The sequence below is a fragment of the Mytilus edulis genome, chromosome 2 (assembly GCF_963676685.1).
Source record: "Mytilus edulis chromosome 2, xbMytEdul2.2, whole genome shotgun sequence".
Classification (NCBI taxonomy): Eukaryota; Metazoa; Mollusca; class Bivalvia; order Mytilida; family Mytilidae; genus Mytilus; species Mytilus edulis.
The window spans coordinates 99,907,458-100,042,400 of record NC_092345.1 but is presented as its reverse complement, the minus strand read 5'-3'; the positions used below and the strand labels follow the sequence as shown (position 1 = coordinate 100,042,400).

Here is a 134,943-nt window from a genome sequence, read left to right as displayed (position 1 = left end):
GTGATGCTCGAATTTAAAAAAGTTAAAAAGGCCAAATATAATATAATATATCTTTTTAAAGTTAAAAAAGGCAAAACAATATATAATATATCTGTTCTTGGTTGATATAATATTTCTTTTTTTAAATATATCCCTAACATCACTGAAGAAAACCGGATATGGTGTACTAATTTATTAACTAAAAAATGTATAGAGATAAATTTTTAAAGTTGGGAAATAATCCAATTATCTTCGAGAACTTATTTAAGAGTAATCTGATTTACAAAAATGATATCTTAGATACAAAACAGAAAAGTTTTCATATGGGCAGAATTTATGAGAAAAAAACATGTGTATAAAGATTTGAATTTTTATATAAGGAAATCATTTTCTGAGTGTAATGCAGAACATTTGTGTATTATTAAAGAATATGTTGATACTTCATTTGTCGATACTATTATGTATAAGATGTTCTGTAAATATCTTGAACAATTGAAATGCAATTTACAGATAGAGACAGGTTTATCTGGTAAAGGTGAAAAAAAACTTCGAACGTATAATTTATTTGAAGACAGTTTTGAAACAGAACACTTGTTTTACAATTCCAATTTCACAAAGAAATCATTTTCCCAAATTTCGATGTGGATTAGCACCAATAAGACTCGAAACGGGGAGATTTGAAAAAAAATACTTTTATAGGATCGAGTCTGTGATAGATGTACGGATTTGTTAGAAGATGAAGCCCGTGTCCTTTATTGAGAGAGAGATAACAAAGCAGCCGCGTAAAATTTGCTCTGCCGAAAATTAGTATTAAAACTGATAAACGAAGATTCAGGAAAGAGCCAGAAGGAATTTAAAGTAAGCATTTACCAATTTGATTGTTTTTTGTGACATTTTTTACCTATTTCTATTGAGGTATTAAAAGTATTTTTTAAGCCGACAACGTCGCCATTTTTTTTATTGTTCTATAATGCTTTCTTAGAAACGTAAGACAATCTGATTTAATTTTGCAAAAATCCCGAAATATTGTTATAACGTTAGAATAAAATGATGGAGTTCAATGCTGGTAATCAAAATATGGAAGAAGATATCGTTGAGCTACTTAATAAACTTGATTAACGATTAAGTGTAATTGAAGAAAGGACGGATAAAAAAGAAGGCATTGAAAAAAAATTGATAATGAAACCCGAACATTATGTATCAAGTGATCACAACGACTTTGACGATATTTCACCGAATCAAGAATATAGTCTGCACATACCTGACAATTTTAAATGCCCTGCTTCTAGTGAAAATATTGATAAAACAAAAAATAATTACGGCAGTTTACTCCTAGATTTATGTAGATACACTGGTGTATACATGTACATTGTTAACGAAAGAATATATTATAACATTACCAGTAAAATCACAAGCCAAAATGCGGCTACGGTTGACAATTTTAAGCAACACTTGACCTCCTTAATATTATTTCAAACTCTGATGTGCTAAATTTTAGTAAGTTATTTCCTGACGCCCACTGCACTTTGGACGTTTCTATAAACATTAACACTACATGTACCTAAATAGCATGTCACCCTCGAACGGATAAACAACCAAAAGAACAGATTAAGAAATGGAATTTAGCTAAAACGGCTGAATTTAATGAAAACTTAGATCTTGCTAAAATTGAAACTATTGCTAATGCTTTGGATCTACTAACAGATTACCATGTTAACCTGAATAACATCAATGATACTGTAAAGGATATATTTGTCAATGCCGCAAAACATACGTTTATAACTTACAATCCAAAAAATTCTGATAAAAGATCCGACAATTCGCATTAAAGGGAAATCGAATAAACCATGGTATGGGCTTTGCTCATTGTTAAATGCCGTACGGTGACCTATAGTTGTAAATATCTGTGTCATTTTGGTCTCATGTGGAGAGTTGTCTCATTGGCAATAATACCACATCTTCTTTTATATATTTGACAACGAATGCAGATAAAAAAAAGACAAGAGGCACTCAAAGATTATACAGACTATATAAATCAAAAGAAAAGAAAAGAATTAAAAACCAAAGCGAAAACAAATATAAAACAACCTTAAACAAATGTATTAAAAAATATAGGATCGAAATGAGAAATAAAATGAAAAATATGTAAACGAAAAACCAAAAGGAGTATTGGAAATTACTGAACGGTGGACATAAACAAAAACAGCTGAATATACCTATACAAATTTTAAATGATTTCTTAAAGGAATTAAACGAAACAACTAGCATCGATGAAAATGGAAACACACAACATAATGATCATGATGAAACTAATGTACATAACGAGTCGAACGATATTATTAATGATATTATTACAGCAGAAGAGATTTTGAAATGTATAAAAAATCTTAAAAACTATAAAGCTAGTGATGATGACCGTATTATTAATGAATACATGAAATCATCTGCTGACAAAATAATAAATGTATATGTGAAATTTTTCAATTTACTTTTATAATACTGGGATTATACCGGAAAGTTGCCTACTTGGAAATATAAATCCTATGTATAAAACATTGGAGATGTGGAGGACCCGAATAACTTAAGACCAATAACGGTCTTGTGCTGTTTTTGGGAAATTATTCACGTTTGCCTTAAATGAAATATTATCCACTTTTATTGAATCTTTTATTCACCTTCGTCTTAAAAGAAATATTATCCACTTTTATTGAATCTTTTTCTATTCTTCATAATAACCAGAGCGGATTTAGGAAAAATTACTCCACCACTGACAATTTGTTCATATACCACACTGTCTTTTTGAAATGATGGAAAACCGGAGGTTGGGGGGGGGGGGGGGGGGAGCGTGTTATGCGATTTCAACGACTTCGCGAAGGCATTCGATAAACTCGGGAAACGGACTCGGGTATAAAATGAACCTGAATGACATCAATGGTAAAATGTATATTGTAAATACGTACAATGGTATCAAATCACGGATAACATATAACAATGAATCTATCGCCATTTTTATTTTCTTTATATATAAATGATCTAATGGTTTATTTCAAATAGCAAAAATATCAATGGCTTATCTTCAATATCCGAATCTTTGAAAAATTATCTGAATGTGTACTTACGATTGTGTTTACTACTTTATGCCGATGATACCGTCATTATGTTAGAGAATAAAGGCGATCTTCAAAACCAACTAGATTTACTAAGTGATACAGTCATATTTGAAAATTAAAAGTTAATGTGACATCATCATTAAATGCATGACTATTTCGTTCTGGTGCAAACTATGCTCAGACGAAAACAAACTGTCGTCATTAATTTTCAAGATCGCATACTATCAACACAGTGTGAAAAATGAAAGCATCAAATGGATCAAATATGTTCAAGATATTCTAAACATGTGGTGATTTTCAAATATTGTTCAACTACAAAATGGACGTTTCTCAAAGTGTCTTAATCAGAACATAAAAAAAGAGGCTACAAATGTAATTGGCCAATACAAACAGACATGGTACTCGTCAATAAAAAAACTAACCAAAATGCATAAACTATAGACTGTTAAAAAAGAGGGACGAAAGATACCAGTGGGACAGTCAAACTCAAAAATCGAAAATAAACTGACAACGCCTGGCTAAAAATAAAAGAAGACAAACAGACAAACAGACAAAGAATACAACACATGACACAACATAGAAAACTATTGGTGATCTCAGGTGCTCCGGAACGGTAAGCAGATCCTGCTCCACATGTGAAACCCGTCGTGTTGCTTATGTTATAACACATCCGGTAAATAGTCTAATTCGGTAGGTCACATTCATGAAAGGGAAGGGGTTTGTATTTACGACGTAAGGAACATATCCGATATAATTTGTGAGACGGTTATTCCATAACGGTCAACCAACTCGTGATGGCGTCCGTAAAATTTACGAAGGGATGATTTCAACTTCACCATTTGAAACTCTTGGTTTAATAGCATCCTTGTGAGCAGCAACCCTCTATCAAGAAAGTCATGGGAATATCGTATCAATTGGGGGATAACAAATATGTTGTCAATAAAAAAATCAAGCATCTTGATAATTTCAGTTTTAGAGCAATTTTTGTTTGAATCAGAGTGAGGATTTATCCCTCCCTAAGACAAGATACTTGTATCTACGTTGGCCATTCTTTTTATCAAACAAAGCAATTACAACTCTTTCAATTTGTCTTTTAGTCTGGAATGTGGAATACTTGTGTAAAGTGTAGAAAAGTCAATTTTTAATACTATTGCAAGATGAAAGAGAGCTAGATTGTTTATACTAGTACTCTAAAAGATCTTTGGAATTTTTTAGTATCCTCATTTGATTCACGCCACCTCTAGAATAGGAAGTTTTAGAATAACTTTGAAGCCCGGCTTTGATTGTTGATAAATTAGATGTTTTAAATTCATTTAGAAAGAGATTTCGTGGAACACTTGGAAGACCCAGCAATATACCGTTGTTTGTAAGGATACTTATGTAGTTTAGGAATCCGATACAGTGATGGAAGATCCAGTTCTTCATCTTTGGTTGAAATTCAAAAGGAACATAGAACAGACCTGTGATTATCCATGATTTCCAATTCAATTTTCAATTCAATTCAATTCAAAGTTTTATTTAGAGTCGATATTCAATAAACTACATAACACAAGCTCTAGTGAGCCTTTCAAATGGATTTAATAACAAAATACAATACACACACACACAATACAATACACACATACAAAAGTCATGAAAACAACACAATTTTAAACATATAATGCATAGTATGATACCATAATGACATATATAAGTTAAAAGCATATAGTACACTTAAAACATAGCACAAGTTAATAATAAGATTGCACAAATCAAATAGTCACACAGAAAATAAAAGTAAAATAAAACAGGCATAAACACTATATGCATGCACTGCACTGGCATGAGCTGTTACTTGGATCCCATGTTTGTACCAATTTTTTGAATTGGTCGAAAGATGTTTCCACTCGACAATGGTTCGGTAGCTCATTCAAGATTTGTGCAGCATTATAGCGAAATGATCTTAAGCCATATTTAGTAGTTCGAACTCTTGGGAGTACTGCTGTTTCCTGTAATCTTAAATCATACTTGTTAATTTTTATATCAATCAAATCATGAAGGTAGCTCGGACTATTTTGGTGAATTATTTTAAATGTTTCTATTGCAATTGTTTTTATTCTTCTTATTTTTAAAGATGGTAATTTAGATTTTTCTAGCAATTTTTCGTAAGGAATATCATAATCTTCATAAATGAATCTTAGAGCTCTTTCTTGAATTTTTTTCATTTTAAAAGATTTTTTTCACTACAGTAGTGCCAAATTACTGGACAATAGTTAAAGTTCGAAAGTATGAATGAGTAGTATGCTGTTAACCTACCTAGCCTGTTTAAATATTTACCCATACGTTTTAGAATATTTAATTGTCTTGATGCCTTTTTACATATTTCAGAAATATGATTGTTAAAATTTAAGTCCGAATCTATAGTTATTCCAAGAAGTTTAACATTTTCTTCACAAGAAATTTGATTTCCATTTAAATTAAATATCAAATTATGTTTATTTGTTTTTTTCCCAATGGCTATAGCCTGGAATTTGTCAGGATTAGCCTTCATTAAATTTATAGAAAACCAGTTTATTAGATTTAAACTATCAGTTTCTAAACTTTCAACAACTTTATCTAAATTATGATCACTGTATGATACAGTGTTGTCAACAGCATAATTATAAATGGTGCTTTTTTGTACAAAATGAAATATGTCATTTATGAAGACATTGAAAAGAACTGGACCAAGAATTGACCCTTGTGGTACGCCTTTAAACATACGATCCCATTCGCTGTAAGATCTTCCAATTTTAATTCGTTGTTTTCTGTTTTCTAAATAACTTTTTAATAATTTTAGAGAATTTTTAGACAGACCGTATGCTTCTAATTTAAGTAAAAGTAAATCATGAGATAAACAATCAAATGCTTTAGATAGATCCATCAAAATTGCAGCAATAAATTTGTTCTCGTCCAGAGCTTTTTTCCAGTCTTCTATTATTTTAATAAGTGCAGTTTGGCAACCAAAACCTGACTGACCTAAATGCCGAAAGAAGAGGATGAAAATGTTTATTTAAAAATTCCATTAGTTGGTCATGAATAGCTCTTTCATAAATTTTAGAAATACATGGCAACACACTTACAGGTCTATAATTTTCTTTATCAAGAGAGTTATTCTTTTTAAAAAGTGGGGAAACCTATGCAGCATTAAGATTATCAGGAAAAATTGAGCTTTCAATTGATTTATTAACTAAAATTTTAATAGGATTTGCTATTACTGGCTGTGCCAATTTTAAAATTTTTGGTGAAATATTGTCATATCCAGTGGCTTTTCTTATATTTAACCTATTTATTTGTTTACGCACAAACTCTTCTGTTACAGGTTTAAAATTCAACTCATTATAATCCTTTTTATTCTCTTCAATTTTTATTATACTTGGATGATTTCTGTCTATTTTAATGTTTTTATCTCCTATATCTTAAGCCACATTTATGAAAAATTTATTGAAAATTTCTGATACCTCTTTAGGAACACTGAGAATTTTATCATTTTCATATAAAATTATGTTATTGTTTGATTTAATATTTTTATTTGATAGAAATGGTTTAATAGTGGAATAAAATGTTGTTGACTTTGGACCACCAGCAGTTCTTTCATAAAAATATGTTTTAATTGAGCTCTTTTTTATTTTTGTCACAGCATTTCTCTGTTTTCTGTACAACTCCCAGTTGGCATCACTTTTATTTTTAAGAAATCTATTATGGTACATTCTTTTTTTGTAGATTGCACTTCTTAGATCTTTATTCATAAAGGGTGCAGGTGCTACTATTGATCTTCTTTTTTTCATTGGTATATGCTTGTCAATGATGTTAACAAATTCAGATTTCCTCTTTCATAAGTGTCATGAGAGTATATTTGTAATGAAGGTAGGATAAGTGTTTTGCAACATTTGGTTCTTTAGAGATTGACGTCGCATGGGCATTGATAAACCCATTCAATTTCTGAATTCTGATTTGTATCAACGACTTCACAGCCTTAATACATTCAGAAAGATCGCTATGTCTGCCTTCTTGCGCTTAGCCTATTGCCTGGCATAATTCTCGACTGAATCCATCAAAATTTTGAACTTGTATTTCCAATTGATAAATTTAGGCTCACGATATTTCGGACATTTCGATAACACATTTCGGAGGGAAGTGTTATTGACAATGTTGAGGTCACCGGTAATAACGTGGCCAGCCGGATTATATGTGAATTTAGAACTAGCACAAGTACAATCATGAGGTTTAGACTTAAAGTCGTCAATATTGAGATCTTGCAACACGTGTTTGTAATTGATAACAAATGCAATCCACATTTAAAAATACATATTTCCCATTACAGAACTCAGTGTCAACCATATTCGTATTACAGATTTATAAATCAACAAACTTCAAATGAAAATTATTTCGGTCATTTGTAGATAAAACTACATTTTATGAATTCTAATTTACATAGAACTATATCTGAAACCATATTTTTAATAATGTCACCATGATTAAAAAAAAATCAATGGAATACATGCAGCGTATATTGCGATTGTATATAACATAGTTTACTTACCATGCTTTCGGTATCGGTACGCAGACATCATGAATGTAACCATCTTCCTTCACAGGGACTCGGTTAGCAGATTAAATTTTTGTGATCAATATTTTTCAGATCTTTTTCTGTATTTCCTGTTTATTTGTTTTACATTATTAATAACGTTTTTAACGTTGGCATCAGCATTTCTTCGTTTTCTAGCAATGTGCAGTTTTCTATCCATATCCGTATACTGCAAAATCCTTGGTTATAAGATTATATATTTTTCCAATCCTTTTTCGTATTTCCTGTTTATTTATTTTTTTACATTATTAATAACGTTTGTAACTTTTGATGTTAAACAGAAAATTCGTGATTTTATTTACAGATATCAATATGATTCGTAGTTATGTCAAAGCCTGTTACCTGAATTTAAATAGACGTAGACAATTTTATATGGAATCATGTTCTTATAAAATGTTTTATAAATAAAGGCAACAGTAGTATACCGTTGTTCAAACTCATAAATCCATGGACAAAAAACAAAATCGGGGTAACAAACTAAAACTGAAGGAAACGCATAAATATAAGAGGAGAACAACGACACAACACTACAATGTAATTAACACACACAGAAACGGACCAAGCATCAGACAAAATCCCACGAGAATAACAAATATAACATCAAAACCAAATACATGAATTTGGGATAGACAAGTACCGTGACACGTCTTATCGCAATGTCAATTTACACTCAAAAATAAGAGAAAACAAACGACACAACGTTAAATTGTAACACACACAGAAACGAACTATAATATAACAATGGCCATATTCCTGACTTGGTACAGGACATTTTTAAAAGAAAAAATGGGGGGTTGAACCTGGTTTTGTGGCATGCCAAACCTCGCACTTTAATGGCAATGTTAAATATAACATAGAAATGACAACATAATATTACAGGACTACAATACAAATGAATAGGAAAACGTATTAGACAAAGAAACACATGATTAATGAATAACAAAAAGCATCAGGTTTAAAATTTAATACGCCAAAAACGCGCCTCGTCCACACAAGACTCACTAGTGACGCCCAGATATAAAAGATCGAAAGCGAAAAAAAGGACAAAGTTGTACAGCACTGAAGATCAAAAGTTGAAAAAGGTTGTGTCAAATACGGCTAAGTTTGTATGCTTGGGATGAGAACATCCTAATTATTTAGAACAATTAATGCTATTGCAAACAGTAAATTTTATCAAATGAATATAACATATACATAATGAAACTGAAGTATTATCTCATTACATAAAACAAACACGAATACATAATGAATGACCAACACAGAATAGACACACCCGACTCAGTCCAGGCCTCAACGCAGTAAATTATGAAAATGACGTCACAAACGACGGTGAAAAGGCATTAAAAATTACGTCACATACGATGGTGAAAAGGCATTTAAAATTTGAACATATGAAATTTCTGAAACAGCAGAAAAATTACGTCACATATGAAAAACTATATCTCAAAAGTAAGATAGAATTAGGATTGATTAACGATTAAAATAGAACTAAATACTGATATTGCATTTAAACACAATGCATATTGCAATACTTATTAATAGCAATGAACTATAATAATTATGTATATGTGCAGTTTGTTATGAATCCAACTTCAAACTTAAATTATCGTACAGATTATGTTGACCCAAATTAAATCTAATTAATAACGGTGGTGATTAATTTTTGTTTCCATAACGCATAAATACAATAGAAAAGACGTCAACACATTTGACAAAATCCGATGAGAATTTAATAGACATATTCTCTATAATTTATTTAATGTTAGAGTCTCTTATAGTTCTGTACAGAATGTCACTCTTTTTATATTTATATATGTTTATTCTAAATATATATTATTGAGACATGAGACTTAAGTCATATGAAACTTCAAATTAAAAAAAAATTATGCATATGTTTTTTTTATAACTAAATGTCTAGTTGTTATTATAAAACTTATGTACATATACTTTTTTCTCAAGAAAATTCTATCATTTATCCAAATTTAGAAGAAACTTACTTTTATTCAATTGCTTGCTTCCAGCAAACAATTCGCCGACATGTTTTCCGTATGCAGCGTGACCTTCTCGTAAAAATCCGGTGATCGCAATACGCAAGTGCGAATGGAAAACCGAACGTTAACATCGTTCCATCATCAAACTAAACTATATCTTATTGTACCTGTTATACACGTTTCAAGTTAGATTCAAAACAAACCGAACATAGCTTTATAATATAGTTAATTGCTACATTAGTTTGCTATTAATAAGTATTAAAATGTGCATTGTTATTAAATGCAATATCAGTATTTAGTTCAAATATAATCTTAAATCAATCCTAATTCTATCTTATTCATTCAAATGTGACGTCATTTTTCATTTTTTAATGATCTGTTTTACAAATTCAAATGACGTCATTTTTTTGTCATTTTTTACAATTTCAAATATGACGTCACTTGGCGTTGAGGCTTAAACTTATTCGAATGTGTCTATATTTTGTGTTGCAAATATCTAGATATGTAATGTATTTCAGTTGTTTCCTGTAATTAGTTAATACTTCAGTTTCATTATGTAAATCTTTATAGATTTTGCGTACTGACGTTGTTTATCATCTTAATTACGTGTTATATTATTCTTTTATTTGTCTTTATTAATATTACTTTTACTGTTGTCTGTTTTTTTAGATATCCTTTTGACGTAACTCTGTGCTTATGTATCCCATCATACTTTGAACGACAAAATTATTTTATGATATGATGTGTTTGTGTGTACCTATGTATCTTGTCATACTTTGAATGACAAAATTATTTTATGATGTGACTCTGTACCTATGTATCTTGTCATACTTTGAATGACAAAATTATTTTATTCATTAATATTACTATTACTGTTAACCAACTTTTTTTGTGATATACATTTTACGTGACTCTGTACTTATGTATCACGTCATACTTTGAACCACACTATTATTTTATTTATTATTATTACTTTAACTGCTAAGTCAGTGTTTGTTATATCTATTTTGCGTGACTGTATTTATGCATCCCGTCATACTTTGAACGACAAAATTATTTCATGTCTACCTGTGCGAATTTCAAACGCGCAATTTTACACCAGTACCCATACCCTCCTTCCTTGATGGGTGCATTTTACATAGACAAATATAATCGTATAATATAATCAAAATGAGGATGTTAATTTGATGTATGCCTTTTTGTGCTTCTTCGTTACATTTGTTGTTTTTATAGTGATTAAGATGATAACACAATGTTGACTGCTGTACCCCTATTTTTGACATTTTTACCTATTATGTCTGTTTGTTTTGTTCACGCATCGGTGACTATATAATGGAATTTGATGCGACTGTCATACAAGTGAGAGGTTTAGCTAGCTATAAAACCAGGTTCAATCCACCATTTTCTACATTTGAAAATGCCTGTACCAAGTCAGGAATATGACAGTTCTTGTCCATTCGTTTTTGATGCGTTTTGTTATTTGATTTTGCCATGTGATTATGGACTTTCCGAATTGATTTTCCTCTGAGTTCAGTATTTTTGTGATTTTACTTTTTTGTATAGTAATTTTATAAATTTACTGTTTGCAAAAGTATAAATTATTCTAAATAATAGGGATGCTCTGGTAACTAACAGAAAACCCTGGCCTTTTTTGGCACAACCTTTTTTTATCTTTTAGTCCTCGATGATGTTCGACTTCGTGCTTGTTTCGGCTTTCAAACTTTTGTATCTGGGCGTCACTATTAGGTCTTGTGTGGACAAAACGCACTTCTGGCGTATAAATTTTTTTAACTTGTTGCCTTTTGTTGGCTGTTGTTCGTGTGTTTCTTTGTCAATTGTGTTCTCCAATTTATTTATATTGTAGTCCTGTGGTGTTGAGTTGTCATTTTAATGTTATATTTCACATGTCTATATAAGGGGAGGTTTGGCATGCCACAAAACCAGGTTCAACCCACCATTTTATCCTTTAAAAATATCCTGTACCAAGTCAGGAATATGGCCATTGTTATATTATAGTTCCTTTCTGTGTGTGTTACAATTTAACGTTGCGTCGTTTGTTTTGTCTTATTTTTGAGTGTAAATTGACATTACGATAAGACGTGTCACGGTACTTGTCTATCCCAAATTCATGTATTTGGTTTTGATGTTATACTTGTTATTCTCGTGGGATTTTGTCTGATGCTTGGTCCGGTTCTGTGTGTGTTACATTGTAGTGTTGTGTCGTTGTTCTCCTCTTATATTTAATGCGCTTCCCTCAGTTCTAGTTTGTTACCCCGATTTTGTTTTTTGTCCATGGATTTATGAGTTTGAACAGCGGTATACTACTGTTGCCTTTGCTTATATGAATATCCATGATTCTTTGTTGATTCTTTACAAACGGATGACAACCGTTAAACTTCAACTTTAAAACACGATCATAAATTAGCTGCCATATTTTCACAACAACACTGACCGATTGAAATATTTTTTGAGGATTATACGAATTTATGCGAAAAAAATTATAAAATCATGCACAGAAGATTAAGTTGATGATATATAGTCCAGTCAATTTAGCATACATTTCACCCTTACCTGAGGTAATTGCTACAGAAGATTTTAAAGTTTTAATCTTTAGCATTATACCCCAAATATACACAGAAAAAAACCCATAATATCTTACTTGAGGAAAACTCACAAAAAAAATCACAATTTAAAATTCCTATGGAGATTTGCATTGAAAATGGGAACTCTACAAAAAAGGCAGAAATATCAATAAGAATTGATGCAAAATTATAACTTTACCGCTTCTATTCAACGGAATGTCTTGATTCTTGATGTTTTAGCCATCTTTAGAGTGTAACAAACAACTCTAAAGATATTTTCATATCTTTTATCAGGCTACAATATAGATTTCGCAATTTATTAGTTGACCATTTATTGAGTTTTCAACATGTCAAGGTAAAGAATCTCAAATTTAATAAAAAAAAATTAAGCATATATTCTTCTTTTTGTGGTTTAAAGTTTCTTAAAGAAGGTAGATGCTGAACAAATATAATATACAGATATAAACAATACCAAATTTTTACATTATTTTTTCAAAATGGTCACAAAGCCACAAATTTGCAATTTCTTTGATGAAAAATGCACAAAAATTAAAAATACCCATAAAAACTCGGCTTTGTACATTTCATGAGCAGGAGATTATATAAAATAGTAAAATACGAATTTTAAAACCCATCAAAATATCATACTTGAAATAAATTTAAAGAAAATTAACAAAAACTGACACAAAAAAGATTTATTTTTGCGGCGTTATCTCCCCTTCCAATGTTAATTTCCATAGGAAATTAAAAATGCTGATATTTTAGTTTTCCTCAAGTTAAATTTATGGGACTTTTTCTGTGTATATTTAGGGATTGATGCTATAGTTTAAAACTAACATATTATCTATTGCAATTAGTTTAAGGTTAAAACTTAGTTTGACTGGACTAATATGTATGCATTTGTTCAAGAATTGGATTAACATTATTTTTCCTTGTACTTATTAATTTTGAAATATCTGTTGGAAAATGAATGAGAAATATTTAAATTATTGCAGTGTATAGTAATCAGTATATTGGTCCAACAAAAATGCTTTTAGTGCAGTGGGAAAAAACTAATACTGATAATTGTAATTTTTGTTTAGCACATTTAATGTACAACATCTTGTACTTGGATATAAAATCACAGATAGTAAATATTATTTGTTGGATTATCTAATCACGATACTTGGTTTTCTCAAGTTATAATGTGTTTTCGAACAGAAAACACAATGTTGTAGTCTAAAGTATTTTTGAAAACGAATTTAGTAAGAGAGTAGACACAAAGAGATATGCATGAAAACAGAAAAAGGCTGGTACAAAAACAAAAAGAGTAAAAGGAAATAGACGTAGACACAAAAGTTAAAAGAAACAGTCTATTGTTCAGTAAAAGTGGAATTAAATATGTGGAAGTGTCAACACCAAAAGTAAAAGTATGTGCAATGCTAACAAGTCTAAATTTGGTCTATTTCAACAAACTAATTCCAATGAATTCATGACAATGGTCACACGTATTGTGTCACCACAACATATTCAGAAATTCGTGAAGCTGCCCGGCAAATAATTTAGGGCCCAGTATCACCGTGCATATACAACACATTTGTATATAGATCTACGGACACATACACGATGGGTACGATGACGACAGAGACTACGGAATAAAATCAGGAATACTTGACTATCTAAAAGAAATAGATTCATCTAATATTACTATTACATCCTCATGTACACCGCCATCTGGTACAGCAAAGATAGGTTCAAGTGAAAAACAATATCATCTTGGAGGGAGTAAAGTCGGTTCTCCGCAAAATGTAGAAATTAAACTTTATACTAATAAACTGTTGTCCGAACTCATTTGAAAAAAAAAACATGTAGTAAAGCATGCTGAATGCTATTTTTTCTTCTTTCATGTTTACAATTTGTTAGATATTATATATTTAGTTTCATGTATTCTCTTTTCAAAGTCTATATATTAACAATTTTCAAAGTATCTAAAGAGTTTCCATTCTCAATTTAATTTAAATACTATATATTAATTTCACAACTACCTATAAAGTACTAGAGATTTATAAATCAACGAACTTCAAATGAAAATGATATAATCTGTCATTTGTAGATAAAACTACAACTCATGAAATCTAAATGTACATAGAACTATATCCGATACTATATTTTGATTGATGTAACCATAATTCAAAAAATACATGCAGCGTATATTGTGATTTTATATCGCATAATTTACTTACGCAGACATCATGAATGTAACCATGTTCCTTCACATTGACTCGGTTAGCAGATTAAAATTTTGTTTATCAATATTTTTGAGGACTCTCAGGAAGATTAGTTTTAACTAATGGGATCATCCTCTTGAAAAAAAGAATATTTATTTATTTATTTATTTATTCAAATCCTTTTGCGTAGTTCCTGTTTATTTGTTTTACTTTATCAAAAACGTTGTTTTTAACGTTGGCATCAATATTTCTTCGTTTTCTATCAATGTGCAGTTTTCTATCCATATCCGTATACTGGTAAAATTCTAAACGGATCAAAGTCACCATTTTTAATTGCCTTCCCTACTTTGAATAAAAAATAAAAAAAAAATATTTTTAAATAACTAACTCATGTTCTTCCTAATTAATTCTTCTATCAGATGCATGCAGTGATTTTCCGATCATTGAACATCAAACATCTTACTCGGCTAGCGTTTTATTCAAAAGATTCAAATTTCCCGGCGAAAGCAACGTAACTGGCAAATGTGTCGTTTTTTCTTCTTCAGTAAACGGATGTGGATAGAAAACGAAGAAATATTGATATCAACGTTTAAAACGTTTATAATATTATTGTAATAAACAAAAATAATTGAAAAACATTTTTTTTATCTGCTAACCGAGTCCCTGTCTTGCTTGTGAATTACTATAATCCCGGGAAAGAAAATAAATCATCATTTTTCTTTGTTGACACTATATTTACATAAATTGCACATACACACGTGAGAATAAACATCTGGTGTTCTATCAAATGAATCCTCCTCATTTTTTTTTTGGAAAGTACAACTTAAGTACAACTTTTTCTCCAGCAAATGTTGGTGATAAAAAATGTATTTGTATACCCATTCATTAACAATTATAATTTTGTACGTTTTGATCCCATTGTACATCTATAGAAATCCAACCTGATATGCAAAGAACTATCTATTTATAAATCTGCACTTTAATTGAAAATAGATATTTGCCTTATATAACTGTGACCAATATATGAACATCGACAAGAAAAGGTCCACGAAATGTAAAGTGTACAAGTGTAAGGTCAGATACTAGTAGTTCATTTACGTCTCACCATTGATAGTACAAAACATATCAAAATACACGCATACATGAAATAATATAAATTATTAATGCCATTCTAAAAAGATAACGAGAGACTGGATTAACAAAAATAAAAAATAGACAATAATGAATATCAGTACAGCTAGATTTTAAAATATATACAGTTAAGACAAAAGGTTTAATGATGTAAAGAATACGCTTCGCCGGGCGCAGCTGGATACAACCGCAGAGGTCAAACCCTGAACAGTTGGGGCAAAAATGGACGCAATATTCGCACTTGATACAGGTCTGAATTCAGATTGTTATTAAATATATGACACATAATAGGTTTCTGACACAGAAAAACTGTAGTCAAAGAACTGGTAATTAGATATATGATTTGAATCCATTTTAAATTTTATGCTTTTGTGCAATACACTATGCTGTTGCGAAATGCGTATAAAAATCTAACAATCACGGCCCCTTGATCAATTCCGCTATTTATTTGTTTTGCTGTAGAGTAAGAAACTTGTTACAGGCAGAAAAGCAATTTGAAGTAGGGAAAGCCCATTTAAGAGTTGCAGACAATAATGAACAGGTGGTAAGAGAGTCGGAGTCTCATGATAGATTGTCGGATAAAAAAGAGGGCATGTCAGCAGCATTCAATGATCAAATGGCAAATATGCGTAAAGAGTTAGATGAAGTTGATAGGTCGTAATTTCTTTACTATAATTGTTGTTTACCCGGCCACATTGCTAGAAATTGTAATGCTACTAAAAATTGGATACAGAATAACCATGTATCGCCTGGACCTTCGGTTAGGCGTACGGGTAACCGTAGTGGTAAACGGAAACTTAAATATTTGTAACTCAACTCAAATACACTTAACAATGATGCCTCTATGTAGAGTTATTTATAAATGAAATCCCTGCCAAGTTTCTTATTGATACAGGAGCTACAGTTAGTTAGGTGTCGGGTACTCTTTTTGAGAAATTTAAGTCCCGTGATAGGCCAAATGTTCGGCAGGTCACTCAGGAAATAAGAGCAGCTAATTGGGAGTCTTTAAAATCATCGGTAAGGCACTGTTTTCTGTTAAGCTTGCTAGTTTTCACACTGTCATTGAAGGTGTAATAGCAGGTTTGTCAAGGGAATGTATTCTTGGACTAGATTTTCTTCAAACAAACGGTTGTAAAGTTGATTTAGGCAATAAAGAAAAAGGGAAATGAATAATCAACAGATGCCTTTGTTACTACAGGGAAAGTTATGCGTTTATCGGGTGGCAGTCAAAGATAAAGTTAGCATAGCCCCAAGGTCCGAGGTATTAATTCAAGGTGAAGTATTGAACTATGATTCATCTGTGAAGGTTACTGGCATTATTGAACTAAGTGAAGAATGTCTTGATCGAAGAAAGGTTCTTGAAGGGAAGTCTATTGTAACGTTTGATAAAACAGTTCCTGGTAGGCTGTTGAATATAAGTGATAGTGTCCAAGTATTACATGTCGGTATTATGGTCGAAAATCTCATCGGAGCTGAAGTGGTTAGTCAGGAAGACAATGACAATGTTAATGCTCTTAATAATGAATGAGAAAAGTTATTAGATAGATCTAGTGAGAATCTTGGACATGGACAAATGGACAAGGTCACAGAGTTGTTATTGGAATTTAAGCTTCTTTTTGCCACTTCGGATTTGGATCTTGGACAAACAAATATTGTGAAACACAAGATTGACACTGGTGCTACACGGCCAATAAAGCACCCACCACGGCGCACCCCAATTATTATCAGGTATTAGTGAAGAGGTAGGTCATCATATTTACGATATGTTGGAAAGAAACATTATTGAGCCTTCGGAAGGACCATGGTCCTCCGGGATAGTTTGGATAAGAAAGAAAGATCATGACAATCGGACAGCTGGTCATTTGGGCATTACGAAAACTTTGGCTAGGATTAAGGATTTTTTTTATTTGCCGGGTGTTAGATGTGATACTAGTACTTGGAGTTACATTACTGGTTTTCAATATGTAATAAGAGAAAGCCAAGCAAACCTCTGTCAGTGTTTGATTCGACCAAGAAGAGGCAGTTGATGAAACGCCTGGCACATAGTGTGATACCAATTACAATACTGAAGACTACTGCCTACTGTTCCTGCCAGGAAGACGATTGAAACACAAACCCCTGGGGTGATTGCTAATCACCATATTAAAAGAACTGTTAGAACATGGTATGAAAAAAGTGTAAAGGTGATGGAGACCACAGAAGACAATTTAGACGATTGATTAAACACCGTGTGTACATACATTCTACATGAAAGCCAAGGAGACTGTATGTCAGTACTTCGTGTCAGAATATGTGGACGATGTCAGTTATCAGTTTAGAACGATTGAATACTTAGTTATAAGATGAGACTGTGAGAAGACACATTATAGGATATCAAGTGTACTATTATATGGTAAAAGATATCCTATATTATTATTGTGTTTTAGTTTTAATTTTATATTATGAACATTCAGATCTAGTCTGAGGTTAAAATTTTTCAGTTATCATTAGTTTTGTCATACTTCATGAAATTTTATGAATTTTGAGAGAGCAATATTTCATTCAATCTTCATTGATCTGCTATTTACTAATACATGGTCTGAGTGGTTTGTTTACAGTTAAAAAGTATATGCAGTATAGTACGTTTTTCAAACTATCACAGAGTGTTATTAAACTTTGGAAGAAGATTTTTGATGATTAATAATAGATAATGTCTGAAGCAAACTTTTCAAAAAGTGTTTTAATTTGATTAGGATTGTCAGTTTTCCTACCAAAGATCGGTTTTTACTGGGCACTCCGGCTTCCTCCACCAATAAAAAGTTACCGCCACGAAATAGCCAACATGCGATGCTTAAAAGTGGCGGTAAAACACAAAACAATCACATTCAAATCAAAATGGGTTTTTTTTCATTTTTAGTATTTTTCGAATAGATGGACTTTTTTACAATTATATTTAGAAACAGTCTGGGATTTTATTTGTTTGACATGATAAAAGTGGGACGAAAGATACCAGAGGGACAGTCAAACTCATAAATCGAAAATAAACTTACAACGCCTGGCTAAAAATGAAAGAAGACAAACAAACAAACAATAGAACACATGACACAACATAGAAAACTAAAGAATAAGCAACACGAACCCCACTAAAAACTAGGGGTGATATCGTGTGCTCCGGAAGGGTAAGCAGATCCTGCTCCACATATGGCACTCGTCGTGTTGCATATGTTATAACAAACCCGGGAAATAGTCCAATTCGGTAGGTCACATTCAAGGGAAGGAGACTGTAGTTACGACGGAAGGAACATATCCGATATCATTTGTGAAACAGTTATTACATAACGGTCAACCTACTCATAATTTGTAGACATTCATGGATTGTTACGTAACTTGAACAGAATGTAATCTTCAAAACCAAGAAAAAGAATCTAAATACAAAGGATTTTTTTTAAATCTGTACTCTACTGATAAATAAGACGATTTTATATTTGCTACTAATTTCGTTTACAGTTTAACACATGTCAACAGTGATATACATGATATGATTGACAATTTATATAGCATTTGTACAACTGGCTAATGAAAGCGGTCAATGATTATAAATAATATAACATTCACCTGTAATTTACCTGTAAAAAAATCGGCGCAAATGAAAAGAAAAACCGACACGTGCAAAAACATTGTGCAGTTACTCGTTTATTTGTGGTTATTTCTCTATAACATTTGGAATTTATGCATCAAATATCAATCTGTACCATTATATAAAAACATGTTTATGTAACAGCACCCTTCTGATCATTAGTGACATATATAACTCTGTAGTACACTAAGGGGTCCTCAGCAGTCTTTATGCGTACTGGTTATAGAATAACATGTATTTGCATGTTTCATAATGTACTGAAACCTTCCTGATGTCTTAATAACTATCTATACACTTCCTAGTCAGTCTACACATACACAAGGTAAGAACATACGTAACTCGATAATTTTATCTCAACTTGATTTTCATTGATTTAACAGTTTTTATTCATTAGTCTACAAAGGGATATTTGGAACTCATTAACCAGAACGTAAATCGCCAATGTCACCGAATTTTAAGAATTTGAATATGACTCCAACATCACTGTGTCTAAACCACACCGGCAAACTTTGTTCGGACTCGATGGTATCTAACATCCGGCACAATGACGGAACATTAATAGACAGAAGAAAGCTAGGTTTCTCCTTATTTTCTTATTTTTTTAATGATATCGAAGAATATATATACATAAACAACTATTTTCTATTGTGATATGCAATATTTTCTACAACCGTTCTATATTAACGGAGAAATAAGTCAAAATGCATGTCAAAATGACGAATTGAGTGAACCTTGCCTCGAAATTGTTTAATTTCTCTTTAAATTGTTCACATTGTACGGAAAGAAAGGTACGGGAAGATAGATACTGACACAGAGATTGCAAAACTAGTCATTATGAGCATCTCAATACTTGTATTTATGTGTATGGAACGAAAGAAATAGGTCATGTCAAATAAAAATACACCGGTTTCGTCATTGTTGTTTACTACACAACACCTGGTTTCGTCTATATATATTACCCGGTTTTTTATATTTTTTTAAAACCAACAATTAATGAAAAGCAACGTTAACACGGATCTGAACATTGTCTTTCGAAAGAAATTAAATATATATGTATTATAAAGTAAACTTGGCGTGTTTACATTTATTTACATAGGTAATTATAGTACTACACATTTTCCTAATGAAAGTCGTATCCGTTATTTCACTGATCTTCAAACTAATTTTAAAGTTAAGATTTATATTACTAAGAAGTGTGTAAAGTTTGATGCAATAATGATAAATCATTTTGAGATATGGCGCGACATGTTAACAAAAAACACACTCCTGTTTTACTTACAAAGTTCTGTAACTCAAAAAGATTTAATTTGATTTTCACTAAAAGGTTTACATATCGTTTGACCATTTCAAGAAATAACTTTGTTAAGTTTCATGAAAACTAGATAAGCTCAAGTTACGGTGCGACATGTTTACGCTGGACATAAAGATAGACGGATAGCTAGACGGACGGACCGAATGACTGATAGATGGAGGAACGGACGGATGGAAGGACGGACGGACAGACGGGTGTATACAATAATACGTCCTGTCAAAATTGGGACGGGCGTGTAAAAACGCAAAGAAATGAAAAAAAAATCGTAATTAAAGGTCAATAAGTTTTATTAGGATATCGGCCAAGTCGATTTATTTGTATATTTGTCTGCCTTATCATTTTCCTATATAACTTTTATATATATTTGAGAAAAATGTATAGAAATCGATAAAAAGAACTTGATATTCGGCATTTATTATAATAAACATAATCCAACTCACATAATCCGATTTCCCGGGTGTTCCTGTTTTCTCATTTCTTACAATATTTTAATTCGGTATACACTTTATAAGATAAGTGGCGAATCTAGATGACGTATAGGTTGCACGCCCCGACCGCACCTTCGGTTGCCAAAACTATATTGATTCCTGTATTTAACGATTTTGTAAAGCAAAAAATAATCAAAATATTGTTCGACTCGCTACGCTCGGCGGTATGTAAAGGTTGTTCGAAATACGCCCACTTTGAAATAAACTGAATCCGTCTGTCCGTATATATTGTCAAAATATATTGACCAACGTCAGTGTACGATCATCATAACACAATGGCGACAGTACAGACTCGGGTTTTTTAATAATGTTAACAAAATAATTATTATTGAATTTTATCGATGACCTGAGACTATTATACTAATTTGTACATAGCAGTATAGTTACAATTAGTGATAAATAAATTTTATTTTAATGCATGGTAGTTGTAATCCTACATTCATTTTCTATGTCGATTATGCATGCATATACATTTGTCTTATTATCAACGTTTATCCTTAAGAAGATTTATTTTTAACGATGGTAGAAAAGTTTACATACATGGAATGATTAGATTACTTATAAAGGTGTCCATTCTTTTGTGCGAGAAAATCACATATCAATTGTGTGTTTCGATTTTTAAGACCGTAAACTTTAATTTCAAGTTTAAACATGTTCAACATATTTTCCCATAACTCATATAGAAAACGCATATTTAGAGAGCTTTAATCTCAATATGCTGTTAAAAAAGTTCGGAATGCAAAGTAAAATTAAAAATATTTGTGTTCTATAAGAGTAGGAATTTGCTTATTATTTATTTGAATCTGAGACTCATATAAATAATAAGCCGCTGTCCGGTGAACGAACTTGTTTTCGAACGACCCACAAAACTCATTTTGAACGCTGAAGTTAAATAATCAATTATAATGTAATGCGATTATGATTTTTTTTATTTGACCAAACCGGGTTATGCATTTTGAAATCTACGACGAAACCGGGTTGTATACATTGACGAAACCGGCCAGTTCCATTTTGACATGACCCATTTCTTTCGTTCCATACACAGAGTTACAATTATTGAGATGCTCATAATAACTAAATTTGCAATCTCCGTGTCAATATCTATCTTCCCGTACCTTTCTTTCCGTACAATGTGAACAATTTAAAGAGAAATTAAACAATTTCGAGGCAAGGTTCACTCAATTCGTCATTTTGACGTGCATTTTTACTTATTTTTCCATTAATATAGAACGGTTGTAGAAAATATTGCATATCACAATAGAAAATAGTTGTATGTGTATTTATATTCTTCGATATCATAAAAAAAATAAGAAAATAAGGAGAAACCTAGCTTTCTTCTGTCTATTAATGTTCCGTCATTGTGCCGGATGTTAGATACCATCGAGTCCGAACAAATTTTGCCGGTGTGGTTTAGACACAGTGAACATGTTGAATTCGTAACTATATTATTTTCCTAAATTAACGTGTTTTAATGTATCTAATGCTTAGGATGATAGAAGAATAAAAATAATAAAATTGATGGTAATTTGCGTAATCATGATCATGGTTCCATTGTAATTAAAATAGGTATACACTGTATAACGTTTTTTACTAGCTCCCGGTATGTATAGTGTCCGGCTTGGATCGTGGTTTTTGGAAAATGACGCAGTCATTGTTCCATAACTGCCGACCTGATTTCTCTGCCTACCGCGCTTGGTTTCGTATTTACTAATTTCAATACAAACTGGAATGTGCTTGTGTTATCATTATGCATGAGCAATGTGTAGTAATCAGCCAGGAACCAGTTTACAAACTAACTGGTTTCTGTTTGTATTCCACTACAGTCGAACAAAGTGTTGTAGTTTGACAGGAACCAGTCCAGAATTTTGTAAACTACAAAACGTAATCGGTTATTATCATTCCGTTTTGGTGTTTCATACCGACTTATATGGTTTGAATAAGCTTAAGACCCTTCAAACATTAATGTGATAGGTATATTAAAGACTGTTTTACAAAAGGATGAAACTGTTTTGCTTTAAAAGTCGTACTATAGTGATATATGTTATGTACGGATTTCCACTCTCACCGGTTAATTTCTTCTTTTACACGTGCTTTTGAAACTTCCTGTTTAAACATCGCAAGTTTTAAAATTGTTTTTTGAGTGAATTAAACTTATTTTAACAATCACGAAGCGTTCGGGAATCATTTCAAGCAGTTTCGTCTTCTCTTTGATGATGGAAAATAGGTTTTCTCAAGAAAATACCGCAAACGATCGCAGAGGAATTGAAACGTACAAGTCAAGTCGGCACCTGGTTAAATTGGCATCTAGTCAAATCGGCACCTATTTGACGTCAATTCGGCTTCCAATAATATTTATTATAATATTTTCTATTCAATTAATTAATAACTGTTACCAAGTACATAGTGAATATTAGGTAAACAACGAAACCAAAGTGAATATGTTGTGTATAAAAGTAAACAACAAAGCTATTGTTTTAACCATTAGACAATTATTAAAATTAAATGGAAAACTATGAGTCCCTTTCAATAAATCAAACTTTCATGCCAAATAATTAGCAAATTTAAGGTGGTTTTTTTTCAGTAATGTTTAAACAGCATTAAACAAACAATCCTGTAAAAGACTCAACTGGTTAAATAATGTCTTTTTATAAAAATATCCAATATCTCATGTACATTTATTAGTCCAAATAATAATGACGTCTGACAAGGCTATTTTATTTTTTTCTGGGACGCCTTCCTAAGACGTTCGTAGGAAGGCTTCCTAAGAAGGCGTCCCAGAAAAAAATTAACATAGCCTTGTGGTCATAGGAAGGTATCTCAGAATAAAATTTAAAAAGCCTTGCCAGACGTAATAATTATTTGGACTACTCATATATATCATTAAAAATACACCAAAAAATCATGTAGTTGAGAAAAATAAATACATACAAAATGTACATGAACATCCAAAAAAGTGAAAGTTAGTATTAACTCTTTTTGCTTTAAAAATTTACAACTGCATTTAAGTATTGAATGCTTTTTTTTTGTAAATTCATTGAGGTGTAAAAGCGTTGACCGAAGTACTTTTTGTATGAAGCGCGTAAGCGTAAGCGCTTCATTCTATAAATGTGCACACAGTCAACGCTTTTGCAACCCTATGAGGTTACAAAAAGAAACTTTCAATAATTACTTTTTTTAGCTAGGATCATGAAAACACGAATTTTATAACTTTTTTATTCAATTCATCTGTGCACTTTATTGTGGGACCACGTGTTATCATGAATGAAAAGTTTTATTGAGTGATGCAATTGCTTGAGGAATAACATGTGATGTGCAGTTAGCCAATCAGAATAAAGTATTATAATGAAACATATATCAAATGTAATTATAACAAAATACATTACGTTGTAAGAGTTATCTCCCCAAACACTGTTTTTCTTGTGGCCACCTCTCCTTCGTAACCGTAAAAGATTTTATTTTACCAAATTGCTCGTTACATATTTAGGATAAGAATATTCGTTTGAACCATAGCTCTATGGGGACTCCATATGAGAGTTATTCCCCTTTTTTCATTTGATTCAAGCGATATGCATTTTCAACTGGTAAACCATAACTGATAGAGACCTAGGGTCTTCATGAGGTCATTGGTACTAAAAATGAAAATGAGGTCAATGTCAAAGGTCAAGGTCATATTATAAATTTTGATTTTGGCTTATTTTCACTTCTTTTCAAATACTGTATGACATTTTGACAAATAATTTTTCATAAATTATTAGTTGCGACATGTCCTTACTTGTATATTTTGGTTGAAAGGCTGCGCATACAATAAAAGGGAGTTTTTGTCCATCTTACATTTAAAATTACGCGTCAAGTGGTAGTACTCATTAACCAAACATATTAAAGACCTAGGATATTTTGATTCAAGGTCCATGGTTTGTGACCTTGAAATTGAGGTCAAGGTCATAGGTTAATAGGACGTCATAAAGCCATAGGAACTAACATTTTAAACTGATTTTTCATATTTCAATATAAAAATAGATCTTTTCTAGTGGAAAGACTTCAATTGTTCTCTGAACAATTTGTTTTTAATTTACTTCATATTTTGTGGGAGAAGGGGGTTCAGACTATGTGGTATCAGGTCTGTTTGCGCCCAATACACTTTCGCACCTCGCACGTTCACACCCAAGGTCCGTTCGCACTCTACTCATTCGCGCCCAATTTTAATTCAAATTCAAGTTGAATAATTGGAAAATCATGATTGTTGTTTTAAATTGCTTTGGTGTAAATACTGAATGTATTTATAGCTTGGTATGAGTAAAACATTGAAGATTTTAAAGGAAAAACACAAAAGATAATTGTTTTTAAGCCCTTTGATCTGAAACAACGAAACAATAAAATATAGGAACCAAAATATAGCAATCCACTATTATAACCAAAACATGATAAAATTTATTCAACACACAGAAAAATAAATAGTCAGAATCTCACTTCATTATGAAAGAGGTCAATGAAACAAAGTATAGCAATACACTAACCAAAACATGATTAAGAGTTATTCAACGCTAAATAAAACCACTTTATTTAGAAAGGATTATTATTATCTTTAACAATACGCTATCCAAAACATGATTAAGATTTATTCAACACAAAAAAAAATGCTGTCTCACTTTATTTTGAGACAATGACAACAATTATACTTATAAGAAAACACTTGCTTACAGAGTTATTAAACACAAAACCAATTAAGATTAGTTGCGAACATGTAGGGTGTGAAAGTGAAAGGGGGCGAACATGAGTTGGCACAAACGTGAATGGGCGCGAACGGACCCGGATTCAGCCTATGTACCAGTGAGAAATGTAGAAGCCTTTCTACGGTATTTATTTGTACAATTCAGGTAGTCTTGACCTATTCATTTGTCTTAAAAAAAAACAGCCAGTTGGCACCTTCACTTCACACACACACATATACAAATATCAATTATATGCTTACGAGACATGTTGCATTGTTAAACTAATTACGGTATGTGAAAATCAAGACTTGCATAAAAACTATCCCAATATTAGAGACAGGGGCGTCATTTTTCTTCAGAGCTTTCAGCTCTTTGATTCGAATGATTTGATCGTTTTTCTTCGAGTGTGACCACTATTGAATGAATGAATGATTTATTATAGTGCAACCTGTATATATACAATAGTTACATATCAATACAATATTACATTACAGCCAGCCAGATAGGATTACGATGCACTGACAAATTAAAGTTCAGAATTTTGAAAAATAGATAACACATAGTTTTGGACGAATGTCTATTATTCGAGTAAATAGGATCAAAAATGTAAAACAAACAGGCTTCTTTTCTGACAAGACGTGATATAGAAGCTTGAGTTTAATAAACAAGGATATACAAGGTGTGTTTGTATTTGAGATCAAAAGATATCATCAATCCGTCGTTATTTTTCGTTAAAAAACTTGAATTTAGCCTAACAGTGCTTTTATTTAAAAAAAAATAAAATAATGATAATTTTTATACACATACCAATGCAAATGTCGATGGAAATGCATACAGTGAATCCATATATCCTTATATATACAGACATTTAACAAAAATTCTTATTATCGCATTGAAAACGACATTTTGAGACTGAACTAATTTATTATCAATTTCCCCCACCTTAGTAGCAATATACCAACTCTGAGACTACTATAACACAGAGATTGGTCACTACCGATTTATCGTGTAGTGTGAGTCTCCACCTTTTCAGCTACGTTAATATAACGTAGTTTCGTATTTAACCGTAGTTTCGTATTTATCAGTAGCAGACGACATAATTATATATCTCCACCTAATCACCGAGACTACTAATTATATATTTCAGTATCGGATATAATTAAAAAAAAATATATAAAAAATTGAATTAGAGGGAAAAGGAAAATAATTTATTAAGATCTTTGTTATCACCATTCATATCTAGATATTTTTTTTTAATATAGTTCGATACATTGTAATTATGCGGCGAAAATGCAAATGTGATTAATCTCATCCATCTTAAAGTTAGGTACATTGTTTTGCTACAGGTCCGTTAATTGTATCTTATATACAAATATTTTACCTGTAAAGACAGGTAGTCTCAATAGCATGGGAGATGCATTTGTTTCACAGCTGGGTGCCCTCAAGATACACGAGGCTCCGTTTATTGCAATAAACGTGTATACTTGTACAAGGTATTTTTACAGCTGACTACGAGTACCCAAGTTACATCGATTTATTGGGCGATATCTTTTTGCGCCAAAAAGTAACTCATTTGCGCCACAACTTAATTGCGCCAATACCTCTTTTGCCCCACCTAATTTTCAAAACTATAGGTATCATTTGCGCCAATAAAATAATCATCTAATTGCGCCAATTTTATATTTTTTTATTTATATATAACAACTAAATGATTGACTAGGTACCAACAGCAAAAAATTCCTCTGACATTGTACACTGAAATTTCAAATTAGCCTCGCATCCTAATAAAATTATACCGCTTGCTGGATCGTTACACAATACAAACTCATCATCTTTGTTAGTAACAATACCAATATCATCCAATATTCTGTGAAATTCTGCTCGATTTTTAGATTAAGCCGGACGCAGTTTTCTTCTCTCTCTATACACAGACTGACACACATATTTTAAATCTTTCTTTTCTAAATTCTCTTCTTCAATTTTGAAGATCTCTGAATTTATTATTTTTGAAGGTGGCTCTGACAACACATTGGTTGCTTTTCTTTTACACGCAGTTCTGAAAAATTGACGTTCTAATTTCTGGACACTCAGTGATAATGAAAAAATTATATTTCTTTTTAAAAATGAAAATATGGTATTTTATACTGCCAAAATCTGCTATGAAATTTTAATAAAGCGAAAATGTATTTTATACTCGTGACAGTTGACTTGTATTTGCATTATAATTTTAAGAAAAATTGTTTTATAGTCTCTCAAAACTCTTTATAGAGTGGCTCTTGTTAACTTGTATTTTAAAAAGCTGTATATTTTATATGTAACAAGTGGCGAGACTTTAATAAAGTATTTGCCTTGTCTTGTTTTGATTTAGGTAAAACATATTAACAGGTAAATGTGGCGCAATTCCATTTCATTTATTGGCGCAATTAATACCATCAAAATAAAAGAGAGTGGCGCAATTAATACCTTTTCAAAACTGCAATTGGCGCAAATTGATTCTGCCCGATTTATTGCAGTAAACCTTGTCAATTACCATCGTTGCACTGGGGTATGATTCAGGAGGGTATAAATGGGGTTTTTCAATAGTCAAAAACATGTAGAGAATGGAGAAAAATGGACCGTCAAATAAAGAATAGAGACTAGAAACTAATTCGGTGTTACAATTTAAAGAATATAGAATAATAACACAGAAATAATCAAATCAAATATTTTATTATAGTAAATAAAGAAACCCCACCAAGAACCTCATTCAGATTATCCTACGTAAATTTTATTTTCGGTTTCAACCCCCTTTCTCTTATGTCTTTGTTTTTAATTTTCAGTTTGATAATTAGGTGGTGCGGTTTATTTCTGATCACATATAGTCAGTGCTTTCTATTAAAGATTCAGTTAATAAGGATGCCTTGGGTAATAGATCAGAATAGAGGTTATAATTTCACATAAGCTAAACTGGACCCCTGCTGTTGTTTTAATCTTCAATCATGTCGAAGTATCAATCAGCATGTGGCCAGTTGACACATAAGCCATACAAATTAATTATATATTTATGAATAAATTTTCCCCAAAAATCGCCATCATTTTTATTTTCAATTTAACAATGATTTTTTTTTTATCTTGGGATGAAAGTGATCTCAATTCTTGGTCTTTAACGGAGTGATTATACTGCATCAGATATTGAATCTGACGATGACTACGTCTCTGCTGCAAATTTAAAGACTGCAAAAAACTACAAAGGAAGCAGCAACCGCAGGTGCTTGTCAATCGAAACGTCAAGCTATATATCAGCGGCCAGAGTGTGACAATACTTAATGTTGAAGGCCGTACGGTGACCTATAGTTGTATATGTCTGTGTCATTTTGGTCTCTTGTGGACAGTTGTCTCATTGGCAATTATACCACATCTTCTTTTTTATATTATTCTTCCGTTTCTGGTTTCCATGGCCATTTAAGAAAAAGATCATTCTAATCAAGATAAAAAGTAAGTAATAAGACTCTCCTCAGAGACCAAACAACACAGAATAAAATTGAGAATGGAAATGGGGAATGTGTCAAAGAGACAACAACCCGACCATAGAAAAAAAAACAACAGCAGAAGGTCACCAACAGGCCTTCAATTTAGCGAGAAATTCCCGCACCCGGAGGCGTCTTTCAACTGACCCCTAAACAAATATATACTAATTCAGTGATAATGAAGATAATGAACGCCATACTAATTTCCAAATTGTACACAAGAAACTAAAATTAAAATAATACAAAGTAAACTTGAGGAATTCCGAAATCGAACTGCCTAGAACAATGACCAAAACCCATACCATAGTGAACTATATAAATAGATGAAATAGTATATTTTTGTTTCAAAATCTTATGTTTAATGGCAACATTTACAACGACATGCTTTATATTAACAGGAATTGTCTAGAACAAAAACAATTTTGAATTAATAATGAAAATCCTTTTTTTCAATTTGATCAATGAAAAGTATGGTGAAGAATTGTCATATTTCAATTTCTAAGCTACATGAGAGCATCAGTGGCAAATATTTCTCGAATATGAGGTTCGTTGCGTTTTAACAAAATCTTTACGATATCTTATGACGTACATTATAATTGTTTGTACCCTAGTGATTGAGGTTGTATTAAGTATTTAGAACTCAAGTTTATTTGTAATATCACATTGTTTTCGTTGACAATTTCCAAATATTACCACGCCTCAACTGAAGAAGTATTTTTGGTGAAGTGTATTTCTTGGTGTAACAAATCTAGTTATATACCATTAAATGTGTACTGCAGTTCCAGGTTTAATGACACAAGATGTTCTATATGAAGAAAGCTTCCAGGTTGCATTACTAAATTATCAAAATATCATACAAATTATGTGTGTGTAAACAACGGGATTTTTTCAACACGAGAAATATGGACCCTCTTTCGTTAACCCAAACAAGGAGGAATCTGCTGACAGTTTTCCATGTTAAAATTCTGAGAAGCAAAAATATTGCAGAATGTATAAAGATGTAGCAAGGTCAGATCTAAACAAGAATATAAAATATGATAATATATGATGATGTCAATCTTTCTGTCAATTCAAATTCAATTCACAACTCAGCTGTCAATGATGAATATTTCATGTACAGTCAGTCTGATGATCCCGAAATGAAACATTTTACAACTTGTTTAAAGTTAGTTCTGATTGTGTTGTTTCACCTATGTCTCAAGTCAGCATACTGTATTTCAGTGGTATTTCAGTGGTTGGGTGTGGTTCATGTCTGTCATATCGGATTTTTTGTAAATTGCTTTGTTAGTGTAGACTATTCGTTTTCTCTACTGTAATATACCAACATCTCCTCTTTTAATATAAGTATTGCTTAAAGTGGCTTTCCCTTTAATATATCAAGATGTGTGGTTATGTAACAAAACATATGTTCCGGCGTGACATTTGTTCCGCTGGAACAAATTTCATAGGAAATATGTACCGCCGGAACTTATATCACAGAAAATATGTTCCAGCACTGTAAAATTTGTTCCGGAACTAATTTTTTGACCAAATATGAAATAAGTTCCGGAACAAATATCATAGCTCCATGAATTTTGTTCCAGTTAATATTAAAAGTTTTAAATAAGTTCCTGTGATATTAGTTTAAGACCAATATGTACATATTTCAAAGAAACCAATGAATAAGTTCTTTTCAAACCTATTTTCACTGAAATAAGAACATGTACCTTTGCAACATATTGCACAGCGAAACATTTTCTTGTTACACTTAAATTATAAAGCAAGCTAAATGCTGTACTGAGTGTGCTGGCATGATGTGCAATTTTAGGCATGACTGTAAAGTTCTACAGGATAAAGTGGTGGTAATTTATCATAATTTGTATCTATGTTTTATGTGGTATTCCGTCTTGGTTCTTGTTAACTGTCATGGCCCTGTTTCTAGTCATACATGTACTTGTCATGGAACAGTTTCAAAAGAGTGTGTCTTTTGTTTCTTCATGTCTTTTACAATCATTAATTAGTTATTTCGTCCTTTCCAAATTAGTTCATATGTTCATGTTCTTTGACTTTAATTTTTTCTAAAAGATTTTTCTTATCCTACTCTTTTCTGCTTAAAGTGGGACTGTCATTTTGATATTTTTTACGTTTATAATTAAACATTTGCTATAGTCCTTAAGATTCTTATTGGATGAATTACATTTCTCATTTATTATATTATCAATATATTATACTTATTTTTATAATGCCCTTGAATGATAACTTTAAATTCATTGATGACAAATGTTCAGTATATAAGATAACCTGTTTAACCAGTGGAACATATTTCACAGACTAGGAACTTATTTTACCAGGTGAGGAACAAATTTCACAAACCCAGAACTTATTTCACCAGGTAAGGAACAAATCTCATAAACCTGGAACCTATTTCACTAGGTAAGGAACAAATATCACCAACCCGGTACTTATTTCACCAGGTAAAGTGTGGAACTTATTTCATAGAGATGGAACAAATTGTATTGAAATTATCTATGAAAAAAGTTCTCCCAGAACATATTTCCTGTGATATTAGTTCCACTGGAACTTTTTTCACAGGACCAAATTTTGGCTCACAGTTACTTGTGTGTTTTTTAATTGACCTGTCATTCAGACTGAGCATGTTTGTAAATTTCTGCAATCCAGTCTTAGAAATCATCGACATATAAATTAACATGTATATCAAAATACATAAATATTTATTTCTCAATATACTGAGACAAGCATAACAATATGACAATGAAATTCTAAAAGATAATTATTTTTTTCACTTTGTCCAGTAGACTTCAACGTTCTTCCAAATTCAATGCATGATTTCTTTCTGGGATAATCCTACAATAAAGAATATATTATCAATGAAAATGTATAGAACCTTTATCATTATAAGATCTCATAATATAAAAAGAAGATGTGGTATGGTTGTTAATGAGACAACTGTCCACAAGAGACCAAAATGACACAGACATTAACAACTATAGGTCACCATACGGTCTTCAACAATGAGCAAAGCCTATACCGCAAAGTCAAAAATAAATGTCTGAATTTCTTAATGAATCTATCATTCATTATCAGAACTCATGTTGTGTATGGACCTTGTCACGTGTGATTCAGAATTTCTCAGTTCTGCATCGATCATTCATGATCGCCACAAAAACACAGAAAAAATGGTATTCCATAAAATTACAAATTTTACATACTTACAACGTTTTATTACAAAGGCTTGCATTGCAATTATCCAAAAACCGATTGTTCATCTGAAATAAAAGTTTTAGCGAAGTTGCTCATTGACCCGGTCCTACGGACCGGTAAAAATTCGAGGTTACTTTTAACTTACATTCCAGTTTAGACAGTAAATTCAAGTCTATAACTGCACTTTTTTTACTCAAAGTGTAAATAAACAAACATGAATGATTATTACAAATCTTATATTCACACTTACCGAAACTTAAACCTCTCTAAACAGCCACATTTGCTTATTAAATAATTCTCTTCAGCAGTCAAAGATGGCGGATCTTGTTCACCTTGTCAATCACCTCAGATCACGTGACTCGGATGTTATCGATGACCACAAAATAATTACGTTTTGACTGGTCAGTACATGAAGGGACCAATCTCTGTGTTATAGTAGTCTCAGACCAACTTCACCTGCATATGGAATATACATTTCCCAACTTATTCGGTATTCAAGAGCTTGCAGGTCCTACTCAGACTTTGTAAAACGTCACCAGTGTCTGAGCAGAAAGTTGATGAACCAGGGGTATGTCAAAGAACGTACTAAAAAAAGTTCATCGGAAGGTACCAAGAACTTGTTGATAAATATTCCGTATCAACATCACAAATAATACAAGATGGTATTGAAGTATAGATTTTGCGTACTGACGTTGTTTATCGTCTTAATAACGTGTTATAGTATTCTTTTATTTGTCTTTATTAATAATACTTTTACTGTTAAGTCAGCTTGTAGATATATTCATTTGACGTGACTCTGTGCTTATGCATACTATCATACTTTGAACGACAAAATTATTTTATTTATTAATATTACTTTTACTTATGTATCTTGTCATACTTTGAATGACAAAACTGTTTTATTTATTAATACTACTTTTTCTGTTAAGTCTGTTTTTTGTGATATACATTTGACGTGACTCTGTACTTATTTATCACGTCATACATTGAACCAAACAATTATTCTATTTCTTATTATTACTTTTACTGTTAAGTCTGTTTTTTTGTTATATCTACTTTACGTGACTCTGCATTTATGTATGCCGTCATACTTTGAACGACAAAATTATTTTATGTCTACCTGTTCGAATTTCAAACGCGCACTTTTACACGAATACTGAAAACCTCCCATTCTTTATGGGTAGATTTTACATAGATAAATAAAATCGTATAATGTAAGCAAAATGAGGATGTTAAATTTGATGTATGCCTTTTTGTGTTTCTTCGTTACATTTGTTGTTTTATAGCGATTAAGACCCCGTTCACACTAGGACATTTTTATCGATTTAAACTAGACCGGTTCACTTTAGATCGATTTAAGGGCTAATGTGAACGCATTGGATCGATCTTCAATCGGTCTACACTAAAACACCAAAAGAGGTAGTTTAGTTTGAATCGATCTAAAAAGTAAACCGATCTTACTTTAGATGTGAACGCAGAGATTGGTTTAAACTAGTACGATTGAATCGAAAATAACGTATGCGCATGTATAGCGGCAAAACTATCTCAGAGGTTCGTTGTTTAACCCATATTTCTCTGTTAAAAGACCTTTAAAACAAACTATAAACATGTTGTCTTCGCCATTGCATAGATTTGCGAAATCTGTGTCTTCTTTTCGTATGTTGATTTTCTTTCTTTGCAGTAACCGCAGTATTTCCGGCGTCGTGTTGTAACTTCGTTGCTACAGTTATTTTTTTCAAAATTAAAGAAAACTGCAATAACACCAGTATCAAAATTTTAAATTGTGATTCAAGAGAAACAATAACTTTATCCAATTTTTTTTCCCAAGTGTGTGTATCAGTGTATCAGCACATGAATTTGATAAATCAGTTCTATTTATACACAGTGTTTACAGTTTTACGGGCAAAAAGGTTAGATCGATTGCGTTTTAAATTGTAGTGTGAACGCAGTGGTTCACATTAGACCGATACAGATCGTTATGATTAAAGATTGTGAACGCTAACTGGTTTTATTTAGATCGAATCAAATTAGATCGATAAAAAAATGCTAGTGTGAACAGGGTCTTAGATGATAACACAATGTTGACTGCTGTACCCCTATTTTTGACATTTGTGTCTGTTTGTTTTATTCCCACATCGTTGACAATGTAATGGAATTTGATGCGACTGTCATACAAGTGAGAAGTTTAGCTAGCTATAAAACCAGGTTCAATCCACCATTTTCTACATAATAAGAAAATGCCTGTACCAAGTCAGGAATATGACAGTGGTTATCCATTCGTTTGATATGTTTGTACCATTGATTTGCCATTTGATTTGGGACTTTCCGTTTTGAATTTTCCTCGGAGTTCAGTATTTTTGTGTTTTTACTTTTTTCTACGTATTCGGGTAAAGCTTTTTTTAAAGCTTAAACTACACAAAATCTGAGTAAAAGTTTAACATATTTATTGATATATGTATACATTTTTGTACAAAATAAAATGACTGAATAATAGCCACTGATAAATCTTACGGCGCGGTGGACCGTATAATTATGATACAGTACACTACAAAATATAATATATAACAAGTCTAAAAGGGTACAACATCACCAAAAAATAATAATAAAATGAACAAATGTTAAATTTTTCGGATAACAGATATCCTTTATCAGTATGATTATTATGTAAAATTAATCATATCAATCTGTTCTAATTAAATCTTGAAATTTATACAATAAAAAGTTAAAACCGAACACAAATAGATTTCAAAAATGACATAGGTTATATATAGCGACTGCAAATTAATGATTTAAATAAAAATAGTAATGTGCGTTATGACCTGGTACAGCTCTTAAATTTCAAAGGTGACGACAGTTAAGATGTTACAACAACGACTGCGTGGAAATACATCCCTAATAAACAGGACTGACCGATCGAAGCCGTTATAATATTTCAAATTTGACAACAGGAAAGTTATGTAAACAGAGGCTGCGTATTTAAACACCCCGAATAACTAGCAGTTCGATAATAATTCTAAAAAAAATAATAAATTTTAACTAAGGTTAAATAGTGGAACGTGACTGCGTACTTGTACATCCCTCCCAAATAAATAGTAAACTGGTATAGTTCAACAATTTCTTAAAACTGTAAGAGTCCAGTACGGAAGCCTGATTTACTGGGAAAAAAAGTGATTATAGGAAAATTAGTGACTTGTTCTATGTTTTTCATGTATGCCCTCTGGGGAAACTGTCCTTAGCTTTTTTTTTTATCCAAAACTTTTCCAGAGCAAGTCGGTCGGTCCTTCGTTGTGGTCTATGATTGTGATGACAAGATTTTTGAATTCAGCTTGGTCGTGCCCAGGTGATTTTAAATGACGACTTACGGGGAGGTCGGGCTTTCAGATGTAGTTACTACGATGACAATTCATGCATTTGTTGAATGGCTGTTCTGTCTCGCCAACATACTGCATGCCACATCGATACTGAAGAAGGTATACACCATACTGGGTTTTGCAAGTTACATTGCAAAATAAATGTACACATACCCAGTGAAGTGGCAAGTAAATGTTTGAGTATTAAGTATTTGTTGGCAAGTCAGACATCGTCTGTTACCACACGACTTTCACCATTCTGCAGTTAGAAATCGTTTATTCGATAATTTTGGGTGGTTGGCAATAAATTGCCGATTGGCACGGATCAAACTGAAAGGTTCAAGCTTCTGTACTGAACTCTCAAAGTTTTAAGGAATTTTTGAATTATATCAGTTTAAATTACGGTTTCTATTCATTTGGGAGGGATGTAAAAGTACGTAGTCGCGTTCAACTATTTGTGATATTGTTCACTTTTAGACTTGTTATATATATATATATTTGTGTTTAGTTATCAACTTATCTCTAAGAGACTGGACGTAGGTATCTGAAACATTTAGATTGATGTTGATATAAAGATGTAGATCGATTTGTTAATCAGTGTTATAGAAGTTTTGCCACAATTTAAAAAAGTCGTTATGTATATTTCACTGCAAGTCTTTATTTTTTTATCAAGACTATGCAGTATACAATCTATCATTTATCTATTTGGTCCAGCCAAGTACAAAATCTAACGACTCCCTTATTCAATAAGCATGTTATAACAAACCTATACAAACATATGTGAATAACAGACTTTTTACCTGTTGTCTTTTCTACTATAAAATGATTTTTTTTTATAAAATATTTTACGTTATTGTTACTAATTATATAGACAAAGAACATCCATGTTAATGGACCTATTATATTTTCAGATGACGTGATATCGTATCAGCAATTCATCGCCTGGTAAATTAAACAAGTATGTATTTTATAATGAAATTTAGAAAAAGAGTGAACATTTGTTTTTAGTCAACATACTTTTCAATTAGGAAAAGCACAAACCAGTCCAAACAACAATGGTTATATTGAAAATGATGATAATTTTACTATAAAAATAAAACTGAAATAGTTTAATTTGAAATGCGTAACAAATCATTTTACTCAGCATGCGTCAATCAGGAATGACAGGTTACACTTGTCATTAAAAATGTGATAATTGGCATTAAATCATAAGAGAGAGGGGAGAGTTACCAAACTGGATATATAAACCTATTAATAAAAACAACAACGGCATTGAATAGCACATATGACAAACATCAAAACTAAAATCTGCTCAAAACGAACAAAATTGGTTTCCACAAAATTTTCGAATTAATGCTTTCTACGTCACCATTCAGAATTATTGGTTTAATATCTTCCTCATGTTCCTTGTTAGCAACAACCCTATATCAAGGTACTCCTGTTATAAAGTGCAAGCTCTGGAATAGTGTATCCGAAGCACGCCTCCGGGTGAGGGAGTTTCTCGCTGCATTGAAGACCCATTAGTGGCCTTCGGCTGTTGTCTGCTCTTTGGTCGGATTGTTGTCTCTTTGACACATTCACTATTTCCATTCTCAGTTTTATTAACTAGGAAATAAATGCTTCATATGTAATCTCTGCTGCAATACGACGAGATAGAAATCGAAAGTTGGCAATTGGTAATCTCGAATATTTACAGCAATTGAATAACTGATCACACTGGATGAAAACACCATCGATACGCCACTAAATAAAAACAGTGACACTAAATGGTTGAGCAAAATTGAATTCGTTATTCTAATAGTTTAATGTCGTTTATTTCTAATGAGTGACTTAAGATACGAAAAATGTAAAATAGCAATAATACCGAACTCCAATGAAAATTTAAATTGGAAAGTCCTTTATCAACGTATAATCACTTGTTCCTCCTGATAAAAGTAAAATCACAAAAATACTGAACTCCGAGGAAAATTCAATCGGAAAGTCCCTAATCACATGGTAAAATCAAATGACAAAACACATCAAAAACGAATGGACAACACTTGTCATATTCCTGATGGATTGAACCTGGTTTTATAATGCTTAACATCGCACTTGTACGACAGTCTCATCAAATTCCGTTGTAAACAACTGCAATGTAAATTGAACTAGTTTTGTTGTGTATGATGTACAAATACGCAACTAGGGAAGACAAAATGTAATGTATAGGATGAGGGTCACGATTACTCCACGATAAATACTCCTTGAACAAACTTTTTCTGTAATCCTTTCGTTGTCCGTTGCAGGGCAAGGTGTCTGTCTCTACCATACGAGCCTCTATTCCAGTGATAGTTTTAAAGTTAACCCTTCATCTCTCGTTGATATACAAATAAAAGTTAAAATGTGGTATGATTGCATAGGAGAAAACTAACCACCAGAGATCTATTGACGTGGAGGTTAGCAACTATAGGTAACCGTCGAACTTCAACAATAACCAAAACATTTATCATTGAAAAACTTACCTATAGTATTTGTAGATCACGTGTTCTCGCTTTATTTGCCATTGAATCTACACAAATATCTAGTACAAAATTGATAGTTTCTTAATCATGATTCCTAACACGGAATTTAAACATTTAAAATTATTTAGAATACAATTGATTAATGTCTTAGTGTCAACTTTGATATACAAATTCCTGAAGAATGGCGTCTTCAAGGAAATTATTGAAACAAGTTCTCGTAACGGTTACAAACCATGTCAGACTTCAGAAAGTGTATCGGTTGCTATTATTATTGGGTAACCGTAATGTCATATCTGTACCATAGACAGCTTACCACGTTTGTATTTCAAAAGGCATTGCTACAACCAATCCTCTCTAACTCAATTATAAAGCCACAGAATACGATGTATTGTCGAAATTGTTTTATTTTTTTTTTTTTTTTTTGAGGAATTGTATGATATTTCCGTAGTTTCTCTTACCGATGATGTTATACACATGTATCAAAAAAAATAAGGAGATGTGTTACGATTGCCAATTAGACAAATATCCACCAGAGTTTTATTGACGTGGATACAAGCATATAGGTCACAATATGAGCTTTAACAATGAGAAAAATGCATACCGTATAGTCAGCTTAGATTTCGAGTGTTGTGTTTCTTTTCGACTTATTGTTGCATATTGATTATCTTAATATTATGTACCAGAAGAAAGCATGATTTATTGAAAGACTTCATATCATTAACTGGATATTTTATTATTTTTACTATATGTATTGATTGTTTCACACCAGAAATGTGAATATTGTTTAGAGTTTTCTAATAATTCTAAGTATTATACTATACTTTAAAATCTACTAAGATATAATTATCTTTAACAACTAAACGTCCTGTTCGTACGGGTTAATATACTTTGACGTACCATTCCATGAAAACAATCATTCCACAGTTTGATATAAAACATTGAATCTGATAAAGCTATCAATCTTGCATTTTTAGTGTTTGGAGAAACAAAGGCGTCCAGAGGTACGTTTGTATTTGGCATCCTCTGCGGTTTTGGGATATCATTCTTGTTACTAGTAACTTGTTTCACGTCTTTGAGCACATTCAGGAAGACAAATACACCAAAAACATTAAGATCGTTTCTAGATATTCGTTCGAGGATGCAAGTGATGACAATCCAAAAGGATATGCATGATATAATGGACAGAAATTTAAGACCTATAAAGCCAGTATTAGTCGATGATAGCCATTTTCATCACGGTAAGTTAATTTATTATGATTGACAATAACAGAGTTTTAATCACCACCTTCTTACTAAATAATGACTTGTAAGCAACGTCATTCAGATGTTTGTTTCTCGTCAGATATATCAAAATATTAGAATGTTAGATTTAGATAATGAGATTTATTTATTCCCTACGCAAGTTGCCGATTGTATAATGTTTTTGACCCATCCCTCAGTCCTGATCTTGTCATTACAAATCCTCTTAAACTGCACAATAGAGTTTCATGAAATATTGTAGATAATAAGGACATTCTATGTATTTGTGCATATCGACAGGAAATACGATTCAATTTTTTTCTAGAAGTTACGCGTCTTTGAACTGATTTGCAAACAATATACTACTGCAACAGTTTGTCATCGCAACTCCTCTGAAACCACACAACAGAATTTATAAAACTTTTTAAGTGATAAGATAAGGACATACAATGTCGATGTGCATATTGACAGGAAATTATGAATCATTTTTTTTCTAGGAGTTACACCACTCTGAATATATTTGCCGTAATATATTACTGCAACAGTTTGTCATCGCAACTCCTCTGAAACCACTCAACAGAATTTCACGAAACGTTGTAGATAATAAGGACATACTATGCAGATGTGCATATCGACAGAAAATTATGATTAAATTTTTATTCTAGGACTCATATATTCATTCCACTTCAAACGTATAATATTGGCCTAAATATACTACTACAACAGTTTGTGATTGCAACTCTTCTGAAACCACACAACATAATTTTATGAAACTTTGTAGTTAATGAGAAAATAATATGTTTTGTTCGGTGTGAGCCAAGGCTCCGTGTTGAAGGCCGTACCTGGACCTATAATGGTTTACTTTTATAAATTGTTATTTTGATGGTGAGATGTCTCGTCGGCACTCATATTACATCTTCATATATCTATTATGTGCATATTCACAAGAAAATTTTAATCTGTTGACAATTTTAGAGTTATGAGTCTTTTGACTTATGAACCTGGTGAAATGTGTTTGTCCAGTGACAATGTGGGGGCGTGGGGTATGTAAGGTTTTTTAATGCAATATTTTTTCAACTTGATTGACAACCAATTTTGACGTCAGGATTATGGTTGAACATGTAATTTACAGTATTGTAAATTCTTAACAAATATAAAGTTTAATTGGATAATGATCAATTGATAAGTTTTGCTCGAAATAACTGTTTTAAGCAAAATAATATCTGTATATTTCTATTTTTATTTTAAAGCATTATGTTTGCTGCCTCAACCAAGTTTTGGAAATTCTTAAATCTAATCATTTGAACCAGTAGTAACAACCAATTATTGAGAAAAGAAGATTCAAGCTGTGTAGATGAACTGACCAAATTATTGCTTTCGGTCACTATACGAAGCTGCTTTTAGTTTGAGTCATAACAATTAAACTATAATATACATGAATAGGTATCAAAGATACAAGGATTATTATAACTAAATACACCAGACGCGCGTTTCGTCTACGACTCATCAGTGACGCTCATGTTCAAAATAGTTATAAAGCCAAACAAGTACAAAGTTGAAGGGCATTCCTCGTTCCCATTACTTATTTCGTCCCGATGACAAGATATAAATATAAATGATGGATAAATTCCTTTTTAGAGTCTAATAAAATACCTACTAATAATAATCTAATAAATTGTGTTGGTATCGCATGTATAATTGGTGTTCAATCTATTTTCGTTTTCCATCAACAATATCAAGGATGAAGCTGAGCACATCATGCACGAAGGAGTTGTATTGGTACATGTATGTCAATAGGGGGAGCTGTTGTTGTATAAACATAATATTTTATGTATATAAAAAAAAATCAAATAATCAAATATACCAGGCTTTGAGTTTATTACAAATTCAAAACAACCAATAAGAAAAATATATGATGAATCAGCTATTTTACCTCTGGCAGTCCGTTTATAAAACTGCAGGCTTATAAATACCCGAAGTGTTAAATAGATCTAAGAAAATCTATATGCTGGTGATACATTCGGAACGCCAACCTGCAGTGATATCGACCCTGCTATGCTGGTGATACATTCGAAACACCAGCCAATAGTGCTATCGACCCTTCTATGGTGGTGATACATCTGCAACGCCCAGTAATAGTGCCATCGACACAGCATTTTTATAAATACACGACACATATACTAGGCTTATATTTAAAGCTGGACCAGCATTTCATTTACATAAAAAATCCTCAGTGGTGCCTGATTTATAAACAGTTGAAAGTCAATAAAGGTAATGAAACTAATTAAAAAAAAACATCAAGCTTTTACCAATAGGCTTCTGACGAGCTTCCAAATTTTGTGTTTTCTTTGTTCTGGTCTGGTAAATTTTAGTCTTTTTCTAAAATCATTTATTCATTTCAGATAATAGTTCGGTAGCAAAGGACCTTGAAAAGAATATCCGAGTATTGTGCTGGGTTATGACTGGCCCACAAAATTTAGATAAAAGAGCCATTCATGTAAAAAAAACATGGGCTAAAAGATGCAACATTCTTATTTTCATAAGTTCTGTAACAAATACTAGTTTCCCTACTATTGGTTTAAATATATCAGAGGGACGGGAACATCTAACTGGTAAAACTATGCAAGCTTTTCGATATGTATATGAACATTATAAAGACCAGGCTGACTGGTTTATGAAAGCAGACGATGATACGTTTGTCATACTTGAAAATCTTAGATATTTTTTGAAAGATTACAAACCAAGTGACCCAGTTTATTTCGGGCGACTTTTTAACTTAAAAAACTTTGTTAAACAAGGTTATTATAGTGGCGGTGCTGGTTATGTATTGAGTAAAGAAGCATTAACTAGATTAGTTGATAAAGGGAAAAACAAAACATTATGCCAACAAGATGGTGGTAATGAAGACGTAGAAATTGGAAGATGTTTGGAGCATCTTGGTGTTAAAACTTTAAATTCGACGGATGCATTAGGAAGAACTAGGTTCCATTGCTTTGATCCAGAAACTCACTTATTCGGTTTATATCCTGATTGGTTTGTACAACGTGACGTCAGTGGTGCTAAAAAGGTAAGTTACCATACATCTAACCAAAATGTATTACATATATTAATAAGGCATATTCGAATCATCTTCTGTTTGGGTTTTTATTAAAAAATATTAGCGAACAGCAGAACTTGACAAGTACAAAGTGTATTGTATTCTGAAAATAATTTGCGTTGAAAACTGTCATAATAAATATGTTAGACAGTAATCACATAAGTGTTAACGAATTTTTATGTAAAAATAAAAGTGAAGCTTGAAAAAAAGGCCAAAACTTGATTTGCCTTCGTAACTTTTCGGTAAAAAATGTATGAATATTGTTGATATTCGTATATCACATTTCAAATGATTTAAAAATAAATAAAAGGGTACATTAGTTCATTATAGATACCAGGATTTAAATTGAATTCGCAAGATGCACGTTTTGTGTAAATTCAACTCATAAGTGAACCTTCGAAAAAAAAACGTGCGTAATACGCCTAGTCATAGAATAAGAAACAAATTTCAAGTATTAACAAACAGGTTTGTTTCCGTACCAGTAGACAAAGCAGCTAACAATGTGGTGGTGATATGATGTATATACTACAAGGAATCCCCTAAGAAAAATATTATAAATTCTTCTACATTTAAGTCCAAGTGGCATAAAATCATATCATTATTATATCACAGCTAAATGCCTCTTTTGAGCAAATGAAGGTATCTATAATTTATCGGCTATATAAACTTCAAAATTCGTTAAATATCGTTCAATCTCTGCCTTTAGTATGTGTTCTACAATTAATATTTCAGTGTTTTTATTTAGTTCCTAAATTTCTATCAAACAGCTTATCATTAAATTTTGTAAAACAACATAATATGAAAAAAGTTGAATCAACTACTAGTACTTTTAGTATTATTGGAATGTTAAAATGTCTTTGGATGTTTTGATTAATCTGCGTGGTTTTGGGTGGCCCTTTTAATTCGGCTAACAGTTTTTACTTTTCAACTTTTTACATAGTGCTTCTCGACAATCTGATAAAACTTGAGTTTCCCTATTTATTAAAAAGGTCGTTTGAAAAGTGTGATTTGACATGTATCTATCTACCTACTGCAACTTATATTACGCCTACTTCTCTAGAGAGAAAGGTAAATATACTATATATAATTACTTGAATTGTAATAATATTATTCAAGCTGTTATTTTTCTCCTTAACAACATATATCAACAAGTTGTATGTATTCCTATGGGTACCAATTGAACCCGTTTATATTAACAGACGTGTGTATTTACCGTCATATCTAGTAGCCAAATTACGTTTTCTCTAGACAGTTTTTGAATTTTTCTCTGTGTTTCATCGTCGTTTGTTTTTGTTGCACTTCAGTGTTTCTGTTGTTTCGTTGTTTTCCTCTCATAGTTGATGTGGTCCCTTAGTTTAAGTTCGTAACCCGAATTTGTTTACTCTCAATCGATTTAAGACTATCGAACAGCGATATACTACTGTTGCTTTTAATTGGCACTAAACTGCCCAACCTGGTATTTGGTTGAACATTGAATACATCACTGTATTATGTGTAATATAAGGTTTTAATAATCTATCTTGTTTTTTTTACAGGGAACAGAGAGTATGAGTGATTATGCCATTTCTTTTCATTATGTGCCTCCACCAAAAATGTACGCATTGGAGTTTTTCGTATACCATTTACGTCCATACGGAATACAATCAGGACATCAGCATCTGAATTTGCTCGATGGACGTTGATTTCTTAAGCGGAGCTTATCGAACTTAATTTAGTTAAAACTAGTTGGAAAAGGTAAAAACACAAAAATACTGAACTCCGAGGAAAATTCAAAAAGGAAAATCCAAAATCAAAAGGCAAAATCAAAAGTCCAAACACATCAAACGAATGGATAACAACTGGAATAAACATTAAAAGATAATATTGGGTTGATACAATTGATTTACTAACGAATAAGTTACTCGATGGCAATAATTTACAGACGGTTTAAATGTACGTTTGTTTGACCATTGACCAAAGTTCAGGGATTTGTTAAACCGTATAACTTTAAAAATCAAACATACTATAAATTACAAACTGAACAATTTACCTAGTCTAATCTAATGTGTACATATTATGCAACATGTATTAAGTGCTGAAATCGATTCCTATGCATTCAATATGATATGTTGGATACCAGTTCTGTTGGTACATAACACAGTTTTCCACTTTTTCAGGCTCATGTGAATAAAAGTAAAATCACAGAAATACTAAACTCCGAGGAAAATTCAAAAAGGAATGTCCCTATCCAAATGTCAAAATAAAAAGCTCAAAAACATCAAACGAATGGACAACAACCGTCATATTCCTGACTTGGTACAGGCATTTTCTTTGTAGAAAATAGTGGATGGAACCTGGTTTTATAGCTAACTAAACCTCTCACTTGTATGACAGTCGCATCAAATTCCATTATTTTGACAACGTTGCATGAACAAAATAAACAGACACAATAGGTTGAAATGTAAAAATAGGGGTGCAGCAGTAAACCTTGTGTTATAATCTTGACCACTAAAAAAAACCAAACAAATGTAAAAAAAAAAAAAAAAAAAAAGAAGCCCAAAAAGCATTCATCAAATTTAAAAATTTAATAACCCCAGACCTGTTCTCGCTTATTTGATTCCTTTATATTTTGTTTTCCCACCTTTTTGATACGCCTGTTCTCGCTCATTTGATTCCTTTATATTTTGTTTTTCCACCTTTTTGATGCGCCTGTTCTCGCTCATTTGATTCCTTTATATTTTGTTTTCCCACCTTTTTGATGCGCCTGTTCTCGCTCATTTGATTTCTTTATATTTTGTTTTCCCACCTTTTTGATGCGCCTGTTCTCGCTTACTTGACTCCTTTAAATTTCGTTTTTTTTTTACCTTGATTTGCATATTTGATTGATTTAATTTATGAGACCCAAAAAAAATGTATAAACTACTGTTGACTCGAATTTATTCATTTGATATGTTATCGATGTTTTTAATTATTGTAATAAAGCGGGAGGATAGGCTATTCATTGTCCAGATTCAACCCACCATTTTTTCTTTAAATGTCCTGTACCAAGACAGGAATTTGGCAGTGGTTAGAAAATAGCTCGTTTATGTGCATATTATATGCATGTTGCTCTTTGTTCTTGTTGCACTTTAGTGTTCCGGTTCCTTTGTTTTCCTCTTATAGTTGATGTCTTTCCCTCGGTTTTAGTTTGTAACCCGGATTTTCTTTTGCTCGATCGATTTATGACTTTTGAACACCGGTATGCTACTCTTGCTATCATATACAAATAGGTTCGACCGGCAACTTATTACGAACGTTCATATTTGTATCTTGTAAGATTCTCCCATAAAATAGCCAGTATGATTTTATGGAACATTGATTCTTTTGATACATGTATACATTGAGTACATTTGTTATGTTGAAACAGAATATACATTAAGTACCATTTATTATGTTAAATACATCTTGGAATATGTGAGTTATTTAACCTACAGCAGGACAAGCTTACCCTTCTAGAGCACCTGAGATCATCCCCAGGTTTTAGTAAGCTTCGTGTTGATCTGTTTTTTGTTTTCTATGCAGTGGTTTGTGTATTGGTGTTTGTCTATTGGAATTTTTCTTTTTTAGATAAGTCGTTGTCAGATTATTTTTTATTTATGAGTTTGAATGTTCCTTTGGTATCTTTCATCTCTCTTTTACGTCGATTTTTGTGTAGAATTTATCTAAAGTTGTAGATTGTTCTATTTCCGATATTCACACTAAATATTATAAAGTTTCTTCCATGTTGCGAATTCCTTAATTAATCAAAACCATTTTTTTTTTAAATCTATGGTCCAGCATTCAGTAAATATCCCATTACATAGTACATTGCCTGTTACTGCCAAAGAGGGGCAAAAGATTGCAAAGGGATATCTGCAACCATTAGTTTTCTCGGTTGAATTGTTTTACATTATTCTTTTTTAGATATTTTTATAGCTGACTATGCGGTAGGGGTTTTGTTCCTCGTTGAAGGCCATCCACGAGCATCACTGAAGAGACATGTATTGTCGAAATGCGCATCTGGTGCAAGAAAATTGATACGTTAATTTTATTATTATCTATAGTAATCTTCTAGTCTCTGGTCTGTAGTTGTCTCATTGGCAATTATACCACATCTTCTGTTTTAGCTCACATTGCCCAATGGGCCTAGTGAGCTTTTCTCTTCACTTGGTGTCCGTCGTTGTCATCCGTCGTCTATTGTCCGTCGTCCGTTAACTTTTACAAAAAAAAACTTCTCCTCTGAAACTACTGTCCCAAATATAACCAAACTTGGTCACAATCATTATTGGGGTATCTGATTTATAAAATGAGTTCAATGATCCGGTCAATCAACCAAGATGGCCGCCGTTACTAAATATAGAACATAGGGATAAAATGTATTATATCTCTGAAACCAAAGCATTTAGAGCAAATCTGACTGAGCAAAATTGTTTATCAGGCCAACATCTATCTGCCCTGGAATTTTCAGACAAATCGGACAACCAGGAAATTTTGCAGCTTTTGGTTATTATTTGGTTTTCCTTTATTGTTAATTTTTAACATTTTTTTTTTTTCTTAATTTTTGTAATCTGACAAAAATATTCTCCTCTGAAACTACTGAGACAAATTTACCTGCACTTAGTCGAACTCATTATTAGTGTATATAGGTTTAATGTGTCCGATGACCCCGCCTGCCAACCAACATTGCCGACATGGCTAAAAATAGAAAAATGGGATAAAATGCAGTGTTTGGCTCATATCACTAAATCTAAAGCATTTAGAGCAATTTTGACATTGGGTAAACATTTTCATCAAGTTACAGACGAGTCAGACAAGCCGTTTTTGGGTTGCTGCCCCTGCATTAGTAATTTTAAAGAAATTTTGCAGTTTTTTGTTATTGTCTTGAAAATATTATAGATAGAGATAAACTGTAAACGGCAATAATGTTTACCAAGGTAAGATCTAAAAATAAGCCAACATGACCATAATTGTAAATTGAACCCATAATGAGTTATTGCCCTTTAAAGTCAAACTTAATCATTTTTCGTTTTTACAAAAGTCTTTATTTTTAAACAACTGAGACAAATTGAACCAAAGTTGGCTACTACTAGGCTATGATCTAGTTTTAAAATGTGTCCGATGACCCTGCCGGCCAATTAACATGGCTCACATGGCTAAAAATAGAACACAGGGTGCAATGCAGTTTTTGACTTATATCTGAAACTAAAGTAAAAGTATAACGGTTGCATTATTTCATGCATCAATTGTAAATGAAAATAGCATGTGGACGACACAGGATCCTTGGAGCCTCTAGTTTTTTTTTTATAGTAGCTGTCATCTGGATTGTTCACAGCACATAATTCTCATCCTGATCCTATCTTATGTAATCAAATGAGGATGTATTACACACATTCTACTTTACAGTAACTGTTACTGATTTATAATAAAATTTCTCTGCATCCTATATTATCCTTGAGGTCAACAATGTTGATGGTTCACAAGGCTGTTGCCAGATTACTTATACAAGCTAAATACAGGCATCAAATCCATGACAGAAATGATAAAATTCTGATGATATATTTACAAAATTAATTTTTCATTGCAAAAAATATTATCGCTGTTTCCTTTGTAGGAAACACGCACACCGACTGACACACACAGTTTTTTTGTTGAGTAAACATTGCTTCTTATTGTTTATTGTCTTTCTAACAATAATTATTCATTGCAATTTTAAGATGTGAAGTTTGGGTTTTTTTTAATGTGAAATTGAAAAAGATAATGTATTGCTTGTATATATTCAAAACATAATCTAATATCGAAGTAGTATAGAGAAGATATACAAACTTAATTTATAAATATAAAATATTTTCTTAAAATGGATATTACCTTATATTTTATCTTCTTACGACGCAATTCATTGACCCTATGACAGCAGATAAGAAATATTTGTGTTGTGAGAATAGGCTTAATCGTGTTACAACATGCATTTTCAATAGAGCACATAAACAAATATAAAAGTACTGTAATAAACAAATTATAAAATCTGAAATAAACCACGAGTTGATTTTATATAACATATACCATTAAATTCGTTGATTGGTCCATGTATAATAAGTATCGCAATATACGATGCGAAAATTTAAATTTAAAAGAAAATTGCTATATGATATTGGACTCATTGTCCTATTCAAATTGATAAGGTGATCAAGATCATGGAATGCTATAAGCGGTCTTTCACAAAAAGCACAAATAACGCAGTTAATAAAAACAAAAGCACAATTAATGAAGTTACCTAAAACCGAAACAGCTTTAAATGGAATAAAGTGTTCTCGTACTGCAAATGACCAAAATAAAAGTAAGCCAGATGCAGGAGACACCAAAGTGGGTGCAAACACGGACATTTAATTAATAATGATACAATACATTACAAAGCACTTTGCAACATGCAGCAGATTTCAAATAAACAAGTAAACCAACTAGTAATCAAGATGCAAGAATCACCAGGGACAGGTTCTTAACTGACATTCATACGTGAGATTGTTACAAGTCAGTGTAAGATACTGATGCAGACTCAACTACAACATGACTCGGTCATTATGGCATATACATAACAATAAAGCAAAAATAACCATAATATGATAAACTACTTATCTAAGTACAACTTTGAAAAGTATGAAAAATCTTCAATTTAGCTAAAAGAGCGTTAGAGCTCTCTCGTGACGAAAATAACATGAACTTAACATTTTTAATCTAAAGATAGTGCGCTAACAGATTTACTTTTTTGCGCTTTGTTGATATTTCACTATTATTCATGTTTCATGCAACGTTACAGCTAGCGGATCACCATCAAGGTTTCATTGTACCAGATAATTATTTAGACGGTTGCAAGCCGTTATCTATCAGAAAAATACGGAAGCCCTGGAATGCCATGCAAAAAAGAAATACGACTTGTGCGCACAAGTTACCAACTTACGCGCACAAGTAACTATCTTGTGCACTCCAGGGCTTCCGTACCCTGTAGCCGTTGCTTTCATAATATTAATAAACCTAATTCGAATGAACAGTAAAACTTATTACATGATTTAAATTTCATACATTTTGTTTTATTAAAAGTCAACCTATGACAATGCCATTTCTAAATATAAAACATGCACACACCTCAGAACCCTATAAGATAATAGTTACCTGTACTGAATGGTTCAATGACATTACATAATTTTGATAATTTGAGATTGCCTTTGAATGCATTGTCTGTACTTCTTAACGTACAATCGATTAACATTTTCCTCTCTTTAAAAATGTGTTCATATTTAAAATGAAGTTAGTTTATAGTTTGAATAAGACATGAAGCATGTCTTTACCATACATATATCTTGTGAAGCGTGAATAAAAAGAAGATTACAAAATGACATCTCATGTATATGCATTTGATAAGGTGCAGTTATTTTATAAAGCAAGTTTATTGACTTTTACTCTGACTCATACAAATCTATAGAGTAAAGAATTTTGAAACTAAACAGCTTGAAAATAGGTTAATCGATATAGATACAAACAAACATATTACAGCCCCCCCCCAAAAAAAAAAAACGTTACTACTAGAAAGATTTAGCATGTACGTAAGTGTTATTATACCTTATTCACGAACACAAATCCTTCAAATCTAGAGGAAGTTGAAGGAACTATATAAAAAGATTTATACATCTGCATTTTTTATTTACTTTCCATCCATATTTTGTTTTGACAAGGCTTCAACGTATAACATTCTAAATAACATACAAACACATCTTACAACTTTTATGGATTTCTATGATAAATTTCTTGCTTTTTTGTGTTTTTCTATTCACTCTTAAATGTAAATATGTTGGTTTTTTTTTTTTTTATTCCTACTTTTATATATCATGTATTTCCCATCAATTGTTTCACACTAACATAGACAAAAACATATGTTTGCTCATATAAACTGACTGGTCCCCTTTTAAAAAGATACTTGTATCCTTATTGAAATTATAAAAAATCAAAGTACTGAAGTACTGAACATCAGAGGACCTCAAGTTGTGTTGAATTATTGATAAATGACAGGTGTTTATATTATACCTACCAGACAGATATGTTCACCATACAATATAGTACAAATATTAAATATAATATGCTATCATATCTGAGATACTGACTTGAACTAGGAAACTTAACTTTGTGAATTATCAATGATTACTTGGTCAAATGAGAACTGTTAGATTGGCATTATGACCATATAGTTGCACACATACAAAAATCGTTAGCGTATACATGTAACTTATAATAGAGAATCAACATAGCAAACAATTCTTCGAGTAGCTATATAGTCACTCACTGAACTATGAAAAAGAGGTTCAAGACAATCGTATCAAAACAGATAAATTGTAATATTGTGGCTAATTAAAAAATAAAGTGGGGAAAAATATATTGTTTTGGCGAAAGAGGTGGCGAAAAAAATAATTGACCCAGGGGAAACTTTGGGGCTAAAGATACCAGATGAACAGCAAACTCATACATGGAAAATAAACTTACAATTCCATGACTAAAACTGAAAAAGACATGCATACAAATAAAAGTACACTAGAAACAACATAGAAAACTAAAGACTGAGCAACACCAACCCCACCAAAACAGGTGATCTCAGGTGCTCCGGATGGGTAAGCAGATCCTGCTCTACAAATGGCATTAATTAACAATGTTTGTACATGTAGTATCAGTGGCGGATCCAGGGGGGGGGGGGGGGGGTCCGGGGGTGCGCACCCCCCTTTATTTTTGCCGATCAATGCATTTGTATCGGGACATATGTTTTGCACCCCCCCCCCCTTTTGCCCTGGGTTAGCACCCCCCCCCCTTTCGAAAATTCCTGCATCCGCCCCTGTAGTATCCAGGTCTTTTTTCTGAAACATTTAGCTTTTGGATCAATTGCTAATTAAATGGATGTTAACACAGCAAGATTACTATCCCTTATTCTAGATTTTTGTTGCAGTCAACACAAACTCTTTTTAAAATGTTCATAAACAGCTTCACTGAGTTACATTTGTATCTTGGTTTTATTGTAACACAGTCAATCATTTATCCATTATATTTTTTTTTTATATTAGCAGCAATACATGTACATTGTAGGTTCTGTTTTCTAATTAGGTCTTTCCACCTTTCCGTGGAAAGACCTATTGATTTTGTTCTGATTATTATTTTTTTTTTTCTTCCGCCTAATTTTTTTTCTTGCGTAATTTTGTTGTTTCAAAAGATGTCGCTTAGATATTTGGAATATGATATCGTATAGTTTATACGCTTTAAAACTGACAACCGCGCAGTAAGAGTTATCTCCCCAAACACTGTTTTTCTTGTGGCCACTACTCCTTCGCAACCGTAAAAGATTACGACAAATTTATTTTACCAAATTGCTCGTTACATCTTCAGGATTCGAGTTTAGTTTTAACCGAAGCTATCCTGATACTCCATATGAGAGTTATTCCCCCTTATGTATTTGATATAAGTGATTTGCATTTCTAACTGGTAAACCATAAGTGATAGAGACCTAGGGTCTTTTAATTTGAGATCCTTGGTTCAAAAAAAATGAAAATTAGGTCAAGGTCAAGGGTCAAGGTCATATTCTAAATTTTTTATTTTGGCTTATTTTTACTTATTTTCAAAACCTTATAACATATCTACATCTTATTTTCACTAAATTGTTAGTTGCGACATGCCGTTACTTATAAATTTTGGTTGAAAGGGTGCGTAAACAATAAATAGGAGTTTTTACCCATCTTATATTTAGAATTATGCGTAAAGTCATATAACTCATTAACCATACATAATAAAGACCTAGGGTCTTTTGATTTGAGATCCTTGGTTTATGACCTTGAAATTGAGGTCAAGGTCATAGGTAATTTGCACGTTCTAGATTTTGACCTTTGCTTTAAATTCATATTTATATACTATAAAGCCATAGGAACTGACATTTTAGATTGATTTTTAATATTTTGATAATAAAATAGATCTTCACTTGTGGAAAGACCTTCAATTGTTCTTTGAACAATTGGTTTTTAATTATTAAATGGTTCATTGTAAATATTACAATGTATTATATGTAGATAGCCATTTGCTAATGATGGTATCTTTGTTAATTGAATATCACAACATTTGGATAGTTTTTTTCAACTGTTAGGTTTTTTTTACTTTGTTCTGGATTTAATACTTTGGATACCACTGGTTTAGAAATGTTTAGCAATGAGAACATTTTGCACTATACATATAGAACACAACTACCATATGAATGTGTCGGTCCTTTGTAAGAAACCTGTAAAACCGGCCTTGTAATTTTTTGGTGTACATGTATATCTTGATTTCCCGATTGTACATTGATGTGGCCATTAGTTTTCTTGTATACATTGTTTAACATTTGACATTTCATGGCTATTTCTAACTGATTTATGTATATATGATTTAGAGAATTGGCCGCTACCTACATGTACCATCCAAAATGTTTTGTAACCAAAAGAATCCAAATCTGATATATATAATTCATCAATATAAAAACTTTTTAGATCTTGGATGGCAGCCAAGTTTAATTATGCCAAAAACAATTAAAGTTTTACCATAGTTATCTGTGGTATAATTTTCACAATTTTTTAATGGTTTTGTTGTGTCTGATTTTCGAATAGTAACATATGAACAACAGAGTCAGTGTGGGGCCACTAAGCTAAACTGCCCGCTTTGCACCAGCCAATATAAATGAATGCCTAGGGTGGGAATCGAACCCACATACACCAACTCTGTTGTCCCTATATTTTTTTTAAAAATAAACAAAAAATTGTCAAGAACAAATTTAAAAATATAGCGCTCATAGGTTTGTCTCAATAAAGATTTGCTTAGTTTGCTCATGCAGTATCCCAATATTGCTCTCAATAGTATAAATAGGCTCATGTGTGCTCAAATAACCATTTAGATTAGTCTCAATATTGATATATATCTAACTCAATTGAGTAGATTTAGCTCAAATTTTACTCAACATATAACTGATCATATTTGCTCAATTTAAGATCTCATGGGTGCTCATAGATAAAGTTAACTGATTGTATTTCTCATAGATATAACTAATCATATTTGCTCAATTCAAGTTCTCATATGCACATATGCATGTATGTGTGAACAAATGTCTAATATAAGTTACTAAAATTTGACATGGATATAGTTACACATTTAAATTAAATAATGCTGTAGAGAATGATAAGCACAAGTATGTCATCAAATTATCATATAATTTTGGCGATACATGTCATGTATGGTCAAAATAATACAATACTACAAGCTAAGGAAGACTTAAAAAACAGGACAGTTAATCTATATTTATATCTCCAAAACTGTAAGGTTTCTCCCAATATATCTATAGTAATTCAGTAAATGTGATTAACCCAAATTCTGACATTTCAGTGTAAAGTAAGACTCTTGATTTTACGAGCAAGAGTCTTTATACACTCAAAAAGAGTCCAACTCTATAGGAAGAAGAAAAAGTCTTCTCTGAATATTATATAAACAATAAATTCAACCAATAATTATATATTAGAATTACTTACATAGACATAGTCAAAGTCATTACAAATTCCGCGTATTGACTATTTTCCAGTCAAGGGGACATATTCACATATACTAACAAAAAATGTAATGCAACAAACTAAGTCGGAGAAGGAGCGAAAATCCGAGACAGTATCTTAAAAACAGAAAATAGTTCCGTGTGTGTGTCCAAGTGATCAATCTACTTGTTATTTAGGGAGCTACCATTTAATTTTTATGGGGGGGCTAGGATGAAATTTGAAAAAAATAGGCAGGACAGGAGTTTTGAGTAAAAAAAAAAGGCAGGATGAGACACTTGCAAAAAAAAAAAGTCAGGACGACAATTTAGGTAAAAAAAAGTCAGGATAAACTAAAAAAAAAAAAAAGGCAGGACCGAACAGAGTGAAAAATAAAAAGGCAGGACAGAGATTACAGCTAAAAAAAAATGCAGGACAAAATTTTTCCTCCTAGCCCCCCCATAAAAATCAAATGGTAGCTCCCTTACGAAGAAAAGAAATTTAACTCAAAAAATTGTTGAGATCTTTATAAAAACAAATTGTTGTTATAAAAAATACACAAATAGTAACCTTATCTTTAAAGGCCTTGTAGGTTCTTGTTACTCCTACCCAATCTGCTGGTATTTTCAAAATGGCTGCAGGGGACGTGACCTGATAATTTATTTTAATATTATGACAGATTAAATTTTCCTGGTTTTGCTACGTTAATATTATAGACAAATATATGCTACAAACGGTTTAAAAAGGTTACTCCAAATCAAATAATTGAAATATAATTACCTTTCTGTGTATAAATGTGTGAATTGATTTCCTCTCGATTTTCTACACGCTCGCTCTTGCCCTCTTGCGCACTCGTGGTATTCATCCGCAACAACAATTTTTTGATATTGAAGATCGTTTGATTAAAATACAAATATTTCTAACGACAAAACATTTTCATATTATAAATTTTGCATTAAAAAAAATTAAAAAAACTGAGTATCCATTGAAAACATGAATTTAAAAGAAGTGATACGGAATTTTATTCTGCACTATATAGGTCCGCGGGTCTATAATGTCGGTTATTATTCCAAAACTAATTATATATGCATCTCTTTGATCTTTGCGCGAATTGAAAAGTAGGCGATGGCAATACACCCGAGGCCCCTCAGGGGCCTCTGATGTAAAAAAGCACATTTGACAGTTCCTGACACATCTGTGTAGTCAAAGGCTTAGAAATCATATATTATTGGAGACCTTCATATGTTAAGCTGTCAAACATTAGCAAAAGAAAGATATTATTTCCAGAACATTTGCTGTTTTTTAAACGTAATATTGTGGTATTCTTTATATTCTTGTCTTACATTTTAGAAACAGACTGGCTTATAAATGTTTGATAACACATGTGATCCTGTAACATTACATGACATAAAATTGTCTAGTCTTTTATATGCTGATGACTTAGTATTAATATCAGAATCTTCAGAAGGTTTACAAAATTGTCTAAATAAGTTAAATACTTATTGTGAAAAATGGAACTTGACTGTCAATCTTGACAAGACAAAAACAATGATATTTAATAAAAGTGGTAAAAAACTTACTAAAGACAAGTTTGTATTGAATAATGAAGTAATTGAATGTTGCACAGAATTTAAATATTTAGGTATACTATTCAAGCCATCAGGAATTTTCACCAATGCTGTAAATCTCCTCTGTAAAAAAGCTTCTAAGGCATTGTTTTGTATTAAAAAAATACTCTACTCAGATAAGATGGATGTTTTTCCCCATATGAAACTGTTTAATTCTTGTGTTAGCCCAATATTACTGTATTGCAGTGAGATATGGTCGCTAAATATTGTGAAGAACAAAAAAACTCTTGAATCTCAATACTTATCTATGGAATCAGTAAAACTCCAGATCAAATTTGCGAAAGGTCTTATAATGTTAATTCAAAGGCAGTAAATACAGCTGTATTAGCTGAATTGGGAATGTACCCTATTGGTATACAGGCCCTTAAGTCTTCTGTAGGATTTTAGTTACATATTTTAAAGTCAAATGAAAGTGAGTCTTTATTATATAATGTTTATAAAACTAACAAGCATTTAAATGATGGATTTGCTTCAAAAGTTAAAATGCTACTTTCAAAATTGAATTTCACTCATGTTTGGGAAAATCAATGTACCTTTTCTAAAAAAAAGATTACTTTTAGCTGTTGTGAAGAAGCTCAATGAAAATTATATTATATTTTGGAAAAATGGTCTCTTTAATGATGACAATTCAATAAATGGAAATAAACTAAGAACCTACAGAAAATTTAAAGTAAAGTATGAACTAGAAAAGTGCCTTTTATTGAATTTAGATAAAAATGTTACAAAAAATTATGCTAAAATAAGAATAAGTAGTAGTATGCTGGCTGTTGAACGCGGTAGATACAACAAAACAGCTTTAGAAAATAGAATATGTCCTTTATGCCATAAAGAGGTGGAAGATGAATTTCATTTTATCATAACATGTTCAGAAATTTAAAAAAATTGGATCAAAATGTTCAATGAAATTTCTAGTGTTGTCCCCAGTTTTAATTCAATGAGTGAAGAAAACAAATTTGATTTTATATTTTCCTGCAAAGAATGGGATATTTTACTTATTATTGTTAACTATATAAGTGAAATGTATAATGAGAGAAACAATTATAATGTCAATTTATGAACTGTGTAATTGATGGCTTAACTTGTAATGTTATATATAAGCATAATATTTGAATTAATAATTTTTAAGAGGAGGCATGCTGTCAAAAATAGTATTATAATTAATATTAATAATCTATATTTTTTTTTTTCAATGATACATGTTTGTAGTGTTTAATGTCTATTGTTTTGTAACTAAAATGCCTGTCTGTCTGTTTGTTTGTTTTTTTGTTTTTGTTTTGTATTTAAGTAACAATCCTATTGTTTGGATTTTACACTAATAAAATTCTTATTCTTATTCTTATTCTTATTCTTATTCTTATTCTTATTCTTATAAATACGGATGATAAGTAACGATTTGTCCTTTTCGCATGGTCCATGGTTTCTGTCAAATTTAGGTATGTTTTTTTTAACACAAGAGGAGTACTTTTTCTGTCCTTTACAATCGTCAGGCTATATGGAACGCGTATGAGGTGGATCATTGGGATATGTGTCCTCTTATAATAAAATTAACGGTTCCAATTTTCTTGCACCAGATGCGCATTTCGACAATACATGTCTCTTCAGTGATGCTCGTGGCCAAAATATTTGAAATCCAAAGCTTATATAAAAGATGAAGAGCTATAATCCAAAAGGTCCAAAAAGTATAGCCAAATCCGTGAAAGGAATCAGAGCTTATAAAAGACGAACTGGATTGCGGCTGTGACAAGTGGACATAGCAGAGGTCATCTGTTCAGTTTGAACATATTTATTTATAGTGGATTGGAAAACAAGTTAATGAACTTAAATTAATCCCTTTCCATTTTGCAGTGCGAGTGCTCATCTTTGACATAGATATTACATAAAGGTCAACCAAATCATGATGGCATATGCTCAAATGACTTTTATCTTCGTCATTTGGAACCCCTGGTTCAATAGCTTCATCAGCCTTTTATCAAGGAAACTCTCGGTCACGGAATAGAATTGAAACGAAAGTAAAATCAACTGGAAGATATGCAGGTTGACACTAGAGAAATACAAAGGTTACGTATGGAAGGTTGAATTCGTCTTTTTAAAGTTCTACGAAAAACACAAAAAAAGTCTTACACATACTATGTCTTCCTGCAAGTTATTAATGACTTATTATGTTTAACTGATGTTTCTTCGAGAAATAGTTTCTCTTTGACAATTGATGTATAAAAGGCTTTCCTGAACAATTTTCTTTAACAGTTGTATAAAAAAAATGTGTTACATAGTATTTTAATTATTAATAAAAATATTTTCTATCCGGAAAATCTTTAAACCTATTTATAACTTTATGATGTATGTTGTGGGCGAATTTTTACCTGTCACAGGTATGACACATAAAGTAGGTCACACATATTTCAAACGGTAAACATGTAAGGAATTTAACAGGACTGATTGAAAAACTTTGTTGAACACCGATTGACAGGAATACTTCAGAAAAAATATACACTTGTATGAATTACACTTTCAGGTAAGTGAATTAATTTTGAAATCGATCAAGGTAAATCAATTACGACTATTATATAAAATATGAATGTGTAGTTGTCGTTCTTTGTGTCGATATCCACATCTATACTAGTAGAAACAGTAGAACAGAAAATGGTCGAAATACAAAAAAAAAACTGACATATACAACCAGAGTACTTTATTTGACTCAATTCTGTTATAATTGTTAAAGCTTTTAAGTTTACTGAACAGGTGAAAATAAATACATGTACGTAATTGTAAGCTACCTTTGTTGTATATTATTTGTTGCGCCACAGGCAACCGATTTATCAATCTGATTTGACACTAAATAAATAGGTTTTCATATAATCTAAATTACTTTGAATTTATAAACATCAGATACTAAACGGTGTAAATTATTTATGACTGACCAAATTTCGTGCTGCGAACTCTTGACAATTTTTACATTAACTTTGGAAATTATGAACAAAATCCACAATCAGTTTCTATAGTAAATACGTGTATGTATTTGCAAGCTATCCTATACAACGAGATTTATAGATTAGTTCATGTGTTGCCTTACCGTACTTTTCTTTGGAATACAAATAAAAAATTTCTCGGATGACCCTTAATATTTTCTATAGTATTGAGCAGAGTCTGAGGCTGGCCATTTCACTTCTTTTATTTCCGTTAGATTCTTATGGGAATTTTTAACGACCTTGACTTGCTATTTATAAAGCCCTCGCGCGGTCAGTTATTCTGTTATAACTGAATGTTTTAAACTTAGAGTAAGAGTTCATAAATTTTAGCTTAAAACTTCGTATACTAGACAAACAATTAAAGTTGTTTAGGAAATTCTTAATGTAATTCAAGTATCTGAATTTTTAATAATCATTTTTATGATGATTTAGTTAGTTTTTAAAACAGAGCCGATCTTCAAAAGAGAGCAATGGTTGTTTATTCTTTATTACTTAGCTTTACAGCTCATCATATAAACGATACAAACATAGCTGTAATAAACAAGATTACAAATATACTATATAGATATTATTTGTACCTGTGTATTGAGTGAGGAGAATACACATCTGTCAAATGAGGAAAAGTTCATTAAACGAGTTTCATTCCCTCAATTACCTTTTTTGACAAGAATAATTTATTTTACATTTGTATAAAAATTAAAGGCCCTTCGCATCAACACGCACAATAGTGTGATTTTATAACACATTGCACATTAAACGGAAATATTTCAAACGCTCATATTTGTGTATGTATATATACCTACATATGTTATTTTTACGAATATAAATCACATACATTTATTCAGGACAGGACAAAACCATAAAACCAGTTACAATAAGCATTATTTCACATTTTTTGGTGGAGGAGTTGGGCTAATAAATATAAAATTATATATATTAATAAAAAATATATGAGAAGTATTAAGCTGCTATAAAAAGCATATAAACTCAAAATGAAAATGATTTATTCTTGGAAAAAACATAACGACATCTTATCTTAGTTTACCACCCTCCCGGTCGTGTGTGAATTTGGATATGTTTCTGTGCAGTGTTTATTGTGCACCCAATGTCCTCATTAAATAATTCAAAATTTTCTGACTATGATATTTAAGTCATCTATACCTACAAGCTTGAAATCAATGATACCACCGACACAGTTAATATCACATATAATATCGACAAGGAGGGACGTCCTCGTTTCAACTATTGAGAAATAACCGACTAAGAATGGCGTGAAATTTGTACTCGCCATGAGCAACACGAAGGGTGCAACATGAATATCAAGATACGTTTATCTTTCTGGAGCACCTGCTCAATCTTTAGCTTTATACTTAGTGTTCATAGACTGTATAATCGTCGTTTTTGTTTTTGCCATGGTTTTGTTGGTCTCTTTGGCTTATGATGTTTGCTTCTCTAAATGATACATGCAACCTCTTTTATAAGCAAATTCATATTGTTTCCAGATCTGTACTTTACTGTTGTAATGATTTCAACAGCAGATATTGCATAAAAATGTATCGGTCAACGTTTAAATATTTTTCTGTAAAAAAATTAATCAGTTGAAAGATATGCTGGAAGTCCCCGTTCTAATAGTACTGACAAACCTATACCATACATTCTTTTCTGGTTACTTTGTTTTCTTCAATAATAAATAAATTCATGTAATAACAATCACGATTGGTTCGACCTGAAACTGACCTTTAATACGTTGACCTTTAACGTATTACACTTTAAATCGTCATTAATAATATATAATACATCAAACGAAAAAGGTGTGTGTGTAAACATTATTACGGTCCCATTGAATTAAAGATTAAGAAAAGTTGTGAACAACTATATGGAAGTGAAATATGTAGATTATCTTTAATTATGTAAAAAAGTTCAGATATTGAAAGCTGAAAAAAATCAAGTATTGTTAAGTTGAAAAAACACTATGACGCCTCGTTAATAAAAATTTGTAAGGGTTCCGCGGAACCCAGTGTCTCGCCTACTTTTGCTGTTAATCACACGCTCATCAAAAATGATGAAAAAAATCAATAAAATTATTCCTCTCGATACTATCTTTTGATTGTCAGAAGCTTCTGTCCAAGTTTGGTAAAAATCCAGGCTAGTTTAAGAATCTTAAAAATGTTTTAAATACAATTCAAGGATAGTTTAAGAAAGTTATTAAAATTTCCAAAACTTTAACCACAGAGTGAATATTTGTGGACGCCGCCGACGACGACGCCGACGGAATGTAGGATCGATATGCCTCGCTTTTTCGACTAAAGTCGAAGGCTCGACAAAAATGAACATAAAGTAGATTTGACCTACAAAACCCATTAGAACTCAGTTGACGTTATAAACTGCGAATATCTATACTCTATACTCTAACAGAAATTGTCAGACTAAACAACGCTAAAAAGAACGAATTGAACGAAGATTGACTACTGAAATGATTTTTACAAGTTTTCAGCTAGTTCTATTGACGGTCTCTCCGGCTTTAGGATTTCAATATAAGTTTAACGCTGTGTAGAGCTATTTTACAGTCTTCAAAAATATACAAATCATAAAGTTTGTTCATAAAGAATACATTTTTCGAATGAAGTTTCGGTTTTTAGATTTCTTTTACAATATAACATGTTGAATACTATATTTGAGCTATCTAGATTATATACTCATGTAAACGAGGTACAGGCTATGTAAATAAATATGTCTGAAATATACTTAATAAAATAAATGTGTTCAAACAAACCACACTATAAATATATCTAATAAAGGTATAAATGCTACATGCATGTATAAACTGGGCATGTTTATAGTAAACAACTGTTGGTGCAAAATCAGGGGTAAGCGTGTCTCCATACCTACTTAAAAGTCAAATAAAGTGAAATCCAGATTTGTCTCATTAATGAATAACAAAATTTTTTTTTTTGGCACTGTGCACTTGTAATCTATAGTAGACATGCAGTCAATTTGAGTGTAGAATATGAATGTAATATTTGCCACTGGATGTTAATCAATCCACAATCAATCAATTCTGAAGATGAAATTCACTTCCTTTGAGTTAGGGATTTTGTTGCTTGATTGAGATGAAATGATAAACTAAAAAATGTATGTAGGAATTTCTTATAGTTTTTGAACAGATGATATTAAGTATTTGAGTTGTGTTTCTTATTGTTAGTTAAAAAAATGCATTTTCATTATTTTAACCACAAACTAGTATTTTACGGTATTTAAATATAGTTGATATCGGATGACAAGAAACATATACGGATATTATTCACTTACTCGGGGTGAGGTGGGCTGCAAAAATATCAAAACTCTTTCCCCTACCTGTTTTCGTGTTTCATGTTCACGAAATATTTAACCTGCAGCTAAAGTGAAGACAATATATGAATTATTGGATTATATCAATTAAACAATATGCTGGGAGTATTAATGTCACAATTTGTTGATTTATTCGCAAGGTTCCCTGCAGCTGCTAAATAATAAAAACATATTAATCGCATCAACTTTTTAAATGCAAGTTTTCAGTGTTATTACACGTGTGTGTGTGTGTGTCCTGTTTTCAGATATGTAAAACTAAAGAATTACGATGGAATCCGATCCAGTGGCCCTAATTTTAGCTTCCCAGGAGGATGTTTTATCTCATGGACATGTATTGTATGGACTGGTTAAAGCGGGAGAAGATGGAAACTGTGTGGAATCAACATCGCGGATGGTTAATGTTGTTCCAAGAAAGAGGTAACTACACAAACTAAAAAAAATACAATCAGATATTTATAACAAACAATCTTTCAATTCAGATTAACACCAAACTTTTTTTGTACATTACTTGCATAAGAATCAGCTTAACCCGTTTGAATACTGCACTATGATATGTGTGTCTTAAGTTTGACAAAAAAAAAACGCCGGTTTGTAACAGCACACAATCTTATTATACCTATGCGAACTTTTTTTGGTGATAATACCTTTCTCTCCATTTATATAAATGTGCAAGTCTCCTGTCCGTCAGCCTTTGGTGTGTAACAAAATATCTCTAAAATAGCCTCACTCTACTAACAGTGTCCATGAAAACTACCAAGCCTAAAACAACGAATCATTCTACTAATAGTGTCCATAAAAATTACCAAGCCTAAAACAACGAATCACTACCAATAGTGTCCAGAAAATATTCCAAACCTAAAACTACATATCAAAGGACTACCCAGCAACAAATAAAAAGCAACATAAGACCAATAATTTTTTTCACAAAAAACGATTATTAACGAGTGACACGAGTGTAACAAACAGCTTAAACAAAAAATAAGGAGAACTATATATATCCACCATAGACGAAATGACGAGGATGTAAACAAACACCAGGCACAACACTGTATCTCCCATATAACGACCAAAGCAACACGGTGAAAATACACACAAACATACATGTACTACACAAAAATATATTCAAAGAAAAAGATTTTCTGCTTTTAGGTAGGGTTGTTGTCTCTTTGACTCTTTGTCTCTTTCCCGTTTCCAATATCTGTTCTATTAACTGCGAATAGTAAAAATGTCGCAAGTATCATTTTTTTTCCGGCAGTTGTTGTTAATCTTGATGACCATCTATTCATTTCTTTTAAAATATAAAAAAAAAAATTGCATACAACTAAGGATAACAAACTTGAAATAAATATGTTTTTTCATAAAAAAAAAACAAAAACCCATTAATCAGAAATGTTCAACATTGTCTTTTACACAGAATTTACTGTATGGATAGCGTAGATGAGCTGATTGAATTCCGAAAAGAATTATTAAAACGTCCCTTGGTACTGCAGCCCATTATACAGGCAGGCAGTGGTATACAACGACTCGATTGTTTCTTCTGTGTCAAGAAAGGTAACTATTGTACAATGTTCAACTTTGATAAAGGTTTATAGAGAAACAAATGATACTTGACAATCTTTGCGCTTAGTGCTTGGGTTCATTGCGAATGAAGGACAAAGAAGCTTAAGTGACATCTTATTCGAACCATTTATTAGAGTTGTCTCATTGGTAATCACACCACATCTTATATTTATATAAACTTCTCAGTTAGTTACCTTTATCCAGAGAAAATACTGAATGCCCCCTCCCCCCTAGTTATGGTAAACTAGTTTCATGAGAAGATAAGCCATGAAACATAACCTTTCCTTTTATTTTTATAGAACCATGGGTAGTTATGGTAAACCAGTTTCATGAGAAGATAATGGAACATAACCTTTACTTTTATTTTTATAAAACCATGGGTAGTTATGGTAAACCAGTTTCATGAGAAGATAATGGAACATAACCTTTACTTTTATTTTTATAAAACCATGGGTAGTTATGGTAAACCAGTTTCATGAGTTTACTTTTATATTTATAGAACCATGGGTAGTGATGGTAAACCAGTTTCATGAGAAGATAATGGAAAAGATCAGTTTGGGTTTGGACATGGCAGCTAAAAGTATGTTCAGAGGAGAGCCAGTGGTCTTGGAGGTGATATACTTTTTAAGAATATGATATTTTGTATGTGTGTTTATAGCTTAGTATTAGTATATGTAGTAGCTTCGACCATGAAATTTAAAGTGACATGCAATTTTATTTTGGATCGAATGCAGATTAATGAATAAGTAGCTGTATAGAATAATATAACTGTGTGTATTTACAATGTAGATGTATTTGCATAGTTGTCTGTTTAACTGGCTGCTCCTAGTTCGTCAAGTGCCATGACCCTTACTTACTATGCTCAAAGATGGGGTACACAGTAGAAATCCAAATACCTTTCTACGCTTTAGAGTATCATAAACTTCTTCTATGTGTATGAAGTCAAACGTTTTTTTTACTGTATAATATGAACTATAATGTCTCTTTCAGTTTGCGTTTGGTGATATTTTGAAGAAACATTACTATGGAAACATATCGAAGTATATGTCATCGAAGTTTGCCTACACAGACTGTGAATATGGTGATATTATAATCAGATCCTCTCCTAACAGATCATACGGAAATAAAGTAAGCTTATTGTAATATTATCCTTTTATGAAGATATATCCTCCATTTTCTACATTTGAAAATGCCTGTACCAATTCAGGAAAATGACAGTTCTTGTCCATTCGTTTTTTATGTGTTTTGTCATTTGATTTTGCCATGTGATAATGGACTTTCCGATTTGATTTTCATTTGAGTTCAGTATTTTTGTGATTTTACTTCTAACTAAATTAATCTGTAAACAACCAGTTTGGCTCCCTTTGTGAACTACATAGATATTTAACATATTACCTTTATTAAATGATTATGGTACTTTTATATAGTGGTACTTATTATGTCCTGTTTGAAGTGTTACTGTGGTTCCTTATGTAAAAAGATTGACACTGACACCTCATTTACCTTTTTATTAAGGTGGCACAGTTCAAATTCAGTTTTGATGATGTAACTGCTAGCGAAATTAAAGTAAGAACGATTGAAGAGGCAGCTAAAGAAAAAAGATCACCAGTGTTAGAGTTTATACCTCAAAGTAAGTATAAAGAAAAAAGATCACATTATCAAATATAAAGTTGTTACATAAATAAACTCATCATATATACAGTATCGGCTTTGAAATTGTGTACACCAGACGGGCTTTTCGTCTTAGAAAGATTCACCAGTGGCAATAGAATAAGACAGGTCAAAATAGCAAAAAGGAAGGTGTTGCCAATACATCTAAGTTAATTTACTCCCGTGGTAGACAATTCTTATTGTTTCGAAAACATTTTGTAAAGTTTTGTAAACAGTTTATTTCTATATAAAATCCTTGGTTAAATAAATCAACATTTGTCATTGAGTTTTAGAGACCTCTCTCTCAACTAGTAATCACTATAGTTTAGTACTTTTCCTCAGTACTATCGAAAAATGATTGATTGTTATGGATGCAGAAGTATAAAACATGCACTAGACAGTAGTAATATAGTAGTCTTTTATTTCAGTTTGACGGAATTTAGGTCCTGAGATTTGGATTGGATTTCCTCTCTCGATGTCTTTTTTTTATTGTAGTGTCTGATTGATGTATCAATGGTGTACCAACCTCTTTAATTTTTATTATCCTTCTTTTCAGGTCAGTTGACAGATATTTTACCAAACTGGGTGTTCGATGAAGTTGAAGTAGAAGAATCTATTGTTTCTACTTCGGATTACCATTCAGATTCAAATAATGGCGCAACTGGTGGTATGGTTGTGACTTCACAACCACGTGAGTATACGAACTCTCGGCAAAAATCAAATAGCAATAAACTTTATGTGTCAGTGGACCTTCATGTGCAAGAAGAAATTGATAGTTATGAACAAGAATGTGTGCAAGATTCTGAAAATGATTATGAATTAGGACGTATTCGCCATTTTCATCAAGGAAGTGGGAGGTCAGATTCGTCAATGGCGGACAGTGGTTTTGGCGACATAACAGTACACAATGAGAGAGCACAATTACATGACAGAAAAAAGCGGACAAAACATAAGTTTCCTCATGATAGAAATAATTATGATAATTATGCATTTGAGGACAATGATTTTGAAGAACCAGAGATGGATACGATTATTACACGAACTGGGAAGAAAACATTTAGATCTGGTGATATGGAATCTTTGGATGCTCGTATGTTAATGGAAGAAAATTATCTGTGATGAATTGTGCCATATTTTTGCCAGTGCCATAATACTTTCAATGGTCATACATTGATAATTTCGTCTTCGTTTAATTAATGTAACTTTTTTCATATTTATATATAATGTGAAAGAGAAATCACGAAAATATTTTTTTTTTCATTTTAATTTGTACATTGAGCTTCCATGAATTGCAAATCACTCTTGAAAATGTCAGACCATTGAACAGTAAAACATTTACAGATCATGGAATATAAACCATTAACATAAACTTAATTCTCGGGAAATTAGTGTTTCTGCAACAAAACACTAGCTGCATGCACTGCTTCCAATCTACATGTGTATATCACAATCGTCTATTTCCCAATTCCGTTATTAGGAAGATTGATTTGTTTGAGTTCAAAGGGACATAACTATTCATTACGAACAAGAGCAAATTAATCTACAGGTGGATAATATTTTTTCAAATCTTTTTATTTCCTTTGTTAAAGTAAAAACTTAATTTCAATAGTTCTATATTCTCCTTCAATAAAAAACGGTTAAAACACCTATGCATCACTTTAAAATTATCTTGCTTTGCATCTGCAACAGCACTGTTAGTCAGGTTTACATGAGTTATTAATTGAAAAAGGGGAACAACTTGTTTTAAAATGGTGGATACCAGAATTAGGAATTGGCAAAAAGACTGTACTCAGAGGTACTTATTGAATGGTTTGACCTTCTCTTTTTATTACTATTTTTTTGTGGCTTTTATTTCATGGTTTGCTCATAATGGTTCTATTACAATCAATATTTCAAAAAAAGGCAGTGAGTGTTTATATATGATCCTTTGGATGAAATCAAATATCAAAAGATAATTATCAGCAGAACTTGGAGGAAAAGAAATTAAAAACAAATAGGAAGAAGGCAATCTAATCAACAAGTCCCTTAGGTGTATCTTGGAGGTATTTTTACTACCATGACAAATAGATCAGGGTGAGTAAATCGAAAAAGTCGCCTACATTTCTTTTAAATATGCTTAACATTGCTTATCCATAAATTAATCTTGATGAATATAATCAAAAATATACTTTGAATGATATAAATTCAGGTATTGTAAAAGAGTATTCATAATCATGAAGATTTCAATAATCAATTTTCATAGTGTATCATTTCTACAAAATACTTAGCAGACTTAATTGTTTTTGTAATTACAGATTTTTTTATTTGTTCTTTGAATATGACTTTTTTCATATAAGCCTACTAAAGAAATAAATGGTTAGAAAACTATTTTACTACGTAAGATTACTAATAATTATCTTTTTAATATCCGTCTGTGTGTCCAGGGGCCTATCGAGCACAACATTCTGATTCTGATTTTAAAAAAGGCAAATATTTTAGTTTCTCTTGGTATTTTTATGTTATTACTTTCATCCGTTCCCCCTCTGCTCCAATATGACTAAATAAAGACAAAACCTATTTAGATTTTATTTGGAAATACATGTTTTTATACTTAACTCACTGAGTAATCAGAATAACAAACAGTTAATAACTCACTGAGTAATCAGAATAACAAACAGTTAATAACTCACTGAGTAATCAGAATAACAAACAGTTAATAACTCACTGAGTAATCAGAATAACAAACAGTTAATAGCTCACTGAGTAATCAGAATAACAAACTGTTAATCTAACAGATGAAGAGTTATCATAAAAACTTAATCATTGGTTATGCTTGGATGGATAATCTGAATGATTTTTTTTCAAAAGGAGATTCAATGAAAAGGTCTGCTTCCGAATTTAATTCCTCAAATCTGTTTCTATGCAATTCTATATGAACGAACTGAAGCAAAAAAGACAACTCATAATCATTTATCGATATCTAGCAGGTAATTGTTAACCTAGTCCTGAATTATGATGTAAAGTCTCAATATTTAATATTTATGATTTATTTAACATTCCGGGTAATTTTATCTTTTATTTGCAATAGTTCCCATATATATTTTATAACCATATAACATAATAACTTGTTATGTGAAAATAACTATTTTGTATGTATATACATGTACCTATGCAATAAATAAAATTTAAAAACTTGCTGTTTTAGAAGTGATTCTGAAGAAAAATGAACTTGTAAATATGATCCCTAATTGCATCATTTTCGTCCTTTACAATCAGATGACTCTATGACTATGACTAAGAAGAGAACATTTCTTTACGTCAAGGAAACGTCAAAAAATAAAATCACTAACGAAACTTAATTGTCACCATATACTCTGTAACTGTAGGTCATATGCTAACTTCTATAGATTTAACTGTTCTGGTTTAATTACACATGTGCTGTACGTCAATTGCTCTATCAAGCTCTAAATCAATCTTAGATTATAGGTACTTTTGAACTCCTTAAATAATGGCTATTAAAGATCTATCACTAGCACACACAAAAAATAGCTGTTCAAAAGTCATAAATCGACTGAGAGAAAAGAAATCCGGTTAATAAACTCAACCCGAGGGAAACACATCAACTTTAAGAGGAAAACAATGCAACAAAAGAAACACTGAAGTGAAACAAAACAAACATCAACATATGAATAGAAACGAATTATTTGATAACAAATGCCATGTTCCTGACTTTGTACAGGACAGTTTAAGAAAAATGGTGCGTTAAATCTAGTTTTTTGGCTAGGAAAACCTCCAGCTTATTTGGCAATGTAAAAAAAAAGATATTGCTTAAATGACAACAATACTTAATGAAAATACAGAACAAACAAAAGCAAGAACACATATTACAGAGAAATTATTACAATTACCATGATTATGATGATATTGAAAACTCGTTTTAAATAAATGATTACTTGGACTATCAATGTTTTACCTATAGAGAATGGAAATTAAATCGACTATACTGACAAATATTCGACTGAAACCATAACAGAAACATAAATAAATACATAAATATGGATGTGTAAATGGTCATTTTTTTAACCTTTCGTTTTTGCTTACGTGCTTTGTCCATATGCAATTTTATTTTTCTTAGTATTTTTTATAGTGTTAAAGATTATAATACAATGTTGACTGCTGTACCCCACTTTTAAAAATTTTACCTATTATGTCTTTTTTGATTTTTTTTCTCACATTATAGTCAACATAACGGATTTTTTTTTGCAACTGTCATACAAGTGAGAGGTTTAGCTAGCTATAAAAATAGCTTTAATCCGACATGAGGAATTGTCTATACCTAGTCAGCAATATGACAGCTGTTTTGCATTCATTTGATGTGTTTGAACATCTGATTTTGCCAATTTTATATGGATTTTCGGTTTGGAATTTTCCTTTTAGTTCTGTATTTTTGATATTTACTCTCCATATCTTTTGATATCATATATGACTGTTTCCGGATTCTACATCTTGAATAGATACAGTTTCGTTAGGCATAAAGTCTCTCTACCTCATATATTATTGTTTGTTCATGTCATGAATGTTTCTGGATCGTATATCTGAAATAAATACAGAGACTAGTGTTATGCAATTAAATCTGTATAAACATCATGATATTAATGACTCCTTCTGCTTACTTTTTCTAATTATATATCTGGAATTATGGACGAAATAAAACTATTGAATGCATTGCAAAGCTATATAAATTGTCTTATTAGATCAACAATTTATCGGAATCGCAAAAATAAAAAGAATTTAGTACGAAGTGATTTTACAACCGAGAACTTTTGAAATAGAGAATGTCGTTAGTTATTGCAATACTCGTTTCAAGGTTTTACAGATTTACAATGAACTGCAATGATCTACATCGTATCAAAATATTTAACCGAATCCAATATGAATTTGTGAATGGACACGAGTTAAATAGTTAGAATCTTCCATTCATACCTCGGAATGAGACCCAGGAAAAACTACATACCACGTTGAAAAAAAACGTACACAATACTCAGAAATAGGACAACAGCGTGACAAATGTGTCATACCGTATTCACGAACTTTGTATAAGCAAAATTCTATCACAAAAACAATGTAAACATATCTACCCTCTAAAAGGTTGTCTGTGTTGTTATATTTTATATTAGCTATACATGTCCTTATTCTGATATAGGTTAACTCAATCACATCTTATATCTTATACATATTACCTGTGGCTAAATATGTCAGTGATGTACAGGCTGTACATAAAAAGTTATAGTGGGTTTTTTTTTCATTACTGACTATCAATGACAGGTTTCTGGGGTATTTATCTGAGGCAATCTCACTTCTAAGCGAGATAAATTGCATACTATCTATGTACATTATCACAATAAATAGCAGACCGAATGTTTCACTCCATCTAGCTGTCATAAAGACCCACTTATAAAGAGGTCGCTCAGTATTGGATTTCTAGATTGTGTTTTGTGAACATATCTTAGTCTCAGGTTTTGTCTATTCTTCTATGGTGAATGGTTATTCATTTTCCCTTGTTTTTTTAAAGGCAGTGCTTTAAGGCCTGACTTTCAAGTCATGATGTTCATCTTTCCTTACGCAAATCTTTGCTGGGGGTCATTTTGCAAGAAATAGATCCGGAAATGTTTAAATTTCTCCTCTACTTTTTGTGGTATGTATTGGTTTTTGTTCCTTTCATTTACATTGGGAAATAAAGAAACGATCAGTGTGTATTGTTCGTTTTAAAAATCTGTTTATTAATGTGTCTTTTGCATTATAAGCAGTCAATCTGATTACAAACTATCATTATTCGAATTCCGTGTGGAAAGAGGTCCGTTCAATTTCGAGTACTATTTGCGATCTAAAGATATTTTAAAATCATTTCACTCGTTGATATAACATGATATTATAATTAAAAGTCGACTGACCGTGAATTATATTGCATAATAAACAATTTAAAGTATTTCTGTTCGTGAAGCCGTATGACGTTATAGTTATTTCGGTCTCAGTTATGTAAAATATGAAATTATCGTTCCTGAATAGGGTTCCACTAATTAAAGACAAGAAGCGTCAAAAAGTGATAAGAAGCGACAATGAAATTAAAATAGCGATAAGAAGCGACAATATAATTAATTTAGCGAGAAGAAGCGTCAAGAAGACTATATAGCGACTATACATAAATAAAAAAAATGTCATTGCAACAACTTATTCCCCATAGATATTAAAAAAACATGCATTATTTTTTATTATAGGGGCGGTTATAAAACATTTTTTATATAACTGTACATTGATAGATAAAAATATGTTTTTATTAAGAAGAAAGGGATTAGTTTTTATTAGATATAAAAAAAAATATATTTTATGCACACGCTAAAAATTGGCCATCAAAACAAAAAAATTTCAATTTCCTTTTAAAGAATTTATTGAATCAAAACCATGCAATATCATTTCCTTTCTAACAGTGAAATTCTTCTTTTTCATAGGGACATATTTGATAGGTGTAGCTTCACCCTATCACATCAAATGAGAATAGCCTCGTGAGAGAATTACGATTAGCTTGTCCCTTGTTAGAACTTTATTGTCGCTTCGTCACTAAATTAAACTTCTTGTCGCTGTTTGTCTCTAAAATTCTTCTTGTCTCTTATTAGTGAGACCAGTCAGTTCCGTCCTTAACTTCCGTTTTTGCACTGCAAAACAATCACACAATTAACGATGCCTAGTCCTTGTTGGTGTGTACCTGAGTGTTATTTAAGAGGAGGACTTGCATTTCTAAATGACTTAATAAGAAGGAAAAGTTGGATCAACGCCTTGGCTCAAACGTAGATTGTCACACAAATGTGTCATGTGCGATGCAATCGTAGAACCCATATCAATCAGCTGTTGTTTGCAAGGCACATTTTACTGAAAACGACTACGTTCAGGAAACTATTCATGGTAAAACTTTATTTTCTTTAAGAAATATATACTGTTATTTATATAATCGCCATGCAAGTAAACCAAAGTCTGTTTGCAACTGCAATTATCGTTTTAGAATAAAAAGGGGGATGAATTCAAGACGTCATAACTTTTGGGATTACGATTCAATATCATCTGTTTGACATTTTTTGGTTAATACTACAATTGTATGGTTTTTCTACAAGAGATATATTATACTGATAATTATTTTAGCAGTAATTATGTAAATTTTGGTTGTAATGAAAAGAATTCATGAGCTATGCCTCGGGGCTTTCTTGAAAAATATCAATGACAATGTAAACAGGAACAAAACATTGACATGAATGATGCTCTCCACCTATGTTATAGTTATTTAGGTATGTGTGTTGCACAAGTCTTTCACAAGTTTCAAAAAAGCTAATGTTATAAAACTTTTTTCAGGGCACATACCCACTTTGTAGAGACTTGTCTACTGCCATGCATTCCCATCCTATTTTCATGCACCATTTCATGATTTGTAAGCAAGAGACTGAATGGTTTACAAAAGTAAAAATCAGGACGGTGTCCCGTTAAACCAAAAGAACTAAACTGGATGAATATTGTAGGAGAAAACTAGAGGAAAGTTTTGATTTGTGAAATTGGTTTTCCTGAACAGATGTACATTCATCCTGCAGGAAAGATTTATAACTGTCCACCACCAACTGACGAGCTAATGTTGAGCTACACAGATGGAATTACTCAAACACCATAAATGCCTATGTTTTCAGCACAGATTTCACAAATTATGACACAGCTGTGCATTTGTATGCGATAGTAGGGGGGCATTATGTTTTCTGGTCTGTGCGTCCGTTCGTCTGTTCGTCCGTTCGTCCGTCCGTCTGTCCCTCTTCAGGTTAAAGTTTTTGGTCAAGGTAGTTTTGGATGAAGTTGAAGTCCAATCGACTTCAAACTTGGTACACATGTTCCCTATGATATGATCTTTTTAATTTTAATGCCAAATTAGAGTTTTTACCCCAATGTCACGGTCCACTGAACATGGAAAATGATAGTGCGAGTGGGGCATTCGTGTACTGGGGACACATTCTTGTTTATACCTGTTAAGAGTCGAAAACTAAATATTATTTTTTATATAAATAAACATATATTGTGTAATTTTAGAACTTATATTTTTCCAAAGGATGCATGAATGAAAGTAGTGAAATTCATTTTGCTTTGATATATAGATTTGAATTACAATTGTTCATGTTATTGTAATGCATATAAAAATAAGGAGATGTGGCACAATGTAAATATATGATATTCTGTGAGTTTATCAAACTTAAGGGGATAAGAAATGGGTATAATCAGTTACAGGACTGTACTACTGTACAATCTCCAACAATGAGAAAAACTCATACTGTAAAGAGAATTTCATATTTACAAGTAAGTTTTGTTTTTGGATTGAATAATTTTCTTCTATTGTCTTAAAAGCAAATATGGGAAGTGGTTAAAATGCTAATGAGACAGCTTTTATGGCCACCAGATGTCATTGTTACCTTGATTAAAAACTCCTTTTTAGCTCACCTGACCTGACTCATCGCTTGGTTTCGTCGTCCATAAACTTTTACAAAAAATCTTCTCTGAAACTACTGTGCCAAATTTAACCAAACTTAGCCAAAATCATCATTGCGGTATCTAATTTAAAAAATGTGTGGTTAGACCCGGTCAACCAACCGAGATGGCCACTATGGCCAAAAATAGAACATACAGGTAAAATGTAGATTTTAGCTTATAACTCTGAAACCAAAGCATTTAGAGCAAATCTGACAGAGGGTGAAATTGTCTCTTCAGTGAAGATCTATCTGCCCAGGAATTTTCAGACAAATCTGACAACCCGTTGATGGATTGCTGCCCCCAAATTAGTAATTTGAAGGAAATTTTGCAGAGTTTGGTTATTATCTTAAATATTATTATAGATAGAGATAAACTGTAAACAGCAATAATGTTCTGCAAAGTAAGATCTACAAATAAGTCAATATGACCAAAATTTTAAGTTGACCCCTTAAAGAGTTATTGCCCTTTATAGTCAATTTTTAACAATTTTCATAAATTTTTGTATTTTTTGTTAATTTTTAAAAAATATTTTCAACTGTAAATACTGGGCCATGTTTATTATAGATAGAGATAATTGTAGCACCAAGAATGTTCAGTAAAGAAAGATCTACAAACACATCCCCATCATCAAAAACACATTTTTGTCATTTTATATGTGTCCGTTGTTTAATATGCACATATACCGTCCAAGGTGAGCGACACAGGCTCTTGAGAGTCTCTAGGTCATTAATACAGGTAGATAACTTTATCAGTACATTAACCATTATGTTACTTGATGTTCTAGCAATACACACAGAACGGAGACTAGTCAATCTTTGTGAATTATTTTTCATAGGATAGGAGTAATTGAATATGTGTATATAATCAATAATTAAAAATAGTTTTATTTACATTAAAAAGGAAAAGTTCTTATGTCTTAAAAATGCATTTCATGGCGAGGTACAGAAAATATACTGTAAACAGTAGACTATAGATATAGGTGAACTAGGTACAAGAGAACTCTTAATCTTAAATACTACAAACCATCTCTGTTCTATGGAAGATAATGATATAACTGGACTAGAAATACACACAACCTGTAATTAACTGCCTTTACAGCGCTTTCGCGCTTTGATTTAGAGAAGGCTGCATCTTCCTGAGGGACAGAGACGGCAATGTTTAATTCCTATGCATTTCGTTTGTAAAGATAATTTTCATTGGACGTTGACAAATAAATTCCACGTTCTACCAGTCCGTAACTGATAAAAGCAACAGTAGTATACTTCTGTTCAAAACTCGTGAACGATGAAAAAAAACCAAAATCGGTATAACAAACTAAAACTGAGGGAAACGCATTAAATATAAAAGGAGAACAACGACACAACATTAAAATGTAACACACACAGAAACGACCTAAGCATTAGAAAAAATTCTATGAGAAGAAAGCCACCATTTTGAATGCCGATTTTTTATGGTATGTGATTTCTCACAAAATAAACATGAAAGTCACATTTTGAGCCTCAAAATATTCTTTTATTCAACGTTGAAACCATTCTGAAGCGTACAAAAGGTATAAATACTTCTAGAGTTTTATGTTTGACATTGTGAGTCTACATATGACGTAACATTGTTTAGTTGCTAAAGACAATGCAACAGATTCGCGGACTTTTTGATTTAAATATGTCATTGTTGGTATTGCTTTGTTTCATAAGAAGAATGACCAACGTAGATACAAGTATCTTGTCTTAGGGAGTGATAAATCTTACTTTGTAAAAGATCACTCTGATTCAAGCTCAGAATTCTCTGAAACTGCCATTATCAAGATGCTTGATTTCTTGATTTACAACATATTTGTTACGTTCGGAGGACGAGTTTTCAACAGACTGTCGGCATTCCAATGGGAACAAATTGTGCTCCTCTTTTTGCCGACTTGTTTCTTTATTATTATGAGGCTGAATTCAAAACAGGAACTTCTCAGGAAGAAAGATGAGAAGTTAGCAATATCCTTTGACTCTACTTACGCTATATAGATGATGTTCTTTCACTAAATAATACAAAATTTGGTGACTATGTTGAACGTATCTATATCTATCCCATCGAACTAGAGATAAAGGATACAACAGATACAGTTTAGTTGGCCTCATAAATTGACTTACATCTAAAAATTAACAATGAGGGTCGGTTGAAAACAAAACTTTACGACAAAAGAGATGATTTCAGCTTTCCAATTGTGAACTTTCATTTCTAAGTAGCAACATTCCAAAAGCACCGGTATCTCCAATTGATACGATATTCCCGTGCTTGCATTTTTAATGATGATTTTCTTGATAGAGGGTTGCTGCTCACAAGGAAGGCATTAAACCAAGAGTTCCAAATGGTAAAGTTGAAATCATCACTTCATAAATTTTACGGACGCCATCACGAGTTGGTTGACCGTTATGGAATAACCGTTTCACAAATGATATCGGATATGTTCCTTACGTCGTAACTATTCTCTTCCCTTTCACGAATATGACCTACCGAATAAGACTATTTAACGGATTTTTTATCACATAAGCAACACGACGGGTGCCACACGGGAGCAGGATCTGCTTACCCTTCCGAAGCACCTGAGATCACGCCTAGTTTTTGGTGGGGTTCGTGTTGTTTATTCGTTAGTTTTCTATGTTGTGTCGTGTGTTCTATTGTTCTATTGTTTGTCTTTTTCATTTTTAGCCATGGCGTTGTCAGTTTATTTTGATTTATGAGTTTGGCTGTCCCCCTGGTATCTTTCGTCCCTCTTTTACGTCAAAATATTTGTTAAATGATATTCATTTTATTATGCTGCATTCGAAAGGAGATAACTGTATTGTTGTTTAAGCGTGGCCTTCGTAAAACTTTATTTTTTTTGACTGTCCGCGTCGCTAGGTAAACTTAATTTTCGACAGTAAAATCTACGTTTTACGAAGACCAAGCTTAAAATACAATACAGTTATCTCCTAATTTGCTTTAAAGATCAATTCGGTAACAATTTGGCATAAGAAACATGGTGAGATCAAATATGAGTAAAATTTAAGTCGTATTTATTGTACGCTAACTTACATGCCACTTAATATCTCATTTTAGACATTTTGAAACCTCAAACATATATAATCTATAATTAAATTTATTTTCGGCTTCCCTTTTAATTAGATAAAAAAAAACTATAATGAGAAAAATGTTGGCTGTTGGTGTAGGAATAGCGAGAAATTTTGGAGAAACTCTTTGTAAAATGAAAAACAATATGAAAATTTAAACAAGAAGTGTTCTTCTCTCATACAACCTAAAATATTCCAGAACCATAAAATACTCTTTAAGATGTTATATTTCAATAATAAAAAAATATGCTGCGGCACCATATGTGTTCTGCGGATTTATGTACACTCAATAGAATTTTTCAACCGTTTTTTTTATACTTAAGATGCAAAACCCCAAACGTCTAAAAGGATACCATTTAACCAATCAAGTCATAACTTCCTTTTCACCGTGTATGACTACTAGGAATGATGTAAATTTGGTTGCTATGGAAAACAATGTATTCCTTTAAACACATTAAACCTTATTTCTTTGTGATATTTTGTACGTTCAAGGTATGTGTATGTGAAAACAAAAAAGATTCAATATGATTGCCAATGAGATAACTTTTCACAAGAGACCAAATGACACAAAAATTAACAACATCGTACGGCCTGTAAAAATGAGTAAAGTCCATACCGCATAGTCAGCTGTAAATGGCCCAAAATCATTAATGTAAAACAATTCAAACGAGAAACTAGCGGCTTAATTTATGTACAAAGTAATGAACGAAAAACAGAGATGTAACACAGTAACAAAAGACCACCACTGAATTTCAGGTTCCTGACTTGGGACAGAGACATACATAATGTGGCGGGGTTAGCAAGTTAATGGGCGACCAACCCTCCCCTTACATGGAACAGTGGTGTAAAAGTACAACATAACACAAAAACTATAAAAATCAGTTGGAAAAGCTAACCTCAGATGGATACAAAACAAAATACAAAAGAACAGAGTACTAGACGTTACCGGGTACTTGTGCATTCCAACAACAAAAAGACACTAAGTACAGACAGTTACGGAAGCAAGTTCAAAACTAATAACAATCAATATAAGAAATCATGTATCTTAGACTAAATTATCTATTAGTACATATCCATCATCCAATGGACCTGATTACTTAGTATTTAATCAACGACCAAATTTTAGAAAGGAATTAATCAGGTCTATTCCTATCGCAAACCACTTAGAGTTGCTTACCATATAAATAAACCAAACATAAATGACGAGCCATGCAGGGCCGTCATATCATTGTTTATAATTTCAAATTTTAAAATACAAAAATTACCAGTATCAACCAATTTGAGAATCTTATGAATTGTCAGATCGGCAAGAAGTACAAAACAAACCGAACAAAAAGACGAAAACCACACAGTACCGATCCGAGAGTACCTACAGTTACTAAAATCATGTTTAAATCCAATTGTAATTATTAAGTTAACCAAACTTCCGAACACCAAATATATCAATCCGTATGTATGCAACGGATTTAGTGTACAGACGTTCTAAATAAAGGCAACAGTAGTATACTGCTGTTCAAAACTCGTAAATCTATGGACAAAAACAAAATCCGGGTAACAAATTAAAACTGAGGGAAACGCATTAAATATAAGAGGAGAACAACGACACTACATTAAAATGTAACACACATAGAAACGGACTAAGCATAAGACAAAATCCGATGAGAATAACAAATATAACATCAAAACCAAATACATGAATTTGGAATAGAAAAGTACCGAGACACGTCTTATAGTAATGTGAATTCACACTCAAATATAAGAGAAAACAAACGACACAACGGAAACACAACGTTAAATATTACACACACAGAAATGAACTATAATATAACAATGGCCATTTTCCTGACTTGGTACAGGACATTTTTAAAGAACCAAATGGTGGGTTGAACCTGGTTTTGTGGCATGCCAAATCTCGCACTTTAATGGCAATGTTAAATATAACATTAAAATGGCAACATAATATGACAGGACTACAATACAAAAAAATAGGAGAACATATTAGACAAAGAAACACATGAATAAAAGATAACAAAAGGCATCAGGTGGAAAATTCAATACGCCAAAAACGCGCCTCGTCCACACAAGACTTACCAGTGACGCCCAGATATAAAAGTTCGAAAGTCAAAAAAAGTACAAAGTTCTACAGCACTGAGGATCAAAAATTGAAAAAAGGTTGTGCCAAATACATCTAGGGCTAAGCAATGTGAAATAATCACGACCATGTGTAAGCCGTAATATAAGTATATATCGACAGGATTTAGGACTATAGGTGTTACTAAGTGTATAACATATTGTTTTAATATATTGGGGAAAAAATAAATGTAAGTACTGATAAATATGATTTTCAAATACTATAAGGATCGAACGATGGATGCTATGCTGCTTATCCGAAATTGGAAGTTGGCAATAGGAAAGATGCATTATCATCTTGCTATTATTAGAATTGCATAGAATAACACCATACAGCCTCAAACGCTGTTTTATCTTCATGTTCGTGTCTACAATAAAATTAATCTATTCTACTTTTCAGAATTTTACTTGTGATAATATAATTGTCACAAAAATACGTCATCCTTTTTAGCGTTGAAAAATTCGAGTGACGCGCAGTTATTACTTCGTTTGTGGTGTCCTGAAGTACTGTCGTAAGTTCATATGAGGTGTCTGTTGTTATTGTGTGGTGTACTGATGTACTGTCGTAAGTTCATATGAGGTGTCCGTTGTTATGATGTGGTTTACATTTTGTAATGTACGATAAAATTATTTATTTATGTATTTCTCTGTCTTGAGTATCTTGTGTGTTTATTTGTTTTGTATTTCTTCGACTTTATGTTGTCATGTTATCGGTATTTTAAAACTTGCCATACAAGCGGGAGACTAGCCATGAACAAGGTTCAACCCACCCTTTTGTAATATTATATACTAAGTCAGGAACAATGGCAGTTTTTATCAAAAAGTCCGTTTCTATTTATGATGGCGTCTGTTTTTGTTGCAGTTCATTGTTGCTTGTTGTTCGGTTGGTTTCTTCTTATAGTTGATGTGTTTCCTTCGATTTTAGTTTGTAACCCGGATTTATTTTCACTTAATCGGTTTTTGACTATTTAACAGCTTTATTCTAATTTTGCCTTTATTTTTTATTTATTCTAGATTGAATTCGTCCATCTGTGTTTTTGAAAAGATAAAGATGTGAGGAATATAAGAGATGCAAGCACTTACAGAAATGAATTTTATTGCAATCTTTATGTCTTTGAGAAGGGTTTGTATGGCAAGCCGTTCTCGTCAAAACTATGTTTAATCCAATTTTCGAAAAATTTACACACATTGAGAATTACAACAAAGCACACTGAGATTTAAAAACATCAAAACACACACTGAGAATTAAAAATTACACACTGAGATGTCATAAAGACGCACTGAGATTCTAAAAATTAAAAACACACACTGAAAATTGAAACTTACACACTGAGAACTGAAAACTTACACACTGAGATTTCAAAAAGACACACTGAGAATAAATAAACTGAAAACACAGACTGAGAATTTGAAATTACACACAGAGAATTTAAAATTACACACTGAGAATTTAAAATTACACACTGAGATTTGTGCCCACTTTTTATGCGCACATATCTAATTATCATACTTAATCTGAATCTATTACAAACTTAAAACAACTCGTTAGTCCTTCGATTTGGTTCCAAATTATTTATAACAAAACTTTAGAAATACAAGAACAAGAAAAATATCCACTTAGTCTTATTACAAAATATAACCTAATGGTGAAACACTTTATTAAAATTATAAGAAAACATTGGAACAATCTGCAAATAAAAACAAAGAAAGCAGTGTCTATTAATATAGCATATAAACGTAACACAAATATAAAAGATTACCTTGCGAAATCAGGGTAACAGTTGGAAGACTTTTGAAAAGGGACCCATGCTTAAACGGTTTTAAGTTAAAAAAAAAATCCCGATACACTGGTAGTAATGATCTGAATTATAGGCAACAAACGTATGAATATGAGCGATTTTTTGAAATTTATTACCAATTTTGGTTGAAGGAATAGCATTTCATTATAATGACAAGAGTTCTTGAGATCAAGATATTAATCTGTTGAATTATTCATCTCATGAATATTCATTAGTAATTTGCATATTAATCTCAGTGTGTATTTTTGAAATCTCAGTGTGTAATTAACAATTCTCATTGTGTGTTTTTCAATTTATTTCATCTCAGTGTGTCTTTTTAAAATCTCAGTGTGTAATTTTGAATTCTCAGTGTGTGTTTTTTATTTTTTTAAATCTTAGTGTGTAATTTCTATTTCTCAGTGTGTTATTTTAGGTTTTTAAATCTCAGTGTATATTTTTTTTTTCGAAAAAAGGGTTTACATATATTTTTGACGAGAACGGCTTGCCATGGGTTTGCATGAATTGAATTCAGCTCCAAATGAATACAAAAAAAATAATTCCACCAGTTGGTGCACAGCTGGTTACGTTGTTGATATAGTTCATAAATCAAAAATATTATATTTTCTAAATCAAAAATGCATTAATCTTATGATTTAAACAACATTTTTGTTCATACTTTTCAAAATTAATATTAAATGTGCAATAATAAATTCTTGTTTATTTAGCAAAACAAACAACAGTTACCTTGTTTATTTAAGAACATTTTACTTCATAAAATAATGTGGGACAATCAGAACTTTTCATGTGGGACAATCAGAACTCCAATTTTTTTTTAAAGTGGGACAATCGGGAATAAACCGCACAGTTAATACCTGCTGTAATATAGACTGTCTGTTGAAATACCAATCCATCAAACTAATCAAATATTTGGTAAATTAAAAGTCAATTATTTTCATGATAAAATCAACAAAACATTTCTTTTTTTTAAGGACTAAATTGCTCCAAATTATTTTTATAAAGAGAGATGATTATCTTGCATTTATTGTTTATTGCTATAACAGATTACAACATGAAACATACTTTTATGAAACTTTTATCTATAAATATTCAACATGATTATATCATAATTTCACGATGAAATGTTTATCAAAACTATTTTAATTATAAAAAAAAACCAGAATGTTGAATAACAAGTGCCTTACTAAAGTTGGTCTGTCCATTTGATTTTATTTTTCAATCGAGTTAAACAGTTAAACATTTCAAATTTATATATACATAAATACAAACTGATAACTATTAATGGCTACTATCCGTACCAGAAAATATATATTTTAGTGTGCTTAACAGTATTGATTTTCATTTTTTTAATGCAAAAATTGTTTTTTAATTCGTAAAATGTTATGCTTATGAAGTTAACAGCATTCAATTTCTTTTGTGAATATTAATATTCGATTTACCCTTTAACAGTTGAATTATTATTGTTTACTCATTTTTTATATTTTTATTAACCCTTTAATGTAAAAGTAATAAAAAAAATAAGATGTAAAAGTAATTAAAATAATAAAATGTAAACATATCAATTTGAAATAATAATTTTGGATTCACATTTGATTTACTATTTCGTAAGAACGGCGTCCATGTGGCGATTCTATATAAGGTATAAACATATTAATTTGAAATATAATTTTGAATGCACATTCAATTTACTATTTTGTATATGAGAACGGTTGCATAAGGTGTGTATGTAGTGATTATATACATAAGGTGTAAACGTAATCGATTTTTTCAAGAAAGAGAAAGGTGATAATAAATTGGACTTGAAGATTCAAGTGATAATTAAAATCGTTAACAACCGCCTTAACAACATCGATAAAAATCAAAGAAACTATCAAAATTTTCGGAGGAAAATGATGTAAAATTATTGTTAAAAACAAAAGAAAATAGAAAATAGTTTTATTCTGAAAGAAAATGACAGAAAAGACGGAAAAAGACAAGAATTGGTAAATATATCTTATGTATTATGTATGTAATTAAAAGTGAAGCCTAAAGCAACAAATTATTCAAAATCATTCGAACTAATAAAAGAAATGAACTTAAAGAATGTATGTGCATATTCACTACAATTTTGTAACATAATTAAACATTAGCCTTTATAAGCCCATATCACCTTCAATAATAACATTATGCAATAAAATTGAGAATGGAAATGGGAAATGTAACAAAGAGACAACAAACCAATTTAGTGATTTTTGTTTTTTTTTTGAAATCTCAAAAAAGCAATTTTGATATTAACCTAAAATGTTTTAATCAAAACTGAAGATTCGAGTAGATACGGCATATGTTGTTTCACAGAAGTTTAACTGATTTAAAAATGATCCATCTATATAGATTTACATTTTCTATGTATGTTGCATTGTCTTACGATTTTTGTGAAACTTTAGTGTTCTGCTGTTTCGTTGTTTTTCTCTTATAAATGATGTGTTTCCCTCGGTTTTGATTTGTAGCCTGGATTTGTTTTCACTCTATCGATATGTGACTTTTGAACAGCGATGTACTACTGTTGCCTTTATTTTTCAAAAATCAAATATTGCTAGCTTGAACATTGTTATTTTTAGTCCATACCAATTTAAGTTTGTGCACAGATCCCTGACCGGTCATATCAATTTACAAATTACTGAACAGAAATTATATGTTTGTTAGAACCCTGTTAATATCAAATAAGTATAACAAAATTACCAAACTTCAAGAATATGTTTGTTAAAACACTGTCAATATCAAAAAGGTATAACAAAATTACCAAACTCCAAGAATATGTTTGTTAGAACACTGTCAATATCAAATAGGTATAACAAAATTACCAAACTCCAAGAATATGTTTGTTAGAACACTGTCAATATCAAATAGGTATAACAAAATTACCAAACTCCAAGAATATGTTTGTTAGAACACTGTCAATATCAAATAGGTATAACAAAATTACCAAACTCCAAGACAAATTATCAAACTCCAAGACAAATTACCAAACTCCAAGACAAATTGCCAAACTCCAAGACAAATTGCCAAACTCCAAGACAAATTACCAAACTCCAAGACAAATTACCAAACTCCCAAGACAAATTACCAAACTCCAAGACAAATTACCAAACTCAAATTACCAAACTCCAAGACAAATTCAAAAAGGAGGAAGTCCATAAATCTGACAATATCAAACTCTTTCAAGTTTATTAGTGTAAAGTAAGCAGGTATATTTGAGTCTATTACTATTATGTTATTATACTTTTTCCATTTTACGTTGTAAATGTAGTTTAAATCTTATAGTGCCAATTTAACCTTTCCATGGAAACAGTTAATATTACCAGCCCTACCTTCATGTAACCATGTTGCCAGCATATCAACTATTTCTAACAATTACAAATGAAACATAAACTGCTAGAAAAACGTATAACATAATAAAAAGGGTAGGGATAACTAGCAGAAATCTCTGTGTCTCCATCCATATAGTATTTCTGTTGATTTTGTGTCATATAACTGTTTTGAATAAAACCACAACCAACTTAACAAGGTACTTCCCTATTTCTTTTATAAGTGAGGTATTTTCACTTCATTTACTTATATTCAACTTTTACTATTTTACTTTTCCTCAGCATTTACTGTATTTACTTATATTCAACTTTCGCAATATTAATTTGCAATTAACTCTTACTTTATTTACTTCTATCCAACTTACGATTTTAACCTATGTTTAGCTCTCACTACATGTACTTATACTCGATGTTTACTATATTTACTAATATTCAGTTTAACTACATTTACTGCTATTCAATGTACATATACATGCAACTTTTACGAATGTTCTTATATTTAACTTTGCTTTATTTGCTTGATATTTTCAACTTTTATCACATTTATGTATATTCAACAGTTACCACATCAACTTAAGCATGTATTTTCAACTTTTACAACATTTATTTATATTTATCAACATTTTAATACACTATTTTTTTTTTTTTTTCATTACAGGAAAATATCAAAGAAAACAAAGACTGGCTCAATTAGCACGACAGATGGAACTTCAGATATTTTGGACATCGTTCAACCTCCACTCATCGGCAGAGGTAGAGTCTATAAAACTCAGAATAAACATAAAATATATTACTAATTAAAAATAGCTAAATTTGTCGGAATTTGTCAGAAGCTACTATAAATAAAGGCAACAGTAGTATACCGCTGTTCAAAACTCATAAATCCATGGACAAAAAACAAAATCGGGGTAACAAACTAAAACCTAGGGAAACGCATTTAATATAAGAGGAGAACAACGACATTACACCGAAACGTAACACACACAGAAACAGACCAAACATCAGACAAAACACCACGAGAATAACAAATATAACATGAAAACCAAATACATGAATTTGGGATAGACAAGTACCGTGCCACGTCTTATCTCAATTTCTCAAAAATAAGAGAAAACACAAACGACTCAACGTTAAAACATCTTTTAAATAGTATAAAAAAGTGTGTTTTTCTCATAAAGATAATATGGTGAAAAGATCATGGTCGTCTTATACAGTGATAAGTTAACATGATTCAGTTATAGGTAAACGTGATTCAGTTATAAGTGAATTTGATTCAGTTATGTGTAAAAAGAATTCAGTTATTTGTTAAACATGTTTATTTTTCTATTTTAGGTTTTTGCAGAGATGAACCGTTATCACAAACAGGGAAAAGGTTACAGTTAATCAAAATGTTGTGTTTGACTGTACTACCTATTCTAGGTTTATGGGGATACACAGTGTATACTCTTGCAGATAGTATAAACAGCAGAGAAGAAAATAACAAGGTCCTAGTCATTGTAGTCTTTCTAATATTTGATTAACATGAGTTTCATACATTTGTGTAGTCATTGTAAGCACTTCCTTCCTACTAATTCATTGAAATTGTAATGTGTATTCTAATTTATATGTATAGTGCAGTATTAATATTAACAAGAGAGACCTTCTGATTGCTGTGAGTACTCAGTATCTTAATTTATGCTTTTTGCTTGTCAGAGTTAGAGGGAATTGTAATATATGAATTCTAAGGACTTTAAATAACGGTAACAAAGCGCAATCTTTTCATCTTTAATGGTAAACTTTAAAGATAAGCAGGTGATGTGTTCACTTTGTATAACAGGGTATGGAAGAATTCGAATGTTGAAAAATGTTTAACGACAGAACTTTAATCGACTTAAACGTAAAAGAAAATAATTTAGAAATGCGCGCAAATATGATGCGCAAAGAAATATCAAGAAACTATAGCTTGTTTAATAAGTTTTCAGAGTTCTCACATCATTTTGATAAAACGTCTATGGCAACATCTTGACAACACCTATGCGTGTATGACGTCAGAGGAGGGGTGAAAATACTGTATTCTTGTATCATAAATCACAGTATTTCGATAATTTACTGAAGGTGTTTAAAAATAATTAAGAGACTAAAATAAACAAAAATCATATTAAACTATTGTATAAAAGAAACCTGTCATAAAATGTTACATCTTTCAAAGTCTACGTGAATAAGTATTAGATAATAACTATTGGCATTGCAATAGCTATTGTTGGTACTGTATTGGTATAAATGAATTGGCTACATTTAAATCAGTAAGTTTACATTTATTTCTAATGTGCCTTGAATTTATTTTGTTTTTGTATATAAATTTTCTAACTTATAAGTTGAATCAACAAATAGGAACACATTATCACACATAATAATGTGAGATATTTTTTTTTCCTTTCTAGCAACGTTCTTCTGTATACTATAGTATCGATGTGGGTCAGCTCGTACATCGTTTACAAGTTGAAAGGGATATGAGTGTGTTGTATCTAAGTGCACTGGGACCTGAAACACGGACATTCCTGTTAGCAGAATACTTCAATACGGATAGAACTATTGATCGTCTGTCATACTGGCCCGGTGATCTCGATAAAGCAAATGGTGCTATGTTCTTGTCCAAATCGAGTTTTCAAGACTATCTTGCAGGGCATCGACAAATTTTAAGTCCAGACAGATTTTCAATTCAAGACGAAATTGATTTTTACTCCAGAATCATTGATACAACAATTTATTGGTTGTACAATACAATTACAGAATCCAAATTTTCTCTGGTCTGGAAAATTCTCGTGGCTTATCAAAAACTTGCAAGTGCAAAGGAAAATGTTGGGGTTGAAAGAGCTCTTGGTACAATGTTTTATTCTCAAGGTGGATTTGAATCACATTCTTATTTCGAAATGTATAACAAAAAATTGCACAGCTTTCGGGCTCATATGAAAACCGCAGGCATGTACTCTGAATTTGTTGGTCAAATATACAACGTGGGTCTTCAAAATACTGGTACTAATATTACTTCAATCATCGAAGCTTTTAGAAAAGAAATTCAAACATCAGTTGAAAATACGACCGTTCTTGACATGCGTAAATCTAGATACTGGTTTGATAACATGACGATATACCTCGATACTTTGCTGGATATCCAAACTCAGATGGCACAGAAAGTTATCAGTATTCTAGATTTGGCTATAGATAATTTAACAACAGACTTGGCTGTTAACGCCGTTTTATTGGTTGTTGTTATTTTGATGTGTCCTTTGGTTATCATGGCAACAGAAAGTCTTACCAGTAGTATTCAGATATATGCCTTAACGCTTGTTGACAAAACAAAAGAATTGACCAATGAAAAAGAACGTACGGATGGACTGTTATATCAAATGGTACCAAAACAAGTGGCAAATCGGCTGAAGCGACAAAAGAAAGTTGAGGCAGAATATTTTAAGACAGTGACTATATGTTTTTCTGATGTCCATGGATTTGATCGTATAACAGTAGAGCTTACACCCATGGAGATAGTTAAACTTCTCAACTCCCTTCACAGTACAGTTGATAATATCTTGGATGATTTTGATGCCTATAAAGTAGAAACAATAAATGATTGCTACATGGTAGCTTCAGGTAAACAAAAATCTAATGTTTTTTATAAAGAGTGAAATGGTATGAGTAAAATTTATTTTCCAGGTTTTTTAAAATTCTTTCATGAAATATGATTTCTAATAATTTGTTATAATTCGACTCACGCGTTTGTACTATTCTTAAAAGACAAGCCAAATAGATAATATTTTTATCTCTTTGCAATTTTAGGTTTACCTCAACGAAACAAGGATCGTCATGCATCAGAAATTGCTAACTTTGCACTAAAAATGCTTAATACTGTATCGGAGATGAAGTTTTGCAGTGGACACCGGTCAATTGAACTCAGAATTGGAATAAATTCTGGTATGTTCATTTAGATTAACTTTCATTAATACCAACAGGTATCATTTCAACATAAAACTGTTAATATAACTTTAATCTTGAATGAATTCATGTATACATCAATAGTGTATTATACCAAAAAATACCCAGAAACTTTGAAAAAGACGAAAACTATATGAAAAATTTTTAGAATAACAAGGAACTTCCATGGAGCCCATAATTAATAAAAAGTCTAAGAAACCCAAACAATACAATGGATGATGAAAAGAAGAATAGACAAACATATTACACAGGAAACTGATAAATGATCAACACGAATCAAGAATCCGTTGAATTTTCAAAGAGATAACTAACTTTGCTATGATTGTTCTGTTTATTTTAAATGTTAGAACGGTAAAATCTATAAGTAAAATTACTTTGATAAGATGCTTCGAATTATGTTGGTAGAACCTCAATGTGTGCAAATGTGAACCAAATTTTAAAAAAATGGGAAATTTAGAGATTCGAAGACTTTTCGGAAATGGTCCTACTGGATATATTATCCAATTGGAATGGTCTTGTCTCTTTATGCGTTTTCCAGTTTAAGCTTCTTTATGTACATAACAATTTTACACACAAAAATGGTTTGACAGCTCATCTTTTATCAAATGTATTTCTTTGACAGGTCCTTGTATGGCAGGTATTGTTGGGTCAATGATGCCAAGATACTGTCTGTTTGGAGACACAGTTAACACAGCATCAAGAATGAAGGCATATAGCAGTCGTAAGTTCTCAGTTGTGGAAATATTGTTTAATTTGATAACACCACATTCATATACAAAATACGTGCACATTGTCGGAAAATATATATAATTCATTAATATAAGAGAATAAGAAGACGTGGTATGATTTCCAATTAGACGACTTTCAACCAAAAACCTTATGACGTAGAAGTAAACAACTATAGGTCATCGTAAGGCCTTCATCAGTGACCAAATCCATACCGCATAGTAATCTATAAAAGGCCGGGGTGAAAAATGTAAAACATTTCAATCGAGAAAATTATCGCCTGATTGATGTAAAAAAAAACCCGGAAAACAAATGTGATATTCAGCATAAAACCACTTGATTACAGGTTCCTTACTTGAAAGAGGCACATGCATAGGTAAACGTGTCTACGGGCGCCTTACCCTGCCCATAACTGGTTGCAGTGGTGTGACAGAACAACATAAGAATGATATACAAAAATCAGTTGAATAGGGATCATCCAATCGATACAAAGCACAAAAAACGACTTTGATATATACAAAAGACACAAAGTACAGATCGAATGGGATTTTGAAAATTTCATAATTTTCATTTTAATTTCCCAATATTGATCCTCCTAAACCATCCAAACTCATGTTTGTTTGTTCTTTTCACTGAACGCATAGATTATCCGTGAAATGTTTTAAGATACTGATGATTTTTTGATACTAGTAAAACATATGTCGAAGTTATAGTTTACCTTGTCGTATTGTTTTCACATGCGGACAGCATAACCTTTAAATCTGTTTATTTGTTTGTTATTTCTCCTCCTCAGCAAACAAGATTCACATTAGTACTTCAACTTACTTACTTCTTAGTAAATTAAAGAAATTTCAAATGAAGAAGCGGGGAAGTGTTTCTGTAAAGGTGAGTAAAATAACCAATTGTTATTTCCGTGTTGCTCATTTTTTAGTTTTTCATGTTGTGTTTTGTGTATTTTGTTTGTCTTATATTCGATTTTTGTTATTTGCCATTTTATAATCAGTTTGTTTTTAACTTATAAGTTTGAATATCCTTTTGGTATATTTCACGATTCTGTCCAATAAAAACTTCAAACGTATATAACGACAAGGTATAACAGCTCAAATGAAAAATCAACATAAACATCTGATTGTTAATGTGACATACATATATCATCGTAAAAAACAGAAAAAACATATTACACATGAAGAGTAATAAAGAACTAATCAACTGATATTACGAAGTGCATTGTCAACAAGTTATACCTTGACGTATCATGTGCTTTTCTAAATTCTAATGCAGCATAAGCTATAAGAAGGAAATGTTTCCTGTGTTACTGTTATTTCAGTTGCCCCCCTTGAATTAAGATAACAAAAAGTGGTTGCCTATTTGAAAACAATGTGCCATATTTATAATAATATTTATAATCTTTTCGCCTCACAATTGATAAGATAATTAGACTTTGTTCTCATTGTGGCAATCCACTTACAGTTCAAACAATGTGTGTTGCTGGAAAGATATTTATAAGATATGTTTCCGGTTGAAATTTAGTCAAATTCAGTATTTAAACCGAAAGGCATATACAATGCAGCCAAACAGCAAAATTGTCTGATGTCAACCCATTATTTATTTGTTTTCATTCGACCATTTTGAAGTATACTCTATTGAGTACCAAAAAAGTATCATGAAATACATTTGATGGTTTGAAAGTTAAGTGTATTGTTAACGACAGGAATAAAACTACAATTGCACTTATTTATTTTTTCAGGGAAAGGGCAACATGATAACATATTGGCTTGTGAAGAGCACAGATAGCTCTGACTCCAAAGATGCTGATCTCTGCTCTGATGATGACTCATGTAAGCAGGATAATGAGAGTGGTGAAGAAGCCGAGCTTCCCGGAGAAATTACAACAGTAGAGGACCCCCTGTATAGTGCCTCCCTTAATTATCCCATGCCAGGCAGACATACTAAATGTTCCAATAAAGATGAAGGTAAAAACATGGCAAGAGTTGCTCCTACAGTATCAGAAAAGGGGAAAAGGGTTTCGCCTAAAATGAAAGAAGAAGACGACGACGATGATGACGATGAAGACGATAAAGATGACGACAAAGATTAAAGTTGTGTATTCAGTATTATTTAGAGTTGTTTCAATCCATCTGATTATCTTTGTCATATTTTTTTTCATTTCTTATTATCAATGTCTTAATTGCTCATCAATCAACAGAGGTGATCATTTGGATTTTATTATTTCAGTATTGTTTTGATTGCGAATCGATTCTTAATTTTTTGTTTCTTCATATTTCTCCACAATGGAGGCATTAATCTTGATTTCAATTTCATTAGATGGAACACTACTATTCCTCAGCCCATGCATACAGATTGCATACGTGAAATTGAACTGTTGTGAAAGAAGAGTGAAAAGTATAATACTGTTAAATAGATCAAGGTTAAATTTGTCAATGAATATGATATAGTATTTGTTTGTAAGGTTTTAAGAAACACTGAAATAATTGTCAGATTTGAGTTACTTACATATATGGTACAATACACATGATAGCTTGATGTTTTAATGTCTTCTTGTTGTTGTTTTACTATTCATAAAATATGTTCCTACATTTGGGTTATTTAAACATTTTAGAAAATGTTAAAACGCATCATATATATGTTCACAAAGGCATACATATACGTTTGAACCTTCCACGACATATTCATTGCATTCGCCCTTACTAGTGAAAAATAAATCCCAATTTAATAAAAGTTGCTTAGATTTTTAAACATTTCAAACTCTATTTATCAGTAAAAACGTAATTGGATGAAGTTATTTCTAGAGTTTTATAAATATGGCAAAACTAAGTATTATAAATATGGACGTTTTTATTGATTCATAATCACGTCATGATTTAAAGACACATTACATACTATGAAAGGTAAAATCACAAAAATACTGAACTTCGAAGAAAATTCATAAAGGAAAGTCCCTAATTAAAATGGCAAAATCAAAACCTCAAACACATCAAACGAATGGATAACAACTGTCATATTCCTGATATTTTCTTATGTAGCACATGGTGGATTAAACCTGGGTTTAAAGTTAGCTAAACCTCTCCCTTTATATAATTACACATATATTTTTTATATAATTTTTTTTTTTAAATCAATATATTAGATATAGGAAGAATTGGTGTGAGTGCCAATGAGACAACTCTCCATCCAAATAACAATTTAAAAAAAAGTACACCATTATAGGTCAAATGTACGGCCTTCAACACGGAGCCATGGCTCACACCGAACAACAAGCTATAAAGTCTATAAAAGATATTTAAGGAATGACTGTTATATTTTTTCTTTCAATGAAGAAATGACCTCTAAAATGTATTGCAGATATTTGTAAAATAATAGTAATACGACACAGAGGCATCTTAGTCAGACAATAAGGAATATGCTTTCTTTTACATTGTCAAATATCTGTAAATCTTGTCTTAAGAACTATAAAGTCTTAGCCAAGTTGAAGTGATTCATAATTAACAAAAATAATCATAGCAAATACATATAGAAAAAGGGAGCTATATTCATTACGCTTGAATAATATTAAATTGCTGATGGTAAATATTTTTAAAACTAAAATACAGATAGGCATGGTGGTCATTTTGAATTAAGTTAACCGCCATGGAAATAAAATATATGTATTAAAAATATACAATTGCCCGACGTCCGTTCTTTCTTTGTATTTCTATTGTAACCATACATGTATCATGGATTCCATGTACTGGTAACACTCGCTCGTTAAAAAGTATAACAGATGTCATAAGTGGAGCAGGAGTAACTTGTTCTTTCTGGACATAAGAGTTTTCCTCAGTTTCAAATTACATTATTTTTTCATTTTAAATTATGTATAGTGTGTACCATTCTTCGTCTATTTATCTTCTATACGTTTTTGACCTTATCCTTAAATTTGCAACGTGATGTCATGTTTATTGATTTTTAATCTTTTTTTAACTAAACCTGGAAATTTGAAGGTGAGCAAACTTGATAGTGTCTTTGATATATAATTAAACTTTTTTTTAGATAAAAAGGAAGTAAATAAAAAAAGTTTTAAAACGACTGTCTTTGTGGATGAGTTGTTTTTTTCTCTTTGTAAATGAATCCTTTTTAAAAAAAACAACATGAAACAGCAAGTACAAATCAGGGTTTCTTTAACCTTGGAAGACTTATTCTTACTTCTCAGTATCAGTGTTTTCTGGACTTCAATTTCTGAATGGTTTTCGTAGCTTTTAAATAATTGTCCCTTCCAAGAGTTATGCCTCACAGTAATGAAATTACTTTTACTTCATCAAAATAAGTTTTAACATGTAGATAATCTGGTTAGAAATAACATTCTTTTTTTCTCACTACTACGCGAAAACCTATTTGGGATTTTATCATTATCGTTCAAGTTTTCTTTGCACAAATGTAAAGAAAATTGTTTTATTTTTGCATGTTTTATTACCCTTTCCTTTCTACTTGTATCATTGTAAAACAGAAGGGTAATATAATATATTGTCTTCATCTGTACTTTTATGCTTTGCTAGGAATATCAATGTTCTTTTTAAATTATATGCCTGTGCATTGTGTATACCATAAAAATAACAAATATTAAAAAGTATGCTGTGTATGTTTTGTTGCCTATTATCATTCATAAGTAGTTGTAATTAAATTTGCAGATGTATTTTTATCAGAAACAGGTTCAGTGTGTACAATTATCATTGCATTTGATGGTCAATTCAGTAAACAAAAGACGAAATATTTGCGTCATATCAATACTGTTTTTAATAAATGACACAGTAGTACATCTTAAATTAGGATCTGAGAAAAATTAAGTGATTTCGGGTTTTCCTTCCATACAATTCCCCTTCTTTAATTGCCTTCAATCATTTTGTTCAAGCTTAACTATGTCACTGTAATGCATCCATTGTAAAACCGGTGTTTAACAAAAAAAGAACTCCTTGGAAAATTCAAAACGGAAAGTCCGTAATCAAATGGCAAAATCAACAGCTCAACCACATCAAACGAATTGATAACAACTGGCACATTCCTAACTTGCTACATGTATTAACTCATGCAGTATATTGTGGATTTAAAACTGGTGTAATAGCTAGCTAAACCTCTCACTGGTGTCACAGTCGTATAAATATTATATGTGAACAAAACAGATATAATAGGTAAAAATTTCAAAAATACGGGTACATCAAGAATCTAAATCACTATAAAAACAAACAATTATGTTACAAAAAAGCACAAAAAAATCATAAAGCCAAAGCACATTAGCAATCGATCGACAGGAATACAAACATTTACACGGGATTTATGAGTACAGAGCCACGTCATATGTGACAAAGAAAAACAAGAAAGCACAGAGACAAAGCACATCAGTAAAACGAAAGACAAGAATACAATAAACAGCTGCGCCATGAGCGCATGATACGCCCGACGTCTTGTGTGGAAGTTTTATGCAATAATCATAAATAGTTTCTGAGGAAGTTTTAAGCAATAACCATTTATTGTTTTTGAGACACGGCGGGACATGTGAAAACCCCCCACCCTGTTTTTTTATTACAAATATCACTAAAATAAAATTTTTAATCAAACCAAAAAGTATACAGATCTTTAAATTAGTATAACAAAGAAGTGTGTACAGTTTCAAGCAATAATCATAATTTGTTTTTGAGATACGGCGCGACATGTAAACAAAACCCTCCCCTTTTTTACAAAATACTCAATAACTCAAAAATAAAATTTTGAGTAATCACCAAAAAGTATACAGATCTTTAGATTAATATAACAAAGAAGTGTGTAAAGTTTTAAGCAATAATCATAAATCATTTTTGAGATACGGCACGACATGTAAAAAACCCCTCCCCCTTTTTTACAAAATACTCAATAACTCAAGAATGAAATTTTGAATCATCACCAAAAAGTATACAGATCTTTAGATTAATATAACAAAGAAGTGTGTAAAGTTTTAAGCAATAATCATAAATCGTTTTTGAGATACGGCGCGACATGTAAAAAAACCCTCCCCCTTTTTTACAAAATACTCAAAAACTCAAAAATGAAATTTTGAATCATCACCAAAAAGTATACAGATATTAAGATTAATATAACTAAGAAGTGTTTAAAGTTTTAAGCCAAAATCAAGAATCGTTTTTGAGATACGGTGCGACATGTGAAAAAAAACACACCCCTGTTTTAGTTACAAAGTGCCGTAACTCAAAAAGTTTAAATCTTATTTTCACCAAAAAGTATACAGATCATTTGACCATCATAAGAAACAACTATATTAAGTTTCATGAAATTTGGATAAGTCGTTCTCAAGTTACTGTGCGACATGTTTACGCCGGACAGACGGACAGACGGACGGACGGACGGACACCGGACATTTGTATACCATAATACGTCCCGTCAAAATTTTGACGGGCGTATAAAAATTAACCACAGCATAACAAAACAATGACGGGATGTACAAGCACTAGTCACGTCAAATGGACATCACAAAACAATGACGGGATGTACAAGCACTAGTCACGTCAAATGGACATCACAAAACAATGACGGGATGTACAAGCACTAGTCACGTCAAATGGACATCACAAAAAAAACGTCAGTACCTAGAATCTATACTTCAAGACCATCGTGTATTATTAGTTAAGTTAATACGGATATTTATCAACAAAAATGCAAAGTCTTGGTACCTTCTGATGAACTTTTTTTAGAAAAAGGACGAGACGTTCTTTGACATACCCCTGGTTCATCAGCTTTCTACTCAGTCACAATTGACACAATGAAAGAGTAATGATGTGCTTAAATAATAGATAATACAAATCTATACAACCTCTTTGGAAAAACTTAAACCGCATGAACAGCTTTATTGATCTTTATTGTTGTTCTTTGTTAAAAGGTTATATTTATTCAGGGAATAAACCTTTAACATTTTTCGTGTTTTTTTTTCTCCAATCCATTGTAGACCTGTTATGAGGGTAATATTAGTTTCAATGTTTCACCCAAGGTCATCTCAGACTACATGAAATATTTCTTAGTCTATTGTTGACTTGTCCTGATACTACTAGTAAACATTTCTTAGCCTATTGTTGACTTATCCTGATACTACATTTGTACTAGTAAACATTTCTTAGCCTATTGTGGGTTGACTTGTCCTGATACTACTAGTAAACATTTCTTAGCCTATTGTGTGTTGACTTGTCCTAATACTACTAGTTAACATTTCTTAGCCTATTGTGTGTTGACTTGTCCTAATACTACTAGTTAACATTTCTTAGCCTATTGTGTGTTGACTTGTCCTAATACTACTAGTTAACATTTCTTAGCCTATTGTGTGTTGACTTGTCCTAATACTACTAGTAAACATTTCTTAGCCTATTATGTGTTGACTTTTCCTGATACTACTAGTAAACATTTCTTAATAGTCTATTGTTGACTTGTCCTGATACTACTAGTAAACATTTCTTAGCCTATTATGTGTTGACTTTTCCTGATACTACTAGTAAACATTTCTTAATAGTCTATTGTTGACTTGTCATGATACTACTAGTAAACATTTCTTAGCCTATTGTTGACTTGTCCTGACACTACTAGTAAACATTTCTTAGCCAATTGTTGACTTGTCCTGATACTACTAGTAAACATTTCTTAGCCAATTTTTGACTTGTCCTGATACTACTAGCATCTGTCTTATTTACTGTTTTCAGTATAAAAAAAAAAGTTTTGGTGTTTTTACTCAGTGATTATATTTTTGTCCAGTTGCTAATTTTGTACATCAAACTGACTTTGTGGTTTACAAATCTTCTATATATTTACGGCAACAGATATTAGATGTAAGAACAGATCGTGATCATATCAGTCAGTTAATGACCTCAAGCTGGCTTTATGGAACTGCTAGCATTCTTTGGTCCATAAAATTTTGCATTCGTCATCTAGCTGGGTACTGATTTAATAGTATGTTCTTTTATGTACCTTTAATGATTACACATATCTAGAACAGTTTATTCAGATAGGTTGTCTTAGTTTGAATGTCCTTGAAACATTTGACACTGGATGTTATTCAAACAAAAATCAATCAATCAGTCAGTTGTGTAGACAAATCCCGTGTGTATAGTTGAATTAAATGAACTTTTAAGATAGAAGCAGTATCCTCTGTTTGTTTAATTTAAATGTTAAAATGTAGTTTACCATAGTTTAACACCACTTTAGTTTAATATGGACTGAAATAACAGTATTTTCTATCATGATTTCCTTGATAGAGGGTTGCTGCTCACAAGGTAAATTTGAAATTAGTCCTTCATAAATTTTACGGATTGCATTATGAGTTGGTTGAATGTTATGGAATATCCATTTCACAGATGATAGGTGATATGTTCCTTAAGTCGTAACAACAACCCAGTCCCCTTTTCATTAAAGTGACCTAATGAATTAGACTAATAACTGGGTTTGTATTTACGTAGGCAATGATGACTGGCATTTAATATATTTGTATGAGTTTTAATCATGAACGGTCAGGATGTTGATATATTTTCCCACTAATTGTGCATAAGATATAAAAAACAAATCTTTAATGTGAAAAAATATATATTTAAACACTACCATACACCAATCAAAGTTTCTCATATATACTACTCATTATAATCATATAATTTTTCATAAATGTTTATAACAAACATGTACGCATCAAACAACCTATAGAAAAACACTATGTGAAATGTAAAATGTAAACATTAATGGATTCCCATGGTCACAAACAGTACTTCCATTAAGGCGTAGGTTTCAAAATATAGAAATGTAAAAGTATCAAAACATTATTTGGTAAAAAGTCGTCCTGATCATAATTAGCTATCAAAAGTTCAGAGGTTATACTGATCATCTGGTTTTAAAATGTGAAATCTGGTTTTCATAAACTGTGCAAACATAAATTAATTTTTTACCCTCTCAATTTTCTCAGGACACCTCTTTGGAATACAAAGGAACCATAAATTATATTATCAGGGAATTACACAATCAGTGCCATCAATTTGAATAATATATTTGAAAATTGAAGTAATATTTTTGGACATGTAATAAAATGTTTAAGTATCAATGCAATGTTCATTTCAGTAGATAATCTTTAATTAAAATTATTTCAAATCACTAAGATTAAAAATAAAATTTTGAAAGAAATGTGAGCCATTTCAAATTAAATGGCACCTAACACCAAAACAAAACAAGTAATAAAAAAGTCAAAACAAAACAAAAAGTTCATCAATATAGTCAGTTCAAAGAAAGGATACATCTAACAACAATATTCAGTGTGTTCATACATGTCAAGTTCATGAAATTGGTATGACGATGCTATTATGTTAAAAGAATCCATGGCACTTGCATCAATAAGTCATAACAATAGATTGAATGTACTTCTCTTAAGAGTTAACATTAAACTTCTTCCCATACTCAACTGCAGCCAACATTGACCAGTAAGAAATAAAATTAGAACAACCTGTACTACAGGTAAAGCTGCATGAAAAACTATAACAAATGGTGCATAAAAAAATGCTGTAGATTAAGTAAACGACATCTATTTCAAATATAAACATCCAGGTAGGTTAGCATATCAGCAGGTTGCAAATGTTTATTTTACATGTGCATCCACTCTTTACAATATTGCAATAAAAAATAAATATCTGAGGATATATTTCAAATTAAAACATCCTATAGGCTATTGTTAATCTGCTTCTATATACAGAATTAAAACATCCTATAGGCTATTGTTAATCTGCTTCTATATATAGAATTAAAACATCCTATAGGCTATTGTTAATCTGCTTCTATATACAGAATTAAAACATCCTATAGGCTATTGTTAATCTGCTTCTATACACAGAATTTTGCTTCTGCCGACAAGATAAAAATTGCACCAATTGGCCTAGAGTAGTATGTTGCAAAGTTTTAACCTATATTGCCTAAAATGTATTTATTGTTTCTTAAATACGTGTAGGTCATTCAGTTACTGTAAAATTAGGCTGACTTAAACCTGAAAAAGATCTATTCTAAGTCAAGGCACAGCTATAAAATATCTTAACCTGACATATTAAGTAAAGATTTCACAGATTTAACTATAATTCATCCTTGGATTTAAATGAAACTGCAGAATGTTCTTTCAAAAACTTTTCAAATCCTTCTACTGTTCTGTCCCCCTCAAATTTCATGGGTTCAGATTTTTTATTTGCTGGTGCAAAGTAAATAGTAGGGAATCCCTCTGCTGTGAATGGGTCTGGAGTATCATTTGCTGTAGCATCCATCTTGGCAATCACTAAGTTTTTCTCATTCTTCAACTTTTTAGCCAATTCAGCATATATTGGTTCAATCTGTTTACAATGTCCACACCATGGTGCATAAAACTCTATCAAAACATCTTTAGTATTGTCCAGTACAACAGATTCAAAGTTTTTACCTACAACCACTTTTACATGGCCTGATTGTCTCTTTGGAATAGCCTGAGATTTGATGTATGGCTTCAATTTTCCTAAAATGACAAGATTGTTTTAAAACTTAAACACAAGTATTCTTGAATTAAAGGGAACAAATCTTCTAAACAAAATATTTTTTTTAAGCAACTATTAGAATACAAGTTATATTTAATGATACATGAAATTAAATTTTGGTTGTCATTTTTTTTTTAGTTTCTCTTTGACATATGTTCAGAAATAAACATTTCTCAGAACAAATAACTTTAATCCTATTAAATGTTGTGCATATAATGATAAAGTACAAACCTTTCATAAACTTTTGTAAGAATTCTTGTATTTCCTCACTGTCAAACTCTTCCATAGGTTCCATGGGGTAACGTTTACCGTCCATTGAATGACAACCAATGTTGATCTCCTCAGGAGAATCTCCTAAACCAAACTCTTCCAACATGTTCTTAAAATTTTCTTCATCAGCGATAGCAAATGTGATGTTATCAAAATCTTTAGCAATCTTGGCAATTTTAGTTCTCCACAAATTTGTTGCTAAAACAATAAAGAATCTTGTATTATTAAAAACAGTTTAATAATAATTTATTTCATAATCAATACATTCGGATTTTAAAAATATCAATTAAAATAAGAATTAATTAATGCATTCTGTTATTTTGAATTTTATACTGATTATAGATGAGTATTTAACAATTCAAGTTTCACAGAATTTAACAAATGTATGTGACTATTTGATGAATAACTTCGAACAGTCTACTTTTGTTGTATTTGATAAGAATTGATAAAGAGTTCCACAATAATTTGTTCTGTGGGGGTCACTTATTATCATTGACATTAATTTTCATAAAGATGAGAAAAATTGCTATTTCAAGAATGCCTTTTAGCACTGTTTCTTCACTTTCTCCTTCATAACTATGTTAAACTGTCTTTAGAATCAAGTGCTTAAAAGAACAGGTTCTCAAAATCTAAATTTGTCCAAAGAATTAAGCATTTAATTTCTTTTAATTCAGACCAAAAGATTGAAATAGTTTGATATTATAAATATACAAAAAAAAATCATTTTGGCACCTCACATTATAAACTGCAAAGTAATGATGCCTTAATTATGTATGATTGTTTCAATAGGTCAGTTTTGATCCAATTTTTCCATTGTTTATCCAAGTTTTAGACATAAACTTCTTGGGTTACTAGCCCTGAGCTACAATTCGGATTTGTAAAGTGATTCAACATTAAGCTTAACACCTTTAAGCCACAAAACATTTTGTATCATAGGTCATGACAAGATTTTCCTAATGCTTTTATGTAAAAAAAATGCAGCAACTCATCATATTGTGACAATATCTCCAAAATGTGCTTATATTGGAGCATATAATGAACTATTATGATGAGATTTGCTTAAATTAAGGCTTTAAAAATATGTTTAGTCAATAAATAAACTGTGGTCATTACAATATTTTATAATAAAGTTGAAATTCAAGATCATATTTTGCCAAAAGTGAACCTTATCCTCTGTGGCTTCAGTCTAATTTGATAAACAGTCAGATAATAGTTCACATTAGTGGAACTCTATTTAATATTTCGTACCATCTCTGTGATCAAAGGACCAATCTACAGTATAGAAAACTAAACATAGAGGTCTTTGTTCTCTGTAACGTGGCTCCGTTTCATGGTTATATTCACCAACCAATGGGAAGGCATTCTTTTCAATAAATGTCTTCAATTCTTCTTCAGTGAAATCATCCTATAAATAAAACATGTGAAAATAATTTGAAATGAAATCTTCCTTTTATTCTCCTCATTTAATATTGGTTGATTCTCCATTCCCTTATTTTAACACCACAGATATAAGATATGTTAATTAACAAAAAAAAAGCCATAACTAAAGAAGAAATTGGTAGCAGTCGGTAGTTCCATTGATATACTATTTTAACTTATTTCCAACAATCAAAATAAGATTTGTTTACATAATTTAATAACTCCAATGATAATTGAACTTATCTGGTCGTCCATCCTTCCCCTTATGAACAGAACATGTTACATTATTTCAAACTTTATTTTCTTCAACCTATAGATTTACAAGTAACTTTTTTTGTCTTATAAACTTTATCTATCAAATTATAAACATTCATAATCAATAAATGAACATTAAACTTTCACATAATTCATATCAATTCCAATTGTATACTTACTTTATCTAAAACATGTCGTTTAGGTTCAAACTTTGTCTGGAATCTTTCAGCCACAAAGATAACAATTGATGGTTTGGTTATACCATAATGTTTCCATATGTCTTTGTTAAAGGTATGTGCAAATCTAAAAAGTTCTCTTGCTTGGTTTGCTAGAGGGGAAAAATTATCAAATGTAAGGCTAAATCACATGTACAGACATATAAAGACTCAGTTTGTATAAATATGGAAACAGTATGAGCACATGCAATAATCATAAGACAGTCTGGTTGATTGCAGTTTCTTAAAGTTCTAGCAAAAACTATCTTATTCATATTGAAGTGCCATGATATTTTAAAATGGTTCCATTGAAGAACTTTAAGTGAAATACATTTTAAACATAACTGTTAAAGATGAATGTAAAAGATAATGTTTCACAACCACCAAAAGTGGCCAATTCAATTTGCTTTCCCTTGGCCCAATCTTTTTGTCAAACCACCCCATATAAAAAGGCCTCTCGGGAAAGATAATTTGCTGTGTAAATAAGAAAACTATTTTTATGGCATAGGAATGCAACCTTTCAGTCTTGTTATTTGGTAAAAAAAAAATGTTCAATACAAAACAAAGAATAATGATTCTAAACCCTATAATAATTTTCTGTATATTAAATATTTTCAAAAAATGTTGCAAGCTTTTGCAACTTTAAGTGGAATGCTGTAGATTTGAAAAAGACGAAACTACATACCCACATCCACTAGTATGTCAACTCTTTTGTCTTCTACACTTTCAAAAAATCCAATCACCGTTAATTTATCCTTTTTCATATAATCCTGTACTTGTTTCAATCTTAGGAATACCCTTGATGCCTCTTCTGTCTGTTTAATCATATAATTAACTATTCCTGAAAAAATGTTAAAAAAAAAAGATAAAGCAATCAGGTAAAATACAAGTACTGGTATATATATATACACAACATCAATGTGATTATTTGTTATAGGAATAAAAAGAAATGTTGGGGTTAAATCAAAGAAACCATTACACTAGTTCATATAACAGAAACATTTAATTTTTCTTGAATCTTTTTAGGAACATTTGTGAACTGTGGATAGGTGTCCCATTTCTAAGGTACAAACCTTCATCCCTTGGTCCTTTGTACTCAGAATCCCGACCTTTACGGAATATTTTCAGTGTAGGATACCCTGTTACACCATATCTGCTGGCAAGTTCACTATCCACAGTAGCATCAACCTTTACCAAAGGTATAGGTGGGTCATGCTTCTTCAGTATTTGAGCTGCTTTTTCATATTTTGGAGCAAGAGTTTTACAATGTCCACACCTAAAAAATTCCAGTCATAGTTAATTGGATTTTTGTCATATCAAAAATCAATGTGTTTTGTACAACTTCTCTTGGTTCTCAAGAATGTTTCCCAAATTTATAAATCTTTATTTAAATTCTATACCCATTCTCAAATTTTATATGGAAAAAAACTTTCAGGGTTCAAGGAATAAGGTAAACAATTTCAGAATAAGTTTAATGCAATGATAGTCATGATAGTGCATACACTGTAATTGATGCAAAAAAATAATGAAAATATGCTTTTTTTGTAGGTAGAATTCCTTTTATGCCCAGTAAGTTGTGTCAATTCTATTCTAATTTGATAACAGTCTGTGATTTTCAATATTTGATTTTAATTGAATATATTAAAATTTTAAAATTCACAGACTACATTTCACATTAAATAATAACAGTTTGTTAAAATATTGTCACTAGCACTTTCATGCCTTCTGGCAATCTTCAGGCAACGCTTTAACAATATAATACATACCATGGGGCATAAAACTCTACCAGAGCAATATCTTGGTTAGTAATAAATTCATCAAAATTATCTGTCTTGAGTTGTATGACAGCTGGGGGTGGAGGTTTCCAGTCTGGGGAGGCCCTCTCCTTCATAAAGGCAATGATTCCTGAAATTACATATCTTTATTAATTCTACATCTTTTTCTTCTACCTTATCATTTATGTCAACAGTATCACATAAATAAATTCAATAGAGAAACAGTGTTGGTTTCATTGAATATTTTTTGAAGTCAAAACAGAGATGGGTCCTAGAAGTACTTAAAATCAAAGACTGCTTCAAACATGTCTAACAGATAAAATCTTAATAAACAGAATATGTAAAGGTGTGAAAAACAATGTATTGACCAGTTATATTCACTAAGATGGTCAAATATTACAATGTAGTTGTACTTTTCATTTAAACTTGATATTGCGAAATTGTAAATCTACATCCATCAGGCTTGATTCTACAATAGTTGACTGAAATGGAGAGGCTGACATTTGAAACAGACCTTGAAAATGAGTTTTTGTAGGGACAGAAATTAAGCCTTCCACTTGGCAACTTAAGGACCCCTAAAAGGGTTTTTTCAAGTGTTATTTGCGTCCCAAGAGCATTTTCGATACACAAGGCATCAGATTTTAATATCCATATTGAAACCTTTATTTGCAAGTGTTTTACAGCAGGTCAGAAAAAGTCCAAAGGTAACATTTATCACCTGAGTGACTGTTTGAATACATTTTCCTTCAACTTTCCTAACTATTATCTGAGTAACCGGTAAGGTAGATATGTTCGATTTGACAACACTATTATATAAAAAGTTACTTAATTGTACATGTAGCTACCTTCACTTTCTCTTGGTCCTTCATAATCATAGGGTTCACCATTCTTAAAAAACTTCAATGTTGGATAACCACTCACTTCAAATCTGTAAAAATAACATTTAAAGTGCATTCAATAAAAAAAAATCATAAATGGAATGGGATTTGATATGAGTGTTGATCCATAAACTGGTTTATCTGTAATAATACTCAACAGTGTCAATCTTGCTGCATAATAAGAATGTATATATATATAGATGTATAGAAAACAAATAAATAATCTGAAGGACTTTGCTAACTTCTTGTTATCAGGGTTTGTGTTGCTTAGTCTTTGGTTTTCTGTGTTGTGTTTGTGTACTATTATATGTGTCTGTCTTTTTATTTTTTAGCCATGGCATTGTAATTTTTTTATCTATGAGTTTGACTGTCCCTCTATATCTTTCGCTCCTCTTTCATGAGAATTCATTTTTTTTTATGGATACCATATTCCAAGAAATTGACATGAAATTGTGTTTTCACATATATTAGAATAATCACTTACACAAAATGAACTGCATGTACAGAAGCAAAATGCACTTAGAAGTAAAATACATCAGCCATGTTACAGGTCTGATCTTAGGTTTCTATAAATATTAAACCCTAACCATTTAGGTAACACAAGTAACCATTAAAATGAACCAAATATTTCTTGGTGGTTACCATTTTTAAGTACAATATTTTTTTACTGTAAAACATCATGGCTATAACATTTTAACATTTTGACTGAGAAAAGGATTTATCCACAAAACTTAATCAAATCAGTCAAGTGTGAAATAAAGTTAAAGCGTAACATAGATTACAGTTATAAACTTGAAATAGACCACACCATTTACCTTTGACCCAACTCGTTGTGTTCAGTAGCATCTACTTTAGCCAATGCTACAGGTGGATCACTTTCCTTTAAAGCCTTAGCAGCTTTTGCATACTCTGGAGCTAGAGACTTACAATGTCCACACCTGTAAAACATGTAAAATGTTAAAAAATTTAAATATCTTATTTAACTATTTTCATCTGGCAAAAACGATGAAATACACATATTATATTTGTTTTTCAATATTCTTTTAGTGTTTTAATACTTTAACAACTTTCTCATACATATTTTCAAAAGTTTATTTCAAATAAATTTAATACTGATAAAAATAAACATTATAAATGTTAACCAGATGCTCCGTAGGGTGCAGCTTTATATGACTGCAGAGGTCGAACCATGAACAGTTGGGGCAAGTATGGACACAACATTTAAGCTTGATACAGCTCTGAATTTGGATTGTGATTAAATAGTGGACACAACATAGGTTTCTGACACAGAATGAATGTGGTCTAAGAACTTAAACTTAAAAACTTAAATATTTTAAATTGGTCACATTTACCTATTATGGTCAAATATCCAAAATCTAAATACATGATTAGATTCAGCATATCATAGAACCCCTAGAATTCAATTTTTGCTGAAATCAAATAATGTTCAATTTTAGACCCTTTAGACCTCAATGTGGACCAATTTGATAACCGGGCCCAAATATTAAAAATCTAAATACATGGTTAGATTCAGCATATTAAAGAACCCCATTTATTCAATTTTTGTTGAAATCAAACAAAGTTTAATTTTTGACCCTTTGGACCTTAATGTAGACCAATTTGAAAATGGGACAATACTGTGCAATTGAATATTTCTTGCTATTGCGCAAAACTGTGCAATTAAAAATTTCTTGCTATTGCACAATATTGTGCAATTAGATATTTCTTGCTATTGAGCATACTGTGCAATTGAAGATTTCTTGCTATTGCACAATACTGTGCAATTGAAGATTTCTTGCTATTGCGCAATACTGTGCAATTGAAAATTTCTTGCTATTGCACAATACTGTGCAATTAAAGATTTTTTGCTATTGTGCAATACTGTGCAATTGAAAATTTCTTGCTATTGCACAATACTTAATATAATAATTTTGGACCCCGATTTGGACCAACTTGAAAACTGGGCCCGTAATCAAAATTCTAAATACATGTTTAGATTCAGCATATCAAAGAACCCCAAGAATTCAATTTTTGTTAAAATCAAGCTAAGTTTAATTTTGGACCCTTTAGACCTTAATGTAGACCAATTTGAAAACAGGACCAAATTTTAAGAATCTGAATACACAGACCCGGTTAGATTTGGCCCCTTTTGGCCCCAGATTCCTAAACTGTTGGGACCAAAACTCCCAAAATCAATCCAAGCCTTCCTTTTGTGGTCATAAACCTTATTTAAAAATTTCATAGATTTCTGTTTACTTATACTAAAGTTATTGAGCGAAAACCAAGAAAAATGCTTATTTGAGCCCTTTCTGGCCCCTAATTCCTAAACTGTCTTCAGACAATGACGCCAACGACGCCAACATCATACCAATATACGATTAGAAAAAATTCAATGTTTGCGGTCCTATAAAATCTTTGTTCGAAAAGTAAATGAGTTGCAACATGTGACAAAAACTTAATCTTAACAATGGTACCGTCTTATTTTTATAAAATATACTACTGCAGATTGATTATTTTCATTGGTAACTTAGCTGCGTTGAGAATACTTTGCTGTTTTTTTTTTAATCAGGGTACTTGATTTGTGAGCTTTAATCATTTGCTCTATTAGACATGTTTATCATGTTTATTTGTTAGAAGGAACAAAAGGTTTATATATATACGTACATGTATTAAAAATGTCAGGTTTTAATTTTGTGGTATATACCCCTACTCACGAAATGAATAAAAATTGGTATTCAGTCCACACTGACAGCATATTTTGTAAAAGTTAATCAATGCAACTTTGCAGAGGTAAACATATCGAAAGACGTTTTTAACTGGCAAAGTGATTCTTACAATTAAGTGGCATTTAGTATAATACACCTGCCTACTATACATGTATAATATGGAGTAAATTATGATCACTTACAAGGCCATTTAAAAGTCATTTATTATGTAAATTGTTGTATAAAATCTGTTTGCCAGTTACATACTACTTATGTTAACCTAGATGCTTTGAATAACTAATTCAACTTACCAAGGAGCATAAAACTCTACCAATATTATACCATTAGAACTTATAGTGGTATCAAAGTTGTCATTGGTTAGAACTAAAACATCATCTTCTTCTTGGACAGTAGTATCTACTTCATCTTCAATTTAAAAGTATTAATATACTTTATATATACAATATATAAACAACCTTATTTTATCAGTCTCAAATGAAGAATAAATGGGGAATGTGTCCATGCTCCTGCTTGCATACAACATTATAAATGGAAGTAACTAAAGAACATTAAAAGTGATGTTACCAAAGTTCTACTTGATGTGAGTTTTGTGGTAATAAAAATTGTGTATATGTGTTATAATATTTGATTGATGCAAACTTGTTAGAGAACAGAAAGGAAAAATTCAGCATTTTTTTCATTTGTAAAAGGGATAACTCTAGAACAATAAAATTGATGCCACAAAAATTCAATCTATATCTGTCTTTTGTGGCAATAAGCTTTGTATATAAGTTTCATACCATTTAGTTGAAGAAAACCTAAGTAAAAGAACAGAAATGGAAATTCTGCATTTTTTTCCATTTGTAAAGGGACATAAATCTAAATCATTATGGCTAAAGTGATGCCACCATATTAAGTGGTTGTTGTGTTTTCTGTTTGTCTATTGGTTTTCCTTAATCTTTTTTCATAAATGAGGCTGTTTAATATGGGGACAAAGTCCCCAATAACAGTAGAAAATTCAATAAAAAAAAAAATCATATTTTCATTGTACTAATGAACTCAAAATCGTTCAATTTTTTTTTTTTGTCGCGTTTTTGAATTTCCGGATCTGCGCAGAAATCTACAATGTACTTCCTTTTTCCGGTCTCGTTTGTATGAAACTTTGATTAAAATATATATTTATCAGTCTAGTATAAAATAGGAAGGGACGCAATACCAATTTCAATTTTAATAATTCCTTGATATGAAAAAACGTTACCTGAATGATAGCGTTTCTTTGTTTACATTGCATATGACGTCATAACTTAAATAACGTTACAACTAAAATCCCTAACAACAGAACCAAAATCGGAAACGTTACGATATTTCCGTTTCTTCTTTTTTTTAAGGTTCATCATAACCTTTTGGCTAAAATGGCCGTATTTACACCCCAAATTTTAATCTGAGTACAGACTAACCTATACACCTGCAACAGTTTTAAGGGATGGCAGGAACTAGATATATAAATTTTAAATGCATTTTATGTTTCAGAAAATTATACACTTTTCTAGATTTTGCTATCCATTTTTTTCGTTCCTGCAGAAGGTGCAAAAATTAACTAAGTAGTGAAAACGATTGAGAAGCTCCCCTCATATAATCAATGTTGTGAGTAGTATTGATTTAAATGGACAATAGACACCTGTAAACAATAGGTGATTTAACAGGTTTAAACTGTTTAACTGAGTGGACCGTTTCAAATGAAACTCGGGTGTTTGTTTATTTTGCTATCTTCTGCAGACTGGAAAAAAATGAAAATCAAAATCCAGGTTAGTTTTTAATTTTCTGAAACGTAGACTTCATATAACTTTTATATATCTAGTTCCTGCCTTGCCTTAAAACTTTTCTGGATGTACGAGTTTGTCTGTACTCATAGTAATTTTGGAGGTGTAAACACGGCCATATTTTTTAATTCCTTATGATGAACCTTAACACATATTTAAGTTACAAAAAAATAATTCATACAGACTTCGTCCCCATTTACAGGAAATGCCTGCCTCATATTATGTTTAAATTGCTTCAAATTTTTAATGTCTGTGCCTTTTAAAGCTGAATATACCCAATAATTGTTTACTTATTGTCAAGAGAAGCTCTACTGTGATAGTCGACTTTGGTATATTTTTACCCCCTTATTGATAGGATTTCAAAATCCTGTGCAAATAGCTGCGGTTCCGCAGTTCTAAAGACGTCACAGACAGTGAGACACAGTTACAAAAACAATTCATAAAATGTCAATTTGCACTTGTCATTGACTAAAAGTATGTTAAATAAAACAAAAATACCTTCATCTTTTGCAACCTCTTCGTTGCAAATTGTGCATTTCAAAATTACCAAGGAAATTGCCAAAAATACTAGCAGTTTCATCTTTTTGCAGACCACTATTTTGGTGTGCCTAACAACTTCGCCGGTGCGTTAACAGGAACATGTGACGCAAAAAATAGTGCAGTAAAATGACGAAGCTCAACATTCTTAAAATCACTGAAACAAGAAATCATCTATTGTTTAAATTGAGTTCAATTCTATAGAATAATATTCAAGTCTGTTTGTTAAAATTTTTCGATTAAATGAAATTTGGATTTGCGCTCACGAATATATTTGTGTATTCCGGATTAGCCAATCGACTCATGCCAAGTTCGAAAACGTGGACAAGTCTTCGCAGTAACAAAACAACATTTAGCTTTATAAAATACGTGTCTAATTTTTTGCATTTTTACATCGCGATGACCTTGAGGTCATTTCGACATTTAGCTTTATAAAATACGTGTCTAATTTTTTGCATTTTTACATCGCGATGACCTTGAGGTCATTTCGACATTTAGCTTTATAAAATACGTGTCTAATTTTTTGCATTTTTACATCGCGATGACCTTGAGGTCATTTCGACATTTAGCTTTATAAAATACGTGTCTAATTTTTTGCATTTTTACATCGCGATGACCTTGAGGTCATTTCGACATTTAGCTTTATAATATACGTGTCTAATTTTTTGCATTTTTACATCGCGATGACCTTGAGGTCATTTCGATGTATTGCTATCGCCTAAATTTCCATTATGCATAAATTATGCAAATTAGTTTTGGGTTTTCAACGATCTATAAAAATTATAGATCCGCGGTCATTAGTATTTTACAAGTGAAAAAGTGCATTTCTATACCTGCGATCATTTCTATTCTCCGTTCTTATGATGTTTCAACAAAATATGGAATCATTTCAGTTGTTGATTGAAAATTTGACTGAATTATCTCTTATTTAATACGGTTTTATATGTTCAATTGGTGTTTAAGAAAGAGGTCCGGTGCTCTTGTTCATTCATAAAATTATCGTTCATTCATAAATTTATCGTAAAATCAAAATCACTACACAGGTTATACGTGGAGTAAAATGACTACCTGTAATCTAATAATAGCAGTCTCACTAATGAGCTATTATGTGTGGGACTTACTTTTAAGAAATGATGTCAAAGTAACACTATGAAAATATTTTTAGTAAGCTGAAATTGATATTTATTTTTAATATGGTTATGTCTTGTACAAGATATTTTTATTTCTGTCCCGTTTTTTCAACATTTGCGTCTGGAAAGTTGAAATGTTTTAACTGAATGGTGAATTTAAATTAATTATGAAAATTGTTAGAATATCAAATCAATAAAGGAAATTATTGCCCAGTTTCAAACACTACCAGGGGGTAATCAATAATGATTTTTTTTAGTTATATGTTTCAGCACATGTATAATTAACCCAAACTTTAGCCTGGTAAACTTGTTGTCTCCTTGTGAAATATAAAACATATTAAACATGATTTCCTTTTAAAGTCTTTTATTGATATAAAGTTAAAACCTTCATGCTTCTCACTAGACAACACTCCTGTCAGGTTTAATTCTTATGTATGTGGATGAAAAATAAAAGTCCCCAAAACATTAACATGGCAGCAATTGCTTTTACAACTTTTAAGGCTTTCATTTTTTCACAGAAGAGTGTCCACCATGCACTCGCACTGCACTATAATAATAGTAGAATAAAATGATCATATACAAATATATAAAAATTATATCATACATGCAACCGTAATATTAATATAATATATACTAACAAACGGTGACCTATAGTTGTTAATGTCTGTGTCATTTTGGTCTTTTGTGTATAGTTGTCTCATTGGCAATCATACCACATCTTCTTTTTTATATATTCTCTGGGACTATTATTATATTAGTATAATAGTCCAAGGTATACTGATTTCTTGCACAACAATATAATAGTTATTACGGTGGGTTTGAATTTCCTGTCATTTATTCATCTTCCAAGTACGAACTTGTATCAGAAAAAAATATCTCTGTAAATTAACCCCAGTTTCAGGTATAGAGATGTGATCTGTTTCTGAGACATGTGCTTTTAACCATCCACAAGAACCTGCGGTCATCCGATGTTTAGTACTTCAGTACTTAGATTTTTTTTTACATCGGATGAGACCCTGACAGGTTATACCACTGTTATGTTGCTGCATAATTTCTGCACACCTTCCTAGTGCTTTTAAATGATAACCGAACGCATTTCGTATAAATACGCGGATATTATCGAGTGCAAAGTAACATTCCTAGTCGCTTGTTATATAAATACATATTTCTACTACTAATGAAAATATTTGTTTCAGAACATTAATTTATAACATAAAAAAAGTAAAATAACAATAATATTGTGAACTTTCCAGTTCTATATGTAGCAACATTCCAGCAGCGCCTGCATACGGAGTATATATCTCCCAACTGAAACGATATTCCCGGGCTTGTATTTCCTATCATGGTTTCCTTGGTAGATGGTTGCTGCTTACAAGGAAGTTATTGAACCAAGCGTTCCAAATGACGAAGTTTTAATCATCCCTTTGTTTATTTTACGGACGCCATCACGAGTTGGTTGACCGTGATGGAATATCCGTTTCAGAGATAATAGCAGATATGCCAGATAAGATATGTTCCTTATATAGATAATTATGTCGTAATTACAATCCCGTTCCCTTTTAACGAATGTGACCTACCGAATTAGACTTATTAACGGGATTTTACTAAAATAAGCAACACGACGGGTGCCACATGTGGAACAGGATCTGCCTACCCTTCCGGAGCACCTGAGATCACCCCAAATTTTTGGTTTCTTCATGCACTGATTGAAGTGCATGAAGAAAGACGGGGTTCGCGTTGCTTAGTCTTTATTTTTCTATGTTGTGTATTGTGTCTATGTTGTGTATTGTGTCTATGTTGTGTATTGTGTAGTTTTGTTTGTCTTTTTCTTTTTTAGCCATGGGGTTGTCAGTTTATTTTCGATTTATGAGTTTGAATGTCCATCTAGTATCTTTCGCCCCTCTTTTATAGAGCAATCTTTTATGAGAGACTCTGTCAAAGGCTTTGGCAAAGTCCATTATTATTAAGTCTGTTTGAGTGTTGTTGTTATTAATTATTTGCTGCGAGCTCTTAATTGGATGAATGAAATGAGTTGTGTTTAACAAGATCAAGACTGAAAGAAGACATGATGGAGTTCATACAGTATATTGTTCTTTTTTATTTATTGTATACTGAAAAGCATAATATAAGATTCCTTTCCCGTTAGATATATATATATATATAGCATGGGTTCGAATCCCGGCGAGGGAAGAACCAAAAATTTGCGAAAGCAAATTTACAGATCTAACATTGTTGGGTTGATGTTTAAACGAGTTATATATATATATATATATATATATATATATATATATATATATATATATATATATATATATATATATATATATATATATATATATATATACTGTCCCCATTGGACATAAGAACGTTTTTAAAAGGTATTGGTACAAAATCTTAGACAAAATAGGAAACAGGGAAGGTTGACGGTGATGATACAGACCTTTCATACATTACCCAAAAATATTCGGTTAAAACTTTAACTGATTTTACTAGAACTGTGTTATGTGAGCCAAAATTTGTTCCTGTGAAAAAAGTTCCAGTGGAACTAATATCACAGGAAATATGTTCTGGGAGAACTTTTTCATAGATAATTTTAATATAATTTGTTCCATCTTTATGAAATAAGTTCCACACTTTACCTGGTGAAATAAGTACCGGGTTGGTGAAATTTGTTCCTTACCTAGTGAAATAGGTTCCAGATTTATGAGATTTGTTCCTTACCTGGTGAAATAAGTTCTGAGTTTGTTAAATTTGTTCCTCACCTGGTAAAATAAGTTCCTAGTCTGTGAAATATGTTCCACTGGTTAAACAGGTTATATTATATACTGAACATTTGTCATCATGATGAGTTTAAAGTTATCATTCAAGTGCATTATAAAAATAAGTATAATATATTGATAATATAACAAATGAAAAATGTAAATCATCCAATAATAATATTGTGGACTATAGCAAATGTTTAATTATAAACGTAAAAAATATCAAAATGACAGTCCCACTTTGAGCCAGAAAAGAGAAGGATAAGAAAAATCTTTCAGAAAAAATTAAAGTCAAAGATGAACATGAACATATGAACTAATTTGAAAAGGACAAAATTACTGATTAATGCCGGATTCCAAAAGACATGAAGAAACAAAAGACACACTCTTTTGAAACTGTTCCATGAAAAGTACATGTGTGACTAGAAACAGGACCATGACATTTAACAGGAACCAAGGAGGAATACCACATATAACATAGATACAAATTATGATAAATTACCATCGCTTTATCCTGTAGAACTTTACAGTCATGCCTTCAATTGCACATGCATCCTATGCCAACACACTCAGTACAACATTTAGCTTGCTTTATAACTTAAGTGTATCAAGAAAATGTTTCGCTGTGCAATATGTTGCAAAGGTACTTATTTCAGTGAAAATAGGTTCATTGATTTATGTACATATTCAGTGGCGGATCAAGCCATTTTAAAAAGGGGGTGTCCCAACCCAGAGTAAATGGGGGGGGGGGGGGGGAGTTCCAACTATATGCTCCAATTCAAATGCATTGATCGGCCAAAAAAAAGGGGGGTTGCAACCCCCGGACCCCCCCCCCCCCCCCCGGATCCGCCACTGATATTGGTCTTAAACTAATATCACAGGAACTTTTTTAAAACTTTTAATATTAACTGGAACAAAATTCATGGAGCTATGATATTTGTTCCGGAACTTATTTCATATTTGGTAAAAAAATAGTTCCGGAACAAATTTTACAGTGCTAAAACATATTTTCTGTGATATAAGTTCCGGCGGAACATATTTCCTATGAAATTTGTTCCAGCGGAACAAATGTCACGCCGGAACATATTTTTTTGTTACATTCAGCATTGGTGTCCTTGTTTTGTAACCCACATATTATTTCAGTTCATGTAACAGTGAAAGGAGTTATACAGGTTGAGTCTTTATCCACTTCCTTTTTGAGTATTTAACCATAAAATCTTTAAATTGAACATTGACTACTCTGAACGGATGAAAAGGTAAACACCGGCTAACTTCCAAAGTTTATTTATTTATCGTTAATCAGACTTTTCAGTTAATGCTAACTCTAGCTTTTTTATGTACGATACAGTAGTTATTTCACACTTCTAAAATTTTAGCAAAACTGTCATTTGTCCATTTACAATTTTTGTTCAGAAAAGCGGCTTATTTTACATTTGTCAAAGATGCAATGCAGATTTTCATTAATCAGTGATACCGACGTCCTCTAATTGAATCCGTAATGTTTGACCTCGTTACGTCAGACTGGGTGAAAATACAATACATAACTCTGTTTCGCTCACCTTGGTCTATGTGCATATCATACAGAGGACACTCTCTAACATTTCTTTCGAGAATAGACTTTATTATTTTTTAGTCTGGTTAATAGTTTCTCCTTATCTTCTTTAGTCTTTGCTCAAAACAACAAAGATGGTAAAAAAACGATTTAGAGGAGAATATTTTTGTAAAAGTTGATGGAGACGACGACGACGGACGCCAAGTGACGAGAAAAGCTCGCTTGGTCCATTACGGCAGGTGAGCTAAAACGCCAATTCATAGCACCAGCTTTGAGACGATAAGCTCTTTCGAAGAAGAAAAAAAGCATGGCTATTACCTATATCCAATTCGAAGCTTTTTCCTTATAAGCCACTATTTTCATTATTACAGGTTGCTTTTAATTTTTTAGGCAATATAAAAAGGTGTACTGACATAAAAGGTCTCTAAACAAATTAGCTCCAAATTGAGCTTTTGTTAGTAGATGCCTTGTCACAGTAATTATGTGTATCAGCGGGGGAATTGTGAAAGCATAAACACATCATCACTGGTGAATATTCACTTGCAAGTGAATAATTTGACCTCATTGAATCCGTATCCATGTGACCTTCAATCTAACCCCTTTAATAGCTAGAGATGTTCATGTTATTAAATATGCCATTTTGTCTAAGTTATTGGAAAATGACACATTTGCCAGGTACGTTGCTTTCACCTGAAAATTTGAATATTTTGACCGGAATGCATAGCCGATTGAGGGTGTCTTTGATTGAAAAATCAATGCATGCTTCTAATAGTATTACATTTAGGAAGTACATGTATGAGTGTCTTTGTAAGGTATAAAGGAAGTCACATAGAAATATGTTTTAAGAAGCAAGACAACTCACCCCACTGGCAAATCGCCCCACGTTTTCACCAACTCGTCCCACTTTTTCAAAAGCAACCCACTCTTGTTTACCAAATCGCCCAACTTTTAAATGGTAAAATCACGTTAAATTTACTCCTGCCAACGTTAACTCGCCCCACTTATGGAAACGGGTGAAAAAACTGATAAATATATAACAAATGTCTACCAACTCGTCCCACTTATGAATACTTATATTGTATACCGTATTTGTGTATATGTGTTCTTGTTTCTAGTGTTGACATTTCATCTAGTACTTCGCTTTGTGTTATCATGCCAATGTTTGTCATAATTGACTTATTGGGCAAACCTATCATCTGAGAACAAAATTATTAAAACACCCGCATGATTCTTGGTCGACTTATCTTAAAAGCTTATAAAACAGTGATTTTATTTAGCAGAAAACAATTTCCATCAACAGTTACTGTATAGTAAATAACATCGTACTTCACAGAAATACTGAAACTTGCTTCTGTCTGCTTTCTTTCCATAAAAAGAAAATATTTGAAAAAGATGCATTTCTATGGGTTTCATAAATATTCATTTAATTCATAAGTGAAGCGAGTTGAAAGGCCTTAATTCCGTGCAGTTTAATTAGTTTATTCATTAGTTGGGCGAGTTGGCAAACCTGTACTCAACAGGATTGCATCATTTTTCATAAGTGCAGTGGCAGTCTATACAAACTAAGTATTCTGATTTATTTCTGAATCCATGTTCTATTAGATAAGTCGAGAATCGTGTGTGTTTATATGTTTTTTTTCTCAGATGATAGGTTTGCAAATCTGCATAAGTATGCAAAAAATACTGAACATTTTAATCAAACATATATTAAATAAATGAGGACAAGAACTGGCATGATAACAAAACTAAAGAAGTACTAGATGGAATGTCAGCACTAGAAACATGAACATGAATACACATAATAGTTTAATACATTTTTTTTAATTCTGTGTAGATTAGTTTATATTTAAGTGGGGCGAGTTTGCAGTCCTGAAAAATCAAAACTATATTATTAATCTAAATTTTACCTTGTTTCATAAAGAAATAATAACGGGATTTAACCTTTTTTACAAATGGGCCGATTTTTTTTTAGTGGGGCGATTTGCTAGTGGGGTGATTTGTTCTGCTTCTCTATTTGTCATAAGTGCCACTGTGGGGCGAGTTGTCAGACCTGTGTTAAATGGGATTTTACCCTTTTTAATAATTCATAAGTTGGGCGAGTTGGCATGGATTCTAGTCATTATTTTTTTAAATTTTATTCAATGAAAGGTAGACTTAGATTCCTTTAGGATTTTTCACTTTTAATACCCTACTCCTAATAAGAGGGGGGTAGGGCCTTTATCGGGACTCCGGGATTGGGTGTTTTTAAGCTCGGGAATTCGGGATTGACCCTTTCGAGATCCGGGAATTCTTTTTTTCGTATTTCCGGACCTCGGGATTTCGTGTTTTTATGCCCGGGATTTCGGAATAACATATTTTTAAGCCCGGGAATTCGGGATCAGGACCCCTCCTACCCTCCCTCTAATAACAGTCATACTTGGGGCCTCTAGTTTGTTTCCTTTCTTGTAAAATGTAAACAAATCCCACCATGCACTATAATTTTATTTTTAGCGCGCGTGTGCAACGACCTTCGTTAGACCGGAAACTTTAAAGGAGAAAAAATGAAGACCAACACGTCTTCATGCTTGATCCTTGAAATTCAAGTATATTTATGCCGATCAGCATGAAGGAAATGGTCGGCGGATGTTGTGTATGTTCCGATGAAAGAGGATGGGCCGAAAACCCCCTTGTTTATTGCGATGGACAGGGTTGCAATGTTGCAGTCCATCAAGGTTTGTCATTTGTTATTGTTTAGTTGCCGAATATTCAGTTTCATGGCAGTCGATCGGGAAAGATAGGTTATTTGCTAACTTGAGTGTTAAGAAAATATTGTGTATTTATCTTTTACAGCATGCTATGGTATTGTGCAGGTGCCAACAGGGCCATGGTTTTGCAGAAAATGCGAATCTCAAGAAAGGGCCGCAAGAGTGGTAAGTCCGCCATTTTTTGTTTGTTACCGGAAGCACGTTGTTTTGTTATGGTAAGAAAATGTTGTTATTGTAATAGACTGAAACTATAAATGTGACAGTAGCAGCAGCACCTTACAATGCAAAGTGAAAAGGGCACATATAAAAAACAGTATTTTGAGTGATCTTAGTATTAAATATCTTTCTCTGATACTAGAAACTGGACATACTGTACATTCAAATTGATAATTTTACCATTTTTATAAGGTCGAACCGTACCTGCCCAAAATGGGCATCTTCAAAGCCTGATATGTTTGGTCAAAGCTCACCAGTAGAGCTAAATCAAATGTAATACACTTACTTGGCACTGTGTCTGCCTGTCTACAAACCTGGGGAAAAAAGACAGTTTAATTATTGCCAATGTCACCAGAGCAAAGCTCACTTGAAACTCTAGATAGAATCAAAATCAGAGTTTTTAAGAGTGTCGCAGAAACACACTCGAGTTGCTAAAATAATCTGATTAGTATGACTCATTCATGTGAAGTTTTACCCTGGCTTAGCGAGGGTTGTAACCAGGGAAAGAGGGGTTAACTTGAGAGGTTTAAGTAAACTTGGATTGTTGAAACCTGAGTAATTAAAGTTAACTCATGACGTTCAAGTGAACTCGACCATGTTTCGATAATCCTGGTATCTGTGATGAGATTTACTGCCTTAAATATTTAAATGTTAGCTGAATCACTTTAATAATTTTGAGTACCACTATTATGGCCAATTATTTTAGCAGTTTCCCATTAAATATTCAAAATTTTGAAAACTAAAGTGAAGGAACATTTTTGTAATATAACATTTGAGTAGCCATGAAGGTAAAAAAAATATACACAGTCATCCTGAGCATCTGCTGTTTCTTTGCAGAAATGTGAATTATGTCAACAGAAAGATGGTGCCTTGAAAAGAACAGATTCTGGAGGTATAGTATTGTACATTGTACAATATAATGTGTGAAAAGTTTAATTTGTTATTCATGTTTGTAGCCATACTATAACCATAGTTTATCACAGTAAAATATGTAACTCTGCTGTAATCTTAGTTATGTTTATGGCCTTGTTATTTTGTCATGATAATCTTAGTTATATTGACAACACCACACACACAGGTATAACAAAGGAATTAGTACATTTTAACACTGTATGATGGAGCCAAAATCACATCACAGTCTAAAAAAGGAAATTGGACAATAGGAGATGTCTCTTTTGTTGTAAAATTTAGTATAGCCTTTACCTTTCCAAATAGAAATGTCAAAATCAAAATAATAATGAATTTAAAGCTTTCTTCTGTAAATAAAAAAGTGATTTTGTTAGATACACAATACACTGAGTTATTGGTGTCAGTATAATCACATTAAGTTAAAAACATTTGATTACACTTTCAACAATATTTTTTTCTAAGTAAAATATTGTAATCAATAGATGTTTTATTTTAATTTTCTGGTTTTCACATATTTCAGGATGGTGTCATGTTGTATGTGCTTTGTTCATACCAGAAGCATGGTTTGCTAATGTACAAACAATGGAACCAATAGTTCTGAAAAATCTGCCTCAAGAAAGGTTTAACAAGGTAGAACATTTTATGATTGATTATATCTAAAGGGATTACACCACACCATACAAGCATGCTGGTCTAGGTGCAAGCAAATAAGCACCTTAGGTCATGTAGAGAAACCATATACTGTCTATAAATCTTACTTATGAATAGTTATCACTCTGCTTAATTATTCATAAAACATACCCAAGTATTGTGTAAACTTATACTTAAAACCTACCTTTAATATAAAATGAGAGCTTTTACATGTATGATTGCCAATGAGACAACTATCCACCATAGCACATTTTAAGGACCATTCATTAAAAGCTGTTAAATAAAATTGAGAAAGGAAATGGGGAATTTGTCAAAGCTACAACAACCAGACCTTAGAGCAGACAACAGTCGAAGTCCACCAATGGGTCTTCAATGTAGCGAGAAACTCCTGCACCTGCAGGCGTCCTTCAGCTGGCCCCTTAAAAATATATATACTACATGTAGTTTAGTGATAATGGACGTCATACTAAACTCCGAATTATATACAAGAAACTAAAATTAAAAATCATACAAGACTAACAAAGGCCAGAGGCTCCTGAGTTGGGACAGGTGCAAAATTGCATGAAAAGGGGTTTAATTCATCAGATCTGTCTGTATACAAAGCAAAACAAAAACACTGAAGGCACATAGTACAGATCTAAGGGAACTGGCAGTTACTGAAAGCTATTTTGAAATTAATGAAATTATTATGTATAAATTTAGGACAATTTATTTTTTCTTTTAAAAAAAATGGTCTCATTCATGACATTGCTGTGGAATACATATGTGTCAATTTGATACTGAAAACGTTTTCCTGACAGTGACACACACAGGGATTATATAAAACTGAAGTAACACTTATCTGTGATGGATCTGGTACAATTTATACATAGAATAAATAAACATGTGAATGATATCTGACTAATTGATAATTAGGTATAAATATTAGTAGAATCAGAGCATGTAGAGGAGAGAAATAGTTACTTTATATTGATATTTACAGATTTGCTATGTATGTGAAGAGAAGGACAGAGCAAGCAAAGCATCTACTGGAGCTTGTATGCAGTGTAATAAAAATGGATGCAAACAATATTTCCATGTTACTTGGTTTGTACCTTACTGTTATTAGAGCCAAATAAGTCATTAATAATATAATGTGTATGTGTTTAAAAACTAGCAACAAAAAAAGTTGATGGTCAATATGAATTGTTTGCAATTGAGAATAACAAGTTGGAAATAAACCCTTGGATGATAACAGATAGAATCAAAGCCTGGCTAATGGAGATACATGCACTGTTTAGCATGTTTATTGTTAACAGTATCGTAATGATAAATTATTTTGTTAAGTTCACTTAGTGTTGGAAACTTTTTAATTATTTGTATTGTCAAAAAATTCCAATTTTGTGTTTAAATTGTAATTTTGGGTTATTATCGAAAACATGTAGAGAATCACAGAAATTCCATGATTAACCACTTTTTTGTTGAAAAAATCTTTAATGTCTAATATGAACATGAAATTTGGTGTAGGAAATGTTTGTTTATGATTTTGATATTATTTTACAGTGCCCAAGCCCAAGGTTTATTGTTTATGTTTTTGATATTTGTTTTACAGTGCACAGGCCCAAGGTTTATTGTGTGAGGAAGCTGGTAACTATGGTGACAATGTCAAATACTGTGGTTATTGTGATTATCATTACAAAAAATTAGTAAGTTAACATATATCTGAATAAAATACATGGGCTATTAAAATTTATGTGGAAGGATATGGTTTTTCAATTGATTTAAATTTTTATATTAGAATTTCTTTAAGATTTTTCATCAACCTACATGTATCAGTTGTATAATATGCCACATATGCATGATTAACATATTTTATTGAAGTTCTTGTCAGAATTACTCTCACAGTTCTTCTATAAAAGCATGCAAAACAAAACTTTAATCGACTTGCTTGCTATGTTTACATGAATGATTGCAAACAATAGGTAGGTGGAGTTTCAATATATACTATAGGCCTTTTGCATCAAGCAAAATGTATACAATATAGTCAGATACAAATAGCCTTGACAAGCAGCATAAAATCCTTCAAGTCCTGATTAGTTATTCATCAATGTGCCAAAGTTAATCCAGATTTTCCAGCAGGCAAAAAAGTACATTTAAAAAAAAAAAAAATATTGTTGAAAGTGTAATCAAGTCTTTTTACAAAACAAGGCTACCAGGCAAAACATTTGTGTTGTACTGAAAAAAGTGAAATCACAAAAATACTGAACTCAGAGGAAAATCCAATTGGAAAGTCCATAATCACATGATAAAATGAAATGACAAAACACATCAAAAAGGAATGGACTAGAACTGTCATATTCCTGAATTGGTACAGATTTGATTAGACAATAAAAACTGGCATGAATTGAAGTTAATGTTTATTGTCCAATCAAATTCCAGTATAAAGTAAACAGACTACCTACCTGTTGTTTACAAACATCCAAACAAACATTGCAAGCAAATTGAGCAATGGTTTGTTTTGCATGCTTTTATAGAAGAACTGTGCTTGTAACCATATTAATCATTGGCACTCTGTTCATTGAAAGTTTCAAATGTTAAACTTTTATGGAAAAGGGCCATAAGGTATAAACAGGTATTGTTTCCGGAGGTTTCCCCACTTGTTAGCAGAATTATAACCTTCAAATTTAAAAGAATTCATTAAAAATATTACTTAAAAACACCAGATTATGAGCAGATTTTTGTTTCATGGATAATTATTTGGGTTGCATTTCAGCACTTTGACTGACTGAATTTTCCAAGAAATAGTTTGAACATTTTATAAAAATGGTACTTTTTTGCCTGCTGGAAAATCTGGATTAACTTTGGCACATTGATGAATAACTAATCAGGACTTGAAGGATTTTATGCTGGTTGTCAAGGCTATTTGTATCTGACTATATTATATACATTTTGCTTGATGCAAAAGGCCTAACAGTGACCTATTGTTGAAAGCATCCACATCATTTGGATAATTGTCTCATTGGCACTCATACCAAACTCTTTCTGATTTTCATCATGACTTTTCATGATAAGGCTACCAGGCAAAACATTTGTGTTGTACTGAAAAAAGTGAAATCACAAAAATACTGAACTCAGAGGAAAATCCAATCAGAAAGTCCATAATCACATGATAAAATGAAATGACAAAACACATCAAAAACGAATGGACTAGAACTGTCATATTCCTGAATTGGTACAGGCATTTTCAAATGTAGAAAATGGTGGATTAAACCTGGTTTTATAGCACTAAACCTCTCACTTTGTAGACAGTCTCATCAAATTCCCTTATACATGTATATACAATGATGCGTGAACTAAACAGACATAATAAATAATATAGTCACACTCATTCTTAATTTGTACAAAAAAACAAATTATTGAAAATGTTAAATGGATATCAGTGAGTGTATATTGCTAAACATGGTACAAAACTAAAGATAAAACTCACACATGTTTATTACAGTAAAATGCAAAATCATAAAAATAAGAAGATGTGGTTAAGAGCCAATGATAGAACTCTCCATCCAAGACACAATTTAAAAAAAAAACCCTTATAGGTCAAAGTACCGTCTTCAACAAGGAGCCTTGGCTCACATCTAACAGTAAGCTATAAAGAGCCTAAAAAATGACTAGTGTTAAACCATTCAAACAGGAAAACCAACAGTCTAATCTAAATAAAAAAACGAAAACCACATATGAACCACAACAAACAACAACTACTGAATATCAGGTTCCAAACTTAGCACAGGTGCAAACAAATGCAGTGGGTTTAAATGTTTAATAGGTACCGGCTTTCACCCTTAACAATATAGTGTAACATCACAACTTGGAAAGACACAATATAGATATCAATTGAAATGCTTAAACTCAATCAATCTTAAGACATATTAACACAAGTGAACATACACCGAATGAATAAATTTGATCTACATGTATGACACATTGTCAATGAAAATATGGATGAATATATATAAAGGCAACAATAGAACACTGCTGTGATATGTTAAATAATTTCAGAAAATTAACAATAACCTTTGCCGCCAAATAGAATAGTGTACACAGGTAAAATAAAATAATTTGTTGTAAGGTATATACATTATAAATGGAGAATTAAAATATTTTTACAAATTTTTTTTTTAAATATGAACATTAAACATTTCTTGTTTGATTTTTAGAAAAAAGATGCCAATATAAAGATCATTCCTCCATTTAAGCCAATACCAGCAGACAATGCCACACCTGACTCAACACCAGAGAAAACTTTCCCAAGCAACTTTGATAAAATGAAGGTAAAGAGATTTTCAAGTGCAAGTAATTAAAGTAATGCTGAAGCAATTTCTGTTGTGCTAGAAGAATAAATATAAATACCGTAGTCAGATTCCCTAAACTTCATCTACACTCAGCAAATGGATTATACAGTTACCTTTATTTAAAAAAAACCAAAAGTTTAAAAGTAAGTATGTCAAATTTTGACTATGTACAAAAATTCTTTTTTTCTTGTTGGGGAAAATGGATATGAGTAAGATGCACTCAAGACAATAATCTTAAGATTTTTGTTAGAAAAACAGTTTTGTTGCATTGTGTTTGAGCTTATTTGATATAGAGGACAATAAAATCACTTACCATTCATCTTCTGTTGTCCATCTTGAAACTATTTCATAAATGATTTCCTGTAGCCTATGAGCTATTAGAAACACATTAGGTTATTATCTCAAAAGGCAGGATATAACTGACTGATTTTGTGTCATTTTTGTCAAAAGATGACCAATAGAAAAATTTAATCAATCATGATAGTAACAACACTGGTAATCATATCATGTACTCTTTATTTTCAGCCTAAACAAAACAAAGCTGAGGCAAAAGGTTCAGAATATAATACACAAACAGTTCGTCCATTTTTATCTAATTTTCCATCGCCTAGTGCCACTAACAATGAGAAAGCTAGACAGCCAATTACTACTCCACCCTTGTCTAATACAAGTAGTGGTATTGGGACAGATTCTTCTGCCGTCAGTCCTACAGAGTCTCCGTCTCAGGACGATGCAGAATGGCGGGATAGAAATAGTGAAGATCATTTAATTAATGTTGTTGATAATTCTAGTAATTGTTCTCCTAATTCTGGGAAAACGGAGAAACTTTTCTCTGCCGATTCTAATTTCTTGTCAGGAGGACCTGACTTATCTAATAGTGCTCTACCTCCTCAGAACAATGTTTTTACGGGAAATCTAGAGAAATTTCTAGCCTCTACAAAACAAGCTGAACCACCGCCTGAAGAAGATTCAGATACAGAAACAGAAGATTTAGATCCTGGGATACCTAAACGTCCAAGGTCAAGGTTAGTAAAAACTAAGCATCACTTTTATATAAGGTCAAGGTTATTTAATACTAAGCATCACTTCTATATAAGGTCAAGGTTAGTTAATACTAAGCATCACTTTTATATAATGTCAAGGTTAGTAAAGACTAAGCATCACTTTTATATAAGGTCAAGGTTAGTAAAAACTAAGCATCACTTTTATATAAGGTCAAGGTTAGTTAATACTAAGCATCACTTCTATAAAAGGTCAAGATTAGTTAATACTAAGCATCACTTTTATATAAGGTCAAGGTTAGTAAATACTAAGCATCACTTTTATATAAGGTCAAGGTTAGTAAATACTAAGCATCACTTTTATATAAAGTCAAGGTTAGTAAATACTAAGCATCACTTTTATATGAGGTCAAGGTTGGTAAATACTAAGCATCACTTTTATATAAGGTCATGGTTAGTTAATACTAAGCATCATTTTTATATAAGGTCATGGTAAGTAAATACTAAGCATCACTTTTATATAATCTAAATGTTTTATCTCTTAACTTGTTTACAATCTGAAAACAGGAATAAAGTTCAAAATGCAACCAAAATACGTTTTCATAAATTTACATTGATCCACAAGATTTAAAATTACTTTCACCTCAAATTAATGCCTTAGAGACTTGCTGTGGTTTAGAAACTTATTTGTTTCATTACTTAAAAACAGGAAGACCTCTGAATGTCAACATGTAGTCTTTAAGAAATAATTGGTTGGTGTTAACAGAATTAAAATGGTGATTTAAGTGAATTTATTGCACTTTTTTGGCAATAATTACATGCACTTTATATTAAACCTTTTGGTCTATTGAAAATTGATTTGAAATCTCTGAATGAATTGACAAAACTAGTTTCTTGATCAATGATATTCAGAAGCAGTTTAACATGCTATAGTTTCGTGTGAAATTTAATCAAAATATAAGAGATCTTCATCGGACCTTTAATATTCAGAACTTTGTTAGCTCTCATTGGCTGTATCACCATGACACTTTGTTATTATATGTTGTAACACTGGTTAATAATTCTGCCATATAATGTCTCTTAGATATTCACAGAAAGTTTCAAAGTAAATCAACAACATTCACCAGAATTTATCACCTAAAGTTATTGTAAAGCATTATCAGACATTTTTTAACTGAATCATCTTATATCATGTATATACCAAATAATTTATCCACAAGATTTTTTAAAGGCAGATCATCTTTATCTTAAATACAAAAAAATAAGTAATTCAGTTTCGTTGTATATTGTTTATTTGATTTGTAGTTAGTATTGTAAATGACCTCTTAATCAGTTTCTAAACTAATAAAAATATACCATTTACAGGTCTTTAGATAAGAATAGTAAAAAGTGTAAAAGAACAAAGCCAGCTGTGATAAAGAAAAAACTAGGTGCTAACTCTCCTCCCCTCAGTAAAAAGAACAAATCTAAACCAGAAACTACACAAGCATCAAGGTTTGTACAACAACTTCTACCAACTATATGCTTCTGTCAGGACTGATTTGTTATTGGTCAAAAATCTTAACATAGATATAAGAAGTTGTGTGACGAGTGCCAATGAGACAAATCTCCACCCAAGTCACAATTTGTAAAAGTATGTTTATAATATTAACATGTGCACCAGACATAATTCATTTGATCTGTGATGAACCTCAGTTATACCCTTTGAATAAAATTTGTATGAACATGTAAATTGTGTCTTCTCTCTACAATTTAAAGTGTCTAGGTGAGCCTAGGACAGTTGCAATAAGTCTGTCAGTTAACTAAACACAATTATTTTAAACATACCTAAAATTTCCAACAAAAATAGAGAATTAAAGGCCACTTTTTGACCCCAAAATGTGAAGATATTTTGAATCCTTTAAAATTCATTTAGAATTTATTTCAATTGAATAAGAAAGAATTACATACCTTTTTCAGTGCAAACTGGTCAGTTAAAATAACACAAAGACAAGCTATGTACAATGCCATTATTTCCATATCAATAAAAATAATATATACTTTTATGTACTCTGGTCTGTTCCAAAACATAGAATAATTTTATAGAAAAATCCTGTTAAAAATGTATTTAATTTATTGTTATGCCCCTGCTATAGCGATGAGGGCATCAAGTTTAATGATTGTCTGTTCATCCCAAAATGAGTTTCCATTCTATAACTTGTTGCCTTAACCATATGATATGAAAATAATACACAAGGCTTTTTACCACTTAATACAGATCAAGTTTGAATTTTGTAGGCATCACTTTCACCATTCTTGAGTTATGCCCCTTTATATATGGAATAATTGCTGAATTTTCATTTTCATTCTGTAACTTAACGCTGCATCAACCAAATGTTATGAAACTTATACACATTGATTATTTCCACAAATTCAGATCAATTCAAAGTTGAAAAGCATCACTTTTATTGTACTCGAGTTATGTCCCCTTGTAATTTTACATGCAAGCAGGGGCTTCTTAAATTAGGAAGCATCAATTTTAATTGCATCAACATGTTGGCAGAACACAGAGTAGTATTGATTGTAAATTGTATATTTATTTATCTCCATCATTACATGCCTTCTTTTGTCATTGTAAAACAATGGATATATTAATGCTGTGTTTTAATGTACTAACTTACGTTTTTGATTTTAGTTTTTCTGTTTTTGGTGGAAGTCCAGTATTTCCAACTCTTGGAACATCAGGATCACTGCAACTGCCATCATTTGTTAAAACAGGTAACAAAAGTAGAAAGTAAATACATAATAGCAAAATATATATTTCTCTAATTCTGTTGCAATTTACTCCTTTCCGAAACCCATTGCATAACAAATTAAATCAACATGTGGTTGCCAGTGATATCAGAAGATGATTGCATGAGTTAGAGGGTCATAACCTCTATATATATATATATAGCTATCAAATCACTGGATGCAGCAAATTATGCTAATAGGTGTTAATGAAATTGTCAACTTTGTGGAATGTAAAAGGCACTCAAAGGAAATTTTTGTTAAACAAATAATGAATTTTTTTTTTTTATCATTAGAGAAACAGATTCTTACATAGTTATTCATGGTTTATCCAATCTCGATAGTCAAATTGTAAATTTTGAATAATTAAACTATCTTGATTGGATGAATCCGATATTCACTAGTATCAATGTAAGAATGTGTATGTTAATATGCATGAAGGAAAAAATCTTTTTTCTCAATAAATGATGGCTGAAATTATTTGATCAAGTTTTAAGAACAGCAAACAATACATGACAGAACAGATTTCTCTAGAAATATCAGTGAAAGTTGTCACTTTTCATACTAAATCAGAATAAAAAAATACTTTTGTCTCCCTTTTTTCAGCAGTAACTTGAACTTGACATGTCCTCTGAAATAAATTCATTATATTGTATCATTTTCTTTGGTAGCACATGGCAGTTACCTGAATTTGATATCCTCTAAAACTATATCATTATATTGTTGGTTTTTTTGGTAGCACCCAGCAGTAACATGAACTTGACATGTCCTCCAAAAGTAAATCATAATATTGTATTATTGTCTTTGGTAGCACGAAGCAGTTACCTGAATTTGATATATCCTCTAAAAAATCATTATATTGTATTATATTTTTGGTAGCACCAAGCAGTAACTTGAACTTGACATGTCCTCCAAAAGTTTTTCCGTCAGTAGCTTCATCTACCTCAACAGAAGTCAACCAAACAAGGTCAGTATCTATACAGGAAGTAAAACATGGATACGATCACAAATCAAGACCCCACAACTTTTTGGCACTCATGCTATAAATAAATATGGAAAGAGAGGTAACTCTGATTATTTCATTTTATAAAAAGTCTTGAAATTACAACCAAGCAATATATCATATATATATTTTAATTTTAATTAGAATGTAATCGATATATCAAAACATAAAATAATTTCTTTGATTTGTACTAATTAAACATTATATGAATTTAAAGTTTATTGATTTGATTTCCAGTGAGTTCCCAGCAACAATGGAACAATTACTTGAAAGACAGTGGGAACAAGGATCTCAGTTTTTAATGCAGCAAGGACAACATTTTGATAGTAAGTTTCAGTAGCTCATCAGGCTTAATAGTTCAATACAAAAAGGGTTACCTAACCTTATCTGCTGTAATAGTTTGCTTATCGCCAGTTTGCTAGATATTGAAATTACTCTGAAATAAAAATTGAATTCTATAATTTTCATGATAACAAAGCTAAGAAAAATGTTATTGAAAAATCTATGCAAATAATAATGGCCTTTACATATCTTTACCTATTATTTCCTCTATGCAACTTATAATATACCCCCAAACATTAAAGATAGAAGGGTTAGGCCTAAAATAAAATATTGTTTGTTTCCCCAATCTCAACCGACCCTGAAAAAAGGGTGTGACTCATAAAATCTTATTGTCAAAACTAAGTAAAATATTATTTTATTTATTACCGATTTTCAGGCTTGCCTGGACGACCGATATTGTTCCAGCTTTTTGGAAAAAAACAAAATTATTTCCCTACCTACCTACCCTCACCTGGCTTGGCAGGGTTGGGATTGGGGAATCAAACAATGTATTAATTTAGGCCTTAATTATGTTTGTACTGGGGTAGAACTATGATGAAAAAGTGCTTCAACCTGGAAAATTCTTTCCCGTTTTATAATTTATTGATATCATAAAGAAACACATGATTTCATGCATAACCTATTTGACCATGAGGAACTTACTACTTATTGCAAATTTGAATACAAGTATTTGATTATCAAACGGTATGATGTTTGGTAAAATAAAAATAACCTTCTGGAGTGCATCTGGAAATAGAAATGAGAAATATTATATATAGCATTAATTTTTTTTCAGTTGCATCCTTATTAAATTGTTTACATCAACTGAAAAATGAAAACCATCGACTGGAGGACCATGTAAAATCGTTAACAGCCAGACGAGATCATCTGTTGGCTGTTAATGCAAGACTTTCTGTACCATTCTCTGCCAACATTGCAGAACAAGGACCAGCTAAAACCAAAGAGGTATAACTTCACATGATAGCTTATTAATATAAAACAAATTCATAACTTCATGATAGGTAAATAAGATATTACTTGGTTCAAGGAAGAATGCAGTATGCAAAAGTCTGTATACATGATGTAGAAAAAATACACAGCAAGTTTTTTAAATGAAGGCTAATGATACCTTTTCTTACTCAGTCTTAATGTTCATTTATATGTCAGTTTGTTAATACTGCCTCCCACAAGCTTCTAGATTTATTTAAAATGTATATAAAAGAAAATGTTGGGTAATATCAGCAAACAGAAAATAACAAGAATGTGTCCATAGTACATGGATGCCCCACTCGCACTATCATTTTACATGTTCAATGGACCTTGAAATTAGGGTCAATACTTTAATTTGGCATTAAAATTAGAAAGATCATATCATGGGGAACATGTGTACTATGTTTCAAGTTGATTGGGCTTCAACTTCATCAAAAACTACCTTGACCAAAAACTTTAACCTGAAGCAGGACGAATGGACAAACGTAGGCACAGACCAGAAAACATAATGCCCCTCTACTATCATAGGTGGGGCATAAAAACAAAACAGAACAGAAGATATCTGAAGTTATGATACAATCCTTAACAAGAGACCAGTTTCTTCACAATTCGTACAGATATCCAATAGTATAAACAAACTAAAGGAATTTCATAATATATTCCAAAATCAGTGATCAACACCAAATTCTTAAATGGTCAAACACATATGTAGTTTTCTTTACCAATTCTATCATTTCATAGTGTGTTTGCATCGTGCTGCACCCAGCATAGCCCGTTATTTACAGTTATGAAGAAAATCTAGCTCATATACAGTTCTGGGTTTTCTTAAAACTCAAAAGATGTGGTTCAACCTATATATAGATCAATTATATTTTATACTACACCAGGTAATTGTTTCAAGCAACCAAATACAATTTATTTTTCAGGAAGTGGTATTACCATCTGCATCAACAGTCTCATCAACAACCATGCTGTCATCTACAAGTACTACAGGTAGGAAGGGGATTTATTTTAGGATAGAGTAACTAAAGTTTCTTATTATTCATTAAGATTAAAAAGACCTGACTTGGGGTCAAAATTTTAAAGTTCAAGGTCACTAAAACTGAATACAAATTTTGTTTGATAAATAAATTTTTAAATAGTGATTTGATTTTTGCCTAGAATAATTAGAATAAAACTTAAATAGATAAAAAATAAAAGGATGGACGGACACAAAGCTTTTTTATTTTATGTGCAAAAGGTCAAATGTCAAATAATTGATATATAAAAGGAGAAAAATGTGGAAAAAATTATTCATACTGAATATGTTTCCCTTGCTTGTTCATATTGAAACTTGATGGAAGATAAAAGGGGAGTTCTAGTAGCCTTTTAATGTTTTTACTTTACAGATAAAGAACAAGCAATAATACTACCATAATACCATGTTTCTCACTATGAATGTGAGTTTGGAGATATAGATTCTTACACTGCAACAAGTGTATTACGATATTTCTCCACTCGAGACAGTTAAATTTTATTATTTAAAGCGCGAGGCTTGCCGAGCCCTTTAAATAATAAAATTTAACTGTCGAGAGTGGAGAAATATCGTAATACACGAGTTATAGTGTCGGAATCTGTTTCTCTAATGCTTTTTATCGTTCTTTTTCAAAGATTTTCAGAAAATTGTGCTCTTTATATGCGACGTCATCAGGCAAGATCGCCCTTTTTCATGACGTCACAATAGGAAAATTGAGAAGAAAACAAAACATTTTGACGTCATAATCAAATTTCGACTAATCATTTGCCGAGAACAGATTTTTCACTAGTGAGGAGAAATATTTTTCTCACACCGGTCAGGAAATGTGAAAATAGCACAAAAATTAGAGAAAGATTGAATTCACAATGCCAGTGTTTAACTGATAATATCTCTGGTACAAAAATGATTGATATACCATTTTTGTTTTTTTCAGGAACAACATTACCAAGCAGCAGTTCAAATTTGATCTCATTTAAGCCTCACCAGACAGCATCAAAAACTACAGACTCATCTCATAATATATCAGGTCAACATAAAATGGACGACACTTGACCAACCCTCTTCATAGAAGATTATTTAAATTTTGTTCTTTATAGATATTTAATTATGTGCCATCATTTAAGTTATTGTTGATTCACCAAGTCAGATTTTTGTTCTGGTATAATCTAAATATTGTCAGGTGAGATGGTTCATTAAAATGGACATTGCATCCTGCTGTTTAATTGGTCAGACAATAGATATTTTAATTCTTAGGCACTTCCTGTTTAAGAAAATACTACAATTGGTATTATAAGGAAAAGATTAAAAAACTACTAAAGAAAAAATACTGTGGAGTCATTTTTTGGGGGTAATAGATTTTATGGTTTGAAATAAAACTTAAATTCCAGTTTTCAACCAAATATAAGCTTTCTACAGGTTGGTTTTTAAAACTTGTCAATCCATAAAAATCAGTTCCCAAAAGAAATAGAAAAAAATTACTGTAGTCCTTGAAAAAACAGGTTCATTTTAATACCCCAACAAATCCTATTACTTTTTGTATTGATTCCTTGAATATAAAAAAAAATGAAATATTGTCTGCTATAATTATCTGTCATACCATTGTTTATTGAATGCCCAGACAAAACTGCAAATGTACATAGTTAAATTGCAAAGTACACATTTTGTAAATTGTATTCATAACACTAAAATTATCATATTAAACCCCCAAAAAGCCAAATGCTTCACTTCACTAACAAGTGACTGACAATGTTCCTTTCTACTTTCTGCTTGTATAAACATTATGTCAACCAATCAAATGTCTGCCTCAATTATTTTTAATGATTTGAATCATTCTCAAAACCCCATGATGAAAACAGAGAATACACAAGAACATTGTCAGAACCTGGTAGAGACACAATCTTTTAAAGAGATTGCAGTTCATCAGCTCAGTGGAATTACTTTATAGACAATAGAACAACAGGGTAAGAATGGATCAGACAATTTAATTGTATGATTTTGAGTAAGGCATCACACAATAATGGTTATCATGGATGAGTCCTACTACCTCTGTTAAAATCCTGTTTTAGCTCATTCTTGCCCTGAATCAAATAAGCAAATACCTGTAAAGACCAATGTCATAGATAAATGGTTGATTAATAACAAAAGGGCCATGTTGTCTCATCTTGATATTTAGATTTGATTGAGAAAGTGAAAGTTTTATAACATAACTTTGTTTTTATTGTCAATGGTAGTAAAATGATTATGTCCACACCTCATATTTATCATATTCTATATTTTTGAACAGTTGTAAAAGTTAAATGGTTTATATTGTCATTGCTTAAAGGCTAAATACATTATTGACTAGACAGTATTAACAAATGTTGGTTAATTGTTGTTTGTTAGAAGTAAATGAATTCAATTGAATTCAGATTTTTATTTAAAGTTGATATTCAATGATCAAAACACAAGCAGTATCACACAATTGCATAACAATATATAAGCACATATATACAAAAGTCATACAAAATAACTTAATTGTCATGTTGAACTATATCCCCTAGATGCAATATTTCTACAAAGTAGGAGACTGATGGTGGGAGAATTCTAGACAACTGCTTTTTATATTGTTTTAAAATGTGAATTTACAATTTAAATGTCTGTTTGCATTGACATTAAATTGTCAGTTAATCAATACCTATTATATTTTATTTTCAGTTCAACTAGGTAAACAACTGCAATTTAATCAATGTACACCAACTTTAAGGGCTATTCATATATCAAATACACTTAAGAGGGAAATCATTGTATGTTGGGTTTTTTAAACATTTTTCCTCTTTGTTATTCATCCACACAATAAGCTTTTTTGGTGATTTCCTCAAGTGTGAAGTATTGTTTCCTTATAAATTGCTCATTTAAAAAAGTTTTACAAAAAAAACTTATAAGAAAAAGCTGAGTTGATGTTTTTAAATTTTGACTTTTACTACCTGAAATCATATTACCTCAGAATGATTCATCTAAGTACAGATTTCATCTATCTAAAAGAGTTCCCATATCTGTTGGCAGCTACTGAATATTCATAAACATCTTGGTCGAGGTACCGTTTTATTGGACCATATAATTACATAAGCAGACATCACCTAACAATGGTTTCTTTGTAAAAATTAAGAAATATGATTTTAAATATTGTTTTTTTTATTGTTTTAACTTGTAAATTTTAAGCACTTTACTGCTATTTATTTGTAAATACTGTAAATATGATTTGTATATAGATTACTTTGTACAATTGTGTGACAGAATGTGTTATTTTATTGTATTATAAGCATCCTTTTAATTCTTTTTTAAAGAGATTATAGTGAATCAACCTAATGTTGTTGATTTAACCTTATCCATGAAGTTATTAAATTCTACAAGTTCATGTCTTATTCCCAGAAATAAACTTCCATTATCAAAACAAGTTTCTTTTAAATTTGTTTATAAGAGTGAATATGGTCAAATGTGTGTTTTCATTTTCAAAAATCTTGCCTACTTTCTGCAACAAAAAAAGTTATTGATATACTAGGAAAAGATTAGAAATTTTACACATAAAAAATAGAATGACATAAAAATAAAATCCAAGAAGAATTCATCTATAATAAGTTTATTCATAACAGAAAGTCCCTGATGCAATAGCAAAATAAAAAGCTCAAACAAATAAATAACAACTGTCTCATTCCTGACTTGGAAAACACAGTTTTTACTGTAGAAAATGTTGGATTAAACCTGGTTTCATAGTTACCTAGTTAGTTAGGGTTACAGCAGTCAAAACTGTACTTTAATGAACAAAACAAACAAACAACAGGTGAAAGTGTCAATTATAGGGTTACAGCAGCCAAAACTGTACTTTAATGAACAAAACAAACAAACAACAGGTGGAAGTGTCAAATATAGGGTTACAACTTACAGCAGTCAAAACTGTACTTTAATGAACAAAACAAACAAACAACAGGTGGAAGTGTCAAATATAGGGTTACAGCAGTCAAAACTGTACTTTAATGAACAAAACAAACAAACAACAGGTGGAAGTGTCAAATATAGGGTTACAGCAGTCAAAACTGTACTTTAATGAACAAAACAAACAAACAACAGGTGGAAGTGTCAAATATAGGGTTACAGCAGTCAAAACTGTACTTTAATGAACAAAACAAACAAACAACAGGTGGAAGTGTCAAATATAGGGTTACAGCAGTCAAAA

General features: G+C 31.5%; 5 protein-coding genes and 1 long non-coding RNA gene across 7 annotated transcripts; 4 read left to right on the top strand and 2 right to left on the bottom strand.

Moving 5' to 3' along the window:
• Window positions 1–31,931: 31,931 nt before the first annotated feature.
• On the bottom strand, window positions 31,932–32,984 carry LOC139510723 (uncharacterized). The gene is made up of 2 exons (XR_011661972.1): window positions 32,689–32,984; window positions 31,932–32,081 (listed from the first exon to the last, which is right to left on the bottom strand). It is a non-coding gene; the product is annotated as an uncharacterized lncRNA (long non-coding RNA).
• A 3,713-nt stretch (window positions 32,985–36,697) lies between these two features.
• On the top strand, window positions 36,698–45,120 carry LOC139513671 (glycoprotein-N-acetylgalactosamine 3-beta-galactosyltransferase 1-like). Its single transcript, XM_071302365.1, has 4 exons — window positions 36,698–36,746; window positions 39,261–39,524; window positions 41,928–42,592; window positions 44,158–45,120. Coding segments are annotated over exons 1-4 (1,077 nt in total). The 5' UTR covers window positions 36,698–36,745; the 3' UTR covers window positions 44,305–45,120.
• A 13,035-nt stretch (window positions 45,121–58,155) lies between these two features.
• Window positions 58,156–68,508, top strand: LOC139513668 (uncharacterized). Its single transcript, XM_071302364.1, has 7 exons — window positions 58,156–58,323; window positions 62,371–62,542; window positions 63,540–63,676; window positions 64,185–64,297; window positions 64,676–64,813; window positions 65,201–65,315; window positions 65,892–68,508. Exons 2-7 carry the CDS (start codon window positions 62,394–62,396, stop codon window positions 66,452–66,454), a joined length of 1,215 nt encoding a protein of 404 aa, XP_071158465.1. The 5' UTR covers window positions 58,156–58,323; window positions 62,371–62,393; the 3' UTR covers window positions 66,455–68,508.
• A 14,327-nt stretch (window positions 68,509–82,835) lies between these two features.
• On the top strand, window positions 82,836–93,501 carry LOC139511121 (uncharacterized). The gene is made up of 8 exons (XM_071297694.1): window positions 82,836–82,867; window positions 84,888–84,982; window positions 85,562–85,713; window positions 86,650–87,856; window positions 88,043–88,177; window positions 88,821–88,919; window positions 89,718–89,809; window positions 90,672–93,501. The coding sequence occupies exons 1-8, from the start codon at window positions 82,836–82,838 to the stop codon at window positions 91,020–91,022; spliced, it is 2,163 nt and encodes a 720-aa protein (XP_071153795.1). The 3' UTR covers window positions 91,023–93,501.
• Window positions 93,502–97,507: 4,006 nt separating this feature from the next.
• On the bottom strand, window positions 97,508–109,466 carry LOC139513667 (protein disulfide-isomerase A4-like). The gene is made up of 11 exons (XM_071302363.1): window positions 109,307–109,466; window positions 107,300–107,414; window positions 105,099–105,221; window positions 104,251–104,333; window positions 103,397–103,535; window positions 102,704–102,906; window positions 102,316–102,471; window positions 101,595–101,743; window positions 100,990–101,146; window positions 99,703–99,939; window positions 97,508–99,452 (listed from the first exon to the last, which is right to left on the bottom strand). Exons 1-11 carry the CDS (start codon window positions 109,386–109,388, stop codon window positions 99,043–99,045), a joined length of 1,854 nt encoding a protein of 617 aa, XP_071158464.1. The 5' UTR covers window positions 109,389–109,466; the 3' UTR covers window positions 97,508–99,042.
• A 7,798-nt stretch (window positions 109,467–117,264) lies between these two features.
• LOC139513666 (protein AF-10-like) lies at window positions 117,265–134,163 on the top strand. 2 transcript variants are annotated; one of them, XM_071302361.1, is made up of 15 exons: window positions 117,265–117,497; window positions 117,616–117,695; window positions 118,584–118,638; window positions 119,176–119,285; window positions 120,289–120,392; window positions 120,898–120,991; window positions 123,500–123,613; window positions 124,160–124,659; window positions 126,001–126,129; window positions 127,310–127,392; window positions 128,284–128,371; window positions 128,645–128,733; window positions 129,525–129,694; window positions 130,645–130,711; window positions 131,668–134,163. In XM_071302361.1, exons 1-15 carry the CDS (start codon window positions 117,377–117,379, stop codon window positions 131,784–131,786), a joined length of 1,923 nt encoding a protein of 640 aa, XP_071158462.1. In that variant the 5' UTR covers window positions 117,265–117,376; the 3' UTR covers window positions 131,787–134,163. The 2 variants fall into 2 exon arrangements, with proteins under 2 accessions (XP_071158462.1, XP_071158463.1); XM_071302362.1 differs by having other exon boundaries at window positions 117,285–117,497; window positions 123,539–123,613.
• Window positions 134,164–134,943: the final 780 nt, after the last annotated feature.

Coding starts and splice junctions, on each gene's coding strand:
- LOC139513671 (XM_071302365.1), top strand. Junction 39,525..41,927: donor TGATAGCCATTTTCATCACG/GTAAGTTAATTT, acceptor TATTCATTTCAG/ATAATAGTTCGGTAGCAAAG. Junction 42,593..44,157: donor ACGTCAGTGGTGCTAAAAAG/GTAAGTTACCAT, acceptor TTTTTTTTACAG/GGAACAGAGAGTATGAGTGA.
- LOC139513668 (XM_071302364.1), top strand. CDS start 62,394: ATGGAATCCGATCCAGTGGCCCTAATTTTAGCTTCCCAGGAGGATGTT. Junction 63,677..64,184: donor TTTCTTCTGTGTCAAGAAAG/GTAACTATTGTA, acceptor TTATATTTATAG/AACCATGGGTAGTGATGGTA. Junction 64,298..64,675: donor GAGAGCCAGTGGTCTTGGAG/GTGATATACTTT, acceptor TGTCTCTTTCAG/TTTGCGTTTGGTGATATTTT.
- LOC139511121 (XM_071297694.1), top strand. CDS start 82,836: ATGACAGAAAAGACGGAAAAAGACAAGAATTG. Junction 87,857..88,042: donor TTGCTACATGGTAGCTTCAG/GTAAACAAAAAT, acceptor TTGCAATTTTAG/GTTTACCTCAACGAAACAAG. Junction 88,920..89,717: donor AATGAAGGCATATAGCAGTC/GTAAGTTCTCAG, acceptor TCTCCTCCTCAG/CAAACAAGATTCACATTAGT.
- LOC139513667 (XM_071302363.1), bottom strand. CDS start 109,388: ATGAAACTGCTAGTATTTTTGGCAATTTCCTTGGTAATTTTGAAATGC. Junction 105,222..107,299: donor GTAGAGTTTTATGCTCCTTG/GTAAGTTGAATT, acceptor CATGTTTTACAG/GTGTGGACATTGTAAGTCTC. Junction 99,453..99,702: donor CTTACAAAAGTTTATGAAAG/GTTTGTACTTTA, acceptor TTGTCATTTTAG/GAAAATTGAAGCCATACATC.
- LOC139513666 (XM_071302361.1), top strand. CDS start 117,377: ATGCCGATCAGCATGAAGGAAATGGTCGGCGGATGTTGTGTATGTTCC. Junction 120,393..120,897: donor CAATATTTCCATGTTACTTG/GTTTGTACCTTA, acceptor TTTGTTTTACAG/TGCACAGGCCCAAGGTTTAT. Junction 130,712..131,667: donor GTCATCTACAAGTACTACAG/GTAGGAAGGGGA, acceptor TGTTTTTTTCAG/GAACAACATTACCAAGCAGC.